The sequence below is a fragment of the Nymphaea colorata genome, chromosome 4 (assembly GCF_008831285.2).
Source record: "Nymphaea colorata isolate Beijing-Zhang1983 chromosome 4, ASM883128v2, whole genome shotgun sequence".
NCBI lineage: Eukaryota > Viridiplantae > Streptophyta > Magnoliopsida > Nymphaeales > Nymphaeaceae > Nymphaea > Nymphaea colorata.
Window position 1 is genome coordinate 8,834,256 of NC_045141.1, and position 124,301 is coordinate 8,958,556.

General features: G+C 37.4%; 3 protein-coding genes and 1 long non-coding RNA gene across 53 annotated transcripts; 1 reads left to right on the forward strand and 3 right to left on the reverse strand.

Moving 5' to 3' along the window:
• Positions 1–16,194: 16,194 nt before the first annotated feature.
• On the reverse strand, positions 16,195–96,595 carry LOC116253575 (magnesium transporter MRS2-B-like). Of its 50 annotated transcripts, XR_007573054.1 has the most exons (25): positions 96,433–96,595; positions 96,260–96,334; positions 35,004–35,412; positions 34,760–34,915; positions 33,442–33,621; positions 33,223–33,326; positions 32,979–33,134; positions 32,690–32,846; positions 31,707–31,809; positions 28,131–28,305; positions 27,988–28,039; positions 27,691–27,793; positions 27,458–27,581; positions 27,135–27,309; positions 26,992–27,043; positions 25,066–26,588; positions 24,840–24,897; positions 24,502–24,665; positions 24,329–24,403; positions 21,856–22,264; positions 21,612–21,767; positions 21,209–21,291; positions 17,957–18,114; positions 17,703–17,859; positions 16,831–17,610 (listed from the first exon to the last, which is right to left on the reverse strand). XR_007573054.1 is itself a non-coding variant. In XM_050077234.1 (15 exons), exons 11-15 carry the CDS (start codon positions 86,890–86,892, stop codon positions 79,631–79,633), a joined length of 786 nt encoding a protein of 261 aa, XP_049933191.1. In that variant the 5' UTR covers positions 86,893–86,902; positions 86,994–87,168; positions 87,316–87,439; positions 87,549–87,651; positions 93,890–93,930; positions 94,008–94,087; positions 94,220–94,375; positions 94,500–94,567; positions 95,250–95,360; positions 96,260–96,334; positions 96,433–96,595; the 3' UTR covers positions 78,997–79,630. The 50 variants fall into 50 exon arrangements, 8 of the variants coding, with proteins under 8 accessions (XP_049933191.1, XP_049933193.1, XP_049933192.1 ...); XR_007573066.1 differs by lacking the exons at positions 16,831–17,610; positions 17,703–17,859; positions 17,957–18,114 and adding exons at positions 16,195–16,524; positions 16,635–16,692; XR_007573070.1 differs by lacking the exons at positions 16,831–17,610; positions 17,703–17,859; positions 17,957–18,114 and adding exons at positions 16,195–16,524; positions 16,635–16,771.
• On the forward strand, positions 28,643–31,694 carry LOC126409975 (uncharacterized). Its single transcript, XM_050077238.1, has 2 exons — positions 28,643–30,783; positions 30,880–31,694. The coding sequence occupies exons 1-2, from the start codon at positions 30,767–30,769 to the stop codon at positions 31,163–31,165; spliced, it is 303 nt and encodes a 100-aa protein (XP_049933195.1). The 5' UTR covers positions 28,643–30,766; the 3' UTR covers positions 31,166–31,694.
• On the reverse strand, positions 38,023–39,828 carry LOC126409974 (SKP1-like protein 1). Its single transcript, XM_050077237.1, has 4 exons — positions 39,461–39,828; positions 39,070–39,258; positions 38,553–38,620; positions 38,023–38,085 (listed from the first exon to the last, which is right to left on the reverse strand). The coding sequence occupies exons 1-2, from the start codon at positions 39,743–39,745 to the stop codon at positions 39,160–39,162; spliced, it is 384 nt and encodes a 127-aa protein (XP_049933194.1). The 5' UTR covers positions 39,746–39,828; the 3' UTR covers positions 38,023–38,085; positions 38,553–38,620; positions 39,070–39,159.
• A 24,050-nt stretch (positions 96,596–120,645) lies between the features above and the next one.
• On the reverse strand, positions 120,646–121,163 carry LOC126409976 (uncharacterized). Its single transcript, XR_007573106.1, has 3 exons — positions 121,110–121,163; positions 120,790–120,872; positions 120,646–120,671 (listed from the first exon to the last, which is right to left on the reverse strand). It is a non-coding gene; the product is annotated as an uncharacterized LOC126409976 (long non-coding RNA).
• Positions 121,164–124,301: the final 3,138 nt, after the last annotated feature.

A 124,301-nucleotide genomic window follows, 5' to 3' on the forward strand; every position in this document is an offset into this window, starting at 1 on the left:
CAAGTTTATAAAGGAGTCGAGTTCGAATTACATGAATTTGACTCTATTTTTTTTAATTTAGCTTTTTTATTAATTTTCAAATTTAAAACAAAAAAATTGAAGGTAGTTGATAAAGGAACTTAAACAAGCCAAACTCAAGCCATGATTTAGTCTACTGAGTCAACCTTTTGCTGATCTTGTACAGCTCGAGTCAAGCTCAAGCCACGATTTTGGTCAATCGAGTCAACCTTTTGCTGATGTCATACAGCTCAACTCGAGCTTGAGCCCAGCAATGACTCCATTGTGTGCAGCTGCCAGAGGACTGGTACTTCTAAGTTGACCCCAGAATTGAAGCATTTATTGGAAATGATGAAGAAAAATGGAACTGCATTAGCCAATAAATGTTGGATGTTTCCGTAATAGAGTGTCGTCATCAGATATATTTGGTGTAGTGGACTCTGTTTCCCTTTTTCCTGCCTCGAACCTGTCCTCATGACTCTGGAATCAAGTTTCCCTATGTGGAAGTATCGTCAATCTGTCTTCCCTTTCTTACCAGCTGTTCTTCCATTTTCTCTCCTTGACAAACCTGGTGGTGAGTTGTTCACCATAACCTCACTCTGCAAACCAGTCATTTCTTTGCTAGTTTTCATTCCATCAAAACAACAAGAATCCTGAACTTTATTTTTAAATCAAACCTGATATGGACTCACGGTTCTCCTCTTCGATTCTTTTTGTTATCAATTGATTCTCCATCTCCTGCTATATCTTCTCGCCACCCACCAGCTGGTTGGTCTTCAAGTTACTCCGCAATTGTTGGTCTCCTGTAATCTCTGCATTCCAATCTTTATGGGTCTAGCGTTCATTTTCAACTTCCATCTGCCTATGGAGAAACCGAAACTTGTTATCCTCCAATTCTGGTTCTGCTTTTGATCTGGTCTCTCCTTTGTTAACTCCTCATTTTTTCCCAAAATTTTTTCCTTATTCTCTCCCTGCCACTCCTTAGCTCTCCTGACATAATGATAAATCTTCACTTCCTTCCACTCCTTTATTAAATTTCAATTTTGTTTTGTTTTCTTTTTGGGGGGACTTTAAGAAAGTTTAATGGAAATTGCGAGCTTTCCCATTCATTCATTCCATGCAAAATTGTAAGAAAAATGAAAAAAGTGTAAAACAGCTTAAAAGTAAATCTACGAAATAGAGTGAGTTTATAGAGTGCTAAATTTTTCTGTCAATCCCTTGTCTGAAAGTCTGATTTCGATATCAATGTCTTAATCCCAGAGGCGTGTTTCGATAGCAATGTCATTCTTCTATAAGTTTCCAATGGAACAGCGAATCACAGTCCAACGGAAGGGCCACTTCATCTTTTCCCAAACTTTTGAAGCGATCTTGATTATTGATGTTCCATTTATCATCTGAATTGAGAGTTGCTCGACATCCACTTCTGAAATCTTGATGATGAGAACCAGAGATTTCCACCCATGATCTTGTCGTCGAGGATTTACCATGGAGGGATCGATCATCAGAAACCCGAGAAGGTCCACCATTTTCGAACACCCTTCCTCCCTCCATTCCACTTCCGAAATTCTTGTCCATGGATTACCAAATATCATAAGTTGTCAAAGTTTGGACCTTCTTGTAGTTAGATGGTTTTTTCTGCGTTTATTATAGTTTACTGTGAGATAGCAAGGTGTGTATCATGGTGGCTTTATGTTAATATAAACGGTGAGGACACTTATTTTTTTAAATAAGTTGATGTTAACATTTGAAAATTTATCTAAAGATATGGGGATGAGAAGAAATACAAGATATTTGCAAAGCTTGTGTATAACTATCAAGATGAAAATACTAAAAGTACTTTCCATATAAACAAATCAATTAGCTCATTAATTTCCATTATCGGCTACTGTGACAGCACCCAATAACATAATACGTGGTTAACAATGTCCCCGCCAGTTATGCCCTTTTATTAATGCATGAAATCATAAAAGATTAAAATTGATGTTGTTTTAACTTAATTATAGAATTATTAGGCGAGAAAACATGTTCGTTCAAAGGGTATTAATTTTATATATATATTAGTTTACCATGGAACAACTGCATGGTTTTTCTAATAACAAAAGTTAGGCGTACTTTTGTGAGTTGTCAAATGCTTTCTGGTAGTACTAAGAATTCTTCATTCTGGATCTTAGACTCGATCTGGTTGAACTTTGACCCAAATGTCTTTGTTGACCTGACCAACGTCATGAAACATCATTTGTTTCTGAGAATGCACTTCGATTAGGTATGTAAATGGATTTACTAAGTTCAACTACCACATGACCTGATTTTGGATCCATTTTTGGTGCAGAAATTTGGAGGAAACAGGTTTAGATTGGTCATGTGCTTTCATAAGTGAATGAGAATGGGCGTCCATTGTTCCAGTGGGGTCCAATAAAGATGTGAATTGATATGTATACATATGAATGTCGGATCTGAATTTGTTTTTAAATTAGGATAGGAGATAAAGACCCAACCGATTTGTTTTCATAGCAGCTAATGGAAGGTTGATTCCTACTTTATAAGACATGTAAGGTTAAAGAAAAGGGGAAGTGCATTAGCCAATCGATGTTAACTATGTCACCAATTGTTGAACAACGTTTACTGTTTTACTCACATTTTGTTCAAAGAAAGTTTTTATAGCAGGATGTTGGGAAACACAATAATAAGTCAGAAGCATAAGCAGATCCCTTGTTTTCCAAATAAATGTAAATGATTGGTTTATTTTTGTCATTCTTCCATAGGGGAAGCCTTCCGTCATATCGTTTTAAGCTTGGCGACCACCTCCTTCATGCCCATTCTCTCAGTTGGTGCTTTCGTTGAACACCCGTCTCCACGATCATAACAAGCAGCTCATTTAGAACAGTTCCACTGTTATTTTTCTTCAGAAGATGTCCTTCGTCAGCATGATCTGAAACCGTTTCACAGTTATTTTGCTTCAGAAGATGACCATCAATGACATCTGAAATTGCAAGCAGAAACGCTTCAGCCACCCACTGCCTCAAAGTAAAGTCCCCATTAAAACTTTCATAGGTAGGCTTTCTTCTAGTAAACACCTCAAGCTGAAGAATCCCATAGCTGTAGACATCAGCTTTGGTCGACACCTTTCCAGCGGCCCCGAATTCTAATTCATCCACTCAACAAGGTCAGACATGATCATGGAAATATTTAGTAGACAATGCACATTGTCGTTAATGAGATGGTTTCAGACAAAAAGGAAGCCATGAAAAAATTAGGACTAATTATTTTATTTTCATTTATGGTGTACATGAAACTCTATTTTTGTTTCCATGCATTTGTAAGGAGGAAGTGAATTTTTACTAAAGAAAGAAACATACTCGAAAGGGAAACTTGCTGGCACTAGTGTATGTGTGTGAATAATTAGGTTTAATATTCACTATCTTAGTTGGATTCAGACTCATATTCAAATGCAAAATTACATAGTCATCATCCCCATTAATTTTACTTATTAATCTGATTTTTCTCTTTTCATAATAAAATCCAAGTAATCAGTTGTCGATGGGTTGGTAATCTAAAATTAAAGCTTGATATTTGGAAATTATGGAATATGGATGTTGATAGAACTTCCTTTCCATGGTAAGCAGGACAAAGTTGTCTAAGAAGCAGTTCAAGCATAGAATTTATGATAGGACTAAGAGTTGGTACCTGGCGCAATGTATTCGGTGGTTTCAGGGGTGCTTGTAAGAGATGAAGATTTGTGACCAACTAGCATCTTTGCAATGCCAAAGTCACCAACATCTGCTGTCATGTTCTCATCTAGAAGCACATTACTTGGCTTTAGATCGCAATGAACTATAGTTTTCCAGCAACCATGGTGAAGATATTCTAGAGCACAAGCAACGTCAATTATGATATCCAATCTTTCGAAGAGATTCAACTGCTGGCCAGATGAGTGCAGACAGACTTCTAGGCTCCCAAGGGGCATGCATTGGAGAACTAAAGCCTTGAAATCTGCGCTTGAGCAAGATGTGATGACTCTAAGAAGGTTTTGGTGTCTAATTTGGCACATCACATTGCATTCAATGTCAAAACTTTGTGATGCTCTATCAGATAACAAGTTTAGGACCTTAACAGCCACCATTGTTCCATCCATTAAAATTCCTTTATACACTGAACCAAAGCTTCCACTCCCGAAAAAATTTGCACTGCTGAAGTTGTTTGTCGCTTGAGATAATATTCGGTATGTGATTACTGGGAGGGTAATTCCACGAAATATTTCAACCTCCTGATCATGTTTCTCCAATCCCCCCTTTCTATACTTTGCGACAACAATGAGTATCCAAACAACGAATACAAGTGCAAAGCCCACACTTGCTAAGAAAATATCAACTCTGAGCATGTTGACATTATTGTGCTTCTTCGCTCTATCTGAACGTACTGGCACATGGAATTTGGGAGCTCCACAGAGTGCATAGTTCCCTAGGAATGACTCGGCAGAAAGGTTTGCAAACTTTCCACCACTTGGAATCTCTCCTTTCAATAGATTGATGGACAAGTCCAAGACATGGACGTATTGAAGTTTCTCCAATGATTTTGGTTTCTCACCAGAAAGCTTGTTATGGGAAAGGTCAATAGCTTCATTGTTTACCATGTGTTGAAGTTGTTCAGGAATGTGACCATCAAATTTGTTGTGAGAGATGTTCAAATACTGTAGCATTTGGAGCTTTGATAATGATGCAGGCAACTCTCCACTCAGCTTGTTTGCAGAGATATCCATGTTGATCATCATGGCAAAATTACCTAGACCCAAAGGTAGGTGACCAGTGAAGGAATTGTCCTGCAAGTATAGCTCCAACAAGTCCTTCAACTCACAAAGACCAGCCGGTGGTGTTGATGACAAATTGTTTGAGCTAAGGTCCAGCTTTTGCAAACTAGTGAGATTGTTTATAGAGCTTGACATTGACCCAATTAGGATGTTGTATACAATATCAAAATCATACATGCGGACCAACTGGTAGATTGATAGTCGGATTGGGCCTTCTAATGCATTGTTGTTAAGAAGCAACACCTGTAAGCTATGCATCTGTCCTATATTTGGTGGATTGAGCCCTTTCATTTTGTTGGATCTCAAACCTAAGGCAATTAACTTGGTCAAGTTGGCTAGGGCTAATGGGATAGTACCTTCAATCTGATTAGAGGAAAGGTCAAGTTTCAACAAGGTGGTTGTCAAGGTCAAGTTTCAACAAGGTGGTTGTCTGGTTTCCAACAGAGGCAGGAAGAATGCCACTCAAAAGGTTGTGTGATAGATCAACTTCATCTAGCAGTCGACAGTTGGTGAAGGATGTGAGAATGGAGAGCTCATGGTTGCCAGGTACATTGGTCAACTTATTTATGTAGATGTACAGGTGCCTGAGATGAGCTAGACTACCTAATTCTAATGGTATCGGCCCACTGAATTTATTGTGTCTTGCAAACATAGTTTGAAGACTAGTAGCATTGGGGAAAGATGGTGGAAAAGGGCCATCAAAATTGTTGTCACTCATTGCAAGAAATTGGAGATTGGGCAGGAAGTGGCCAACTTGTTTAGGGAGATGCCCTGTTAGCTGTAATCACTCCAAATTTTTCTAAAATTTTTGAAGATCCAAAATAGATCCAAATTTAGATCCAAATTGAGCATTTCAAACCCATAATTTCAAATCGAGTTCGAAATGACAAAATTTGAGTGTCGGGCGTGTACGTACCTTTCCTTTGTTTTAAAAACTCATTTCTCACGCCAAAATGTTTTTTAAAACTCAAGTTGCATGCTCGAACGAGTCGGCGAGCGACTGAACTCTGGACTGACTCAAAGCAGAGTCGGCCGTCCATTTTCAACAAAAAAACCTTTTTTTACATTTTAAATAAAAAAAACTGTTTTTTATGTAACAACATTTTTATTTCATTTTATTTCAATAAATTTGTCGCGTGCGCAGGTGCGCGTACGCACGCGACAATGCTGTTGCGCGGCAGCAAAGCAGCACGCGAAAGCACGTCGACCGATCGCGCTGTCGCGGCAGCGACCTCTCACACACGCGGGCTTCATTTTTTTTTAAAAAAAAGAGCTGTTAGGGGCATTTTTGGGTCATTTTGAGTGGGCATTTACCCTCCCAACACTTGAAAAAGTGATTTTCTGGCCTAATGACCAATCAATACTCTTTTCAAACCATTTCTTTTTCAAAATAATTCAAAATTATGTGAAATTCAGATGAAAATGTTATAAAATTCAAAAAAAAATCAAAATTTGGGTCTTGGCTCTAAAATCCTCTATAAATAACCCCCACTTCCCCCATCTTGGGGAAGAGTGGCCCTTGGGAGAAACCCTAGTGTATTGAAGACTTAGGGTTTCTCTTGGGCTCTCTCTCTCCCCTCTTCCTCTTTCCATTTCTCCTCTTCCTCTGCAACTTGGAGCAAGCTACAACTCTATTGGAGACATCCTCTTCATTATCTTGGAGATTTTTTCAATGTAAGTTCAAGATCATTTTTAGCATTGTTGTTCATTTTCTTAAGTCATTCCTCATTAGAGGTATGTAATAATCATCCCTCTCATTTCTCTCTTATTTTTTTTTCTTCTCATCTTCATCTCCCCATGGCCAAAGGAGTTAGAACTCAACCTCTTTTTAGAGGCAAGAGGCTATGCTCAAGTGCACCGGGAGCATGGAAAGATGAGATGATCTTTCATTTCATGATTAAACATGACCATGTTTTTCTCTTTATTGAATATAGCATTGTATTTTTTTCTTCATTTTCTTCTCATCTTCATCTTCCCATAGCCAAAGGAGATAGCACTCAATCTCTTTTTTAGAGATAAGAGGCTATGCTCAAGTGCACCAGGAGCATGGAAAGATGAGATGATCATGGTGTAGGTTGGCAGTTTCATGGATGACTATTCAACGTAGTAGTTGAAAACATTTTCATGACTGATGAGAACCACCACTTACATATAGGTTCTGAGAGATGAAAACCAAAATTAGGTAGTAAATATAATCATAAAAAATGCATTTTTTTTTTCAAAAAACAGTGATAAAACATGAAAAATAAGTCCGCTGTATATAACGGCAAAAAGATAATTTTTTGAAAAGAATATCAAAACAAAATAAGTCATGTGTTTTAAATATTTTCTTAAAAAGTTGTTATCTTTATCTTTATCTTCATATATATATATATATATATATATATATATATATATATATATATATATATATATATATATATATATATATATATATATATATATTAAGCAGCTGGTTATAGTCATGACTACCATTCACGTATCTCCAAAATTCAAAAACTTAGATAGAAACAGAATTTCGTTGGCATTTGCATGGATAAACATCAATTCCGTGGAAATTTAACAGTTCAACCAAGTTGTTGGTTATGCATAATACCCAGTTTAGAAATGGTTTCTCGGTTATGATGGAACTTTTGAGTTCATGAAAGAACTTCGAGATTAATTTGAGGCAAGCAAAGCATCCAGTTGCTGCTTGATCAGGACCAAGAAACAAACATTCAGCAGTCGACGGCAGAACCACCACCAAATTTCTCAAAACAGAAGTGGAAGAAATCCTCTCTGTCATTTTATTCTGTTACCTTGTTAGGAAAAGCAGAACTTATGTTGCTGGGGATTAGGTCCCCTGAATTTGTTAAGCGAAATCAATCTGTGCAATGCAGAAAGATCAGCAGATTAATGCTAGTATTCACACAGATGTTTCCCTAGAATTGACCCAATCCTTCAAAACCACACAAAAGGAAACAAGAAACACACAGAAACACGTTAGCAGTTAAAGTGGATAAAAAGAGAGATTAATTTCTAGGTAAGACTGAAGAAGCTAAAAAGCATATTATTGACAATCATTTCGTAGGCAACTTATAGCATAACCAGTACTCAAATATTTAAATTCACAAGAAAAATAAGATCAACATTACTTGCACAAGCATATCAGTGCTGTATATGTTAGAATGTTGTCAGAACCCAACTATAGTTTCAAAATTGTAACAGAGGCCAAATAGGATTTTTCAAATTTATATAAGTTAAACTAAAATTTATGAAACTTACATATCAATGTTTGAAGCTTTTAAAATTTGATGGTGAGGGGCCAAGGCCCCTGCCGGCACCCCTGCCTCCATCCCTGGTGTGTAGTAACTGTGGGTCTGTCTAACTTACTACTAACAATTTTGGCTTGATATATAATATCTTGTTAGATATTGTGGAATTTTAATAGTCACTGGTGTCATGTCTCGAAGCATTAACATAGCTTAATGATTTAGGCAAAACCCAAAAAACCATAGCAACAAAAGAACATGAACTTAATGAGCTTCTTTTTGCAATGTTTCATAACATATTTTATTGATGTTTTAATCAATTAAATGGATTTCAATTTTATCAAAGTGCTTCCTAAATGTTGTTTGCCACATTCAGGCATGTACACAAGTATAAGAATTCAATCGCACAATTAGTATGCTTCACATATATTTCTGATGCTCATATCTTGCTTCAAGCGAGTAATCAAACCTGGTGATTGGTCATACAGAATATATATGATAATTAATCACTGAGTTGATCAGACCATCACATACAGATTTTAGAATTTGGATCCCTATGTTACTAGAATGACTAAAATCCAGCATCAATACGTTAAAGCACACCAATAAGCAATTATTTCACATAACACTGTAAAACTATCACAATCATATATACTTGTGGAATATAAGTAGATGATGCAAGCCAACAACCACCAACATCAAAATAAGCATCTTAAACGTGTTATATAAGTGAAAGAATCTATGATCAAAGATTCATGCTAGAAGCTCTAGGAACAAGGCAGGAACTAGGGGTCGTCTAGTAATCACAACAGAACATTATTGTTATATGTATCTGCCACGATATTTAGGACAGATTCATGGAATGTTGTAACATAATATTACATAAATCTGCCTAATATTTGGGACAGATATATGGAACAGTTACATACTGTTATTGTTGGCATATACAAATTCAAGTTAGAAAGCATGGAGAATTAAAATGAAAAATAACTTGTGAAAGTTCAACAAAGAGAACTTTAGAATTTGTCATTGAATCGACATGGTCAATGATAGCCGAAGGGTCATATAGAGCCAATTCCCCCCAAATTAGGGCTGTCAATGTATCTAAGTTTAATTGGATATCTAACCAAACCAGTTCAAGAAATAACGGATATGGAAAAAAATTTAATATCCGATTAAGAAATTGGATTGGATTCGGATTTAAGAAACGACTTCTGACTGGATTCAGATTCAGATTTGGATGTACATATATATCCAATTGAATTTGGATTCAGATTCAGATCCAGAATGGATTTAATTTTAGATAAAAATCTTATATTCAAGTGCTCTTACATTTTGAAAATCAGCCAGAATTGATTCAAAATTCGAATTCAGATTGTGATGTTTGATTTTAGATTCATTGTTTGTATTCGAATAAGAATTTGAATATGTTTATGTGAATATCCAAAAAAACAGATATAGTTCAAGATTTATCTCATTTGAATCTGACACAATAACATCCCTACTCCCAATTCCAATCACAGGATCCTGAAAGACAATAAATAACAAAAGATACAAACCCCTCAAATTATTCCCTATTGGCCTGCAAGTATCATACAATAGAGATAGCCAATAAGAAACTTTGGTAGATAATCAAAATTAAAAACTCTATCATATACATATGTGGTGTGTGTGTGTATATATATATATATATATATCATAGCCATAGAAAACACATTTTAAAAAAAAAAACTCGAAAAAAATGCGATAAATTAAATGGCCATTTAAAACTTCAAAAAACAGCATTTTTTTTTTGAAACAACGTTAAAAATGAAAAAAATACGTTTAACCCATTTGTAACGTTTTTTTTGCATATTTTCACTTTTTTCAGTTTTTTCAAATTTTTTAATGCCACAATTTTTTTTTTCATTTTCAATTTTTTATTTGTTGCAAATCTACTCATCTTTTCATGTTTGTGTTACTACTTTCTCTCTTATTTTATTTTTCACTCATTTTTAGTTTTTTAAAATTTTTAAAAATTTACCGTATTTTTTCTATTTTTTTCAAGCTCGCCATATTATACTCAAGAGTAACCTTGCCGTTTAAAACTCCGTGTTGTTATATATATATACATATATAGGGCGGATTTTGTATTAAAAAATAGCAGATTATAAATTTTCACGAATTCCTGGTAAAGACGGTTAACCGTATAAATGCTAGTTCTTTTAGTAAATCCAGTTTCACTTCTTATTTAGCTTAGTAATAACCTGATCAACCTTGGTCAAAGCATGTAAATTTAAACTGTCGAAGAAAGGTACGAAAATTTTACAGAAGTCCTTAAGAAAGTCATGTTTATTCATGCCATCTATTATTGTTAGATGTCATATGCAAAGTCTGGACGATGTGAAATGTACATGACCTTTAAATTTGACGATTGGAAGCTCCAATCTATCACATTTTATTTCAATATGGAAAAAAGATTTCACTGTTGCTATGTTTTCCGCAAAATCCAATTTCAAACCATGTGCTTAGGAAGCTAGCTTTAGGGGCATTAGTTGGTATATGCCATCAAGGGAAGAGTCTGTAAAAAAAGCTTTCTCTTATGCTAATGGCATTTATATTATTCTGCCTCTCCTAAAAGACTCGAACTATGAAAGATTGAAATCCAAGAAATGGCCATTAACTTGGTGTTCTGCTTCTGCGCTTTGCAAATACTAAAATGAAAATCATAGGTTAAGAAAAAGAAAGGGGACAGAAAATTGGTAGCTTTGGAACTTCACATTTTTAAAGTGAAAACATACACCTTAGATTCTTGCACGTTTTGGTAGCTGTTTCCCCAAAAACACAGCTTGTTTGCACGTTTCTAGGCCTATCTCTCTATTGATTCTTGCAGATTGATGTAAAATTAGCTCAGAGAGAAGGAAAGACCAGAAATTTCTAGCAGCCAAACACTCTTCTGCGAATTTGTTAACCTTTCCGATTCAATGCATATAAAATATCCACAAAAAGTAGACCAGCAAGTTTTTGTTCAGAAAATTGAAATTGATCACCGTTCCTTTAACTTTGCAAACAACTCATGCATGACATGACACTTTAGTTTCTTGACCATCAAATTTGAGAGAAGAAAAACAACAAACAAGAGATAGAAATAAGACCCATTTTGAAATAAAGAAAGGGGAAAGTTTGGGATCTCAACTTCAAGTCTGGACAAAAAACTAGAGAAGAATCCGATGGAGAGAATCATAACGCAGGAAAACGAGTGCCGAGTTTCTTCCTCATCTTCCCTCCTCTGATCCCTTCTTCCTCTGTAGCGACTCGAGCCACGCCCACTTGACAACCCCACCGACATATGTTAGAAAAAACAAAAATGCAAAAAAAAAATATTTATTACTTAATTTTAACATGGTTGGTTAAGATGTTTTAACTGTTACCTTATCAATTTTCTCCATAAATTCTTCATGCTCATAATTTATCATATTTGACTTGTATGTCTTCAAGTTGTTTAAGGACGTTTTAAATTATTTTCACATATATTTTTTCTTCAATTCTCTTTTTTTAAATACTTGTCCAAAACAAATAGTATATTGAACTTTGATTGGTCTATTAAACAACTAGTATGTTTGACTTCTGTACTTTTTTTACATTAACTGTGCATGTTGAACATTGATAGGCTTATTTTTTAATAAAAACATATTTTAATTGAGTAAACTATTATTTCATGATGATCTCTTATTATGAATTATTAAATCAGGTGACCCATATTATTTCTTATTTAAAAAAAACATTATTTAATATTTTTTCATTTCATTGAGTTAATTGAAATAGTTTGTGTTACATAAGTAAAATGAGTATTCAATGATATATCAAATAATTTATTAGTCCTCTCATCTTCATTACAATAGTTGTTTTTTTTACATAAAATTGTATAATTACTTCAATGATATATATAGTTTATTAAATCTTATGATTTGTTGCTTGCCTACTAGTTAGAGGCTTTTGTTTTCAAGTTTGTGAATTATGTGTCATATATCAAATTCCTAAGAGTTTTGAATGAATTGTATGATTATACAAAGTAATTTACTTGATTGATCAAATAAGTAAATTGATAATTTGATAAATAAACTTTTTTATAAGCTTAGCAGTTTTTTCATATTGAGATTATGCAGAATGAAGATGCTTTCAACTTAAAATGAATATCATAATACGTTTAGGATTTCTATTTATTATAAAACATTTTTTTTTGTAAGTTAGTTTTTTAAAAAAAGTATATTTTTTGCTATCAACTTTTTTTTCATACGTGATGTACATGCCAATAATTTTTTTTTTAAACCTGATATTTCTTAAATATATAATATAACTATTCTTGTAACCAATTTGAGATAACGGTCCATTAAAAAATTTGTAGCTTTAAAAGTGTATGTTTCATATTTTTAACATTTCCCATTTCGTTGAATTTCTTTGTTGAAGTTTTCTTTATTATCTCACTTAAATAAATATATTATTTAAGATATCATGCTTAGCTGATGCGTTTGCTTGACTACAAAAAAAAAAATCAACATAGTATTATTTAATTAATTAATTAGTTTTATATGATATAGTTTTAAATATGTTAAGTTAAATGATGTATATGATTTTTATAAGAATATTATTACACGCAACTCCATGGAAGTCAGTTCTTAGTCATATTATACTATATGTAATATTTATGTTCCTTTTGTGTCATGATGTTAAGTTAGTACCACCAACTCAGCATCCAGATCTATTAGTTCAGATATCAGCTCTCCCGGTTCGGATTCAAATATTAGGCTCTTAGATTTGGATATCAGGTCTCATCGTTTGGATTCAGATATTAGGTTACAGGATTCGGATATCAGCTAACGCGGTTTGGATTCGGATATTAAGCTACACGATTAGGATATCAGCTCTCGTGGTTCGGATTCAGATATCATGTTATAGTTTGGACTCAAATATACTTGTTAAGATCCTTAGTATCTGAGCGGAATATTTACTTAAAACTGAATCTGAATCCGTATCCAATCGGTTGTTATCTCTTAAATCCGAATCCGATCTGATTCCCAATCGGATGTCAAATTATTTACCATATCCGATTTTTAGAAGCAATTCGGATTGGATATCCAATCCAAATCCGATCCATTGACATCCCTAGCCATTGCATCCCCAAGAAAATAAATTCAAGAACTGAAAATAAATCCACGTAAATATCCTCATCATATATTTGGATCCAAGATGTGCCTTAGGTCTGAACATAACCACATTAGAATGGAACTTCTATATATTGGTCTTCAGTTCAGAGTGGCTGATCACTATCGTCGACCTTTTGGGCAAAGAAGCACCAAGTCCATCTTAATTAGTAAAGCCGGTTTTTGAATCGAGTCCACAATGCTGCCAGTTTGGTAAACCGGCCAATCCAATAATCTAAACGATCTACATGCAAATCAGCAAAAAGAAAAAATTCATAAATTCTATTTTTCTTTCAAAAAAATGAATTGAAGAATATAAAAATTGATTAAGAATAAAGAAAAAAGTGCTTTTATAACTAGTAAGAAATGAATAACGAAACAACACATCGAGTCAACCACCTTCGATCTCATTCATCAACCATTAATTTCCTGTCCGATTATTGAATCAATGGACGCTCAACACAGCAAGCCATCATGGTCAGATTTCAATGACTTTTGAAACGAGTGGATGAAACGAGTGAAAATGATCAAACAATAACTAAGTAAAAAAAGATTATAGAAGAAGAGGAAGAAGGAGAAAAAGAAAGAAGAAGAGAAAAAAAAACCGCAACTATTTTTTTTTTAAAAAAAAGGAAGAACACAAACATTTAAAAAGTGGCGAATGGAAGAACAATAAGGGGGAGGAGAAGAAGAAGAAAGAGGAGCAAGATGAACCGACTTTTTAAAAGAGGAGAAGAATGAGAAAAAGATAATAACAAGAGATGACAAGAAGACAAATAAACTGCAAAGATTTTTCCTGAGGAAAATACGTTTGCAAAAAAACACCCAAGAAAAACTTTGCTTTTAAAAAACTGAGAATGATATTTGCGGCTGAGAGAAACATTACCAGTTGAATGACCTAGTCTATGTTCTGTATAATATGCAATTGCAACAAAGATAATAAACTAATATACACCTATTTGATAAGTTGACCAACTAACATACACTTGCTTCATAATATATATTGAAAAATTTTCACTTATTTAGACAATTAGTAAAAGCTTCAACAAGAGAGCGTAGAAAGCAAGTTGATCCTATCAACTTGAAGCACTTCGATGTACTAGATTCATAAGTTGAAGAAGAACCTACGAATTAGGCTAGTTCTATATAGTATTGCATATTTAGGTGTGGAAATCCTTTCCCACCTAACGAAAGGAGAAAAACAAGAAATTCTCGAGTCAATGGTATTGATTTGAAGTGGCAAAAAAGCACAAAGGGCCTTTTCTGCTGGATAGAAGAAGAGCAGATGGGAACAAAATTCCAAATGCTTCCAAACACTACCATGGACAAAGTTCCACTGTAGAAACCTTCTGGTAAGGATGGAGTAGTCCTCTTTTTGAATTTGAGTGCCATGGGTAGCTTATAAGAACAAAGATTATGGTAGGATTTTTTGTTTCTGCGATTGTTGGTCAAGGTCAGGGGTGGAGCTAAAATTTTTTCATGAGAAAGATTGAATTAAAGTTTTTAAATTTTGGCTTGGGAAAAAATATCATTTTTCAAAATTTTTATATACAAGAAGAAATTTTTTTTTAAATTTACATGAATTTAAAAAAAAATTGAAGTGGTGGGATTACCTTCCCATCACCCAAAGAATATTATTTTAGTTGGTTTCTAAATAAAATCAATATTATAAAAATCCGGTTTCGACGTACCAAACTGGATTGCTTAATTGTTAGACTTTGAACCTTATTCAATGTAGTGGTTCCAAACCCAACCCTCTGGCGAGGTTGAGACAGCCATTGATTGCTTAGTTATTTAACGATGTCATTCAAATTCATTTGAAAAGTAATTTGTTCTTATGGTTAATGCGGATTTTGATATCCATTTAACATATGCCTATGGAGACCATGTGGAACTGTGATGAGATGGGGACCTCTCTTGGACCTACCAATTACTCTCAAATATAAAATTATCTGATGTTTATTTCCTCCCTTTGGAAGCAGGCAACAAATGCATTCAGTATTCAGGGCGGTATTTGTACATAACCAATAAGATGGAGTGCTTTCTGTAAATGAACCAGCCTCCCAAGCGGCACATCACGAGTCAAGTTGGCATTTTTCTTTTTCGCACCAGTTTGAAAAGGTTAGCATCGTGATAATGGATGGCCACAATTACAAATGAGTCGTCGATGGGTCCAATTCAATTAATAACAAGTTAGCATCGTGATATGCAACCAATCCGATTCGAAAAAATCAGATATGGATAAAAATTTAATATCCTACAAAGAAATCGGATCGGATTCGGATTTAATAAATGGCATCCGATCGGATTCGGATTTGGATATACATAAATATCGGATCTGATTCGGATACGGATTCGTATCGGATTCATTTTTAGACAAATATACTGTATCTAATGCTTCAAAAATGGCAAAATCAGGTTCAAAATTCGGACTCGGATTCGAATATAAATATAAAAATTGGATTTGGATTGTTAAATCGGATTTCGTATTCGGATTCGGATATGACTTTGCTTTATTCGAATTCGAATCTGAATATATGAATATCTGAAAAACAGATATAATTAAAGATGTATCCAATCCGAATCCGATCCATTGACATCGCACTCATTGGACAAACCACGTAGCTCACATTTATATTGTTATTTTTGGTGGAATCAATTAATAAAAGGAAGGAATTTATCATGCATTGTCAGCATTGGCGGCCAATGCTCACCTGGCCGTCTTATCGACAATTATTGTCATTATTATATTATTTAATAATTATAATAATAATAGTAGTATTATTGTTATATTGTAAGGCCTCCTTTCATAGTGTAGGTTGGCAGTTTCATTGATGACTATTCAACATTTTCATGACTGACGAGAACCACCATTTACATATAGGTTGTGAGAGATGACAACCAATTAAATATAATCATAAAAAACGCATCTTTTTATTTTTCAAAAAAGAGTGATAAAACATGAAAAATAAGTCCGCTGAATAAAACGAAATTATAGCCATTGGCTAAAATATATATGTGTGTGTGTGTGTGTATGTATATATATCTTAAGCAGCTGGTTATAGCCATGACTATTGTTTCCGTATCTCCAAAATTCAAAAACTAAGATAAAAACAGAATTTTGTTGGCATTTGCATGGATCCAGCATCTATTCTATGGAAGTTTAACAGTTCAACCAAGTTGTTGGTTATGCATAGTACCTAGTTTAGAAATTGTTTCTCGGTTATGCTGGAACTTTTGAATTCATGAAAGAACGTCTGGATTAATTTGAGGCAAGTAATGCATCCTGTTCCTGCTTGATCAGGACCAAGAAACAGACATTCAGCAGTCGACGGCAGAATCACCACCAAATTTTTCAGAACAAATGTGAAAGAAATGCTCTCTGTCATTTGATTATGTTACCTTGTTAGTCAAAAGCAGAATTTATGTCAGGCCCCTACATTTCTTAAGCAAAATCAATCTGTGCAATAGAGAAAGATCAGCAGAGCTGCAATTAATGCTGATATACACGGTGATGTTTGCCAAGAATTGGCTCAACCCTTCAAAAGCACACAAAAGGAAGCAAACCAAAACACACAGGTACATGTTAGCAGTAGGTACATGTTAGTAGTTAAACTGCACCAAAAGAGAGCTTAATTTACGAAATTTCTACGTAAGATCAACATTACTTGCACAAGCATATCAGTGCTCTATATGTTAGAATGTGTGTGTCAGAACAGAACTACAGTTTCAAAATTTCAATAGAGACCAAAATTTCAATTTTTTTATATATGTTAAACTAAAATTTATGAAATTTACATATCAATGTTTGAATTGTTTAAAATTTTTAGGGTTGGGGGCCAAGGCCCTGCGAGCACCATGCATCCGTCCCTGGTGTGTATTGTAACTGGTTGATCTGTGTAAAGTACTACTAGCAATTTTGGCTTGATAAATAATACCTTGTTAGATGATCTCGAATTTTAATAGTCTGGGGTGCAATATCTCAAAGCATTAACATTGCTTAATGATTTACCCAGTAATATAAAGGCAAAAGCCCAAAATCAACAATCGAAAATCATAGCAACAAAAGAACATGAACTTAATGAGCTTTCTTTTGGCAATATTTCGTAACATATTCTATTGATTTTTTAGTAAATTAAATGGATTTCACTTTTATCAAAGTGCTTCCGAAATGTTGTTTGTCACATTCGGGCCTGTACATGAGTATAAAAATTCAATCACGCACTTAGTATGCTGCACATATATTTCTGATGCTCGTAACTTGCTTCAGGCGAGTAATCAAACCTGGTGATTGGTCATACATATAGCTGATAATAAATCACTGATCCAGTTGATGTGACCATCACGTACGGATTCTAGTATCTGGATCACTATGTTACTGGAATGACCAGAATCCACATGCATAAGTTAAAGCACACAAATAAGCAATTACTTCACATAAGACAGTAAAAATACCACAGTCATATATACCTGTGGAAGCTAAGATGATGCAAGCCAACAACCACCAACATCTAGCTCAAAAAAAAATAAAAAATAAAAATATCATTTAAATGCTTTCAGCTCTAGGAACAAAGCCGGAAGTAGCGGTCGACTGCTAATCACAACAGTATATTAGTGTTGTTTGTATCTGCAATAATATTTCGGGCAGATTCATGGAATGTTATAACATAATATTACATAAATCTGCATAATATTTGCAATGGATATATGGAATTGTTACGTACTGTTATTGTTGCCAAACGGCACCCAAGATTGAGATAAGACATAAGTATATGCAGAGATAACCGAGCTCTGTTGGTGGTGAAAAAAGCCCCATCAGAGGTAAGGGGTTTTCTTGTAGTGGCAGCTATCACCGTCTCTGGTATCTTTGGCCAAGTAAAGGCTGCTCAAGCCATTATAGTTCCAAGAAAATGATCAAATAAGATTATTTTGAGTGCTAAACAAAATCAAGTCAGAAAGCATGGGGAAATAAAATGAATAAATAACTTCTGAAAGTCCAACAAAGGGAACTTTAGAATTTGTCATTGAATGGATATGGTCAATAATAGACGAAAGGTCATATAGAGACAATTCCTCCCAAATTACGGTTGTCAATATATCTGATTTTAATTAGATATCCAACCAAACCAGTTCAAAAAATATCGCATATGGAAAAAAATTAATATCCGATTAAGAAATCAGATCAGATTCGGATTTAAGAAATGATACCTGACTAGATTGACGTTCAGATTTGGTTGTACATATATATCGGATTGGATTCAGATTCAAATTCAGATTCAGATCAGGATTGGATTTATTTTTAAATAAAAACCTTGTATTGAAAATTAAAACTAAGAAGTGAATCATTAACACTTGCTCATGCCGTCTCACTACACAGGCACCTCACACCACTTCAGCACACACTTGATCCACTTATAGGGCTATATAGGAGCCGAGTCAAAATTAAGCTTGTTCAGCTTGGCTCGAGCTCTAGTTTAGCTATACAAGGTCAGCTTGAACTCGATTCGACAGACAAGCCACACCTCGAGCATGACTCTTTTAAGCTCGCTTACCAACTCCCCATTTGACCTGATTTCTTTCTTTGGTTTTAAGTTTAAAAATTTCAAAAGAACACCTAGCTCATCGTCCTTAACCCTAGCTGGAACCAGTTGCGTAGCCACATTGTGGCTGGTGTGAAATCTTAAATATATAAGTGCCCCACCAGATTTGAGTTTATTTAAACAAGTGCCCTCCAGCCCATTTTTCTGGCTCCGCCACTGGCCGGAACCAGATAACCAGGCTGCTGCCACCGGAGATCAGCCACCAGGGGAGCTAAGGCGACTAAGGTGGATTTGAGCTTCAACAACATATCCAGCGAGATTCCTGTGTCACCAGGGGAGCTAAAGGGCTTGGAAATGTTGGTCCTCATCAATGGCAGACTTCCACTGTTCCTGGGACGAATGCAGGGCCTGCAGGACCTCCACTTGGGGCGGAACCCCCTGGGAGGGACCCTTCCAGATGTGTGGACCCAGATGACAGGTAGCATTCTGAAAGGAGGTGGTGGAGCGGTTGGGCCCCAAGATCAAGCTCGCTGGAAACGATGGCCTGTGTCTCGGCTCGGAGATGGTCGGCACCGACTTGGTTAGGGTGGAAGTCGATGGGTGCATCTCTGCTAACCTCGCCGAGTCGTTGGCTCGTGATGGCTCGGTGGTGAGCTCGAGTGGGTCGAGTCTCGGATCGGATTCTTGGTACCACGTGGCTCTGGCCCTGCTGCCTGTTGCCTGCCTACCTCTTCACATTTTAGCTTTTAATGCAGACACCATTATCTTGTCAGTTCGACTAGCTTTTCGAGCATGGAATTCCACAGGTTGCATCTCATCAGTCAACAACTGTATCTGCTTCCTCCTGCAATCTATATTAGCATAATGCGCATATAACCAATCCATGCCCAAAATGACATCAAATTCGCTGAGACTCATGATCACCAACTGTGCAGGTAAGTGACGTTGATGGATCTCCACATCCACATCAAGAAGATACTCACGACACGATTCTTGAGCATGCATAGGGCTAACAACTTTTAAAACATATGGCATCTTCCTGGCCGACACTTCTATTGAAGTAGCAAATCGACTAGATATAAAAGAACGAGTCGCCCCTGCATCAAACAATACTCTAGCAATATGAGAACCAACAAGTAAAGTACATTCAACAAGGTCGTGTGCCTGAAGCTCCTCCACAGTAGTAGCATAGACACGTCCAGTTGTCTGTCGTGCGCTAGAAGGACCGGCCTCAGGCTTCTTCAACTCTCTTTCTTTCTTTAAGGGGCAGTCTTTGATGAAGTGCCTCATCATTCCACAGTGTAAGCAAGCTCCGATCTTCCGATAGCACGGCTTCCCGGGGTGCACACGAGAACAAGTAGGGCACCTCTGACAAGTCGGAGTGGCCGCTGACCCCTGTGTGGCCTCACTGTGGGTTGGCTGGTTCCGTTTGAAAGTTCGGTCTTCCCGCCTCTCATAAGGCCTTATCTTACCTGCAAAGTGTTGGCATTTGACCTGTGTTCGCCCGCTGTGTGAGTGCTGGCCTGCCTTTTTATGGTGATCCTTCTATGTCCTTACCCAATCTTCTTCTATGCATCTTGCCATGGTGACCGCCTCGTCCAAGTCACGAGGTCTGCTCGTCAAAACTTTGCTTCGTAGTTCATCCCGCAAACCGCGCACAAACTTGCCTGCTTTGACTCCATCTGTAGTGTAGAGGTGTGGGCAATACACCTCCAAGTATCGATATCTTATAATATATTCCTCCAAGCTCATTTGATTTTGCTGCAGATCAAGAAACTCTTGCAATTTCTTGTCCCTAGCATGCACTGAAAAGTGTGGAAGAAGGAATCTCTAAACTGTTTCCAGGAGATTGACAGTTGGCCCCCATACCGGATCTCACGAATTGATTGCCACCAGTCCATGGCATCACCTTTCAGCAGGTAAGTGTCATAGTTCACTTTGTCTTCCTCTGGCATTTTCAGAAGCACAAAGATGCGTTCAACTTCCTCAATCCATTGCTTTGTCTTATCGTGACTGCACCCTCCTGTAAAGATAGGCGACTGCATCGCCATGAACTGTTTCACATTCATTATCACAATAATCACATCTTTGAAAAACTTAACCAAATCACAGAAAGTAGTCTCGATCTGTGATGGACTCGTAACTGTCCTATGCAGTTATCATTCTAGGATGCTTTCTAGTGCACAATTGGAGTCGATGAGACACTCGACTCGATACCCCACCTCATCTATCCTAAACAGTTATCAATTCTACCATGCACATGCAAGTGCGTGATATTTCAAAACAGACTTATAATAGCTTTTTGAAACACATCATATCAGATATCAAACCATTTGCATGCATACACATATTCATTCACCAAACAATCAATCAATCAATCACATCACAATCCTAGGATCCCACATTCACAAGGATTTGCCTGGAATGCTGCCATACCTGTCGCGCGCCCACAAAAATCTTCAAAATGCCTCGAGCTTCGAAACTGGTCGCTCAAGGTCGACGGGACGTGCCCGGTGCACCTGCAAACATACACAAGTGGTAAATGAATAAACTCTACACTAGTTTAGATTCACAATCAAAACGATTATAGGACAAAATCATTGAAGCATGTCATTGCCTTAAGAGGGTATCGATGGGTAGTGTCGACCCACAAAGCCCTCAAAAGGGTCTCTCCTCCGCCCTAGAGGTTACCACCAAAGGCTTAAGCTTCTATCATTTTGAGGGAACAAAACTAAGTGACCACCAGAAATTCAACAATTCCACAAAAATATATACACAAAGAACAACACTCAAACACTTATTTGTGAACGTTGATCATGTTCGGCAAAAGTTAGCCTACCGTACAATGAAACAGTTGTTGGGAACTTCCTTTATTCAAAAGAAAGTCAGAAACGTGTATACGGAAACCCCTTTCCGTTATACACACTATGACATTAACTATCTATTCACTGAGGGGTCTCACGTCTCTCACTCCTCCAACAAGGGCCCGTATTCCCTGCATCCATCCCATTGCTAAATCAACAAGCAAAAGATCATCAAAAATTATTGACAAGAGATGAAACGCCTTTGACGAGCTATCTTACAATAGAAATAGAATATATTCGATTGAAAGGACTCGCCAAGTAAGAGAGCTCTCCAGAGTGGCTGTGTTAAGCTCACGATCAGCAAGAAGTCTGCATTGCTTGCACTTGGTCCATGTGACAAAGATAGAGACAAGCAAATGCCCAATGATCAGATGGCTGAATAAAAGACTCAAATGCATAGCTAACTCAACAACAGTTCTGGATCAGAAATATCAGCATCTTTATTCACTTGCCCGCAATGAATGGATGACTCAGTGCTTGAGATACTGTCAATCTTTTCTCTGGATCGAGCACAAAAATTCTATCAAGCTTTGAAATTGGCCAGCATCTTGGGATCCTCACCAGTATAGCTTGAAATAAGACTACTAAAATCCTTTGCCTTAATATTCACAAGCAGTCGCTTAACAGCCTGCACTAACAATGAAATTGTAAGCACTTTTGCTTTCCTAGTGTGGGCATGCAAATATGTTGCATGGATGTAGATAAATAAATCCATATAATATTTCATGATTATCGCAATAGCCAACGAGAATTTTTAAGGGAAGGCAAAAAAAGTTGATTTTCCAAGTATCAACAGCTCAGAATACGTTGAGGATTAAAAAAATATGAATAGAACTACCGAAAAAAATTTAATAACAACCTTATTCTAATGAAACATTGAGATATACTTAACATTGATGGCAGCAAATATCATGATTATCATCCATCAATGATGATCATCATAATCTTCGTATTCATCCTCATTTTCTTTGTTAATTTCTTAAAATTTTAATTTTCAATGCCTTCAAATGGAATTTGTTCACCAACATATGTTGATTTTTTTAGAAAACTAGTAAAACCTCCCCTCCCACAGCTCTTAGAGATGTTTAGAAAGTGGAAGGGAGGACCGATTTTAAAAAGAAGCACAAAAACAATGTTTTTTTCCATTTTGTCCCCGTATCTGTATCAGCCACATCGTATAGTACAGCCTTTGTATCGCATGATGCGGACGATACACCTATGATCCATAGGCATATCGTGTGTTGTATGCGTATCGCATAGGTTTCTCAAACCTATACGATACGTATTGTCCGATATGGATAACACTCGGCACTTTCTTTACATCATGCAGATGCAACATTTTGTTTTAGAGACAAGACACATTTTAATATTGTTGGGAGCAATTTCTTAAGAAAAAATTTGAGAAACTCACATCATAGGACACCACATTTCCGTAACATAACTACATCTCATAGCACTTATAAATTGTTGGGTCATCGGGAACCTAGCAACTAATTGGACAAATAGATGCTTATTGTTCTGGCCAATGATCAGTTGACAGGTCCATGACTATCGAGTTGGCTGGAGCATAATCTATGGACCACTTGACCGACTAAGTTGAGCAGTCCTCACCAATCACACCAATTAACCATTTTTTTTGGGTCTTTATTTGTCAATTTAGAAGTCAAGTACGTGTTGTTTAAGTCCACAACCACAAAACGATTAGCTGGTCCAAGCGAATTCAAGTTGAATGACTAAAACCAATGTACCCGTATTGGTGGGACCAACAAATACGCCATACCATAACGTATGACAACAGTTTCATAAATGTACCGGAAATTCAATTTACTGTTAAAAGTTCAAAATAAATTAAAAAACAAGAAAAGATAAAGAAAAAAATGTTTTCCATTAAAAACATGTTCGACATAAATATAGACTTATGGGAATAAACATCCATTAACATAACATGCTCATAATGTTACAAGTAATAACACATTAAGAAATAACTTTAAAGTTCTATGCAACACAAGATGAAATTATTTAAGCAAATAAAAAATGAAAACAATCAAATATCATCTATTTATTGTTCATCATCTAATTATAACACTTGCACATGATTTTCTACCAATCATTTTCCTCACCTTTGTGACCATTGTCATGCAGGATTGTTTGAAATTTGATGCCATATCTTCACAAAACACTAAATCTATAGTAACCTTTACAGAACAACAGAAATCTACAGTAAAAGTGATAGATTTTATACATTTTGTGAAAGAAATCAGGAATCTCTTTCTTCAACCGCAAGTCAATCTCCCACACTCAGAACTTGAAATCGATGTTTTCTATCTTAAACCCATAAGAGTTCCCTTTCAACAACTATAGTCACTTTGTCATTAGCTAATTAGTTACCTTACGAAGCTTATTTAGGTACATTTGTTATAAACTGGCTGATTAGCATTGTTCACTTACATCCTTTCGGTGCACATCTCTACTTGGCTTGCTTAATTATGGTATTGCTGACCAAGGAAAGAACTCCCTGCATCGTCCTTGTGGAGTCAATTAAGATGCAGGTATAAAGGACATAATGGCCCTACCCAGCCACTTGTTACTGAACAATGATATATATATATATGTATATAACACAAACAAGATGTACCTTCACCATGCTATAGATAAATTAACCTGAAGTACATGATAATGAAAAAATGATCACCTTCTTTGTAACAGGATCTTCTTCAGTGGCATGGAAATTCAGATCCCGATCAAAATGATGATCTGTAAAGGCTCCCTAAAATAGAAGACAGAGTAAAAAAGGATATCAATCACAAGATAAACAAAATCAGTCGTCCAAAGTAAGTATACTTTCCATGCCAAAAAATCGCATACCTTCCTGAGCATCTTTTTATGAAATGGACCTTTTAACTCCATATGAAGCCAAAGCATGTCATTGTTTGATGGTCCAGGGAAGAGGACCTTTCCTGTATATAGCTCCTACAAGCAGCAGCCAACTGACCATATGTCCAAAGCATGGTCATACGGCAAGCCAAGAACTGCAGTTTCAATAAACCAGTCAATAATAACCCTCACATCAGGATTCATAAGCATACACATCACACAAAGAAGTACCTGAATTTGCACACGCAACAGATTTTCAAAGTTGCAGTAAAAACAACTAATGAATAGAGATACAACCATACTTGAACAGAACCAAACGGAGGACTTACTACAGAGATACAACTATGGTGTAATCTCATTCTTCAGCACATTTTTGGCCTCATTCACCTGAAAAAGAAACAGAAGCACTGAACAATTGAGGACAGAAAATATATAGTTAATTTTCCTTTTTTCTTAGACTTAAGGAAGACAATGCATCACGTAGCTAAGAATTCTCATGAAGAACTGCAACAAGCAATTTTTAATAAATCCAGAAACTGCATAATGTAAACTCACGTTTTTTTTCCCTTCAATATGCCCATTATAGAAAGTTTGCATTAAATATGATCGATAAAGAAGCATCAGGTCATCCACTTTTCCATCCATCATGTTTACCACCTAAAACAAGAATAAATAGTAGTGACCAGAAATTGCACACTAAGAAAACCACCAGATTCAACAATGGGCCAGGCTTAATCACTTGTCCCAAATGATATGCATCTCTTGAGACAAACAAAATGAAATTCATCACACTCAACATGAGTTGACTAAGTTCGAGGAGTTTCATCTATTCCATGAATGAACTAATGGTTTGGTAATGGAATGGCCAACATCTTTCAAGGCCAAAGGGGATTGGGAATGAAATGACAAACATATTTCAAGACCAAAGGAGATTGGTTAGTTCCTCCTATGACTAGAGATGTCAAGTTTTTAGTTTGAAATAGTTCAAAAACGATCAATTTAACTAATAAGCATGAGTGCTCGTGTTGTGCAAATAATATGGCCTTCATTGACACATAGCACCTACCGTACAAGCATTAGGATTCATTTCGCGTCAATGTCGTCAAATCTCTAGAAGGGATGCCTTTCAATTTCCAAAATATGGACATAAAGGAGTCATCCTCAGCATCTTAGGTAATCAAAAATAGGAGAAGATATTGACCCTAGGACTGCACATCTACCAAAGATTTTCACATTCAATTCCTGCGAGTTCAGCCTTCATGCCTTTCATCACTTGGCAGACACCTTTTGTTTATTTTTTTTCCTCCTTTTTTTTTCTTTCTTACTTTTGCATTCAGCTTTTGCCTTTAATTTTTCTTTTCCTTGATTTTCTTTTTTAGGCCGACCTTCACCTTTGAGGGAATACCTCACCACCCCAAAGGCTACTACGAAGCTCCACCACTTTGGTGGTTATGTGTAGCTTTGTCGCATATCCAACCCGCTTCACCTTGTGGGTTTTCGATGAGCCAAAGGTTCATAAGTCGTTATCTTCGCGGTATAGACATAAATCACCTATATACCTACCCGATAATCTTGATTACTGACCCAGAGGAATGACCACACAAGCCCCGAGCCAATCTCTCAACTCTCATTTTGCTACCTGACAAGATCTTACAAAGGATTTTGGCTTCTCTCTCAAGATATCTTCCTACTAAATCCTTGCAAATGCTTGATTACCAGAGTCAATAGCATTTCCTAGTCTCGACTTTCTCAACTTCACACGACCTTTCCTTACTGCTCATATTCAAGATCTTTTCAATTCTCCTCTTCTATTGTTTGGCAACAAAAATTTGAAATTTTATCCATCTGCTCAAGGAGGTACTAAGAATAAAGAAAAGCTACATCATTGTGTGAGAAGACACTTTTAAAATGTTTTTAAGCAAAACTCAAAATTATCACTTTTACAAAAATTCCTAACATCAAATGGTATATCACCAAGAGGAAGGAATTCTACTCTAAAGAAGAGGGTTTTACTTTCCTGGAGGAAATAGGCAAATGAGAATTTTGCTCCAAATACACAAAGCCAGAAAATCATATATCTGCATTTTATCAATATGAAAAAACATGAGCACCCTGTTCATGGGACTGTGTGCCAGTTCACACAATAAAGAGTCAGACTTCACAACAGCGAAAAGGATTCATCCAGTCCAATGTGCCTAACAACCAAAAGAGTACAAGGAAAACGTACATTCCAATTGCACACAATTGGGCTTCAAAAGAATGAAATGCCATCACTACCATAGTTTAGATTTGACAATCTATGACCACATGAAAACCACCCAGTCCTATGTGACATAGCCATTGTGAAGCACAACACTATCTCTAGTCATGGGCACACCCAAACACCTAAAAAAACCCTTCATATACACAAAATCAAACTAAAACAATATTCCATGTTTGAGAACAAGACAAAGATATTTCCACAGCAAAATACAGACTTACTGACAAAGTCAGTTGTTCGCTCATACATTCCTCGTCCAACATAATGTCTTTCCTTAAATCAGAAAAGAACAGTTGTTAGGAACAACAATAAATGAATAAGATCCATAAAAAATGCAATGGGAAGAACAATGGAGAAACCAAACCTGATGCATCCACTTGATAAATCTCATAACAGGCCATTGATCACATCAGTTTGTCAGCCTATGACAAGCTGGAATGCGCATGAGTAGGCTAAAGGCCAGCTGGACATTTGCATATGCAATTAGAACAAAGATGTAGGTCTTGTAGAAAACAAACTTTGGATTTTGAAGACCCTTCCTGCATGGTTATCACTATCATAGTTTAGATTTGACAATCTATGACTACATGATTCAACATAGGACAAATAAACATAAAACAGTAGGTGCAGCGTCATCAAAGTGAAGTCTTTCGGATTAAAAAAGAAACAACAACACAAAAAACTCACACATGAAGATATGATACAAATGCTGAAGCAACACCAAACCAAAGAAAACGGAGAACAATTCTAATCACAGCTAAACGACGAGTTGTTGAATATGCCCCATACATCATGACAATGTCCAGTACACCTACATGATTAAAGGAAACAAATGATGTAAAATCATGGCCTACTCCTTGCCTCCTAAATGACATCAAGAAACAACGCAAGAGAATTCCAAGCAGTACTAGTAAACTTACACTCAAAAAACTTCATTATTACAAAAGTGGGACCTAAACTTAGTAGCTCATTTAAGGTCTTTGAATTGAACTTCCCTTTGTTGAAAGCAAAGATAGTCAGCCCCTGCACGCATAATATGAAATTGACCTTAAGCATCAAAACAGATAACAAGCTCATAGTGAAGCACAACACTATCCCTAGTCATGGGCACACCCAAACACCTAAAAAAACCCTTCATATACACAAAATCAAACTAAAACAATATTCCATGTTTGAGAACAAGACAAAGATATTTCCGCAGCAAAATACAGACTTACTGACAAAGTCAGTTGTTCGCTCATACATTCCTCGTCCAACATAATGTCTTTCCTTAAATTAGAAAAGAACAGTTGTTAGGAACAACAATAAATGAATAAGATCCATAGAAAATGCAATGGGAAGAACAATGGAGAAACCAAACCTGATGCATCCACTTGATAAATCTCATAACAGGCCATTGATCACATCGGTTTGTCAGCCTATGACAAGCTGGAATGCACATGAGTAGGCTAAAGGCCAGCTAGACACTTGCATATGCAATTAGAACAAAGATGTAGGTCTTGTAGAAAACAAACTTTGGATTTTGAAGTCCCTTCCTGCATGGTTATCACTATCATAGTTGAGATTTGACAATCTATGACTACATGATTGAACATAGGACAAATAAACATAAAACAGTAGGTGCAGCGTCATCAAAGTGAAGTCTTTCGGATTAAAAAAAAAAACAACACAAAAAACTCACACATGAAGATATGATACAAATGCTGAAGCAACACCAAAACAAAGAAAACGGAGAACAATTCTCATCACAGCTAAACGACGAGTTGTTAAATATGCTCCATACATCATGACAATGTCCAGTACACCTACATGATTAAAGGAAACCAATGTTGTACGTACGATACGACCCTGTATCATACGATACGTATCGTCTCGTTTGAAAAAAATGGTACGATACACCCCCCGTATCGTAAAAAGGGGGTGTATCGGCCCTGTATCGCACGTATCGTACGATACGGGCTAAAAACGCAAAAGGGGGCCCAAGACCTACTTATTCGGCTTCTTTTTGAAATTTTTCTTCCGTTCTTCATTTCTAACAATTGGATAGTGCCGTGAGGGAGAGCGATCGTTCATTTTCACCATGAAAAACTTGATTTTCATTGTCAAATCGAAGATTAAGTGGTCGATTTGTGCGTGGGTGCTTGATTTTTGTGGGAAGGAAAGGGGTTTTCTTCATTTCAGACATTTCTTCTTCGTAAGGTATGAAATCTCATGTTCTTACCATATATTCTTAATTTTTTACCGTTTAATCGTACATTGGAAGACTTTGAGTGTTTTTCATTAAGTTTACCATAGGATTTCGTTTTTTTTTTTTGAAGATATGGATCTTACATGGCAATGGTGCGAAAGGGTGAAGGAGAATAACCGTTTGAAACTCAAATGTGGCTTCTCTGGGAATACATTTTCAGGATGGATTATTAGAATGAAACACCATTTGGCAGGGACCTCCAAAGATGCGTCTCCTTGTGTTGGAGGACCAAACAAACCTTTGCCTCCATTTGTGTGTCAACAATGTTTAGATATGCTTCATGCTTTACGTCAAAAGAGAATACAAAAAGAAATTGAAGATGCAGATGTAGGCTATAATGTGCCTTTGGAAGATGAAGAAGAAGAGGAAGAAGCTTATGAATGTGATGATGAAGACGATAGCAGTCTAAGAACAGATTTGGAGACCTCAAGAGGTAGAGATCGTAGAGGAAAAGGGATTATGTATGAAGGAGGTCAATCTGGCCTAACGGGAAGGAAGAGAAGAGGCACAATAGATATTAGGGCCAAGCGTGGTATGCGACCACCTAGTGGTAGAGTTCCTACTGGTAGGTCTAGTGTTGGCTCTATTAAGAGTTTTTTCCCTTCATATACCAGCCCAAGTGGTCCGCCGCAGATTCGTGCTGCTATGACATCTAAAAGTATAGAACATTTTATTGGAGTCCATGTGCCACTCATTGTGTTAATCTAATGCTTCAAGATCTTAATGAGATGCATGATATGAAATCAGTCATTGACCAATGTCAAGAGGTAACAAAATTTATCTATAATCATGCATATGTATTGAGTTTGATGAGAAAATTTACAAAAGGAGTTGAATTAATACGACCTGCACAAACTAGATTTGCCACAAATGTATTGACTGTGCAGAGTGTGGTGAAACAAAGAACTCCTTTGAGACAGATGTTTGCTAGTGAAGAATGGGCTGCATATCCACATGCTCATAAAAGAAATGCTTCTTTAGTTGTGGATATTATATTCAATAACGTATTTTGGGAATCATGTGTGAAGCTATTGAAGGTTTGTGTACCATTAGTTAAGGTTCTCAGGTTGGCTGACAGCGAGGACAGACCTTCCATAGGGTACTTATATGAGGCTATGGACAAAGCAAAAGAGGCAATTCGAGACAACTTAAAGGAGAATAAAAAGTTATATATGCCCATATGAAAGATTATAGATAAAAGGTGGACTGGACAACTTCATCAACCTCTTCATGCAGCAGCTTATTATCTAAATCCTGCAATTAGATTTTCTCCTACATTTAAGAAGGACAGAGAAGTCATGCATGGTTTGTTAGATTGTATTAATGTGTTAGTGGAAGATTCTACAGAACAAGATGCTGTGCACAATGAGTTGGATCTATATGATAGTTGTTAGTTGGATCTATATGATAGTTGTTTTCGGAACATGGGACTACCTGCCGCCGTTCGAGCCAGGATAACGATACGTCCAGGTAAATACATAGAAATTTTTAATTTACTTTGCATTTGTTACATTTGATTCTTTTAAAACTTTCACACTGATTTGTTATATTTTTGTTTAGATTTGTGGTGGAATAGGTATGGGTTTGATTGTCCAAACCTAGCACATTTTGCAGTCAAAGTCCTCAGCCAGACATGCAGTGCTAGTGGATGCGAAAGGAACTGGAGTGTGTTCCAACATATCCATAGCAAAAAAAGGAATAGGCTCGAACATAAAAGGTTGAATGACCTTGTCTTTGTTCGATATAATATGAGGTTGAAACAAAGGTAATATAGGCATATAGCTTAATTAATGTTTACATTTTTTGTACAATATATTTATATGAAATTATATACTAACAAATTTTCTCTTATTTAATGTAGAGAATTAGAAAAATCATTAGCAAGTAAGCACACATCTCAGTTCGATCCTATCAGCTTGGACAATTTTGACGATCTAGAGCCATGGATTAAAGAAGAACCAGGTACAATATTTGATGATGAAGATCTTGAATGCTTCAACCTTGAAGCTGAAGCAACAGAAGGCTTTGTTGATGAAGGAGAGTCTGCTACTGCTGATGCTGAATATGTTGGTGAAGATCTTCCAATTCTTGACGATGAAGAAGAAGAAGAAGAAGATGAAGATGAAGATGATGAAGATTATGAATGATGAATCATGAATGAGAGTCAAGTCAAGAGTGTTTTCATTTTATATGTAACAAAAACTTAAGAGTTATGAATCTATGGTTGTTGAACACTTGATTGAATGTTTTATGACTTTATCACTTTATGGCTTATGGCCTTATGCTTTGTTGAATGATATTGTATTATTTATTGTTATGAATTTTGATATTTATGAATGATGAACGCGTAAGTTTATAGCAATAATAAGTCTATCATTATCTCAAACATGTTTTCTATAAACAATTTATTATTTTTAATTTTTTTTATTTTTTTATGAATTTTCCGAATTTTTTTTAAAATTTTTCTGATTTATTTATAATTTTTAAAAAAAAATTACGATACGGTTACGATACGTTACGATACGGCGTATCTTAAAGCACGACCGATGCACGACCGATACGGCTTACGATACGCGTTTTACAACATTGAAGGAAACAAATGATGTAAAATCATGGCCTACTCCTTGCCTCCTAAATGACATCAAGAAACAACGCAAGAGAATTCCAAGCAGTACTGGTAAAACTTACTCTAAAAAAACTTCATTATTACAAAAGTGGGACCTAAACTTAGTAGCTCATTTAAGGTCTTTGAATTGAACTTCCCTTTGTTGAAAGCAAAGATAGTCAGCCCCTGCACGCATAACATGAAATTGACCTTAAGCATCAAAATAGATAACAAGCTCAGAGTAGTTTAAATCATGAATGAGGATCACAGAAGAAATAAATAGCTAAATACTACATTTATATGTTATATTGTATATAAAATACAATAAACATATAACATTATATATACGTTAGAAGTTATTACGTATAACATACTTTATACACGTATTATAATGCATAATGTATATAATTATAGTAATGTCTATTAATGATATATTACTAGAACAATAATGTATACGTACAATATATAATATATTATATTATGTATTATATGTTAAACGTATAATATATATGATACGTGTTATTGTATATATATAATACTATAACATATATACTAATAACATATTATATAATATACAAGTATTATACATGAAATATTATACCACATATGTATGTACATATATATTACATATAGTATGATAATATATATGTGTATGTCTGATATTACATATTTGTTATACAGTACATATATATGTCATGTTTGTATATGTTATATTTTAAAATATTATATATATACATATAGGAATATACATATATATATATATATATATATATATATATTAATCACAAATGCAGTCTTTGGCTCCACTGAAGCAATGTTAAGATGCTTCCCATAAGCATTACGCTTAACAAAAAAATTTGAAACCGCAACATACCTGCAAGATGATCCCTATATCAAATCACTTAGTTTGATAAATTTTGGAACATGTAATTTGACAATGCTAAGGCATACATGCAAAAACAAACAATGTGGGCAAAGAGGTGAAGAGCATTGAAACATGAAAGAGTTTCCTTGTTGAAACCTACCAAAACTTATCATGAGTAAGACTGGAACCATTCTGCCATACCTGTTGTCCCACAAACAATTCTCATTCGTCAAAGATTGACCAAAACACTCTTCTGCTTGTACAAATTCGGCACTTACAAGTGCTGCAGGATCTTTTGGGATGAAAGCTTGCACACTATACACCTGAACTGAACCATCTTTAAATTCCTCCCGTACGCCTGCATCATTTTGAGGGAACAAAACTAAGTGACCACCAGAAATTCACCAATTCCACAAAAAAATATACACAAAGAACAACACTCGAACACTTATTTGTCAACGTTGATCATGTTCGGCAAAAGTTAGCCTACCGTACAATGAAACAATTGTTGGGAACTTCCTTTATTCAAAAGAAAGTCAGAAACGTGTATACGGAAACCCCTTTCCGTTATGCACACTATGACATTAACTATCTATTCACTGAGGGCTCTCACGTCTCTCACTCCTCCAACAAGGGCCCGTATTCCCTGCATCCATCCCATTGCTAAATCAACAAGCAAAAGATCATCAAAAATGATTTACAAGAGATGAAACGCCTTTGACGAGTTATTTTACAATAGAAATAGAATATAATCGACTGAAAGGACTCGCCAAGTAAGAGAGCTCTCCAGAGTGGCTGTGTTAAGCTCACGGTCAGCAAGAAGTCTGCATTGCTTGCACTTGGTCCATGTGACAAAGATAGAGACAAGCAAATGCCCAATGATCAGATGGCTGAATAAAAGATTCAAATGCATAGCTAACTCAACAGCAGTTCTGGATCAGAAATATCAGCACCTTTATTCACTTGCCCGTAATGAATGGATGACTCAGTGCTTGAGATACTGTCAATCTTTTCTCTGGATCGAGCACAAAAATTCTATCAAGCAGATCTTTGAAATTGGCCAGCATCTTGGGATCCTCACCAGTATAGCTAAAATCCTTTGCCTTAATATTCACAAGTGGTCGCTTAACAGCCTGCACTAACAATGAAATTGTAAGCACTTTTAATTTCCTAGTGTGGGCATGCAAATATGTTGCATGGATGTAGATAAATAAATCCATATCATATTTCATGATTATCGCAATAGCCAACGAGAATTTTTAAGGGAAGACAAAAAAAGTTGATTTTCCAAGTATCAACAGCTAGAATACGTTGAGGATTAAAAAAATATGAATACAACTACCGGAAAAAATTTAATAACAACCTTATGCTAATGAAACATTGAGATATACTTAACATTGATGGCAGCAAATATCATGATTATCATCCATCAATGATGATCATCATAATCTTTGTATTCATCCTCATTTTCTTTGTTAATTTTTTAAAATTTTAATTTTAAATGCCTTCAAATGGAATTTGTTCACCAACATATGTTGATTTTTTTATAAAACTAGTAAAACCTCCCCTCCCACAGCTCTTAGAGATGTTTAGAAAGTGGAAGGGAGGACCGACTTTAAAAAGAAGCACAAAAACAATGTTTTTTTCCGTTTTGTCCCTGTATCTGTATCAGCCACATCGTACAGTACAGCCTTTGTATCGCATGATGCGGACGATACACCTATGATCCATAGGCATATCGTGTGTTGTATGCGTATCGCATAGGTTTCTCAAACCTATACGATACGTATTGTCCGATATGGATAACACTCAGCACTTTCTTTACATCATGCAGATGCAATATTTTGTTTTAGAGACAAGACACATTTTAATATTGTTGGGAGCAATTTCTTACGAAAAAATTTGAGAAACTCTCACATCATAGAACACCACATTTCCGTAACATAACTACATCTCATAGCACTTATAAATTGTTGGGTCATCGGGAACCTAGCAACTAATTGGACAAATAGATGCTTATTGTTCGCCAATGATCAGTTGACAGGTCCATGACTATCGAGTTGGCTGGAGCATAATCTATGGACCACTTGACCGACTAAGTTGAGCAGTCCTCACCAATCACACCAATTAACCATTTTTTCAGTCTTTATTTGTCAATTTAGAAGTCAAGTACGTGTTGTTTAAGTCCACAACCACAAAATATATACACAAAGAACAACACTCAAACACTTATTTGTGAACGTTGATCATGTTCGGCAAAAGTTAGCCTACCGTACAATGAAACAGTTGTTGGGAACTTCCTTTATTCAAAAGAAAGTCAGAAACGTGTATACGGAAACCCCTTTCCGTTATACACACTATGACATTAACTATCTATTCACTGAGGGGTCTCACGTCTCTCACTCCTCCAACAAGGGCCCGTATTCCCTGCATCCATCCCATTGCTAAATCAACAAGCAAAAGATCATCAAAAATTATTGACAAGAGATGAAACGCCTTTGACGAGCTATCTTACAATAGAAATAGAATATATTCGATTGAAAGGACTCGCCAAGTAAGAGAGCTCTCCAGAGTGGCTGTGTTAAGCTCACGATCAGCAAGAAGTCTGCATTGCTTGCACTTGGTCCATGTGACAAAGATAGAGACAAGCAAATGCCCAATGATCAGATGGCTGAATAAAAGACTCAAATGCATAGCTAACTCAACAGCAGTTCTGGATCAGAAATATCAGCATCTTTATTCACTTGCCCGCAATGAATGGATGACTCAGTGCTTGAGATACTGTCAATCTTTTCTCTGGATCGAGCACAAAAATTCTATCAAGCTTTGAAATTGGCCAGCATCTTGGGATCCTCACCAGTATAGCTTGAAATAAGACTACTAAAATCCTTTGCCTTAATATTCACAAGCAGTCGCTTAACAGCCTGCACTAACAATGAAATTGTAAGCACTTTTGCTTTCCTAGTGTGGGCATGCAAATATGTTGCATGGATGTAGATAAATAAATCCATATAATATTTCATGATTGTCGCAATAGCCAACGAGAATTTTTAAGGGAAGGCAAAAAAAGTTGATTTTCCAAGTATCAACAGCTCAGAATACGTTGAGGATTAAAAAAATATGAATAGAACTACCGAAAAAAATTTAATAACAACCTTATGCTAATGAAACATTGAGATATACTTAACATTGATGGCAGCAAATATCATGATTATCATCCATCAATGATGATCATCATAATCTTCGTATTCATCCTCATTTTCTTTGTTAATTTCTTAAAATTTTAATTTTCAATGCCTTCAAATGGAATTTGTTCACCAACATATGTTGATTTTTTTAGAAAACTAGTAAAACCTCCCCTCCCACAGCTCTTAGAGATGTTTAGAAAGTGGAAGGGAGGACCGATTTTAAAAAGAAGCACAAAAACAATGTTTTTTTCCATTTTGTCCCCGTATCTGTATCAGCCACATCGTATAGTACAGCCTTTGTATCGCATGATGCGGACGATACACCTACGATCCATAGGCATATCGTGTGTTGTATGCGTATCGCATAGGTTTCTCAAACCTATACGATACGTATTGTCCGATATGGATAACACTCAGCACTTTCTTTACATCATGCAGATGCAACATTTTGTTTTAGAGACAAGACACATTTTAATATTGTTGGGAGCAATTTCTTAAGAAAAAATTTGAGAAACTCACATCATAGGACACCACATTTCCGTAACATAACTACATCTCATAGCACTTATAAATTGTTGGGTCATCGGGAACCTAGCAACTAATTGGACAAATAGATGCTTATTGTTCTGGCCAATGATCAGTTGACAGGTCCATGACTATCGAGTTGGCTGGAGCATAATCTATGGACCACTTGACCGACTAAGTTGAGCAGTCCTCACCAATCACACCAATTAACCATTTTTTCGGTCTTTATTTGTCAATTTAGAAGTCAAGTACGTGTTGTTTAAGTCCACAACCACAAAACGATTAGCTGGTCCAAGCGAATTCAAGTTGAATGACTAAAACCAATGTACCCGTATTGGTGGGACCAACAAATACGCCATACCATAACGTATGACAACAGTTTCATAAATGTACCGGAAATTCAATTTACTGTTAAAAGTTCAAAATAAATTAAAAAACAAGAAAAGATAAAGAAAAAAATGTTTTCCATTAAAAACATGTTCGACATAAATATAGACTTATGGGAATAAACATCCATTAACATAACATGCTCATAATGTTACAAGTAATAACACATTAAGAAATAACTTTAAAGTTCTATGCAACACAAGATGAAATTATTTAAGCAAATAAAAAATGAAAACAATCAAATATCATCTATTTATTGTTCATCATCTAATTATAACACTTGCACATGATTTTCTACCAATCATTTTCCTCACCTTTGTGACCATTGTCATGCAGGATTGTTTGAAATTTGATGCCATATCTTCACAAAACACTAAATCTATAGTAACCTTTACAGAACAACAGAAATCTACAGTAAAAGTGATAGATTTTATACATTTTGTGAAAGAAATCAGGAATCTCTTTCTTCAACCGCAAGTCAATCTCCCACACTCAGAACTTGAAATCGATGTTTTCTATCTTAAACCCATAAGAGTTCCCTTTCAACAACTATAGTCACTTTGTCATTAGCTAATTAGTTACCTTACGAAGCTTATTTAGGTACATTTGTTATAAACTGGCTGATTAGCATTGTTCACTTACATCCTTTCGGTGCACATCTCTACTTGGCTTGCTTAATTATGGTATTGCTGACCAAGGAAAGAACTCCCTGCATCGTCCTTGTGGAGTCAATTAAGATGCAGGTATAAAGGACATAATGGCCCTACCCAGCCACTTGTTACTGAACAATGGTATATATATATATATATATATATAACACAAACAAGATGTACTTTCAACATGCTATAGATAAATTAACCTGAAGTACATGATAATGAAAAAATGATCACCTTCTTTGTTACAGGATCTTCTTCAGTGGCATGGAAATTCAGATCCCGATCAAAATGATGATCTGTAAAGGCTCCCTAAAATAGAAGACAGAGTAAAAAATGATATCAATCACAAGATAAACAAAATCAGTCGTCCAAAGTAAGTATACTTTCCATGCCAAAAAATCGCATACCTTCCTGAGCATCTTTTTATGAAATGGACCTTTTAACTCCATATGAAGCCGAAGCATGTCATTGTTTGATGGTCCAGAGAAGAGGACCTTTCCTGTATATAGCTCGTACAAGCAGCAGCCAACTGACCATATGTCCAAAGCATGGTCATACGGCAAGCCAAGAACTGCAGTTTCAATAAACCAGTCAATAATAACCCTCACATCACGATTCAGAAGCATACACATCACACAAAGAAGTACCTGAATTTGCACACGCAACAGATTTTCAAAGTTACAGTAAAAACAACTAATGAATAGAGATACAACTATACTTGAATAGAACCAAATGGAGGACTTACTGAACAGAGATACAACTATGGTGTAATCTCATTCTTCCCAGCAAACAAAGCATTGCCAAAATCGCAAAGTTTCAGCACATTTTTGGCCTCATTCACCTGAAAAAGAAATAGAAGCACTGAACAATTGAGGACAGAAAATATATAGTTAATTTTCCTTTTTTCTTGGACTTAAGGAAGACAATGCATCACGTAGCTAAGACTTCTCATGAAGAACTGCAACAAGCAATTTTTTATAAATCCAGATTCCAGGCTATCAAACTCTTATTTTAACAAATTAAAAAGAGTAAAGATTAAGCAAAGAAGGCAAAATAATGTTATACGTATGAATATATATGGTACATATATGTATTATATATTTGTTACATATATAATTACAATATGGATGTATATTTTGAACTAGTATATATGCAGTATATACATAATAATATATAATCTCGTATATATTATTACATTATAATTTATAACTATATGATCCCTGAATATAGGTTAAAAAGGGACAGGCAAAAATATAATCAAGGCATAGGAGAAGTCCTTTCGGTATCAAAGCTTTGAGAAATGATAACCTTGTGGGACAGATATCTTCAAGTTAAGGTTGCCTTCCTTGGAAGAGATGCTTTGCAGTGCAATTGTCCTTGATTTCAGAGCCACAAATAAAGGAAAATGAAAATAAAAGGAAAGAGAAGAAAAAATACAGAATTTAATCAGTTTCAGTGGCAACAATTGAGTATAAGGAGGTGAATCAAAAATAATTTTCCTTTGTACTACCAAATTTAACCATCGACATGATAATGCCAAATATTTGAACAGTCACTTAAAAAAGGGAATATGCCTCGTTGAACCTTCAGATGGGGTCATAAAAGGGTGAAAAAGAAGAAAAATCAGCATAGGCACTGTACATGAAAATACTCTAGACGATTAAGACGCAAATTGCTTGCAAGCCTTAATCCATATACAATTTCCTTTGACGGAAAGAAATGTTGATTCTGCCCTTCCAGGAATTGAATTATGGACTCCTGTGAACCAAACTTCAAAGGCAGGAAAATCCATATTATCTAGAGCTTCGTGAAGAATGAATCTCACCATCCCTTCCAAATAAGTGGGAATTGACCTCTCGAATGGAAGCTTCTTGTTGCCTCTTTCAAGTGCATCTCTCCATATTCTGTACCTTGCTCAAAGCTTATCATATGCCACAGGCCAGTTCCAAACATTTGCCCCATTGATCATCCGCTCTTGCTGACCTTCCACAAGCCATAGATCCTCATTTAAAACCTGTATGCAGTGTCTGATCAGTTCTAACACGAAATTCCAGAAGCGACAGTGATGTCATTTTATGACTACAATTTACGCAACCATTGGGTCATGCAGACAGCAAAATCTTGTCGGAATGGTTAGATAGCAAGAATCACAACCCCTAACCCTAAACCCAAATAGAGGACTGAATAAAGAAGAGGGAGATGGCCGAGGAGAATACCAGAATGAGATTGAAGAGCATCGCTTGGTCCACCTCAACAAACTCGGCATCCCACGCCTTGAGCTCTTCTTCTTGAATCTTGTCGTCGACGTGCTTTTTGCAGTACTCGATTACCTTCGCCAGGATATTGTTGGCAACGTTGGACAAGGGGATGCCGGAATCAGCACAACCATCCTCGATCATTTGTCTGATCGTCTGAGATTCCTTCGCCACCGCCTCCACCACCTCCAACACCTCGCCGTCGGAGCTCTTGACTGTTACCGTCTTCCCTTCCTCCTTCGCCATCTCCTCCTTCCTCCTTCGCCATCTCCTCCCGAACCCTCTCTAAGCACCGGCCATAAGCCCAGATCAATCAATCCTCCTCTCCTTCTCGCCCTTATTAGCTGAGGCCATCAAAAGGTTTAATATCTTTCATGTTAGCTCATTAAATTACGGCCCCCGTTAACGCCCATTAAAAAAGCAACATTATGGCCCTTTACCGCCCTTCTGCCCCCTTGAATATATGTAAACTAGAGACAATACAGGGATTTCTATTTTTTTGTGCTACTTTTGGTAGTCGTGATATGAGAGAGAGAGAGAGGGAGACATATGTTGTTATATATATAATATGTTATGTAACATGCATTATATGTAATATGTTATGTTACACACATATATATATATCGCATATGTATATAGTTGCATACTGTAGTATTATGTTATATACAGATATATATTATATATATGCTTTTATACATACACACATGTACATATAATATATTTATTATATTATATATACAATATATTATATATACACTTGTATGCATACACACGTGTACATATAATATATCTATTATATGTAATATGTATAACGTGTTATATCATAATTATATACATTTACAAATATATGTACATACATATGATATATGTGTATATATTAACGTATGTGTATATATACATATTAGCTATAACGTCTACATATGTTTTTTACAATATGTAACATATATATATATATGTAACATATATATATATATATATATATATATATATATATATATATATATATATATATATATATATATATATAGAGAGAGAGAGAGAGAGAGAGAGAGAGATAACGCATTATATGAATTATCTATAGTGTATATGTATAATGTTATACGTGGAGTGCACATATATATGTGTATAGAAGTTCTATATATTATATATGTAGCATGCAATGTATTATATACATATAATATATACATAGTAACATTGTACGCATACATAATACTGCACATATAATATGTTCATACATATATGTGTATGTACATATATAATATATGTGTGCATATATCATATGTGTATAATATATGTATTATATGTACACTACACGCATAATATATGCGCACACATGTTATATATATAGTGTACATATGTATATATACACTATAAATATAATATATAATATATGTGCACATATATTATGTATATAACATATAAAATATGTTATATATTGTAACTCTACATATACAAATGTTACATGTACACTTATAGTATATAGCAATTATATTACATATACTATATAAATATTATAGTATATAGTGTATGACATGTACACGTATTATACATTATGACATCTAATTATATGTAATATTATATGTTATGTATAGAGTACAACATAAAATATATGCATATGTACAACGCCCAATAATATAATAGATGGTACTTATAAGTGTATATAATTGTACGCTATATGTTATAGCATATAACATATATGTTATAACGTATATGTTGTAACATATGTGTTATAATAATATACTATATAACACATACATCATATAATATACTATTTAAGTTGGAAGCTGAGCTTTCACAACGTGGAGTGTGTGATTTAATCTCCATTGTGATCTGCAGGTTAAAAGTAATATACCAATCTTTGCAATATCAAATCATGTGACTAACATGTGCAGGTTAGGCACTAAGAATATCTCTTTGTTTAGATCCATAGTTTTGTTTTCTACTATTTTTTTATACTTGAGATGCATGACAATTGATGGTTTCTATTCAAACAATGTAGTATGCATCTCCTAAAAGTGTTTTGAGTTTGTTGTTTGGTACCATCAATCCTTTTTTTTTTTTGCAAAGTGATGGTATGTCATGTTTCTTATGGACTTTGTCTCGTACAAGAAAGAATAAATGTTCTGATTTTTGTCTTAAATAGATGAAATACCATATATTATTTGTTAATTTCTCTTTTGTTAGTTACTTGGTTTCAAACATCAGTCACAAATAACGTATCGGAGTTTTAAACGGTATGGTTTTTTTCGGGTATAATACATCGAGCTTGAAAAAACTAGGAAAAAAATGAAAAAAATACTCTAAAAATTTTGAAAATCTAAAAATTGGGGGAAAGTAATATAAGTGAAAAACTAATAACACAAACATCAAACGATAAGTAGATTTGCAACAAATAAAAAATAGAAATAAAAAAAAATGTTTGGCATTAAAAAAAGTGAAAAAATGAAAAAAGTGTAAAGTAGTGAAAAAACGTGTTTATTTCATTTTTAACGTTTTTTGTTTAAAGTGTTTTTTATTTTTAACTCAATGGCCACTTAATTTATCGCATTTGTTTCAAAAAAAAAAATCGTTTTTCATTATAAGAAAATTTTTTCATTAATATTTTAGATGTTCACTTTCATATAGTGCTACGACACTTTGTGAAATTTATAAATTTTTTTTTGCATTTTGTTGTTATTGTAGTCCATTGTGCAAAATTTGATAATGAGAAGGACCTTGAAGCCATCCGAAATGCAGTGCTCTATTATGAGATGATGCATCCAGTAACTTTGAAGATCAATTCTTATTTTTCAAATTCACTCGCGCATGTTTGTGACATCAGCAGGTGTTGCTAAGTGGGCACTACTTTATGATGAATTTTCTACAAAATAAGAAAATGTAAATGGGTACAAAGAATAGTAGGATAGAAAACCAATGTCAATTTTTGATGGTCACATCAAGGGTTCCTTCATATGCTACATTTCCCAAGCCCAAACACATAGAGAGCATTTGGATGACACCCTTATAAAAGCCAAGCTTTTTAATTGAGTATTGAAAACATGGTTTATTTGTTCGAGAATTGATATACACACCTAAAACATGGTCTTTTATGAATAGCTTGAGGGAGTTGGGGTTTTTTATTCTCTTTTACAAAGCCATGTTTTGTAAAAAACCAAGTTTCCTTAAAGGCTTAAACCAAGTTTTGATGAAGTGCAAACAATTCAAAAACCTAGTTTTGGTCCAAAACCTAATTTTTGGGTGTCATCCAAACACCTTCCTAGACTCTTTACTTTGCAAAAGGAGTTCCAATCTATCGTTTTATTTGGAAAGCATGCTCTAGTGGCCAATTTCCTTTATTATAATACAATGCTACTTAAGTGATGATTTCATAAGCTAGTTGATTTACACTTTGTAGTAGACATATTCCTTCTATGCAAGTGCAACATATTTCACCACTAATGAAGGCAACTACTTTAAATTACCTAGATGGTTTTGTTCCTATAGTCTAATTTCTACTTCTACCAAAAAATGACTATGCCATTCTATTGACAATAGTGGACTTATTCCTTTTTGTGCTTAATCACATCAACACTACTTTTTTAGGTAGTAAATGATGATGATATGTATTTATGGAGAGAATTAGAATACGTTCCTGGCCAACATATGTTTTGGTTGGGCCTAGTGGCAAAATTTTGTTTCAAATTTCTGGAGAAGGTCATCGAAAGGTATGAAAGTTTTATTTTGGTCATGTTTTATTATTTATTTATAACAGATGTTTGCTTTATCTCGTAATGCTTTTTTGTTGGAATTACCCATATTCAATTTATCCTTAAATATTACGAATAAGAATGTCATGGTTCATGAGTTCGAGTTTCCAAATAAATCGCGTGATGACTTGTGAAAGCATATTGTACACGCATTCATAATTTCTAAAATATTGCAATGTAAGTTAGCAGATTTATTTGAACTTGTGCAGATAGTGACGTGATTGTCATGTTTCAAAGAGCCAGGATATTATAATAGATCACCTCCATAATCTGGAGAAAGAACTAACCTCACTGGTAAAAATAGGTGTGGTTACCAGGGTTGCAAAACTTAGTCCTCCAATTGATAAAATCATTGAGGACCAAAAGTTACATCTAACCCAGAAAATTGGCAAAGAGAAAATCCAGACCCCTGATATTTTAGCGGCTGAAGAAAAGTTGCATCTGACTTAGGAAACTGGGAAAGATAAAAGACAGTCCTCTGGTTTTACAGCGGCTGACCTAGTTTTGAAACCCCAAACTGCGATAATTCAAAACCCCGCAGGACTTTTAATGGAAAAGATTCCGAAAAGTCCTGAATTAGCAGATTTGTATGGACAAAATCTTTTTGAATTATACAAACTCCCTGTGGAAGATCCGTAAGAAAATTCCCTAACAAATTTTTCAGGGATTTATCCTAGAATTATTTGTTTTCAAGATATACCACCTGAATTTATTGCGAAATGGTTTAGTGTTGCTTCAATCAGTAATGTTTACTTATCTTCTTCTTTCGAAGAGATAAAATTATTACCTCCTGATCTCATGAAGGTGGTAAAAAAGTTTTCTATCAGTAATCTTCCTACTTCAAGAGCTCCACCTAATAAATTGTAGATGCAGCATCACAAGGTATTAAATTAATTAAACCCAAGTCCTACAATTCAGAAGAACTTGCGGGATTAGAATGAGAAATTGGAAGATTTATATAGGATAAAGCCTCTACCAGTCTTCCTAAAAGAGCTCTTCATTATGAAAATAGTGAAGGCCAGGAATTTATTAGGCCTGCATGCAACCAATAATTTATTAAGTTTGCATGCTATGAACCTAGACATCAGCCTCTTGAAGTAGATGAACAGTCACTTCAAGAAGAAATTAGATTTCAGAGAGAATAAAATCTACTTTTTAAATGTGAAGCTCTTAACAGGTTAGAACAACTCAATCTAACAAGTTGGAGTCATATTAAGCAATTTTTAAATGACTACTATTATTACACATCCATATCCGGAAGTTCTACACATTTAATGTGTGTTTACCTTATTATAGTTTCTTTCAAATTTTTTACGTGTCTTAGTTCATAGTGTTTTTTTTCTGCTTCATGATAGACATCTATGTTCAATCATTTATCGAGTCAATTGAATTATTATATTGTTTTGTTTTATATAAATAAATAAAGAAACAGGAAAATTTTATATTACTACAATTACTTTTTTTATTATATATTTTTTTGTGGAAGCTTTTTTTCATTTTCATTTTCATTTTCTTTTTCTTTATTTCTTGATTAAACAAGTTCTCATTTTGGAAGAGCTGTTTTTCTTCTATTTACTATGGTTATCATGTTAAAGACATGGTAATGATAATTGATGCAATATGGTAGACAATCCTTTTATATTTTTATGTGTTTTTTCAATAGTTGTTTTGCATTAAGTTTGTAATATGTTGTGTATTGTTCTTTATTGATATGCTTAGTATTGTAGTCATTTTTTTCAGTTTTGTTGTTATTTTTATAAATATTATATAATTCAAAAATTTGTCCGTAAAGCTTACGCTTCGATTAACGCCTCAGCTTATCGCATTTTACGACATTGCTAGAGAAGACCGTGGGTTGTCTACCCATTGGAATGCAATGGGTGAACCTTCCTTCAACACAACGTCGCTGTTGTTAGAATTTACAATGTATGTATACATACATGTTTTGATATGTACCATCATATATCTTAAACTCATAGCAGTTTGATGTATGATTTGTATATATCAAAACATGTATGTATACATAGGACTTCTTGTATTTATTTTTATTTATTTTATTTATTTTCTTTTATTTTTTGTGCCTTTTTATGAACTTTTTTCCTTTTTTATTTAACAAAGGAAATAGTTGTTGGGAGTTCCACGGCTAGATTTCTAGCCGTTGGGAGCTCTAACAGCCACTTCCTCTTTCTCCTCTCTTCTTTATTTCTTGTATAAATAGGGCACTTGGGACCCTTGTTTATGTGTGGCTTTTTAGCCTCTTTTTGTATACTTTGTCAAGATTAATACATTATTCTTCTCCTCAAGTTTGAGGTTCTTTGTGTGTGTTACTTATTGAACTATTGGAAGCTTCAAGAGTGTTTCTCTTGAAGCATTTTGTCTTGACAAGTTTGGGCCTGATTTACATGGTATCAGAGCTAGCTGCGATTTAACTCAATTAGGTGCTGTTAAAGTGATCTACGTGATGGGATTGAGCACATCTTATCAAAACTTCCGTGGCTGTCAAAGTTGTGACTGTTTTCTAAGTAATATCTTCCCTCGTGGCAGCAAGCTCTTCATATTTTTGGAGCTACCTTCTTGCTGTTTTGTGGTGGCTGATTTCGTGGATTTTTCACCAACGTTGAGAGCTACTTTGACACTACTATTGTGGCTACATCAACTTCATCTTACAAGGTACACATTATGGATGACAGAACTTCTTCTACTCCTCTCCCTAAAGTTACTTCACCAAATTATGTTTCTTGGGCAAAAATATAGAAGATTTCATTAGAAGTAAAAGTTTATGGGGACTTGTTGATGATTCTAAAAGTGAACCACAATTATTCCTAACCAAAACCATAGATGGAAAGCCCATGAACTAGATGGAGTCGAAAAAAATAAGGTTATGAATGAATATGAAAGAAAATGGGAAGAGTGGAAGATAGGACATCACAAGATTATCACATGGATTATTGCTTGTGTCGATACTACTACTATGGGCCAAATAGCAAAGCATAATTTTGCTCATAAGCTTGAGAATTCCTCAAGAAAACCCACACTATGAAAGATGTGACCTACATGTGCAATCTTCAAATGAAGATTGCAAGTCTCCAACAAGGAGATAAGTCTCTTAAGGAGTATGTTGGAGAAATGGAACAATTATGGGATGAACTTGCCCTATTTGAACCCGAATGGTATGATCTAAGAGACATTGGAGTAAGGAAAAAACAAATCCAAAGGGAAAAATTTTATAAATTCATTCTTGGTCTTAGACCGAAATATGATAGAATCAAAACTTCCTTGCTCCATAGACATAAAGTGTCATCTATGAATGAAGTTATAGCGGAGCTTCAAATAGAAGAAAATAGACTCACTTTTCTAAAGAAAAGAGTGAAAGTGTTGTTGCTAGCTCAAGACCCGGCGCTCATATGAGAACTTATAGGCCTCCTGACTTTAATTGAAATTAGGAGGATAAAGGCAACAAGAAGATCATATGTTTTCATTGTCAAGAAGAATGACATACTAAACCTAGATGTCCTGAATTGAAGAAATTTGATAGAAAGACAAGTATGGCTGGAACAATGTATGAATAAAACAATCGATTTGACCTAGACAAGCTTGTAAGTGCTCTTCAACCAAAGCTTATTGATGCTCTTCAACCACTTGTCAAAGGAGGAGGGGCTTCTCCAACTTCCGGTGCAATGCTAGCATCTACATCATCAAGTAAGTACTCTATACTTGATTCCAGAGCTTCATTTCATATGACTCCTTGCAGTTCAAGTTCATTACTTACCAATGCACTAAAGAAGAATCGTGCCCTTTTGTTAAAACCACCGATGGAACTCCTCTTGAAATCAAATGTGTTGGAAATATTGATCAAAATTTTAATTCTAAAGTTTTCAAAATACCAAAAGTTAGATTTATTCTCAAACTTAACTTAAATCTCTTGTCGGTTTCTCAAATAACCAATCATGGATGTGATATCGTCTTCTCACAAAATAAATTTTTGATACAGGACCATCTTTCCAAGAGGACAATTGGAGAAGGTTCTAGGAAAAATGATCTCTACTATGTGGATTATTTGGATCTTTCCAACCTTACTTGTATTGTAGTCAAGAAAGTGACATTCAAATTTGGCATCAAAGACTTGGGCATTCAAGTGTAGGAAAAATGTCTTGTATCAGATAAATGCAAAGAAATGATCTCTTGTGATGATTGTATTAAAGCCAAAATTAAGGCTTTACCATTTGGAAATAAAAATTTCGTTGCAAAAGCACCCTTTGAATTAGTGCATTCGGATGTATGGGGACCCTACTTACATATCTTCAGCTTCTTTGGGAAGAGGAAGTGCCAAAAAGAGACCAAATCTTCTGTAGCACCGATCCCTTCGCTTAGGAATAAAGTACATATGATAAAAATGAAATGTGAGATGAGAAGCAGATCCCCTCCAGTCCATTTGAAGTGCAGCAGGTACTACTATTTCATGAAGCCCTGCTCTGGAAAAGTCATCTACATGTAGCATCATGGTCATTCAAAAGAACCAACTAAAGTAACAAGAGAAAGAGCTTAATGGACATAAAAAGAACCTGTACCCCTAGAATTCACAAGCTTATCATGTGGATTTTCTGAAAATATTTCAATCTCATCCTTTTGCGTTGGCAAAAGATGGTCCATCAGGGAACCTAACTCATACAGCTTCTTGCATGCTAGAAGAGAAGCGGCTCTTTTTGCATCCTCTTTTGAAGCACATGATGGCCCCTCAACACAATGAATGGGGGCATTGGAAGGGAGAACCACATGACAAGTGACACCATCCAAATCATCAAAATAAATGAACTCTGGGGCAGGATTAAAGTATCTGCGCATACCAGGAAAAAGAGAGCCTGAGAAGCTAAATAAGGATCATTCAGACAGATAAGCTTGCGCATACCTAGATAAGAAAACATGGAGGAATTTAAAAAAGAAAAAAGCAAACCCATACTCATCATGTGGGAGTCTTGAACAATAGTGATGCAATAAAGACACACTGCATGCAGTACTAATGGAAGCACCAGTCTTTTCGACTTTATAAATTGAATCTTTTGTGGCATCAAAAGTCTCATCAGATGTCCTGCTCAAAATTTCATTGTTCATATGTTTTTCACTAGAAATGAAATCATTGACCAGATTTAGCTCATGGATATTGTTCCTACATCAGATGACAAAATTTATAATGTAAGCCAAAAGAAAAAGAGACTTAATACAACAGAAAAGAGAAAATTAAGGGTATGTTTTAATAGCAGTAAGAAAGGTCTCAAACAGCATATCCCATGACCTTTTGTTATCGCTTTTCTTTGCACGCTTAAGAGTGTGACAGAAATTCTGGAAGAGGGTGCAGTGTCAGATGAGCCATAAAAGAAAAATCAGAGGAGATGGTGAAGAGTGTTTCCATGTCAAAATGTGGAGGGGATCCTCAAGACAGAAGGTTTGTCTCAGACCATTTATTCCAACATTCAGACATGCCCTGAGTTCCATGTAAGAACACTTGGATCCCGCAGGAAGAAAACAAATGGAGCTTTACCTCTCTACTATGCGAGCATGACCTCTGGATTGTATATAGCTGGCCACTGTTGATGGAAAGTCAAAGCAGATGAGACAGCATGATTGAATATCAAGGCCTGTAAAACAGCAAAGAAACATAAATACAAAAAGCTGTGTTAAGAAGATAATGAAAGTCTTGATGTATTTTTTTTCCTCGAAGATGCACTCACAACCAGAATCAGTGTAACATAGTATGACCACATTTTGTTGAAGTTATTAAAACCTAAGATGTCAAAATTCGTGAGTCAGACACAGTCAGTCAAGGGGCTAAAAACACTAGTCATGACTAATCGGGATTAGTTGGTTTACTAAAATAAAATCAATAAGGTGTAGAAGCACAATATTTGGTGTGCCAAAAGTAATATAAGGCAAAATATTATAATTCATAAAAACGTACCTTTCTGTGTGTGTGTGTGTGTGTGTGAGTGAGTATTGGGAAATTTGAACTGATGATAACAAAACCAAATAGATACACAGGCATGTGCACAAATCAATAAAGAAAAACTATAAATGCACACAGTGACACAATATCTGCTTCCCAAGACAACTGATAGTTGTAGATCACAGACTGATCAAAAGGCATTATATAAGAAAATTTTGAGAGTTGATTAGTAATAGTAATCATAATAATAATAAGCATAAGGAGGAGGAGGCTACACACACACACATAGTGAGAGAAAGAGAGGGAGAAAGAGAGAGAGAGAGAGAGAGAGAGAGAGAGAGAGAGAGAGAGAGAGAGAGAGAGAGAGGAAGGAAGAAAGAAGAAGAATGTCCAAGTCAACCAACAAGTCCTCAATCTATGCACTGGCAATTTGGAGGCCAGGGACTAGTTGGTGGACTAACAACCAAATCTTGCTAGTTTAACAGTATAGAATCATAGATTAAAACAAAAAAATCAATCAAAAACTAAAGAGAGAAGAACAATGAATAAGTTTGTCCATCATTCCATTTTCCTTATCTTTTGAAACATAAGCCCGTAGAAATAAAAATATGTAGTTGCTAAATCCTCATCCTACACTTATCATCTCTTTGTCCAACAAAAATGAGGTGTGTAATGATACATCATAGGATGCCCTAAAGTTTGCACATGCATGATCGGTCTAAAAATGTGTTACATAGAAATATGACTGATGCAATTGTATTGAAACAGCAACAGCAGATGGAAACTAGATCAACACGTATCTAGAATGAAAAGTTGGATCTCAATAATCAAGAAACACAGGAGCTACTCCAAGGTCTAAAAACAAAGCTCCCAGAGTAACAGAGACGAAAAACCATTAAAAGAAAATCAAACTACAAAAGCTTAGAAAGTTAGAATGCAAAGGCTCAGCCTCAATATATGGGAAAGGTGCTAGATGTGGAGCTAAGTCACATGGGTGTTTAGAAATGGCCCCTGCACCATGTCAAAGAGAGGGGTGTGCATATGCAACCACAAGTGCAACCCCGACTGGGCACTAGATGCAGTCAACACAGTTCGCTGCAGTCTGCTGCACCCAGACCACCATTGTCCCTTTTTAGGTGTGGTTTGTCCTGCCTTTTTTCCCTCTTCTCTCTCTCTCTCTCTCTCTCTATATATATATATATATATATATATATATATATCATTTCTCACATTATTGTTGTCCTTAAAAAGAAGAGTACAGAGGTGTCTCTCTTTTAAAAGATACACCAACAAGACAACCTGCCACAAGTACTGATAGGGTGCATCATTTTTAAAAGTATTAGTGCTTCTTTAAAAAAAACCTCTAAAATGATGACCAGGGTATTTATTTTTTAAAAGAAGGTTGCCTAAAATTTTAAGAAAGAAAACATTGTAAAAATAAAACTACGAAATAATTATTTAACTATATATATATACACACACACACGCATATACCCCATCGACACACTCAGACCCTGCCTGCACACATGTGACATAGTTGTTGAGCTAGTCCCAACCACAGGACTTCAAGCTGTGCGGCTAGCCAATTAATAGCTCCAGACACCATTTAATGGCTGACATGGTAAACAGAAAAAGCAAAAAATAAAGAAACAGTACATAAAAAGGAATCAACAAAGAAAAACAATGGTATACCTATAGATACAAATTAGCTAACATGCATATATACGATAAAATGTACATATGTGTACACAAAACCTTCATATAACATCATAATAATTATTGATACATGCAGTGAATTACTCCTTATTAAACAGTGAATGACAGACATATAAGCACTTAAGAGGCTTGAAAGTTGAAAGTTTAAGAACTAAATAAATTTCAATAACACATAATAATACAAGGAAGTGATTGATCTCAGATCAGAATGCAAAATATCACAAATCAGTCTTGCAAATACGAAGAAAAAAAGATAATCCTTTTTGGAATTTGCTTAAATGCACACAATTACATGTTGAACAATAAGATACACAATGCAACCAGAATTAGACATTGACCATCATCCCAGAACATCAATAAGTGGCTAGACAATCTGGATGAATTTTAATGCGACGACATGAATCCTTGTTGTTTAGCATCCGAACCTTTTGAAAATGTGTCACATCGGTACATTTATACCTTTTCCAACTAAGTTACACAGCTGCATTCAAATAAAAAGGTTACAGGTTCTTGTTTTTGCCACACTTCTTTAAGACATTCATCTCAGAGAAAGCATAATCAGATAACTGACAGACTGCATTTCACAAAAACAAGTAACAGAAAGGAAAAGAAAATTTCTTAATTGTTTTCGCATGGTAATTATTATATGCATATTTTTGCAAATTCCTACATCCAACACAAAAAACCAGTACTATGATCAACTAGCTAATTTTCACTTATGAAGACAATGCCTAAGAAAGAGTAAGCATCACATTTCAAGAGATCAACATTTATTAACACAAGTAGACATGCTCAGAGAAAAGAACAACCATGGTGGAAACATAAATCAAATTTACATACCTATAACTTGAAAGGATTGCAATGAGAACCAATAGTTTGTTTGAGAAAATGGTTCCCGTTCTTCTAATACCTCTGGCAGAAAGGCCTCAGGTTGATCACCAGCTGTCATATGACCAGAAGAAAGAAGAGGAAGGATTAGAATCCCATGCAAAATACAGGAGTTAGACATGCAGATATTCAAATTTGTTCAGCGATTTTTACCCACAATGCACACATAGGTTACTAATAATATAATCTTAAAGTATTAAACGTATAGATAGATGTATTGCTGAAATGGAGACTAGGAAGCCAAAAGTGAGATCCCAAGTTCAGTGTAAGCATTCTTTGTTACTGGAATTGACTTCAGTGACTCAAACATCTCAAAATAAGCAGGCTATAGGTATCATACTGTTTATTCCTTTGTTAGAAATGCTCTTGATTTTTTAACTTCATACAGGAAGAAACCAGAGTTGAGAAAGGTCAGCTTTCCTACTGTTCTCAGGAAGCAAAAAAAATGAGATCCTTTTTGTTGTATCAAACATGAGATGCAAAATAGAAAGCACATTAGATTTTAGAGATAAAAAGTAGACCCTATCAGCATTATTTATTTTATACAGTTCTTTAATGTCAATAAGAAGTGCCAGTGTTAAGCAGATGCCATTGACTTTGATCTAACTGGATCCAGTCTAAATTCATAGCCACATGCCATCCAGATCCACACATCCTTATGTACTGCATTTCGACATATTTTCTGTTAGTTGAACATATTTTAATGAGAATTATGGCATTGACTTATTTCTGACAGAAGTGACTGATGCGTCCTGCCTAGCTGCTCAAATCTCACCAAGATGCAATCGCTTCCCAAGATCTATTGAGAACTAACAAGCCAAGGAGGTTAAAAGAATAGGGAATACAAAATTCGATCCCAAGTCGGACACAACCCGACTGAATATATCCCTTAGGACCGAAATACAAGTGGAATGTCCCTCCCAAATTTTCAACCTACTACAATCAAGAGTGGGGATGTGAGGCTTTACAAGCGTTCTCGATACAATTTTGAACTCTCCCTCACTCAACAATCATTCATCCATGCCAAACCATTCATGCAATCCGTAGAATGAGCAATCCACACCCTTCGTCCTAGGTAAGTCCAACATCTTGGGAATGTGTCCTCGGCTAAACGAGCTTTAGAGGATTCCCTACAACTGCAAACACGAAGGTTGGCTGGAAACAGAATGCACCCTCCCACGCAACTATAGGGGGGTTCAGATGTACCTTGTTGGAGCTAGTCCAGCACTCACCAAGGAAGAAGGCCAATACAATCCTTGGTATTCAGCACTTCTCCACAGGCTCAGATCTTGCGCACAGCAAGATGGTGATCTCCAGTTGAGCCCTCCTCTCCGAAGCACCACAGCTCGCAAGGAAATACAGCAGATCACAGTCGCATCAAATCAAAAGTACAGGAAGCTAGTAAGTTCTGCACTTCACCGGATTACAGTAGAAACCCCTATTTTGAGTGAACCAGGAGGTAGCAGACGCTGGATAGACGCCAGCGCTCGTCCCTTCAATGGTCAGCTCCACAGCAGCTCACGTCTTCCTGCTGATCAGTCTCTCCTCGCTTGTTCAGTTCTGTGACAGCAGCTTACAGAAGCACAAAAAAACAGTAGGCAATGGTACAATGATAATGAGAGAACTCAGAAGGTTTAGGAGCGTCACCAAGGATCGATTGAACCCCTGTTAAGTGATGAATTAGGGAAAACAGGTGCCCCGTTCAGAGCCGGCACAATGCTCTTCAAAAATGCAGGTCCAGCTCAAGAACAGGTTGCAGCGGCGACTTACATCAATGGATTTGATGTTGCAAATGAACCAGCCAATAAAGCAGATGTATATCTTGCAATTAATCATGATTCAAGGTCATGGAGAATGCACGGTTTAACCCAAATCTCTGGTTTCACGCAAATCTAAGATAGAAATTGGGGAAACTGGCGAGAATCGCTCTCGAGGTGTGAAGCCAGCTTCCAGAACAGTGCTCTTTCAAAAAATCATATCTCCTCATCCAGATGTCCTAAATCATGAAAATTGGTCTAGAGGAAGCTGAAATATGGAGGGATAGACGCTCCAAAATCCAGCTCCAAAGTCACTTCCAACAACTAACTCGTTGAACTGAAAGTTGCGCTTATTTCTGCCTAAAACAGCTTGTCTCAGATGCTCAAGCTGAGATAGAAGTCGATCTCCTTCAAAAATTCATATCTTCGCATCCAAAGCTTCTAAAATAGTGAAAATTGGTATGAATGAAGCTAATTACTCGAGGATTAGCCCAAAGATGCGCCTGATTCTGCCTGAAATAGTCTGTCGTAGGGCTCAGGCAACGTCTGGAGTCAGTCACCTTCAAAAATTCACCAAAATTCAACCGTAGCTCGGATTGAGCTGAAATTTGGACCAGTGATAGCTAAGATTCTGATGAAAGAATGCCCAAAAATTAAGCTTCAAAGAAGCATCCAAAAGGTGAGTCGTTGAGGATTGAAATCATCCTATTTCTGATGTGCTCAGAACTGCGCCGCCTAATTCCGCGATCCGCTGCCGTGATTCCGATCATTCCGGTGAGCTATCCAAAACAGCTCGGATTCTCCTCAAACTTCATCAGAATGTTCTTCCATTAGTTACGAAGACAACTGAGCTACTCTCAAATTCAGATCTTGCTCAGATCATGGGAATTCACAGATTAACAGAAATTTCTGTCACTACGCCTGTACAGAATTCATCCTCTGTTCTTCCTCTTCAATCATCCAATTCCTCAACAGATTTCACTCTGTTGTTTTCACAATTAATCCACAACAATTAGATACAGAATGCGGCAGAAGAACTGATCTCAACAAGAATTAAAGGCGATCTAAGTCGTTCGTTAGGCGATCCGCCTGAAATCGTGCTCGCCCGATCTCGTCAGCACTTCATTTCTTCTTCAGATCCTTCGATCTCAGTCAGATCAGACCGATCTATTCCTCTCGTTAGATGAGTTAAACTCAAATCGATCAGAACGTCAGCATCCTCTCCACTTCTGATCGGGTAACAGGAAGATCTCCGGTAGAATCTCCACGGAGTTAGGATTCTTACCGGCTGAAGATGTTCCTCCGGCTGTCATGCAACAGATCTGAGAGGCTCTCGGTGATCAGCGTCCATGCTCCTCCATCGAGCTCACAGTCCTCCACCCTGGCCTCTAGATGTCCCGGTGATGGAAGACATCTGCACCTTGGTCAGAATCGCACATCTGCTCAAGATCCATCGCCTGCATTTCCGGTAGAGTTCCCAGTTCCTTCCTCTGGTTCTGCAGTTGTTCTTCTTTTCCAGCGAGGTTCCTCCGCTGCGAAGTTTTGGCGCCACACCTAAGCAGCTCAAACACTCCACGCGGGAGAGAAAAGGGGTCTTTTCATTGATTCAATTTCATAATATATAATCTTTGGCAGTCTCCAGTTTATATACTACTGGACTTTCTCGGGTGCCATCCGCTGTCTCGGACTGAGACAAGTACAAAACCTGTAATGACTCAACAAAATAGAAAACACTGACAATGACTCGGTCTGGGCTTGAACCCAGCCGCGACGTGCTCAGGTTAGCCTGAGCTCTTGCTAGCTAAACCTGATCCTGACGCACATTGTGTTGAGCCCAGTCCGACTCAGCTCCTTTCAGCTGACGCAGTCTTCTTCAGTCCGAACTATCCATCTCTGACTTCGTCCCTAATCTGCTGCTGCTGGCCCATTGTGTGCTTATCCCTTGGCATCGTCGGCTATACGTACGCATAATACCCCTACTCTGTGATAGCCCCTATGCTTATGTCCGCGTTCCCATTGGTGTGCATCAACTCCACCCTCCTCGAACTGAGCTTGTCCCCAAGTCGTACATGAGGAAAACGTTGTACTAATTCCTCTAATACTTCCCATGGAGTTCCTCTGTCCTGCCCCTCCCATTCCACCAGCACCTCTGATCTTTGTTGGCCTCCATGCTCTACCTGTCTGTCGCGTAATAGTCGTTGGGGAACTGGTTGCTGCCCTGTCATGTCCTCAATCTGATTCGGTAAGTCTCCATAATGCGGTTTCAGTCTTGACACATGGAAGACTGGGTGTACCTTTGCCTCAGCCGGTAAGGCTAGCATATAAGCAGCTTTCCCTATCCGTTGGATTACCTTGAAGGGTCCATAGTATTTTGGTAACAATTTGGAATAGGCTGACCATGAGTGAACGTTGCCTCATAGCCAATCTTTTCAGCCAAACGTAGTCGCCGACTGAATATTCTCTATCTTTCCGACCCTTATTGTAACTTGACTCATTCGGTCTTGAGCTTTAACCATGTTCTTCTAAGAGAGTCCACAATTTCATTTTGGTTGTGTAATTCACAGTCAACCATATCATCACTCGTCATGCCTTCCTCATAGTGTGGTATGGAAGGAGGTGGATACCCATAGAGAGCCTCATATGGACTGATCCCAATAGTAGAGTGAGTGCTGGAATTGGACCATTCAGCCCAAGCAAGAGGTCTAACCCAAGTCGTTGGTCTTTCTCCCGTGAAGCATCGCAAGTACGTTTCCAATGTCCTATTAACAACTTCACTTTGTCCATCCGTTTGAGGATGATGGGCAGTGCTGTAGTGAATCTTCGTACCAGCCAGCCTCATCAACTCCTTCGAAAAATTACTCAAAAAAATAGAGTCACGATCGCATACTATGGTATGAGGTATACCATGCAATTTTCCCACATAATCTTGATAAACCTTGGCCACTATCGGTCCATTGTAATGACGAGGAAGAGAGGCGAAATGGCTATATTTTGTTAGCCTATCGACCACAACCATAACCACTTCTTTGCCTTCAGCCCTAGGTAGAGTCTCTATAAAGTCCATGGATATATCAACCCATGGCTGTTGTGGAATAGGCAATGGACATATCAACCCATGGCTGTTGCGGAATAGGCAATGGACATAAGTGCCCGGGCGGTTTTACAGATTCACTCTTCTCCCTTTGACAAATTTGGCATCACTGAATATAGGCTCATATCTCAGTCTTCATGCCTTCCACCAGAATTGGCTTTTGACTCGTGCTAGAGTATTGGCCACTCCTTCATGCCCAACTGTCAGATGTCATGAAAGTGTTGTATTAGCTCTCAGGTAAGCTCGGACTGTTTTGGTATGACTGCCTTACCCTTTCGACATAGTATGCTGCCCTTAACTGAATAATGTGGGATAGAATCTGCCTTTTGTTTTAATGTTGCTTTCAGCAATCTAAGATTCTCAACCAAGTCCTGCTCAAGTGCAATCCTTTCCCATAGGTTTGTGCTAATCACGGATAATGTCATCAAGTTTTCGCCCACCCGTGATAGTGAATCGGTTGCGGTATTGTCCAGCCCCTTCTTGTATTCTACTACAAATCACACACCATGAGTTTGACAAGCCAACGTTGCTGGATCGAGTGCTCACTCTTTGGTTCATAAGGTACTTGAGACTGTTATGGTATGTCCGGACCACATGCGGTGAAGGTAACGACTTTAGGCATGGCCAGCTCCCAGTGTGAAGGGCGGTGTGTACAAGCTATGTCACACAGACTCTTCAAAAAAGGGGCCAACCCGTGTTGACACGACGCTGGTGCTGGTGCAACTCTGACACGCACCCCAACCACATCTTTTTTTTGCATCGCACCCCAACCACATCTTTTTTTATGCAAGTTCAAAATAGTTCACTTTTTTTTCTTCTCCCTGTCCCTTTCTTTCTTTATGATAGTAATAAAAGTAAAAAGAAAGTACAGATTAAACTAAGAAATAAGCTACAATTATATATATTATGAATACATACATATATATATATATACACCCTCGCCGCACCCTGGAACCCAAATTTTTTGGATACGTCGCACCAGCACCCGCACTCATGTGACATAGTGTACAGGCCCGGGAATGAATTTACCACTGTATGGCTGACCAGCGATTCTAGCTTCATGCAGGCAAGTCCTCATTCATAATTGGGCACGGGATAAATGGACATCATAAAACTAATGTCGGACCTTGCACATTTACTATACGTTAACACTCGCTCAATTAGTCAAGAACTGGTTCCTCCCTTATGTTTCTAAACAAATTTCTTCTCAAGGATCGTTATAATTTGATTTACATAACTAAACGAAAAAGGCTTTTGATTAAATAACAAAACCATCAGGCTTCAGCCTTATCCAGAGTACATCGCTAGCCTAAACCAAAGGTTGACACACAATGGCAAGATAATATTGTTGAAAGTGTTAGATGTTCTCGGGATCGTGTCAGGATCCATACCCGATCCATCGTGTAGCCCTTGTTGGGCCTTACTTAAGGATTGTAACCCTAATCTTGAGAGAGTTAATGAAATCTTGAGAGAGAGAGTCTGGTTGCTAGTAGGCACCAGTTCCTCCTCATCCATGGTTTTTTTCTCTTGTTGTGGGTTTTCCATGTTACATCGTGTTCATCATATTCTTTTTTCCTATATCTCGTGTTTCTCTACATGGTATCAGAGCAGATGAGTTTGGGAAATTTTTTGGGCTTGTGAAGTTCCAACCCTAATCTCTCTATCACTCACTACTGCTGCCCGCCGCCAGGCTGGTCTGTAGTCATGGCAGCATCTTCCTCGTCGACTGATAATGCTGATCAAACTGAAATCGGGGCTTATAGAACTAAGAATGTTCCCGTTCAGGACACTACTATTTGCCTTACCAAGGAGAACTACCTCCCGTGGTCGGCCGCTATGACTATGGGGATTGCTGCCCGCGGTCGGATTGCCTATATCAATGGAAGGAAACCTGAACCGGCGAGACACGTGGTGTGTGGACACTTGGTTTCTTGAGGATAATCAAGTAAACACTTGGATTTTCAACTCTATTTCCGCTGATATCCAACCCCTTAGTCTTCGGAAGAAGACTGCTAGAACATGTGGGTGATTTTAGAGAATATGTATGGCCAGAAGAAAAGGCTATCTGGACTTACCAACAAATGAAGACTGTCTATGAGCTTCGGCAAGGAACTTATATGTAGCAGATTACTATGGGGCTTTGAAAGCCAAGTGGGAGGATCTTGACTATTATTTTGATGTTACTTGGCACTGTCCCCAAGATCAGGCACTTTATGTAGCTAAAGAGTGGGAAAATGGGTGTTCCTCTTTTTAGTTGGTTTGAATGATGAGTTTGAAGGTGTTAGAAGCCAGATTTTGAATTCATGAGAAGTGCCGAGTATTGCAGATGTGTATTCTCATGTTGAAGTTGAAGAAAAGAGAAGACTGGTTACTACTGGGGGAAAGAGGGATCTCATGTCATATAATGAGAGATCTGCTCTTGTTAGTCATGGTCCTGGAGGCACTACTAGATCTCTTCGTAGATGACTCACTACAAGAAGACTGGTCATACTGTGGATTTCTGTTGGGATCTTCATCAGAGAAAAAGGGTAACAAAGGGAGGTCTTCTAATGGGAAGTCGACTGTGTTGAGGAAACAAAATCTAGTGGAGGAAAGGTCTCCATTTCTGCTGAACAGCTTCGTGAACTGAGGGCTTATCTGGGTCGGATCAATGTCAATCAGGTTGAGGCATTAGATGAGACAAAAGCTAATCAAGCTTTTGTCATTGTAGGGGATAAAGGTAACGCTTGTGTGGGAGAATGGATTGTGGACAGTGGTGCTACTCACCACAGGACAGGTAACCCTAAATTGTTTCATGAGTATAAGCTATCTTTTGGAAGGGAATGAGTATCTCTCGTAGATGGTTCCTCTACCTTTGTGGCAGGAGAAGGGAGTCGTCCTTGTTGGACAAGTTTCATGTGCGAGGAGCATTACATGTCCCTCAACTTCCCTTAAATCTCTTGTCAGTTAGTAAACTTACTAAAGAGCTGAATTTTGAACTCATTTTTTTGCAAATCGTGTGTTTTGCAGGACTTGGCGACAGGGAAGAGGATTGGATTGGTTTGGTGTATGATAGCTTATATCATCTTTCCATACACGTGGGCATGGCTCTTATGACAGCGATCAGCAAGACAAAAAAGTGAAGAAAGATTGTCTTCAGTCCTTCTTGTATAGGCATGAATGCCATGGGCATTTACCTTTTGGCATTTTGAAATAGTTGTTTCCCGATTTGTTTCCACTCTGAACTTGTCTTTGATTTCTTGTGATATATATCAGTTTGCCAAACATGTGAGGGCTTCGTACCATATTTCTACTAGTTGTGTTAATGAAGCTTTTTCTTGGTTCACTCGGATGTGTGGAGGCCTTTGGGAATTCATACCCTCAAGGTTTTCAATATTTTATAACTTTTATTGATGATTCTCTCGGACCACCTTTGTGTACTTGTTAAAAGATCGCAGTGAGATACCTCATATCATAGAGTCCTTCATTCTACTTGTGCAAACTCAATATGGTGGAACTGTTAAAACCTTTCGTTCAGATAATGCCCGTGAGTATATGTGTCAGTCAGTCGAGGATTTCCTTCGAAAAGGGGGATTGTTCATGAGACGTCCTGTAATTATACTCCCCCACAAAACGGGGTGGCTGAGAGGAAGAATCGCCAGCTCTTAATGTCACCAGAGCCCTTTTGTTTCAAGGAATCTTCCCAAACACTATTGGGGTGATGTAGTTCTTACTAATGCGTATCTCATCAACCGCATGCCCAGTCATGTGCTGAATGGTCGGACTCCCCATTCTTTACTTCGGGAAGTCGTCAACCTTTTCTCCTCCCCCTCGTGTTTTTGGCTGTGTGTGTTTTATTCATGATCACATCCCAATGTTAAGAAACTTATCCCCGATCTATAAAGGGTGTGTTTGTTGGGTATTCTCCTACTCAGAAAAGGTATAGGTGTCTTGATCCTACCGCTGGTCGAGTTTATGTTACAAGGATGTTACATTCTTAGAACATGCCTCTTACTTTTGTAAGAATCCTCTTCAGAGGGAGAAGTCTGTGGTTAGGGAAGAGTATTCTCAGAGTCAGGAGATTCAATTTACAGATTTTTTGGATACAAGAAAGAAGAACCTGAGAAGGAGGAAGGGTGTGACACCGGAACTGAGAAGGAAGGTCATGTTTGTTTGGACAGGTCTACTCTAGACGAGGTGCTCGGACAGATGAGGTAACTAATGGTGCGAGGTCTACTTCCAATCCCAATGCCATTCCTTCCTGGATGAACCAAGTCCTACCTTGAAGACTCAAGATGGGGTTGAAAAAGAAAATGAAGAACTTCTCATTGCCCTGAGAAATGAAGAACTTTTCTTTTTTTGGCTATGATTCTCAGGTCGTTGCTGAAGCTCAAAGTGATTCCAAGTGAGCTGATGCTATGAAAGAAGAAATGGAAGCTTGAGAAGAAACATGACATGGGAAGTTGTGAAGATTCCTGAGGCGGCTCACTTGGTTGGTTCCAAGTGGGTGTATACCATTAAGTATAAACCAGATGGAAGTGTTGAAAGATACAAAGTTCGTCTTGTGGCCAAGGGGTTTAGTAAAAATATGAGATTGATTACTTAAAGACTTTTGCTCTAGTTGCAAATGAAGACAGTTAGAGTTGTTATGTCCCTAGCTGTGATGAAAGAGTGGAGGATGTACCAACTCGATGCTAAGAATGCTTTTCTCAATGGTGATCTCGAAGAAGAAGTGTATATGTGTATGCCCCCAGGATATGATGAACCAGAGAAATGTTGTAAGCTGAAAAAGGCCTTATGTGGCCTCAAGCAGTCGCCCAGAACATGGTTCAAACGACTCAGACGAAGAAACATGAAATCAAAATAACACATTATGAAGAAAAAAGAATGACTTTATGAAGAAAAAAAAAAAAAAAAAAAAAGTACTGCTGAATATCAAGATCTGCAACTGAGTATCTTAGAGATGCAGATCATACCTGTAAAAAGAAAAAAGATTGGGAGAGGTGATTGACCTTTAATGATATGAAAGATCTAGAGATGGAGTCTCTGAAAGAAGAAGATATCAACGTCTGGTTGGAAAGTTGATTTATCTTACCCTTATGAGACCAGATATCACTTTTGCGGTGAATGTACCGAGTCAATTCATGCATGTACCTACTGATGCACACCTGAAGGCTGTGGATAGAATATTATGCTATTTGAAGAGAAATCCTGGCAAAGGACTCTTGTATGTGAAACAAGAGACTGTAGAAATCGAGGGGTATTCCGATGCAGTTGGGCAGGTTGTGCTGATACTAGACGGTCTACCACAGGGTATTGTGTCTACTTGGGAGGAAATCTTGTTGTCTGGAGGAGCAAGAGACAGGATGTGTATTCTCGATCTAGTGCTGAGGCAGAGTATAGAGCTATTGCTATGAGAGTGTTAGAGTTACTATGGCTAAAAATATTGCTGACTGATATCGGGATAGTGATTGAAGGACCTATGAAGATGTACTGTGACAACAAGTCTACAATCAACTTAGCCAACAACCCTGTACTACCGACAAAACAAAGCATGTTAAGTTGACCGTCACTTCATTCGTAAAAGGATTGATGCTAAAGAGTTAGTCTTACCTTACATGAAGTCTGAAGACCAAGCTACTGATGTTCTGACGAACGCTCTATCTTCAACTTCGTTCGAGAGAAATGTATCCAAGTTGGCATGTTTGATATGTATGCCCAACTTGAAGAGAGTGTATATGCGTATGCCACCAGTCCAGAGCATTGTCAAGAGACTTGGGTGTGGGTACAGGTCAGTGCATATATGTATGTATATATATATATATATATATATATATATATATATATGTACATACTCCCATTTATATATATGCTTATAGCTTACCTCGCAGCTATGTGAGGAAGAAAATTTTATTTTCAAAAGAGAAATTAATTAGATGTCATGTCACACAGACTCTTCAAAAAAGAGGCCGCACCCATGTCAACACGATGCTGGTGCTGGTGCAGCTCCAACACGCACCCCAACCGTGTCCTTGTGTCCTTTCTTATGCAAGTTCAAAATATTTTCCATTTTTTTGGTCTCCATGTACCTTTCTTTCTTTATGTACAGTAATAAAAGTAAAAAGAAAGGACAGATTAAGCTAAGAAACAATCTAAAATTATATATATTATGAATACACACATTTATATATATATATATATAATAAATATATTATATATATACAATTATACACCCTCGCCGCACCCTTGCTGATTAACATGTATTCTCATTTAATTGTATTTAGCCACACAGATATATGGGGAAAAGAAATTTAAGTTTCCAAAACAGAAATTAGTTAGATGTTTTGCTAATTAAGCATGATGGTCTCTCCTCCCTCTCTCTCTCTGATGACCAAGAAAGAGTGAGTGAAACTCCCATTCCAAGATACTCAAGTTTCTAGAAAAGTATTAGTAAGATGATATGAAGTCATCTCTTCCAAATGATATTTACTATTAAAAGTCTTACCAAAAAAAAGACCTGCACAACATTTTCTAAGGAAATGAACACTAAAAGATATTTAAGTCTAAAAAAAAAGAGTTAAATAAGATGACCTAAATGCATCTCTAGCTCTCAACAATACAATAAAGACACTTGAAACAAACTTTTTAGCTGACACACAATCATAAGAACCCAAACTATTAAGTTAAGCTTATGAATTTGATGGTACACAAGAACCAGAAACACCCTATTCTCCTAAATCACAATTCACCTAGAGAAGTTTTGACTTTGCACACCTTGACTAACCGCATAACATTAATCAATAAATCTAAAAAATGCATAGATACAAAAGAATCATCAATAAAGGAAATTAACAAATTTCAAGTAAAAACCGAGCTTTACGAAACATATTGAGGTATATACAGCACTATCTTAAAGAACTATCTAAAGAGGAAGAGAGGTTGTAGCTCATATGAACATGTCCACAACATTAGGTCTGCCAAGCACTGCTACTGTCATGGGAAACTTTAGGTAATTTATAAGCATCCACGTAGTCTAAGGCTCTCCAGAACCTAACGAAAGCTTAGCAGCTGATGTTCCCTTCAAAGCCAAAAAGGTTTCAAGTACACAGCCAACAAAATTTCAGCGAACTTAAGGCACAACCCCATCTCCACACTTAGGCAACCCAGGCTAGGGCTTTGAAAAATCAGTAATAGAAATATAAAGAACATAATACATGTATAAACACTCCAAAATCTGCCACATAAGTGTCCATGTCGACCATAAATAGGACCTAGGCAGTCATAAAGTAGTTACATAGTGTATGTGGCACCTCCTCTGGCTGCAACTTCATTCAGGTTGGCGCCACAAGCAAATGCCAGAAACCTTGTTCCTCTTTGTTTGATATGGCTAATTACCATTTTGTGCTGCTCAACTACCAGCCAATACGTACCCTTCAGTCCATCTCTTTAGGAGCCGAGTGCTAAGCATTGGCTGAGTTGTCTCTACCATAGTCACAAATAACGTCTCGAGTTTTAAACATCGAGGTTTTCCTCGGGTATAATACGGAGAGCTTGAAAAAAGTGAAGAAAAAGGGGAAAATATGGTAAATTTTTAAAAATTTTAAAATACTAAAAATGGGGGGAAAATAAAATAAGTGAGAAACTAATAACACAAACATCACAAGATAAGTAGATTTGCAACAAATAAAAAATAGAAAATGAAAAAAAATTGTTTGGCATTAAAAAAAAGTTAAAAAAACACGAAAAAACGCGTTAAAAATGTGTTTTTTTTCGTTTGTAACGTTTTTTTTTTAAAACCATGTTTTTTCTAAGTTTTAGGCGGCCATTTAATTTTTCACATTTTTCTTTTTGGAAAAAACGTGTTTTCTGTGACTATGGTCTCTACTCATCATTGGCCTTCAATTGCCAACAAGTTTGTGCATATGCGCAGTTTTCATATTCCCACTTGGTCACCCATCTTCAGTCCCCACAAGCCAAGTTATGAGTTTCATCTGCTACACCACATGCTATCATGAATCATACCTCAATGTAGCATGGCCAAGCCCTTAGCACCAGGCCATGCCAACCTGCTAAGTCACTAACTTGCTATCAAATGGCCATTCCATCATTGGCCCAATTCAACATCTAATGTCCACCCCATTATTCCAAGTCTTTGCCAACTGCCTTCATGCTTGGCCTTCTCATAGGTGTTGCGGGTGCTACATTCTCAAGTGCCTTAGTGTATGTCACTAGAGAACTAGATGGAGCCGAGGCAATGAGTAGACCATAGAGCTTAGGCATGCCTAGGCTGGAGTAAGCACTCTAAATGAAAAAAGATAAAAAATAAAAATGTAAAAGCTAATAAAATGCAACCAAAATATTATTATATACAGTCACATATATAAACATATGCATTATTATATACAGTCACAGAAAGACTGACAAAATAATACAAAACTAAAGATCGTTAAATAATACAAAATTTACATCAGGTCTCTCTCTCTCTCTCTCTCTCTGGTTGGTCCACCAAAGCTATTGTGATAGACACCAAAGCTGCTTGCTTGTAATTGTGTCTCACTGAAGGATCTATAACTTAGTGGAAGGGTTGAAAGGGGAGAGGAAACGGACATTGGCCACCGACAACTTCTTGTTAAGATAAAGGTAACTCGCTTTGGATTGGGTCTAACCTAAACCCAATCCAAAATGTACTGTCATGTGTCTGCGTTGTGGTTTTGGTGCATCAATGCAGGTACTAGAGCCTTATCAGTTATCTCAGATTCTCATACCCATGTTACATGGACAAAACTTAGTTTGTCAACTGAAATGCATAGGCTACTAGCATCTAGGCACTTAGCAGCATTCTACGCACTTTCAAATGGTAGTACTACATGCTAGCTTAGCTATCAGCTAGGTTTACTTTGCTACTTATCCAATACTACGAGACCTATATCTGCACTGAATCCTATCAATACATAACTTTAGACAAAATCTTACTTGTGCATGACTTTATCACAAATTTACAATTAACGAGGAGCCTAGTGATGTGAACCTACTCAAGGCTCTATCAGCTCCACCTGCCTTGGTCAGCAAAGGGCATACACCCAGGGATGACGCACCAACTCACCTCGTAGAGGCTATGGATAGTAGCTGCAACCCATCAGTTGGCTGGCCAGAATGTCACGACCAAGAGATATGTTGAGGACCCAGACCCTAAAGCCGGTGGAACCGCTGCCCTAAGCCAAATCCTCTACCCAAGATCACTCAGGGTAGCCTACGGACCGACTCCTAAGACTCAAGACACTAAAAACAACAACAAAGTAAATAACCCGCTGGACAGAAACCCCGGCTTGACTCTACCTTGGGACAAGGATACAGGTATGGTTAACCCAATCCCGGTTTTAGACCTACTACAAGCACTAGGAGGGAAGGGTGACACGACTGCGAGGGACATGGGATCCACTCACGACTCACAAGACTTGACCCAAACAAACTTACAGAATCGTAGACTACCGAATGAGGAGGGTAGTCTACCACGGTGAAGGGTGACGGGGGCGGAAGCTGCTGGAGATGGAGCACGGCCCTCCTGGCCAGGGTAGCACTGACGCCGTTGTGGCTCAACCTGCCTGGCCGAGGACGATGCTGCTGCTGCGAAGGCTCGGCCCGCCTGTCCGAGGATGCTGCCGATGGTGCCTCAAGAGATTCGACCTGCTTGGCCGAGGGTGACGCTGGAGCATGATCCGAGAAGCTCGACCCACCGGGTCGAGTGCACCGAAGGGGCGAGGACGTTGCGTCTAGGGTGGCCGCTACCGCTATGGGCCACGATTGGCCTTGGTGCAGTGTTGACAACGGGGGCGTGGTGGCGACGGAGTCGGCCCGCCTGGCCGAGGTCGCCGAGATGTCTGCGACGAAGGTTCGGCAACGGGTGCGGAGAGACCGCGAGGGAGAGTTGCCAACGGTGGCGAGGGCACCTACGTTTTTCGGCCCGCCTGGGGAAGATGATGGAGTTTGGTGTCGGCCTGCCTGGCTGATGTTGGTGGTGTAGGGAGGTTGGCTGGGACAATGGCCGCGGGGTTATATGCAGCCGACACTTACTAGCCTTGGAGGGAACCTAGCTACAAGACTCCAAGGCGAGGGGGCTAATCTAGGAGTTAATACTTTGGCTCGGATGAGGAGGAAGGGATTAATGGCTAAGAGAGGGGATTACGAAGAAGAAGGAAGAGACATTGTCACATAAAACAAGTATTATTTGAAAAAAACACGTATAATACCTGAGAAATAAGTCAGTCGTATAAAACGGCAATTAGATGCATCATTTAAAAAAAAACGTCAGAAAATAAAAAACGTGAAAAAACGCATATTATACGCATTTTTTTCATATTTTTTAAATATTTTTTATTTTTTTATAATTTTTAGGATTTATTAAATGTTTTAAGTTTTTTTAAAAGTTTGCGGAGATTTTCCTAAGATATACAACTTTGCCGTATTATAACTGAGAAATTCTTCGCCATATAATACCCATACACGATATATGTGACAATAGTTCAAAGGGAGAGTGAATGGCACTGATTCTAGCTCTATATGTTGAGAAAAATATCTCATATGACACAAACCTATTGGTTGCCTTATATTTCTAGTGGATCTTCTAAGGTTGTCTTCATTTGAAGTAGATTTTTGTGGAAATTGAAGTTCAAGAGTTTCATTGGTGTTTTTCTTCACCAATGTTTTGTTTTCGGTTTCTTCTATGATATGTAATTATGTCTTCGGATACCCCACCATCATTTATATCATTAATATTACTATCATCATACATTTCATCATCAAGTTGGGAGAGATACTTGATTAAAAAAGAATACTTGTTGTTTTGTGGTTCTTTACATTTTTCAAATCTATTTTCTTCTTCATTAAATTTTACGTTTATTAAAGCTATGAGTTTGTCTTTGATTGGATCATAGCATTTCTAGTCTTTTTTTTGTCTCAGAATAACCAATAAAGGCACATGCATTAACCTTTGAACTAGTTTGTTGGTCTTGTCATTTAAGACAAAACATTTGCATCTAAAAATTCGAAGTCTATTGAAATCGAGTTCATATTTAAATAATTTTTCAAAAGGAGTTGTATTCTTTAAAACTTTTAAAGACATCTTATTTATGAGATAACAGAAGCAAGGGCTGCTTCAGCCCAAAAGTTTTTAGGTATATTTTTTGCAATAAGTAAGGTTCTTATTGTTTCCACTATGTGTCTATGTTTTCTTGTAGAAAGTCTATTTTGTGGAGGTATTCTTATATACAATTTTTGATGAACTATTCTATAGTTTTCAAATATCTTTTAAATTTATTTGAAATATATCACCTCCAGAATCGGTTATTGGGATTTTTAATTTAGCGTCAAATTGCGTTTTTGCCAAGTTTTGAAAGTTTTTGAACACGTCAAATACTTCAGATTTGAATCTTAGAAATATCTCCAACAATACTAATGAAATTATCAACAAAGATCACATAATAAGATAACTCTCCTTTTGACATAATAGGAGAAGACCCCCATACATCAGAATGAACAAGCTCAAAGGGCATTGAAGAAAAGAAACTTCTTTGTCCAAAAGATAAAGATTTCGTTTTCCCATGTATGCAATCATTACATTTAACATTCTCAATACAAAAATCCTTGAAAGGGTGTCATTATAAATAATTTTCTGATATTTAAATAACATAATCTTTGATGTCAAACATTGATGTTAACATTTTTGATGTGGTCCCAAAAGTTTTCTTTGGTAACACATATATTGCTAATAGAGTAAATATCTCCCTTTTTAAAACTTTCCCCAATCAATCTCTCGGTTTATTGATCCTATACCAAACATTTACTTGATGAGAAAACCATATCAAAACCAAAATCTAAAATTTGAGAGACAGAAAGTAAGTTAAGATTAAGTTTAGGAACAAACTAACTTTTGATATAAAGAATTTTTTTATTTCTTCAAATTCTTTTTCAAAATTTCCAACTTTTTTAACATTCAAAGATGTTCTATCGGCGGTAAATACATTTGATTCTTTTTTTGCTTGTTCAAACTTGGTCAAAGAGGATATATTAGGTGTCATATGAATGAAGCACTGGAATCTAAAAGCCAATGGACCATACTAGGAGTGTTGGAGGTGGATGTCGTTGTTGCTGGAGCTCCGGAATTTGACTCCTTTAACATATGTTGAAGAGTCGTCATAATTTGGTTTAATGTTAAGGAGATTGATACAAGATCACATCCTTCATCTTGAACATTTACAATCTCCTTGAGAGCTTGATCAAATTGTCTAAGATTGTGTTGCCCACCTTGAGAATACGAGTCTCCTCCTTTATAAAATTCCCTCCATAGCCGTTTGATGGGCTGGAAATGTACTGTAGCGGAGGAGAAAAAATTCAAACTTTCAAAATATTTCTCATCCATCAAACATGGCATAATTTTTTTGACCGTTGGTGGTGATTCCGGAAATATATTTTTGGGAAAATTTTTCCAGCTAGAGGGGTGGAAAAATTTTTTCAGAAATTTTTTTTTGACCGTTGGAGGAAGGAGGAAGAATGGATGGGGAGGAAAAAGAAGGGAAGAAGGGAATGAGGGAGGAAGAAGAAGGGAAGGAGAAGAAGGGAGGAAGGGAAGGAGGGAGGAGGAAGAAGGGAAGAAAGGAGGAGGAGGGAGGAAAGAAGAAGAGAAGGAGGGAGGAGGAAGAAGAAGGGAGGAAGAAAAAGGGAAGAAGGCAAGAAAGGAGGAGGAAGAAGGGAGCGAAGGAGGAAGAAGAAGGGAAGGAGGAAGGAGGAAGGAAGAAGAAGGGAAGAAGGGAAGGAGAAGAAGAGAAGAAGGAAGGAAGAGAAGAAAGGAAGAAGGAAGGAGGAGGAAGAAGAAGGAAGAAGGGAAGGAGAAGAAAGAAGAAGGAAGGAAGGAGAAGAAGGAAGAAGAGAAGAAGGGAAGGGAAGGAGAAGAAGGGAAGAAGGAAGGATTTCACACGAAGGGGAAAGAGGAAGAAGAAGGAAGGAAGGAGGGAGGAGGACAATGCTGCAAAAGGAAGAAGGGGTTTGGTTTCCCCTCCGTAATTAACCTCTGGCCTGGTCTGTTGCCCGCCGGCGCTCCTCCGACTAAGGACCCACCTTTTCTGGCCACCAGAATCTGATAGCTCCCTACCATCCTTCCCGTCTGCTCGTACATAACCCCTCCCTAATTCTGGCCCACCATCATCATCGGCATGCCCCCATAAACCCCACCACCCCCAAACCCATTCTGCACCGTCTCCTTTGCATCCTTGGAGATCTTGGCGTTCGCCTGCAACGTCTTCTTCATGATCCTACTCACGTTCGCGATGGGTAGGAACCTGTCCTGTTCCCTCGGTGACAGCTCACTGCTCCCTCCCCCGCCTCCCTGGCCTCCTCCGGACTCATTGCTGAATCCGCCATCGCCGCCGCTTCCGACCGATTGACCACTCCCGTCAATCGTTCCACCACAAAAATTATAGCAAATAAAAGGATATTTCCTCTTCCCTCCCAAACCCCTTCCTTCCTCCTCCTCCTTCTTCCTCTTCCTCCCTTCTCTTCCATTCTTCCTCCTTCCTCTCCTCCTTCTTCCTCTTCCTCCCTTCTCTTCCATTCTTCCTCCTTCCTCCCTCCTCCTCCTTCTTCCTCCCTTCTCTTCCATTCTTCCTCCTTCCTCCCTCGCTCCCTTCTTCCTCCTCCCTCCTTCCCTCCTTCCTCTTCTTCCTCACCATTTCCACCAAACGAAGAAATATTTTTCTAGAAAAATAATTGCTCCGTAACAAACAAGAGTTGGTTTTGGAAAAACGGAAAAATATTTCCGTTTCATCAATTCCAGAAATTTATTTAATGAAATTTTTTTCCAGAAATAAATTTCCATCCATCAAACGGCCCCTCATTGTTTTTTCTGTTCAATTTTGGGAAATTAGGTTTTATGTGATCCGTTCATGACAAAAATGACAAACAACCTTATATTTCCTTTATTTTTATTTTTAAAACGAGGGGTTTTATAAGATCTAATGTTGTTTCTGGGTCTAGAACTAGAAGCGGCTAGAACTTTTCTTCTTCTTGTTTGGAAATCAATTTTGTTGGATGAATTCATTCTAGTCTCTTCTCTACTTAATTTGGTAAAAAGTTCATGAATAAGGGAGGAGAAGCTAAGGATAATATGGCTGATCGTATTTGCTCAAATTTGGGTATTAGCCTTTGAAGAAATTGAAAAAAATCTAAATTCATCAACTTCATCTTTTCTAATCTCATGACATTTACAATCCATTCCTAGTTTAGGACTAAGTTGATCTAACTCATTCCAAACATTAGAGATTTCTATAAAGTAATCTCTTGCATTTTTCTCCCCTTGTTTGATATTTTGAACTTTTTGAATCAATAGATACTTTCGGGCCATGTCTTTTTGAGTAAACATTCATTTGAGGTATTCCCATACCTCACTTGCCCTTTTATAGTACATGAGATTTTGGGCAATTTTAAGTTTGATGCTTTCATAAATCCATTCTTTAATCCTTGAGTTCTTAGCTTCCCAATCATCTAGCTTCTTATATCATTCATTCATATATTTTGTCTTTTTACTTCATCTAATTCTTTCTAAATCCCATTTTCTACTTTAGTTAACTTGAGAGGAGGAGAAATAGACGTACCTCTTATGAAGACCCACAAGTATTTTCCTTTGATGTGTGTCTCGTAACATTTAGCTTTTAACGTATAATTAGTTTCATCGTGCTTGTATGGAGCATGATAGTTCCCTCCCTCGATCAAAATTTTGGAATCCTCCATGGAAACTGCTATAGAGGACTAAGTAATACTGTGGACGTTTCTCGAACAGTTGGTGGATCATGATCAACTGATTTCTTCAGATTTAGAGAAATCAGTTTCAACAACTGAGGCTAGAATAACTTCAGACCAGATTCTGCCTAAAATCAGATATTTTGGAGTGCAGCAATAAACCAGGATTAAAACAGCTGAATATTGAGGTGCTGTTTGGGTTGAATATCCTTTCTCAGAAGTGCAGCAATTGCTGTTTGGGTTGAATATCCTTTGCAGAAAACTTAACTTGGAAGCAGACAATCTCTGAGAAGATTCCACAAATAGGTGCGCCACGTGAGAATGATAGCGACGAACAAGTAGAAGTCTGATGATTCAGTCTTGAGGAATAGAAACAACAACCCAGCTTCAGAAATCTTATGAAGAATCAGCTCAACCATGGCTCTGATACTATGAAAATGTGACTTCAGCAGACCACCAAATGAATATGTAGCAGAAAATAGGCACCATGGCGAAGTGGGAGAATAAGAATCCTTTATTCAATTACTAGAAAAATGTTGTTCATAACAGCCTACTTTGTACAATGAATAGTGAGATATTTATACAAGAGAAGGGAAAGACTAGAGAGAACTAGCCGTTGGACTAGTTCCAACGGCTCATAAGAGAGCCCTTGGGACTAGCCAACGGCCAGAACAAAGAACAAAAAAATAAAAATAAAAAAATAAAAAAACGTAAAAATGTCTACAAAAGACACCTATTAACAATAATACATATATCAGCCTATAGCTATATATGTAATGTACATACATAAATATAGGTAATATATGCATACATGTGCCCTATTCTTAACAATCTATATTCATGTATGTATCATGCATGTGTCTATAGGTTAATGTATATGTATTATTATGCATTCTTGTATATAGATTTTTAGTCTTTAGCTTTTTAGTTTTCAGTTTTTACTTTTTAGTTTTTTTTTTCTAGCCATTCGCTAGTTCCAACGGCTAGTCCTCTCTAGCCTCTTCTTTATTTTTTGGTTTTGTATAAATACTAAACTATTCATTATATAATTTAAGCTTTTATGAACAGCATTTTCTAGAGATTGAAACATTTTTCTTCTTTTATTTGGCCTTAGTGTCTGTTCCTTGCTGCGTAAATACTTGGTGGCTGTTAAAGACACATTTTCACTTCTTTTCTTACCTTTTTTTTTCAGAGGTTCATTGTCTTCGTTTTCTTGTTTGTTGACAGGTAGACAACTTAAAAACAAAACTACTATATGAGAAGTTGGACCATTTTGTGGCTGAACTTCAAAAATAAACTAAAGAGCACACTCTTGCTTCAGATGGTCTTGCCAAAGCTGGATGCCTTTGTGATTCCCCTAGACTGGATTCTTCAGAAAACAGAAAAGATCTGGTACTCAAGCCTTGAATTTCAAAAGTTATTTATCAAGACCAAGAAAGTTCGTGTTCAATGTCTTTAAGGAATTTGGCTTATGCTCAAAATGTTGCTGTGGAAGCCAGATTCTAACAATCTGTTTGTTAATTGTTTGACCCTAGTCATGAAACAGTATTTGAGGATGTTGCTTTGCAGCTTGATTGACTTTTTATTGGAAGCTATGTCACATGGATATGGGTACAGGTACGGGTACGCAGACACGGTAATTTTCAAAATTTTAGGATACGCGGACACGGTGAATATTATATTAAAAAAATAAAAATGATAATAAAAAAACATGAAATTAATAATTCACTCTTACAATCTCATAAATCATAAGAAAGAAAACTAAGGCAAAATCCCCAAATCCCCAAATCGGCAAAATCACACATAGCATTGAAGAATAGGATGAAGATCGACGGATTAACCGTCCAATTTTCAAATGAAAACATCCCCAAATCGGCAAGAAAAACCCAAGCAAAAAAAACCCAAATGAAGCATGAAACCCTAGCTGTGAAATATCAAAATGAAAAAAAAAACACTTACCTGTCTGTCACCGGCTGCTGCCAGATGTCGCCGTCGATCACCGGACCTTGTTGCCGTCGCTGCCATTGAAGAACTTTGCTGTCTCGAGGGTAAAGGTGGACGGTGAAAACGTAAAAAAAAAATCGAGGTTAAAACTTAAGTCGGGTTATAAAAGAGGTTCGGATCGAGTCTGACCCAGTCCTGATCCAAAACGTATCCAAGCGTGTCCGCATGTCGGAATCGGCGTGTCGAAGTGTCGACGCCGGCACATGACCAAATCTGCCGTGTCCGTGTCGCATAGATTAGAAGAAATGTGATGGTTATTCTTTCATCGTGTGCACATTGCTTATAAACATGTTATGGAGTGCTTAGGGTCAAGAAGTGTGATTTAGATGTCCAAAAACATTTTTCGTTCATATGTTTTTTACATGTTATGGATCTTAGGTCAAAAGTGTGATTTAGTTAGATGTCAAACCACATTTTCGATTCATATGTTTTTGACATTGTCACAAGTGATTTACTGTCCAAAACACATTTTCGATCATATGTTTTGGACATTCACCACATTTTAAGGTCTGATTTCTGAAAACTCTAGCTTGCAGATGACATAATTTGACAGTGTACAGTGTACACACAACATAATATATATATATATATATATATATATATATATATATATGTATGCATGTATGTTTGTGTTTGTGTTTATATTGCATCTTGTTGATTTTTGAAAGGGCCATGCTGTACTTAGTGCATTTCTATTACAGCCTGTGTAAGGAAGTCGAAACATAGGTTAAAGGAAAATCTATATCCTAGAAATCTCCTTAAATGAGTTCAACACTCAACTCAACAGGGGTTGTTACTACAATGTCTATTACCATATGAATTTCCACCATTAAAGCCCTTTTACATTGTGTAAGCATGTGGGTCGAAGTGTGCACTGGAACATAGCAATCAATGAGTGACATAATTGTGGCATGAAGGTCACTGTGTACCTGACTGTGTTTTGTATTCTTCAACTTTTCTGCAGTTAACAAGTCCATGATCTCTAGTATCAAATGATGGTTGTTAATATTTGCTGACTTGTTGAGTTTTGCCTCTTTAGGATACCTACATGTTGGATCCATGTCAGGAAAGCACTATGGTGACTTTTTCTTGCGCACATCCACCTTGTTTCTTGTTCGTAACTGATAATATAAGCATCCATGCTATATCATTTATTGTCCTTTCTGAACGCAAATATGAGTGCAAAAAACATTCTTGTTCTGGTTCTGCAGTTTGAAGAAATAATTGGTGAAATGGACAGAATAAAGCTGGACTGAGCATCTGTTCTGCAAGAATTTTTCTTCAAGATTTCATACGGCAGCTATGTTCTTCTAAAGCCACTTGTTCTTAGTTCTAGCATTATTTTAGTTAACAAATATTTTTTTCTTCAATTTTTGTAGATGAGAAATCTTCTCCTTAGTTTCTCTCTCTTTTGTGTTCCTTCGAACCAAAATCCCTGCAATGTTGTTTGATTTTGTTGAAAATTCAACATATAATAAGATCTTGGGGGTGTTTGTGATATATTTCTTTCACCTTTTTCTTGTGTTTTGTTTTTCTACTGTATGTTTAAAACTTTAAAGACATGAAGTCATGTATTCAATGAGCAGGCTAGTGGAAAATATTTGCCAAAAAAAAAAAAACTAAAAAAAATATTATTGGTGCTAAAATAGCGCCGAAAGTACAATAAATTAATGGCTCTAGAAAACGCACGCTACTAAATATTAACACTGGCACTAAAGGAGCTCCCACAATCGAAACTGACTCTGGCATCTAGCGCCAATGAAGAAGCCTTTATGGTGCTTTTCGTGCGTCAGATAAAACTTTTAGTGCCACAAACTTTTAACGCCATAAAAAAAGGTAGTGGTGGTCCGGTCAGTGATGCTCTTTGTGGCATTATTTGTGTGCCATTGATAATGTTTAGTAGTGCTAAAATACCACCAGAAATGCTCGTTTGTCTTGTAGTGTAGTATTCATCAATGTGCTCTTGGATCAAAATTTTCTTTGTTTTGATCATTATTTGTTGCATAGCAAAGAGTCCAAAACGCCATCAAATGTTTAAAAGATAGTTTTTTTTTTCAAATAAAATTTTCAAATGGTGATTTTCCACCTCAAGTGGGAGTGGAAAGATGATTGATTAAGTATGTGGCCATCAGAAACATTCATCTCAAAAATGAATGGGTAGATTTGCTTCAAACCAGAGGGCTCTTGCAACTTCAAGGTGTTGGTAGTTCTGTTATATCACACCGTTTTGGTATTTCTGTTATATCACACTGTTTTGCTGTAATGTGCAATGCAATTATGGTGGTGTACGGTTCCTTGTTCCTTGAGAAAGGTTTGCATATTTTGAGAAAAACTCCATGTCATTATCTGATCTTAAATTCTTGATTGGGACCTCAAATTGATTTTTTATCAAAGCAAAAAAAAAAAGTTCATAAGGTGCAACGTCTCAAATTTGTGTCTCATCAAGAAATAATGTGCACCTGTCAATGTGGACTATGCGTAAGGTCCCCAAATGTAGAAATATTACTTGAATCGGTTTGCAAACAAGTTTGTTTTGCACGATGACAAACATCACAACTGTACTCTTTATTTAAACCACAATTCAAACAAAAGTATCAATGAATTAGTCTTAAAGAGACGTAGAGAGAATAACTAAATCATTTGTGCCAAAGTTCATGAGACGTGGTAACAGCAAAACAGTTTTGTAGAGTTGCTGCCACAAGTTGAAGATTGTAGTCACGTTTTCTTTATCCCGACTAATCGTCATCCTCAACACCAGGTCCTGCATAACACAATGTAAAAAAAAAAAAAGTTACATAACAATTTAATGTTTTGGTAAGTTGATCGACTGAAAGGAGGTTTACTTTGAATGGGGGTATACGAATGACATTATCAAGTGTGAATGACTCGAAGGGGAAGTCACCAACTTGGTGAACAAGAATAGATTTCTAATAGGTAGGTTAACAGGCTTATGACACGGTTTTAGGTTTTAGAGAATAGAGCTATCAGCACAATTGTGTCGACCTACTCCAGAGTCAATGATCCAAGAGGCATCTTGAAGTTCAAGGGAGGGGGTGCTACATGGAAAATTGATAGAGGCTGTTTGGTTTCTTGGGAGTGACAGAATTTTATAGTACTCATCCACAGTGAAGGAGGGTGAAACATCCCTGTTACCATTTGGTAATCAACAATATCACTGTTATTTTATTTTTTGGAAGATGTACATAACGATTACATGGTATATCAATTTGTATATGACAAACAACAATTCCTCCATTACATGCAGAAGACCAATAACTTTATTACAACGTAAGATGGTGTCTTTATTGGATCATCAGAAGCTAGGAGAAGCAGTAACTCCTCTTCAAGGGTGGAATATATATCAGAAAATGCGTGCAAAGGTAGTAGGATTAATCAGATTGAATTATAGTGATCCATCCAATGAGGGGAGACAATTTTCTAGAAAGTAATTCCGGAAAAGAACAATAATGGACAAGTCCTTACAACCACAAATAGTCACCCATATTAGGCATTTCATATTCAATCAAGGTGGCAACATCTGCCATCTGCTTTATGTCATCATTGCTGGAGGTTTGCCATTTTTCTGAAAAAAAAAAAGTGGACCAAGGAATTAACTCCACATTTCTAAGCATGAAAAATTGCTAATCCATGATTCCTTAAAAATACATACGTCAATCAAAAGACCACACAGATTAAAATAAATCCAGAGATTAGATTTCCTCTTTGGTTTGTTGAAGTCCTGTTAAGTGTTTTTCAAAATTCCATGCCAAAAAAATTTTGCAAGCAAATAAAGGTTCAATCGTTTCAGCAGTTTTTTGGCATCTTAACTTTCACCTTTATTAGCCTTCATCACCCGAAGCACCAGATGGAAGCCCCTAATCCACCATTCCTATGTACACCACTCATCAGCAAGTTCATTTACTTTCCCTACAAATGAGCAAATGATGGCAAAGCGAACAACACAAATCAAGAATAGGAAATCCATAAGCGCATGTAGCAGGTCTACCAAATTCCTTTTCCCAAGGCAAAATGATCTGAAACCAAACTTCCTACAAGTAGAAACGTGTTAATCTGCAACAAAAACCTTTTTTATGGTTCCATTTTGGCCAAGTGCATCACTTTTGATGGAATTTCAAGTAGAAGCTGTTTGGTGTGTATGTGCATGTGTATGTGTGTGCGCGCAGAAGCTAGGTCTTAGGAACTAAGGCGCCCATGGGAGACTAAAACATCTTATTCTTTAAACCATATTCTTCTGCTTCATTTCCTTTTCTAATGTGAAAAGTGCCATATAAATCGCCGTAATGATGAAATCTTTGGACATATATCACACAATGTGTTTGCTAAAAAACACATCTTTGGGACTGATGGTAATGTCAATCGCTGGTGTAGTTGAGGAAACTCATTTCCAAACTGCTGCAGGTAGAAAAGATGAACCGAGGAAGGCAACAGGTACGTGGAAGGTGATCGATTCTAAAAGAGAAAACAGGTTGACGCTTCATCTTCTAGGCAGGAAATAAATTGGCACCAGACACCACCCGAATGAAGTTTTGCATCTGTTGCTAACCTCTCATCTTCCCAGCGAAATCACTCCTGGAACCTTGACGACTGCATCCGATGGGAGTTCCCCATCCAAATTTCTGCATCGAAGGTGGAACATTGAAGCGTAATCTCCACTCTTTGCCGACAGAAGGTCCCGCCAGCTCCTTTATAAGCCCTCTCCGACGAGAGAACACCTTGTGATATTATTCTTAAAATCATTTCTTTGTCTGTGGAATTGTACAGCGAAAATAAATTATTAACCGTTTACTTGACTTGTGAAAGGTACGAACCATATTAATGGAACAGAGATGCACAATCTCTTGCTGGATAGGAAATTGATCGTGGCGTCGTGTCACCCTCCCAATCTCTTTTAACTAAAGGCAACAATCTAGGGCCTGCTACATGGGACACATTGTGGGAGCACATTTAATTTCCCTGTATGAAATTTAGGAGAGTACCTTGCAATTGGTCTTCAAGATGCAAATGAATGAAGAGATCACTGAATGTATTAGCATATTTTAGGCAGATGATTAACTTCTTCATCATTTCACATAATGTGTTGTTAAAATGTTTGGCCCCCTAAATTGCCTCAAAGGTATAGGGAATCTAATGCAATCGTCCATTAATCTCTGTATTCAAAAGACAAAAATAATAAATCAACTCAAGCATATGTATGCATTGACGTCTTCCTAAGTTGTTGAACTGTGTAACTGTACATATGAATATTATTGAGCAGATTTGCATTGACATGCTTGTGATGCTTATGCATTAATGCAAGGATCACCCTGACTTAGACTGGATTTGGGACGAAGTTAAACTAATGTGTTGATAATTTTTGGTTCACAATCTTTTCGGGACAACTACTATCAGGTGAGTCCTAGCAGCTAGAGTGGAAGATGATAAGACAAGCGTGGACAAATCCATATTCGATTTAGTTTACGAACTTTGTGCTTTGAATTTTTGAACTTGATGCAATAAGTGCCCACGACAGGTTATGAACCTTAGTGTTTTGCCAATCCATGAAAAAGAATAGAAAAACAAAAGAAGAACGGTGCACCAACTCTTTCTCCATTATTTTAATCGCATACTGATTGCTGATTTCCACAGATATATTTGAGTGACAATCTGTCTCCATATAGAGTTCGCTGCTGGACCTCTTTCTCAGATAGTAACGTTCGGATGAGTACCCTCGCCTGCAAAGAGTTTCTTCAAACAAGCCACCCGTATCGTCCCAATGGGTTCCTCTGTCTTCCCGCGCCAACCTGGCAAATGGGCATTATCGCCTCCTTGCTCATTGGGTGTACATGGCAAAAGGCGCAGTGAATTAGAGAAAATATCATCTGGGTCTTCTTAACCCAGACAGATCGTTTTGTATGATAAGGGTCGTACAATACAGAGAATACCGCAGCTACGAGTTCTATTTTCTGATCAAGTTGCTTTCAATAGTCACTAGTTCATTGTTGATCGGCATGTAAAGAGAGAGAGAGTCCCATCCCTGCCCTGTATATGAGGTGCATGCAGCATCAGACCCCTTTTGCCCATTTCATGGTTTCATTCATCGAAACCTCAAATTTTCCCTTCTGTATTATTATCACCATCATTATTACTACATTTGAAGATGCCCGCACAAGGGCAAATTTTTCTTCTTTCTTTTCCTTTTGCGTTTTTTGACAGACAATACCTATATTACAAGGGCATCAATCTTCTGTGCCTAAAGAACCATAAAAATGTGCAGAAAATAAAAATTCCGCATGCACCAGTGATCAATAAAACCCACGTGAATGCCTCTGGTTCATCAAATAGTGATATCGAGAAATTCATGCCAAAGATTCCTGCTACTACCCCAAAGATTGCAACAACAAATGTCGCAGTTGTAAGCAGCAATTCAAACTGAATCAACTGATTCCGCACATTGTCCTGCATGAGACCAGTAACAATATGAAATTATTTTGTGGCAGTAATACCAAAGGTTGACAAAGGCAAATTAGTATGCTAGCAGTGCCAATCAGATGTTGACAACTTGGAATATGGAATTAGTTCTGTCCTCCAATCTAGTAGATAAAGCAACCAGAAGGCACCTCATCGGTTTATTAATTAGCATAGATGTTACCTGGCACATCGGGCTACACTATCCACAGGAATGCAATTTTCAAGAATGATGCATGACTATGTTTCTGCGTGAAGGGTAACTGGTGGACCTTTTCTTGCATTCTATACAGCTCTATGGCATCTCAAAAATAAAGGGAGAATAGTGCTAACCAATTGTATACTGATGAAGTCCTCTGTATCATCTATATATTCCTTGAGCTGTAAAGATTAAAGTCATTCAGGAATTTTAGCAAGAACGATGTGAAGGTCAGCCAACATGAAAAGGAAAGAAATCTTGTTTGGGTTGTGTACCGATGTTAGCTTGTTGAGGGTGCTGTCAATGACAACGAAGTAGGCTTCCAGTAACATTTCCAATTCCTCAATGTTTTCCGTGGCACTTTCTGAACTCTTCATGCTCTCGTGTCTACTTCTAGCTATGCTTAGGCTCTTCTCAAGTCTCCGGGTTTCTGTAGGAGAAGAAACAGGGGAAACAGGAGTAGAAACCGACATTCCAGCTCCTATAGAGCTGTAACCGGCTATAGATTGATCACCATCAATAGCAGATTCCACTCGCAGCTTTTTCTCTGTCAGATACATTTCAGCCATGTCACCATCATCATCCATAAGTTGTTCAATCTCATCCCTGACCTGTAAGAAATGAAACTCACAATGAAATAAAAGTGGATGAGAGTGAACATAAGATAAAGTAACAAAAGAAGTACCTTCTGAACCCTCCAGGTCAAAGCAACAAGTCTGCTCTTCAACCGACGCACTCGTTCCAAATTTAAGGTACTTATTTTAGAGGTCAGTTCATCCAACAAAGGATATGCCTCTATCTCTAGATCTGCAGCCTTTTTGGGGCCAAAAAAAATTCCCTTATTAAAGAGTTAGCTGTGGAAAATGACCAACAATTATAAAGAGAATGTCTGCAGATTCAAACTTGGAGTACAATAATCAAATTAAGGCTTTGGAAAGCTGCCAAATTTCAGTAGAGTGACAAAATCAATCGAAAATGTCCTAGAAAAAGTGAGATGAATATGAGATGATTTCAGAAAGATATTGAGGGTCAGAACCACTCAGTTTCAGGATAGGTTAGACTGATCTTGTAACAAACAAATAATCGAACATAGGCTCCTCTTGTTTAGCTAAATTTGTTTGTCCAAGCTACAAGAGGAGGGACCCAACATCTCCATACACAATACATGCATGGAACCAAAAGTATCTTTTCTGCCATGTAAGTAGGTTTTATGATGGAACCATTTTTTATGGAACAAGATGCATAAATCCTTATTATGTCATTTATCAGATTTGCTATGGATAAACTCAACATGAATATGTGTTCTACCTAACAATAAATTTCTGTTGACCGTGATGAGAAAACCAATTCAGTTTGTTCAAGATGGAGACAAAAACAAAAATTTTGAACTATGATGAGCAAATGAGACTGAGTTGTTTGAGAGGAATAGGCTTCAGAACTGCTACAGAATAGGAGAACTTTGAGAATAAAGAGGAGTCAAAGCCATATACAATGGTCTCAGCAGACTTTTCCCGAAACTTGGAAGAGGTCAATGACAGCATCTCCTGAAGCTGAAGATATGCTAGAACTACAAGCTATCAGAACATCCCTTTGAAAGATATGTAAGAGCTACAAGACTGACCATGACTCCCGACTACGCTTTTATTGATGACTTTGGTCAAATATGTCCAGACAGGTGATCAGGTAGAGATTGACTTAAGATATGCAGACAAAATAGCTTGGTTGGATAACTGGATCTACGTGGGTTAATGCCTAAGGATGGTATCATCACATCCAATGGCCTGAATTGTAATCAGCACTAAGCAGAACTGCCATTATAATACAGTTTTGACATCGAAGTTACTCTACTGCTGGTTTATGTTGATGATATGATTGTTACAGGTGATGATGAAAAAGAGACAACATTAAAGGGTTTACTATCGGCTGAATTTGATCTCAAGGATCTTGGCAAGCTGAAGTATTTCCTTGGTATTAAAATTGCCAGATCAGGTACAACTCTTGTGCTTAATCAAAGGAAGTATACCTTGGATTTACTGAAGGAGACAGGAAAACTGGGATGCAGACCAGCTTCTACTCCTCTAGATGCTGGGTACAAACTCGGTAGCAAGGATGGAGAACTTTTGTGTGAAGAAGCTAAAGGGAGATATCAACGGCTAGTTGGTAAATTGATATACCTCACTCTGACTAGACCAGATATCACCTTTGCTGTAAATGTGATGAGCCAGTTTATGCATGCACCTACAAATGCGCACTTGAAGGTTGTAGATAGAATCCTGTGTTACTTGAAGAAGAATCCTGGCAAGAACTTCTATATGTGAAACAAAGGTCTATAGAAATTGAAGGGTATTCTGATGCAGACTGTGACGCTCGTTCTTTTCTTTTAGACAGGTTGGGTTGGAGCGGGTCCAGACCCGGACCCGAGCCCCACTCGTGTAAGGGAGCCCCATCGCGAGAGGGAGTTTTCCTCCCTCGACTTCTTCAGCGTCTTCTTCTTCGACTGTTCCCTCTGCTACGACCGCAGCAAGGAAGAAGTGGCGGTCGGTGTGGTGGTGGCAGTGGCTGGACCGACGACGGCAGCGGCGGCGGTGGCGACGGAGGCAGCGTGGGTAAGTTTCCTCTCTCACCCTCTCTGTCTGCTTCTTCTCCTCCCTCCCACGCAGCCTCTCCCTACTTCGTCAGCACCCCCCCTGCCGCATGATTTCTCCCTCTCCCTCTCTGCTAGAGCTCCCTCCTCGTCCCGTCCGTCTCCTCTTCACCATCTCTCCCTTTGCCCCGCTCGATTTCCCTCCCCTTTGCCGTCTTTCCCATTTCTGTCTGAACCCTCTCTCTGTCCGTCTCTCTCTGTCAGTGCCTCTCCCTGCCCACACGCTCCCTACTTGAGCTCTCTCTCCCCATTTCTTGATTGTTTTTTCCCATTTTCCCCAACCGAGCACTCTTTCTCATGGATCTCGTCATTGTTTATTAGGATTCCAGTTTGGGGAACACGTTCTTCCCCTCGTATCAGCGTTTAGGTGGTCTTGGTATGGTGGTTTGGCACAATTTCTGCCATTTGGGGACCGATTGTACGCTTGAGGTGGCTGTCGGAGGCGTCACAGCAGTTTAGACATTTAGATTGGGGTGAGCAAGGCCTATTTGAGCTTCAATTATTGAATATTATCTATGAGAACATGTATAACTATTGTTTGAGCATGTTAGAGTTTAGAATTGATGATTTGGGACGCATGTTAATGATTTTGTTTTTGGGGAAGTTTAGGATTATGATGGAGAAGTGTTGATTTATGCCTATAATGATCATTTAAGCATGATGAGTTGATTTTCGAAGCATTAGGGAAGCATGGTAGAGATTGTGTTGTTGTGGGGAAGATTCAAAACCATCTTTGGGAGCACGTGGCACACGTTTTTGTGAATGGGTCACCTTGGAGTTAAATACGGAAAGCATACATATGTTGGGTGTGACTATGGGGTTGATGCCTAGACTACAGAAAGCAAATGAGAAATGTGTTGTGCGGACTGGGCGAAGCATTGAGTTTTGACATCTGTTGGCACGGCAAGAAGTTGAAAAGTGACCTATTAGAGAGTTTGTAGGTCGACACTACCCGTCGACACCCTCTTGAGGCGATGACACGTGCCTCAATGATGTTGTTTTGTATTTGTTTGAATTGTTTGGGTATCTAGTAGGAATCTTATATTTTGTTTATGTCTGCAGGAACACCGGGCACGTCCCGTCGACCTTGAGCTACCGGATTCGAAGCTTGAGGCATTTTGAAGAGTTTGTGAGCGCGCCACAGGTATGGCAGCATTCCAGGCAAATCCCTGCCTGGGGCAAATGTATGAATGTGTGTTCCTAGGGTCATGGGATCCTAGGATTGTGATGCAATTGATTGACTGTTTAGTGAATGAATGTGTGTATGCATGTAAATATTTTGATGCATGATATGAATTGTTTTGAAAAGACTATGAGAAGTTTGTTTTGAAAATGTTACGTATTTGCATATGCATGTTAGAATTGATAACTGTTTAGGACAGATGAGGCGGGGTATCGAGTCGAGTGTCTCCTCGACCCCAATTGTGCATTAGAAAGCATCCTAGAATGATAATTGCATAGGACAGCTACGAGCCAATCACAGATTGAGACTACTCTTTGTGGTTTGGCTAAGTTTTTGAAGAAGTGATTGATATAATGAATGATGTGAATGTTTTGTTCTGTTGCTTACACATTGCTGCGGGCAATGATGCAAATAATGGAATTGGAGGGTAGTTGTACCCGTATTGTATGACGGCTAGCTATGACTGTTATTATTATGTGTAGACCTTGTGTGGAGGCAATTGGAGGTGTAAGTGCATTCGTGAAGTGCACCAACCTCATGAGCTAGGTGAATGTGTTAATCTAATGATAAGAATGAATGAATAAGAGATGAGAGGCCAGTGGGATGTGGCTATGTGTTTGGGAGACGTCCCGCTTTTGCCACTGGTCTCGCCTGTTCGGAGCGCAGGCGGTGCAAGGCCCCAAGGTACTGTTGTGTGTTGTGCTTGGAGCGTTGGGCTCCCGCCTTCCCAACCTGGGTGTCCTAGGGAAGGCTGAGTATCTCTCCTTGGACTTCACACATTCATGGATGAGTGCTCTACTGCTACAACAAATGAAATGGATCCATACTGTTATGGGCCACCATGGGGGTTGTCTCTCGGTTGTAGGCCGCCCATGGTGTGCACGTGCCTGTGTTGCACCCACAGGAACTGTTAATTCACTAAAGTCAATGAAAATGTAATGTATATGATTGTACGTGACTGATGTGCATGTGATTGATGTGAAAGCATGTGATTGAAACTGTGTACTGTGGCCATTGAGTGGCTTGTACGTGTCGTGCTCTGACACGACATGATGAAGAATGATTTTGATAATTGTTTTCTGATTTGAGCCCTATCTAAGAAGGTTTGGTATTTTCCTGGCTTGTTGCCATACTGCGAAGGCTAAACCTTCAGTTGTTTCTTTTTCAGGTTTTGGCAGATCCGGGGCAGCAGGTTGAGCAGATGGCTTCACTCACGTCCTACTGGGGAGGTTTTGGGATGTGTCTTTTGTATTGCCGGCGCGTCTTATTTTGGTTTTATTGATGTCTTGTTTTTGTTAGGCATCAATTATATAGTCTGTGGCATTTTTGTTATACATAGATGTGATTTTGTAAGAATTGAAATAATTATATAAATGAAAGTTCGCCACATTGCTTTGAATTGCTTGGCTCATCTCTTTTGAACTGTTGTGTAGTAGCACCTCGATGTTTGATGTTTAGAAAAAAAAAATGTTTGAGTGCCAAAAGATCGGGGTGTGACACAGACTGGGCAGGCTGTGTTGACATCAGAAGATCTACTTCAGGGTACTGCGTTTACTTGGGGGAAAATCTAGTTGTTTGGAGAAGCAAGAGATAAGATGTTTGTTCCCGCTCAAGTGCAGAGACTGAATATAGGGCAGTTGCTACTAGAGTATCAGAGTTGTTGTGGCTAAAGATCTTGCTGACTGATATTGGGATAGAGATTGAAGGACCTATGAGGATGTATTATGACAACAAGTCTGCAATTAACTTGGCTAACAATCCAGTGCTTCATGATCGAACAAAGCATGTTGAGATTGACCGTCACTTCATCAGAGAAAGAATTGATGCCAGGGAGTTAACATTACCATACATGAAGTCTGAAGACCAAACTGCTAATATTCTAACTAAAGCTTTACATGTAACTCCATTTGAGAGAAATGTATCCAAGTTGAGCATGTTTGATATGTATGCCCAACTTGAGGGGGAGTGTTGACGGATCTTGATGTACGGGTCTGGGTCTAGACCCGATCCATTAGGTCTTAGTTTGGGCATACTTATACCATTGTAAACCCTAATCTTGTGTGTTAATGAAGTTTCTAAGAGAGAGAGAGAGTCTGGCGGCTAGTGGGCACCAGACCTCCTTACCCGTGGCTTTTTTCCCGCTAGTTGAGGGTTTTTCCACGTTACATCTGTGTTCGATCTTTGGTTCTTGTGCGTCTATTATTTCTACAGTTTCCATTGTTGTTAGGCACGTGAGCTTATGGAGGCCACAAGAACATTTTACCTTCCTAGTTTAATCCCTCGAAAGTATTTTATGACCAGACAAAGGCAGCAAAAACTCACGTTTTGAAACAAGATCATGCCACGAATACTCTAGCCCATTAAGATTTATAAATAACTTTTGTAGGATTGACCAATGGCCTTATCTGCATATGTTGGAAAGGAAACAGTCAGAAAGAAACAGAAGAATCATCATCGACCAGTTAGCAATTGGTATATGTTTTTACTTTCTTGGAGGAAATAGGCAAATGAGAATTTTGCTCCAAATACACAAAGCCAGAAAATCATATATCAGCATTTTATCAATATGAAAAAACATGAGCACCCTGTTCATGGGACTGTGTGCCAGTTCACACAATAAAGACTCAGACTTGACAACAGCCAAAAGGATTCATCCAGTCCAATGTGCCTAACAACCAAAAGAGTACAAGGAAAATGTACATTCCAATTGCACACAAATGGGCTTCAAAAGAATGAAATGCCATCACTACCATAGTTTAGTTTTGACAATCTATGACCACATGAAAACCACCCAGTCCTATGTGACATAGCCATTGTGAAGCACAACACTATCCCTAGTCATGGGCACACCCAAACACCTAAAAAAACCCTTCATATACACAAAATCAAACTAAAAAAATATTCCATGTCTGAGAACAAGACAAAGATATTTCCACAGCAAAATACAGACTTACTGACAAAGTCAGTTGTTCGCTCATACATTCCTCGTCCAACATAATGTCTTTCCTTAAATCAAAAAAGAACAGTTTTTAGGAACAACAATAAATGAATAAGATCCATAGAAAATGCAATGGGAAGAACAATGGAGAAACCAAACCTGATGCATCCACTTGATAAATCTCATAACAGGCTATTGATCACATCGGTTTGTCAGCCTATGACAAGCTGGAATGCGCATGAGTAGGCTAAAGGCCAGCTGGACACTTGCATATGCAATTAGAACAAAGACGTAGGTCTTGTAGAAAACAAACTTTGGATTTTGAAGTCCCTTCCTGCATGGTTATCACTATCATAGTTTAGATTTGACAATCTATAACTACATGATTCAACATAGGACAAATAAACATAAAACAGTAGGTGCAGCAACATCAAAGTGAAGTCTTTCGGATCAAAAAAGAAACAACAACACAAAAACTCACACATGAAGATATGATACAAATGCTGAAGCAACACCAAACCAAAGAAAACGGAGAACAATTCTCATCACAGCTAAACGACGAGTTGTTGAATATGCCCCATACATCATGACAATGTCCAGCACACCTACATGATTAAAGGAAACAAATGATGTAAAATCATGGCCTACTCCTTGCCTCCTAAATGACATCAAGAAACAACGCAATAGAATTCCAAGCAGTATTGGTAAGCTTACCCTCAAAAAACTTTATTATTACAAAAGTGGGACCTAAACTTAGTAGCTCATTTAAGGTCTTTGAATTGAACTTCCCTTTGTTGAAAGCAAAGATAGTCAACCCCTGCACGCAGAATATGAAATTGACCTTAAGCATCAAAATAGATAACAAGCTCGTAGTAATTTAAATCATGAATGAGGATCGCAAAAGAAATAAACTCTACATTTATATGTTATATTGTATATAAAATACAATAAACATATAACATTAAATATACATTAGAAGTTATTACGTATAACATACTTTATGCACGTATTATAATGCACAATGTATATAATTATAGTAATGTCTATTAATGATATATTACTAGTGTTGAAATAAGAATGTTTATGTTTCTAGGTGGTTCTTTGTAATATTAAAGAGTTATAAGATCTCTTTAATATTTCCTTTATGTTAGATTGATGTAATATGTAAATCTTCTTTCTACCCTAATCTCTTTATAATAGAGATTAGGGTTAGTAAATGAGATGAGTTCTTTTCTTCTCAACTCTCACGTCTTCAGCCCTCTCTCTCTCTCTCTCCACGTTTCAAGGCTGCAACATGGTATCAGAGCGGGACGTGACTGGCGACGCGACTTGAACAGCCGGCGATAGGCTGCAGACGTCCGTGAATCTGGCGACGTGACGTGAACAGCCGGCGACCCTCCTTCTCCTTCTCAGGCTATCTCTTCCACCGTCTTGTTCTCCTTCCTCTTCTTCCGTCTCTTCCTTCTTCTCTTCTCATCTGTTCTAGTTGACTGATTTCCAGCAACGGAACTAGGTGGAGGAGTCTATTCACGCTAGGAGGTATGCGTGAATAGACTCCAGTCGTGGAGACTCTTATGGTTTGATGTGGTCTATGATCAAGGCAACGAAGTGGAGTACTGCTCTTTATGATTTTTTGTGGCAGTTTACGTTGAATACATTTATCTGCAGTCGTTATCCATGATGTGTGAAAATTAATGTGTGGTACAACTGCGTTAGATACATAAATAGACAAGTTGTTGGTTGGAGCAGATTATTGTGGGCTTGTTGTTAGCAATTTTTTTTAGATTGCTGTTCTTTTTGGCCGTGGGTTGCTGTCAACAGTTGGACAGCGGTTTGCTTGCTCTTGTGCATCTAACGTGGCTGTGTGGGAAATTTGGTCATGCTGATCAGTCTCTTGTTCAATATATATATATATATATATATATATATATATATATATATTCTCTTGCCTGTGGTGGTTGATCTCTTGTGGATAGATTTGCAATGGCTAAAATCTCATGACTGATTTTTCTCATGAAGTTAAAAGTGGAGGAAATCCATTCTCTTATGGTTCTACGGTAAAGTTAGATGGATCTAACTATGAGATTTGGTCTCGTGTGTTTATGATGCCAGTGATTGGACATAAGAAGGAGCATGTTATAGAAGAAAATGAGCCTGTCGAAAAGAGTGGAAAATATGGTTCATGGAAGGGAGATAATAATATTGTCATGTCGTGGATTATGAATGGTGTGCAACCACAAATCACATCAACTATTGCATACTATACCTCGGCCAAACAAATGTGGGATTTCTTGGAACAAACTTACTCAAATGACAAGAATGTTAGCAAGATATTGCAGGTGGAGGAGGAATTACTTAATTTGCAACAAGGGTGATCAAAGTCTTGCTCAGTACTTCGCTTCCCTCAAGTCCATCTATGAACGACTTAAAGCATTACGTCCCCCATGTCCAATATGTCATAAAACTCATGGTGAATAGTTTATGGTTGCGAAGTTTTTAAAGGGTCTCTCCCCTGACTATGCTGTAGCAAAGGCTTAGATGTTGACTGGAGCAGAAATCCCTGACCTAACCGAAGCCTACAACAGACTCAGTCGTCTTGCTGTGACCCTTTCTCAGCCCTCTAGTGACTTACATGCTTCTGCCTTGGTAGCCTCAGGAGGTCGTGGACGCGGTACATTCAGGGGGAGAGGCATTGGTCGTGGGTGAGGAGGAGGTAGGAGGAGATTTCAATGCACCTATTGTGGTAAAATAGGACATTTAGAAGACAGATGTTGGGATAAACATGGTCGTCCTTCCGTTGCATCCCTAGGAAGAAATGTTGCATCTAAGCAGGGCAAGAATTCTTTACCGTCTCCTATTGGGTCTGTTTAGGCAGCTTCATCAGTTGTAGATGGGTCGTTATCTCCTTCTCACCCTGAGACAGTGACAGTGAGTACCAACAAGTCTGAGTATGAGGACTTCCTAGCACTCAAATCTTCCCAGCCGTCGGCCTCTACAGTCATGATAGACAGTGCTATGTCTGTTGATAGTGTCCCACATGATACAGGTACTACTTGGATTATTGATTCCGGAGCATCGAGACACTTTTGTAGTAAACCTTCTATGTTCATTGTGCTACACATGTTGCCTCAGGCACGTCATGTGAAACTTGCAGATGGTAGATAGACACTTATTTTGGGTTATGGTGATATCAAGATTTCTCAGTCTATGACTATTCCAGATGTGTTATATGCTCCTAAGTTCTCAACAAATTTGTTATCAATTGGACAATTGATTAATGACTTACACTATCGTGTTACATTTGACTATAGTTTATGTTCATTTCAAGACTTGCAAACTGGGAAGACGATTGGTGGAGGCTATGAGAAAGGAGGCATCTACTTCCTGTCGGATCCAGTGGGTATTGCAGCATCATCGATCACCTCACCGTCCTCCTCTTTCCAGTGGCATCTCAGACTTGGTCATCCATCTGTCTCCAAGCTCCGTCACCTTCTTCCTCAGCTTTCAATACCAGAATCGTTCCAGTGTGAAGCCTGTCAACTTGGCAAACACACCTGTAGCAGTTATTCATCGAGTCTTTGTCCATCCAGTTGTGGACTATTTGATCTTCTTCATGTTGATGTGTGGGGTCCTAGCAGAGTTGCTAGTAGGTCAAGATTTCAGTATTTTCTTGTCATTGTTGATGATTATTCTCGAGTCACTTGGGTCTCCCTTTTGAAGGAAAGGTCTGAAGTAGTATGTATTCTCAAAAATCTTATTATTGAAATAAAGACCCAGTTTGGTATTCTTGTGAAAAACATTCGCACCGATAACGCCCTTGAGTTCAAAGCCTCAACCTTAATGAAGTTTTACTCCGATAATGACATTTTTCCTTAGTTTACTTCTCCCCATACCTCCCAACAAAATGGAGTAGCTGAACGTAAACATCGCCAACTCTTAAATGTGGCTCGTTCCCTAATGTTTCATATCAAGTTACCTGCATCTTTTTGAGGAGATGCCATCCTCACGGCCTGTTACTTAACCAACCGTTTACCCTTATCCTCCATTGACAACAAGGTTCCCATTAAACTTGTGCATCCACAACGACCCTTATTTCCAGTGGCTTCCAAAGTATTTGGTTGCACATGCTTCGTTCACATACTTGGACCCACACGTGATAAATTGGGAGCCCAAGCCATTAAGTGTATCTTTATAGGCTACTACAAAAACCATAAGGGCTACAAATGCTTTGATCCCTTAACTCAAAAGGAGTATATCAGTGCAGATGTCACATTCTTTGAGTCTCATCCTTATTATAGCTCCTCTTCCATCCTTCTTGAGATGCCACCCTCACCAGACCCACTACCAATTCCTCATATTCCTTTGGAGTCGTTCCCGTTTGAATCTCCTTCTACTATAGTGTCCAAGTTTCGTGATCCTCCGCTGGTCTACACACGTCGACGGGACCCTTCTCATAATCCTTCGCCAACCGTTTCTCAGCAGGTAAGTACATCTGAAGTGCATAGCCCTAGTCATTCTGATCCCTGTCAAGACTTACCTATTGCTCTTCGCAAAGGCAGGCGACAATGTACTTTACATCTTATATCTCATTTTATGTCTACTGATGGTGTTGGTAAAAATATGCAACAGTTCATTCTGGCTGCCTACATGTCACCAGCAGGCTTTATTAGACACCCAATGGAGACGGGCTATGCAAGATGAGATAGATGCCTTAGTGCAGAGAGGCACTTGGGAACTTGTTGCTTCTCCTCCTCGTTGTGATATTGTTGGCTCAAAGTGGGTATTCACAGTGAAATATAATTCTGATGGTCCTATGGAACGATACAAAGCTCGGTTGGTTGCTAAGGGCTACACGCAGACCTACGGTGTGGATTTCTTTGAGACCTTCTCTCCAGTTGCTCGGTTGGGAACCATTCGTCTTATCATTTCTGTGGCTGTCCACCATGACTGGCACATGTATGAACTGGATGTCAAAAACGCCTTTTTGTACGGTGATCTCGATGAGACTGTCTATATGCAACAACCACCAGGATTTGAACGACAGGGGGAGTGTGGCAAAGTGTGCAAGCTGAAGAAAGCTATTTATGGACTCAAGCAGAGTCCTCGTGCATGGTTTCACAAGTTTTTCGAGGTAGTCTCAAAGTGTGGCTTTGTGAGATCTCCTCTTGATCATTTTTTGTTTATCAAGAAGACTTCCAGAGGTATAACCGTTCTCGTGGTTTATGTTGATGATATTATCCTAACAGGTGACTCTGATCAAGAAATTTCTAATGCAAAACTGTTTCTTCAAAAACACTTTGTGACGAAAGATCTTGGTCCACTTTGATACTTCTTGGGAATAGAAGTTGCTCGAAATAAGGAAGGTGTTGTTCTCTCTCAACGAAAGTATGTTGTTGATTTATTGCAGGACACAGGGATGCTAGGAGCTGAACCGGCTAATTTGCCTATGAATCCACGTATACACCTTCATGATGACCAAACAGAATTAGTGGATTCTCGATCTTATAGATCCCTTATTGGAAAACTACTCTATGTTACTGTGACAAGACCAGACATTAGTTTTGCAGTGGGGAAGCTAAGTCAATTTATGGAAAAACCAAGGAAAGTTCATTGGGATGCTGCTTTGATGGTGGTTAAATATCTGAAATCGTCTCATGGCAAAGGCCTTTTGTTCACAAAATGCGGGACTCTGGAAGTGGAAGCCTATAGTGATGCTGATTATGCTGGCTCAATCGAGGACAGAAAATCTACCACAGGATTTTGTGTATTTGTGGGAGGCAACCTCATATCATGGAGAAGTAAAAAACAAGGTGTGGTGTCAAGATCTAGTGCAGAACCTGAATACAGAGCTATGGCTCAAACTGCAACAGAAATGACTTGGGCTAGATCCATGCTATCTAACCAAAATGTGTCGATTCCACTTCCCATGAAGATGTATTGTGACAATCGTGCAGCCACATACATTGCTAATAATTCAGTTTTTCATGAGAGAACTAAACATATTGAGGTTGACTATCATTACATTCGGGATCTCGTTCAAGGAGAAACCACTGCCACTGTTCATGTCCCTTCAGAAGACCAAGCTACAGATGTCTTCACCAAAGCTCTCCCTATTAGTGATTTCTCTAAATGTTGTGACAAGCTGAGCATGTTTAATATGTATGCTCCAACTTGAGGGGGAGTGTTGAAATAAGAATGTTTATGTTTCTAGGTGGTTCTTTGTAATATTAAAGAGCTATAAGATCACTTTAATATTTCCTTTATTTTAGATTGATGTAATATGTAAATCTTCTTTCTACCCTAATCTCTTTATAATAGAGATTAGGGTTAGTGAATGAGACGAGTTCTTTTCTTCTCAACTCTCACATCTTCAGCCCTCTCTCTCTCTCTCCACGTTTCACGGCTGCAACAACTAGAATAATAATGTATACGTATAATATATAATATATTATATTATGTATTATATGTTAAACGTATAATATATATGATACGTGTTATTGTATATATATAATACTATAACATATATACTAATAATATATTATATAATACACATGTATTATACATGAAATATTATACCACATATGTATGTACATATATATTACATATTGTATGATAATATATATGTGTACGTCTCATATTACATATTTGTTATATAGTACATACATATGTCATGTTTGTACAAGTTACATTTTAAAATATTATATATATATATATATATAGGAATATACATACATATATATATATATATATATATATATATATATATATATATATATATATATATATATATATATATATATATATATATATTAATCACAAATGCAGTCTTTGGCTCCACTGAAGCAATGTTAAGATGCTTTCCATAAGCATTACGCTTAACCAAAAAATTGAAACTGCAACATACCTGCAAGATGATCCCTATATCAAATCACTTAGTTTGATAAATTTTGGACCATGTAATTTGCCAATGCTAAGGCATACATGCAAAAACAAACAATGTGGGCAATGTGGTGAAGAGCATTGAAACATGAAAGGGTTTCCTTGTTGAAACCTACCAAAACTTATCATGAGTAAGACTGGAACCATTCTGCCATACCTGTTGTCCCACAAACAATTCTCATTCGTCAAAGATTGACCAAAAAACTCTTCTGCTTGTACAAATTCGGCACTTACAAGTGCTGCAGGATCTTTTGGAATGAAAGCTTGCACACTGTACACCTGAACTGAACCATCTTTAAGTTCCTCCCGTATGCCTGCATCATTTTGAGGGAACAAAACTAAATGACCACCAGAAATTCACCAATTCCACAAAAATATATACACAAAGAACAACACTCAAACACTTATTTGTGAACTTTGATCATGTTCGGCAAAAGTTAGCCTACCGTACAATGAAACAGTTGTTGGGAACTTCCTTTATTCAAAAGAAAGTCAGAAACGTGTATACGGAAACCCCTTTCGGTAATACACACTATGACATTAACTATCTATTCATTGAGGGGTCTCACGTCTCTCACTCCTCCAACAAGGGCCCGTATTCCCTGCATCCATCCCTTTGCTAAATCAACAAGCAAAAGATCATCAAAAATGATTTACAAGAGATGAAACGCCTTTGACGAGTTATCTTACAATAGAAATAGAATATATTCAACTGAAAGGACTCACCAAGTAAGAGAGCTCTCCAGAGTGGCTGTGTTAAGCTCACGATCAGCAAGAAGTCTGCATTGCTTGCACTTGGTCCATGTGACAAAGATAGAGACAAGCAAATGCCCAATGATCAGATGGCTGAATAAAAGATTCAAATGCATAGCTAACTCAACAGCAGTTCTGGATCAGAAATATCAGCATCATTATTCACTTGCCCGTAATGAATGGATGACTCTGTGCTTGAGATACTGTCAATCTTTTCTCTGGATCGAGCACAAAAATTCTATTAAGCAGATCTTTGAAATTGGCCGGCGAAGTCGCTTTATTTCTTGTTGTGGGGAGTCTCGGGACGGTGGGAAGCTTGAAGAAAGAGGGTTTTTTGGTTTCTAACACCAAGAATGTAAGAAATAACTCATTTTTGCCGTTGAATCATTCATTTCTCTTATTTCCTGCATTTATTTGTATGTTTTTACTTGTTTTGTGAAGCTATAATGTCGGATCCTGCATGGCAGTGGTGCACAAGGGTGAATCCTAAAGATAGGTTAAGAGTTAAGTACAATTATTGTAAGCAAATCATATCAGGAGGGATCTCTCGCTTTAAAAACCATATAGCTGGTACACACAGTGATGTGGCTGCTTGCAATGGCTCCCAAGAGAATCCATTGCCAGCGTATGTAAAGCACCAGTGTATGGAGCTTCTTAATGCAGTGAAAGCAAATAGGATTGAAAAAGAAATGCAAGATGCAGAGGAAGGATATGGGGACCCACATGCAGAGGAAGAAAGTGAAGGTGAAGACGTTGAGCTTGAAGAAGAACATGTTGGTGTCAGTTTGGGAACAGCTAAAGGGAAAAACATTATGCATACAGGTGGTTCTTCAACTGCAACCAAAAAAAGAAGAGGTGAAAAATACCGGAAATTCAATTTAATGTTAAAAGTTCAAAATAAATTAAAAAAACAAAAAAGATAAAGAAAAAAATGTTTTCCATTAAAAACATGTTCCACATAAATATAGACTTATGGGAATAAACATCAATTAACATAACATGCTCATAATGTTACAAGTAATAACACATTAAGAAAAAACTTGAAAGTTCTATGCAAGACAAGATGAAATTATTTAAGCAAATAAAAAATGAAAACAATAAAATATCATCTATTTATTGTCCATCATCTAATTATAACACTTGCACATGATATTCTACCAATCATTTTCCTCACCTTTGTGACCATTGTCATGCAGGATTGTTTGAAATTTGATGCCATATCTTCACAAAACACTAAATCTACAGTAATCTTTACAGAACAACAGAAATCTACAGTAAAAGTGATAGATTTTATACATTTTGTGAAAGAAATCAGGAATCTCTTTCTTCAACTGCAAGTCAATCTCCCACACTCAGATCTTGAAATCGATGTTTTCTATCTTAAACCCATAAGAGTGCCCTTTCAACAACTATAGTCACTTTGTCATTAGCTAATTAGTTACCTTACGTACATTTGTTATAAACTAGCTGATTAGCATTGTTCACTTACATCCTTTCGGTGCACATCTCTACTTGGCTTGCTTTATTATGGTATTGCTGACCAAGGAAAGAACTCCCTGCATCGTCCTTGTGGAGTCAATTAAGATGCAGGTATAAAGGACATAATGGCCCTACCCAGCCACTTGTTACTGAACAATGATATATATATATAAATATATAACACAAACAAGGTGTACTTTCACCATGCTATAGATAAATTAACCTGAAGTACATGATAATGAAAAAATGATCACCTTCTTTGTAACAGGATCTTCTTCAGTGGCATGGAAATTCAGATCCCGATCAAAATGATGATCTGTAAAGGCTCCCTAAAATAGAAGACAGAGTAAAAAAGGATATCAATCACAAGATGAACAAAATCAGTCGTCCAAAGTAAGTATACTTTCCATGCCAAAAAATCGCATACCTTCCTGAGCATCTTTTTATGAAATGGACCTTTTAACTCCATATGAAGCCGAAGCATGTCATTGTTTGATGGTCCAGGGAAGAGGACCTTTCCTGTATATAGCTCGTACAAGCAGCAGCCAACTGACCTATATGTCCAAAGCATGGTCATACGGCAAGCCAAGTACTGCAGTTTCAAGAAACCAGTCAATAATAACCCTCACATCACGATTCGGAAGCATACACATCACACAAAGAAGTACCTGAATTTGCACACGCAACAGATTTTCAAAGTTGCAGTGAAAACAACTAATGAATAGAGATACAACCATACTTGAACAGAACCAAACGGAGGACTTACTGAACAGAGATACAACTAATGAATAGAGATACAACCATATTATTACATTATAACTATATGATCCCTGAATATAGGTTAAAAAGGGACAGGCAAAAATATAATCAAGGCATAGGAGAAGTCCTTTCGGTATCAAACCTTCGAGAAATGATAACCTTGTGGGACAGATATCTTCAAGTTAAGGTTGCCTTCCTTGGAAGAGATGCTTTGCACTGCAATTGTCCTTGATTTCAGAGCCACAAATAAAGGAAAATGAAAATAAAAGGAAAGAGAAGAAAAAATACAGAATTTAATCAGTTTCAATGGCAACAATTGAGTATAAGGAGGTGAATCAAAAATAATTTCCCTTTGTACTATCAAATTTAACCATCGACATGATAATGCCAAATATTTGAACAGTCACTTAAAAAAGGGAATATGCCTCGTTGAACCTTCAGATGGGGTCATAAAAGCGTGAAAAAGAAGAAAAATCAGCATAGGCACTGTACATGAAAATACTCTAGACGATTAAGACGCAAATTGCTTGCAAGCCTTAACCCATATACAATTTCCTTTGACGGAAAGAAATGTTGATTCTGCCCTTCCAGGAATTGAATTATGGACTCCTGGGAATCAAACTTCAAAGGCAGGAAAATCCATATTATCTAGAGCTTCGTGAAGAATGAATCTCACCATCCCTTCCAAATAAGTGGGAATTGACCTCTCGAATGGAAGCTTCTTGTTGCCTCTTTCAAGTGCATCTCTCCATATTCTGTACCTTGCTCCAAGCTTATCATATGCCACAGGCCAGTTCCAAACATTTGCCCCATTGATCATCCGCTCTTGCTGACCTTCCACAAGCCATAGATCCTCATTTAAGACCTGCATGCAGTGTCTGATCAGTTCTAACATGAAATTCCAGAAGCGACAGTGATGTCATTTTATGACTACGATTTACGCAACCATTGGGTCATGCAGACAGCAAAATCTTGTCGGAATGGTTAGATCGCAAGAATCACAACCCCTAACCCTAAACCCAAAGTAGAGGACCGAATAAAGAAGAGCGAGATGGCCGAGGAGAATACCAGAATGAGATTGAAGAGCATCGCTTGGTCCACCTCAACAAACTCGGCATCCCACGCCTTGAGCTCTTCTTCTTGGATCTTGTCGTCGACGTGCTTTTTGCAGTACTCGATTACCTTCGCCAGGATATTGTTGGCAACGTTGGGCAAGGGGATGCCGGAATCAGCACAACCATCCTCGATCATTTGTCTGATCGTTGAGATTCCTTCGCCACCGCCTCCTCCACCTCCAACACCTCGCCGTCGGAGCTCTTGACTGTTACCGTCTTCCCTTCCTCCTTCGCCATCTCCTCCCGAACCCTCTCGAAGCACCGGCCATAAGCCAAGATCAATCAATCCTCCTCTCCTTCTCGCCCTTATTAGCTGAGGCCATCAAAAGGTTTAATATCTTCCATGTTAGCTCATTAACTTACGGCCCCCAATACGCCCATTAAAAAAGCAACAGTATGGCCCTTTACCGCCCTTCTGCCCCCCTTGAATATATGTAAACTAGAGAGAATACTGGGATTTCTATTTTTTTGTGCTACTTTTGGTAGTCGTAATGAGAGAGAGAGAGAGGGAGACATATGTTGTTATATATATAATATGTTATATAACATGTATTACATGTAGTATGTTACGTTACACACATATATATATATATACTATGCATATGTATATAGTTGCATACTGTAGTATTATGTCATATACAGATATATATTATATATATACTTTTATACATACACACATGTACATATAATATATTTATTATATTATATATACAATATATTATATATACACTTGTAGGCATACACACGTGTACATATAATATATCTATTATATGTAATAGATATAACGTGTTATATCATAATTATATACGTTTACAAATATATGTACATACATATGATATATGTGTATATATTAACGTATGTGTATATATACATATTAGCTATAACGTGTACATATGTTTTTTACATGATATATATAGTACGTTGTAGTGTTACATATATAATGCATAATATGTAACATATATATATATATAACGCATTATATGAATTATATATAGTGTATATGTATATTGTTATACGTGGAGTGAACATGTATATGTGTATAGAAGTTCTATATATTATATATGTAGCATGCAATGTATTATATACACATAATATATACATAGTAACATTGTACGCATACATACTGCACATATAATATGTTCATACATATATGTATATGTACATATATAATATATGTGTGCATATATCATATGTGTATAATATACGTATTATATGTACACTACACGCATAATATATGCGCACACATGTTATATATATAATGTACATATGTATATATACACTATATATATAATATATAATATATGTGCACATATATTATGTATATAACATATAAAATATGTTATATATTGTAACTCTACATATACAAATGTTACATGTACACTTATAGTATATAGCAATTATATTACATATACTATATAAATATTATAGTATATAGTGTATGATATGTACACGTATTATATGTTATGACATCTAATTATATGTAATATTATATGTTATGTATAGAGTATAACATAAAATATATGCATATGTACAACGCCCAAGAATATAATAGAACGTACTTATAAGTGTATATAATTGTACGCTATATGTTATAGCATATAACACATATGTTATAACGTATACGTTGTAACATATGCGTTATAATAATATACTATATAACATATACATCATATAATATACTATTTAAGTTGGAAGCTGAGCTTTCACAACGTGGAGTGTGTGATTTAATCTCAATTGTGATCTGCACGTTAAAAGTAATATACCAATCTTTGCAAGATCAAATCATGTGACTAACATGTGCACGTCAGGCACTAAGAATATTTCTTTGTTTAGATCCATAGTTTTGTTTTCTACTATTTTTTTATACTTGAGATGCATGACAATTGATGGTTTCTATTCAAACAATGTAGTACGCATCGCCTAAAAGTGTTTTGAGTTTGTTGTTTGGTACCATCAATCCCATTTTTTTTGCAAAGTGATGGTATGTCATGTTTCTTATGGACTTTGTCTCGTACAAGAAAGAATAAGTGTTATGATTTTTGTCTTAAATAGATGAAATACCATATATTATTTGTTAATTTCTCTTTTATTAGTTACTTGGTTTCAAACATCAGTCACAAATCATGTCTCGGAGTTTTAAACGGTATGGTTTTTTTTTGGTATAATACCTCGAGCTTGAAAAAACTGGGTAAAAATGAAAAAAATACTCTAAAATTTTTTGAAAATTTTGAAAAACTAAAAATTGGGGGAAAGTAATATAAGTGAAAAACTAATAACACAAACATCAAACGATAAGTAGATTTGCAACAAATAAAAAATAGAAATGAAAGGAAAATGTTTGGCATTAAAAAAGGTGAAAAAATGAAAAAAGGGAAAAGTAGTGAAAAAACGTGTTTGTTTCATTTTTAACGTTTTTTGTTTAAAGTGTTTTTTATTTTTAACTCAATGGCCACTTAATTTATCACGTTTGTTTCGAAAAAAAAAAATCGTTTTTCATTATAAGCATAATTTTTTCATTAATATTTTAGATGTTCACTTTCATACAGTACTACGACACTTTGTGAAATTTATAAATTTTGTTTTGCAGTTTGTTGTTATTGTAGTTCATTGTGCAAAATTTGATAATGAGAAGGACCTTGAAGCCATCCAAAATGCAGTGCTCTGTTATGAGATGATGCATCCAGTAACTTTGAAGATCAATTCTTATTTTTCGTATTCATTCACACATGTTTGTGACATCAGCATGTGTTGCTAAGTGGGCACTACTTTCTGATGAATTTTCTACAAAATAAGAAATTGTAAATGGGTACAAAGAATAGTAGGATAGAAAACCAATGTCAATATTTGATGGTCACATCAAGGGTTCCTTCATATGCTACATTTCCCAAGCCCAAACACATAGAGAGCATTTGGATGACACCCTTATAAAAGCCAAGCTTTTTAATTGAGTATTGAAAACATGGTTTATTTGTTTGAGAATTGATATACACACCTAAAACATGGTCTTTTATGAATAGCTTGAGGGAGTTAGGGTTTTTATTCTCTTTTACAAAGCCAGGTTTTGTAAAAAACCAAGTTTCCTTAAAGGCTTAAACCAAGTTTTGATAGCGTGCAAACAATTCAAAAACCTAGTTTTGGTCCAAAACCTAATTTTTGGGTGTTATTCAAACACCTTCCTAGACTCATTACTTTGCAAAAGGAGTTCCAATCTATCATTTTATTTGGAAAGCATGCTCTAGTGGACAATTTCCTTTATTATAATACAATGCTACTTAAGTGATGATTTCATAAGCTAGTTGATTTACATTTTGTAGTAGACATATTCCTTCTATGCAAGTGCAACATATTTCACCACTAATGAAGGCAACTACTTGAAATTACCTAGATGGTTTTGTTCCTATAGTCTAATTTCTACTTCTACCAAAAAATGACTATATAGTCTAATTTCTACTTCTACCAAAAAATGACTATGGCATTCTATTGACAATAGTGGACTTATTCCTTTTTGTGCTTAATCACATCAACACTACTTTTTTAGGTAGTAAATGATGATGATATATATTTATGGAGAGAATTAGAATACGTTCCTGGCCAACATCTGTTTTGGTTGGGCCTAGTGGCAAAATTTTGTTTCAAGTTTCTGGAGAAGGTCATCGAAAGGTATGAAAGTTTTATTTTGGTCATGTTTTATTATTTATTTATAACGGATGTTTGCTTTATCTCGTAATGTTTTTTGGTTGGAATTACCCATATTCATTTTATCCTTAAATATTACGAATAAGAATGTCATGGTTCATGAGTTCGAGTTTCCAAATAAATTGCGTGATGACTTGTGAAAGCATATTGTACACGCATTCATAATTTCTAAAATATTGCAATGTAAGTTAGCATATTTATTTGAACTTGTGCAGATAGTGACGTGATTGTCATGTTTCAAAGAGCCAGGATATTGTAACAGATCACCTCCATAATCTGGAGAAAGAACTAACCTCACTGGTAAAAACAGGTGTGGTTACCAGGGTAGCCAAACTTAGTTCTCCAATGGATCAAATCATTGAGGACCAAAAGTTGCATCTAACCTAGAAAACTGGGAAAGAGGAAATCCAGACCCCTGATATTTCAGTGGCTGAAGACAAGTTGCATCTGACTCAGGAAACTGGGAAAGATAAAAGACAGTCCTCTGGTTTTACAGCGGCTGACCTAGTTTTGAAACCCCAAACTGCGATAATTCAAAACCCCACAGGACTTTTAATGGAAAAGATTCCGAAAAGTCCTGAATTAGCATATTTGTATGGACAAAATCTTTTTGAATTATACAAACTCCCTGTGGAAGATCCGTAAGAAAATTCCTTAACAAATTTTTCAGGGATTTATCCTACAATTATTTGTTTTCAAGGTATACCACCTGAATTTATTGCGAATTGGTTTAGTGTTGCTTCAATCAATAATGTTTACTTATCTTCTTCTTTCGAAGAGATAAAATTATTACCTCCTGAAATCATGAAGGCGGTAAAAAAATTTTCTATCAGTAATCTTTCTACTTCAAGAGCTCCACCTAATAAATTATAGATGCAGCATCACAAGGTATTAAATTAATTAAACCCAAGTCCTACAATTCAGAAGAACTTGTGGGATTAGAATGAGAAATAGGAAGATTTATAGAGGATAAAGCCTCTACCAGTCTTCCTAAAAGAGCTCTTCATTATGAAAATAGTGAAGGCCAGGAATTTATTAGGCCTGCATTCGGCCAAGAATTTATTAAGGTTGCATGCTATGAACCTAGACATCAGCCTCTTGAAGTAGATGAACAGTCACTTCAAGAAGAAATTAGATTTCAGAGAGAACAAAATCTACTTTTTAAATGTGAAGCTCTTAACAGGCTAGAACAACTCAATCTAACAAGTTGGAGTCATATTAAGCAATTTTTAAATGACTACTATTATTACACTTCCCTATCCGGAAATGCATATGATAGTAATATAGGTGACAAGCTCTTCAGGAAGTTCTACACATTTAATGCGTGTTTACCTTATTATAGTTTCTTTCAAATTTTTTACGTGTCTTAGTTCATAGTGTTTTTTTTCTGCTTCATGATAGACATCTATGTTTAATCATTTATCGAGTCAATTGAGTTATTATATTGTTTTGTTTTATATAAATAAATAAAGAAACAAGAAAATTTTATATTACTACAATTACTTTTTTTATTATATATTTTTTGTGGAAGCTTTTTTCATTTTCACTTTTGTTTTCTTTTTCTTTATTTCTTGATTAAACAAGTTCTCATTTTGGAAGAGCTGCTTGTCTTCTATTTACTATGGTTATCATGTTAAAGACATGGTAATGATAATTGATGCATTGTGGTATACAATCATTTTATATTTTTATGTGTTTTTTCAATAGTTGTTTTGCATTAAGTTTGTAATATGTTGTGTATTGTTCTTTATTGATATGCTTAGTATTGTAGTCATTTTTTTCAGTTTCGTTGTTATTTTTATAAATATTATATAATTCAAAAATTTGTCCATAAAGCTTACGCTTCAATTAACGCCTCACCTTATCGCATTTTACGACATTGCTAGAGAAGACCGTGGGTTGTCTACCCATTGGAATGCAATGGGTGAACCTTCCTTCAACACAACGTCGTTGTTGTTAGAATTTACAATGTAAGTATACATACATGTTTTGATATCTACCATCATATATCTTAAACTCCTAACAATTTGATGTATGATTTGTATATATCAAAACATGTATGTATACATAGGACTTCTTGTATTTATTTTTCTTTTATTTTTCGTGCCTTTTTATGAACTTTTTTCCTTTTTTATTTAACAAAGGAAATAGCTGTTGGGAGTTCCCAACGGCTAGATTTCTAGCCGTTGGGAGCTCTAACAGCCACTTCCTCTTTCTCCTCTCTTCTTTATTTCTTGTATAAATAGGGCACTTGGGACCCTTGTTTATGTGTGACTTTTTAGCCTCTTTTTGCATACTTTGTCAAGATTAATACATTCTTCTTCTCCTCAAGTTTGAGGTTCTTTGTGTGTGTTACTTATTGAAGTTATTGGAAGCTTCAAGAGTGTTTCTCTTGAAGCATTTTGTCTTGACAAGTTTGGGCCTGATTTACATGGTATCAGAGCTAGCTGCGATTTAACTCAATTAGGTGCTGTTAAAGTGATCTACGTGATGGGATTGAGCACGTCTTATCAAAGCTTCCGTGGCTGTCAAAGTTGTGACCATTTTCTAAGTAATATCTTCCCTCGTGGCAGCAAGCTCTTCATATTTTTTGAGCTACCTTCTTGCTGTTTTGTGGTGGCTGATTTAGTGGATTTTTCACCAATGTTGAGAGCCATTTTGACACTACTATTATGGCTACATCAACTTCATCTTACAAGGTACACATTATGGATGACAGAACTTCTTCTACTCCTCTCCCTAAAGTTACTTTATCAAATTATGTTTCTTGGGCAAAAACTATAGAACATTTCATTAGAATTTAAAGATTATGAGGACTTGTTGATGATTCTAAAAGTGAACCACAATTAGTCCTAGCCAAAACCATAGATGGAAAAGCCCAAGAACTAGATGGAGTCAAAAAAAATAACGTTATGAATGAATATGAAAGAAAATGGGAAGAGTGGAAGATAGGACATCACAAGATTATCACATGGATTATTGCTAGTGTCGATACTACTACTATGGGCCAAATAGCAAAGCATAATTGTGCTCATGAAGCTTAGGAATTCCTCAAGAAAACCCACACTATGAAAGATGTGGCCTACATGTGCAATCTTCAAATGAAGATTGCAAGTCTCCAACAAGGAGATAAGTCTCTTAAGGAGTATGTTGGAGAAATGGAACAATTATGGGATGAACTTGCCCTATTTGAACCCGAATGGTATGATCCAAGAGACATTGAAGTAAGGGAAAAACAAATCCAAAGGGAAAAATTTTATAAATTCATTATTGGTCTTAGACCGAAATATGATAGAGTCAAAACTTCCTTGCTCCATAGACATAAAGTGTCATCTATGAATGAAGTTATAGCGGAGCTTCAAATGAAAGAAAATAGACTCAACTTTTCTAAAGAAAAGAGTGAAAGTGTTGTTCCTACCTCAAGACCCGGCGCTCATATGAAAACTTATAGGCCTCCTCACTTTAATCGAAATTAGGAGGATAAAGGCAACAAGAAGATCATATGTTTTCATTGTCAAGAAGAAGGACATACTAAACCTAGATGTCCTGAATTGAAGAAATTTGATAGAAAGACAAGTATGGATGGAACAATGTATGAAGAAAACAATAGATTTGACCTAGACAAGCTTGTAAGTGCTCTTCAACCAAAGCTTATTGATGCTCTTCAACCACTTGTCAAAGGAGGAGGGGCTTCTCCAACTTCCGGTGCAATGGTAGCATCTACATCATCAAGTAAGTACTCTATACTTGATTCCGGAGCTTCATTTCATATGACTCTTTGTAGTTCAAGTTCATTACTTACCGAATGCACTAAAGAGGAATCGTGCCCTTTTGTTAAAACCGCCGATGGAACTCCTCTTGAAATCAAATGTGTTGGAAATATTGATCAAAATTTTAATTCTAAAGTTTTCAAAATACCAAAAGTTAGATTTATTCCCAAACTTAACTTAAATCTCTTGTCGGTTTCTCAAATAACCAATCATGGATGTGACATCGTCTTCTCACAAAATAAATTTTTGATACAGGACCATCTTTTCAAGAGGACGATTGGGGAAGGTTCTAGGAAAAATGATCTCTACTATGTGGATTATTTGGATCTTTTCAACCCTACTTGCATTGTAGTCAAGAAAAGTGACATTGAAATTTGGCATCAAAGACTTGGGCATTCAAGTGTAGGAAAAATGTCTTGTATCCCTTTTTTGGAGGATAAATGCAAAGAAATGATCTCTTGTGATGATTGCATTAAAGCCAAAATTAAGGTTTTACCACTTGGAAATAAAAATTTCGTTGCAAAAGCACCCTTTGAATTAGTGCATTTGGATGTATGGGGACCCTACTTGCATATCTTCAGCTTCTTTGGGAAGAGGAAGTACCAAAAAGAGACCAAATCTTCTGTAGCACCGATCCCTTCGCTTAGGAATAAAGTACATATGATAAAAATGAAATGTGAGATGAGAAGCAGATCCCCTCCAGTCCATTTGAAGTGCAGCAGGTACTACTGTTTCATGAAGCCCTGCTCTGGAAAAGTCATCTACATGTAGCATCATGGTCATTCAAAAGAACCAACTAAAGTAACAAGAGAAAGAGCTTAATGGACATAAAAAGAACCTGTACCCCTAGAATTCACAAGCTTATCATGTGGATTTTCTGAAAATATTTCAATCTCATCCTTTTGCGTTGGCAAAAGATGGTCCATCAGGGAACCTAACTCATACAGCTTCTTGCATGCTAGAAGAGAAGCGGCTCTTTTTGCATCCTCTTTTGAAGCACATGATGGCCCCTCAACACAATGAATGGGGGCATTGGAAGGGAGAACCACATGACAAGTGACACCATCCAAATCATCAAAATAAATGAACTCTGGGGCAGGATTAAAGTATCTGCGCATACCAGGAAAAAGAGAGCCTGACAAGCTAAATAAGGATCATTCAGACAGATAAGCTTGCACATACCTAGATAAGAAAACATGGAGGAATTTACAAAAGAAAAAAGCAAACCCATACTCATCATGTGGGAGTCTTGAACAATAGTGATGCAATAAAGACACACTGCATGCAATACTAATGGAAGCACCAGTCTTTTCGACTTTATAAATTGAATCTTCTGCGGCATCAAAAGTCTCATCAGATGTCCTGCTCAAAATTTCATTGTTCATATGTTTTTCACCAGAAATGAAATCATTGACCAGATTTAGCTCATGGATATTGTTCCTAGATCAGATGACAAAATTTATAATGTAAGCCAAAAGAAAAAGAGACTTAATACAACAGAAAAGAGAAAATTAAGGGTATGTTTTAATAGCAGTAAGAAAGGTCTCAAACAGCATATCCCATGACCTTTTGTTATCGCTTTTCTTTGCACCCTTAAGAGTGTGACAGAAATTCTGGAAGAGGGTGCAGTGTCAGATGAGCCATAAAAGAAAAATCAGAGGAGATGGTGAAGGGTGTTTCCATGTCAAAATGTGGAGGGGATGCTCAAGACAGAAGGTTTGTCTCAGACCATTTATTCCAACATTCAGACATGCCCTGAGTTCCATGTAAGAACACTTGGATCCCGCAGGAAGAAAACAAATGGAGCTTTACCTCTCTACTATGCGAGCACGACCTCTGGATTGTATATAGCTGGCCACTGTTGATGGAAAGTCAAAGCAGATGAGACAACATGATTGAATATCAAGGCCTGTAAGACAGCAAAGAAACATAAATACAAAAAGCTGTGTTAAGAAGATAATGAAAGTCTTGATGTATTTTTTTTCCTTGAAGATGCACTCACAACCAGAATCAGTGTAACATAGTATGACCACATTTTGTTGAAGTTATTAAAACCTAAGATGTCAAAATTCGTGAGTCAGACACAGTCAGTCAAGGGGCTAAAAAACACTAGTCATGACTAATCGGGATTAGTTGGTTTACTAAAATAAAATCAATAAGGTGTAGAAGCACAATATTTGGTGTGCCAAAAGTAATATAAGGCAAAATATTATAATTCATAAAAAACGTACCTTTCTGTGTGTGTGTGTGTGTGTGTGTGTGAGTGAGTATTGGGAAATTTGAACTGATGATAACAAAACCAAATAGATACACAGGCATGTGCACAAATCAATAAAGAAAAACTATAAATGCACACAGTGACACAATATCTGCTTCCCAAGACAACTGATAGTTGTAGATCACAGACTGATCAAAAGGCATTATATAAGAAAATTTTGAGAGTTGATTAGTAATAGTAATCATAATAACAATAAGCAGAAGGAGGAGGAGGCTACACACACACACATAGTGAGAGAAAGAGAGGGAGAAAGAGAGAGAGGGAGAGAGAGGAAGGAAGGAAGAAGAAGAATGTCCAAGTCAACCAACAAGTCCTCAATCTATGCACTGGCAATTTGGAGGCCAGGGACTAGTTGGTGGACTAGCAACCAAAGCTTGCTAGTTTAACAGTATAGAATCATAGATTAAAACAAAAAAATCAATCAAAAACTAAAGAGAGAAGAACAATGAATAAGTTAGTCCATCATTCCGTTTTCCTTATCTTTTGAAACATAAGCCCATAGAAAGAAAAATATGTAGTTGCTAAATCCTCATCCTACACTTATCATCTCTTTTTCCAACAAAAATGAGGTGTGTAATGATACATCATAGGATGCCCTAAAGTTTGCACATGCATGATCAGTCTAAAAATGTGTTACATAGAAATATGACTGATGCAATTGTATTGAAACAGCAGCAGCAGATGGAAACTAGATTCAACACGTATCTAGAATGAAGTTGGATCTCAATAATCAAGAAACACAGGAGCTACTTCAAGCTCTAAAAACAAAGCTCCCAAAGTAACAGAGACGAAAAACCATTAAAAGAAAATCAAACTACAAAAGCTTAGAATTGCTCAAGCTCTATATATATAATTTCTCACATTATTGTTGTCCTTAAAAAGAAGAGTACAGAGGTGTCTCTCTTTTAAAAGATACACCAACAAGACAACCTGCCACAAGTACTGATAGGGTGCATCATTTTTAAAAGTATTAGTGCTTCTTTTAAAAAAAAACCTCTAAAATGATGAACAGGGTATTTATTTTTTAAAAGAAGGTTGCCTAAAATTTTAAGAAATAAAACATTGTAAAAATAAAACTACGAAATAATTATTTAACTATATATATATATATATATATATATATATATATATACACACACACACACACACACACACGCATATACCCCATCGACACACTCAGACCCTGCACACATGTGACATAGTTGTTGAGCTAGTCCCAACCACAGGACTTCAAGCTGTGTGGCTAGCCAATTAATAGCTCCAGACACCATTTAATGGCTGACATAGAAAACAGAAAAAGCAAAAAATAAAGAAACAGTACATAAAAAGGAATCAACAAAGAAAAACAATGGTATGCCTATAGATACAAATTAGCTAACATGCATATATACGATAAAATGTACATATGTGTACACAAAACCTTCATATAACATCATAATAATTATTGAATACATGCAGTGAATTACTCCTTATTAAGTAGTGAATGACAGACATATAAGCACTTAAGAGGCTTGAAAGTTGAAAGTTTAAGAACTAAATAAATTTCAATAACACATAATAATACAAGGAAGTGATTGATCTCAGGTCAGAATGCAAAATATCACAAATCAGTCTTGCATGTACGAAGAAAAAAAGATAATCCTTTTTGGAATTTGCTTAAATGCACACAATTACATGTTGAACAATAAGATACACAATGCAACCAGAATTAGACATTGACCATCATCCCAGAACATCAATAAGTGGCTAGACAATCTGGATGGATTTTAATGAGACGACATGAATACTTGTTGTTTAGCATCCGAACCTTTTGAAAATGTGTCACATCGGTACATTTATACCTTTTCCAACTAAGTTACATAGCTGCATTCAAATAAAAAGGTTACAGGTTCTTGTTTTTGCCACACTTCTTTAAGACATTCCTCTCAGAGAAAGCATAATCAGATAACTGATGATAGACTGCATTTCACAAAAACAAGTAACAGAAAGGAAAAGAAAATTTCTTCATTGTTTTCGCAAGGTAATTATTATATGCATATTTGCAAAATTCCTACATCCAACACAAAAAACCAGTACTATGATCAACTAGCTAATTTTCACTTATGAAGACAATGCCTAAGAAAGAGTAAGCATCACATTTCAAGAGATCAACATTTATTAACACAAGTAGACATGCTCAGAGAAAAGAACAACCATGGTGGAAACATAAATCAAATTTACATACCTATAACTTGAAAGGATTGCAATGAGAACCAGTAGTTTGTTTGAGAAGAATGGTTCCCGTTCTTCTAATACCTCTGGCAGAAAGGCCTCAGGTTGATCACCAGCTGTCATATGACCAGAAGAAAGAAGAGGAAGGATTAGAATCCCATGCAAAATACAGGAGTTAGACATGCAGATATTCAAATTTGTTCAGCGATTTTTACCCACAATGCACACATAGGTTACTAATAATATAATCTTAAAGTATTAAACGTATAGATAGATGTATTGCTGAAATGGAGACTAGGAAGCCAAAAGTGAGATCCCAAGTTCAGTGTAAGCATTCTTTGTTACTGGAATTGACTTCAGTGACTCAAACATCTCAAAATAAGCAGGCTATAGGTATCATACTGTTTATTCCTTTGTCAGAAATGCTCTTGATTTTTTAACTTCATACAGGAAGAAACCAGAGTTGAGAAAGGTCAGCTTTCCTACTATTCTCAGGAAGAAAAAAAATGAGATCCTTTTTTTTGTATCAAACATGAGATGCAAAATAGAAAGCAACATTTAGATTTTAGAGATAAAAAGTAGACCCTATCAGCATTATTTATTTTATACAGTTCTTTAATGTCAATCAGAAGTGCCAGTGTTAAGCAGATGCCATTGACTTTGATCTAACTGGATCCAGTCTAAATTCATAGCCACATGCCATCCAGATCCACACATCCTTATGTACTGCATTTCGACATATTTTCTGTTAGTTGAACATATTTTAATGAGAATTATGGCATTGACTTATTTCTGACAGAAGTGACTGATGCATCCTGCCCTTGTAGCTGCTCAAATCTCACCAAGATGCAGTCGCTTCCCAAGATCTATTGAGAACTAACAAGCCAAAGGAGGTTAAAAGAATAGGGAATACAAAATTCGATCCCAAGTCAGACACAACCCCAACTGAATATATCCCTTAGGACCGAAATACAAGTGGAATGTCCCTCCCAAATTTTCAACCTACTACAATCAAGAGTGGGATGTGAGGCTTTACAAGCGTTCTCGGTACAATTTTGAACTATCCTTCACTCAACAATCATTCATCCATGCCAAACCATTCATGCAATCCGTAGAATGAGCAATACACACCCTTCGCCCTAGGTAAGTCCAACAGCTTGGGAATGTGTCCTCGGCTAAACAAGCTTTAGAGGATCCACTACAACTGCAAACACGAAGGTTGGCTGGAAATAGAATGCACCCTCCCATGCAACTATAGGGGGGTTCAGATGTACCTTGTTGGAGCTAGTCCAGCACTCACCGAGGAAGAAGGCCAATACAATCCTTGGTATTGAGCACTTCTCCACAGGTTCAGATCTTGCGCACAGCAAGATGGTGATCTCCAGTTGAGTCCTCCTCTCCGAATCACCTCAGCTCGCAAGGAAATACAACAGATCACAGTCACATCAAATCAGAAGTACAGGAAGCTAGTAAGTTCTGCACTTCATCGGATTACAGTAGAAACCCCTATTTTGAGTGAACTAGGAGGTAGCAGACGCTGGATAGATGCCAGTGCTCGTCCCTTCAATGGTCAGCTCCACAGCAGCTCACGTCTTCCTGCTGATCAGTCTCTCCTTGCTTGTTCAGTTCTGTGACAGCAGCTTACAGAAGCACAAAAATCACAGTAGGCGATGGTACAATGATAACGAGGGAACTCGGAAGGTTTAGGAGCGTCACGAAGGATCAATTGAACCCCTGTTAAGTGATGAATTAGGGGAAAACAGGTGCCCCGTTTAGCGCCGACAGAGTGCTCTTCAAAAATACAGGTCCAACTCAAGAACAGGTTGCAGCGGCGACTTACATCAATGGATTTGATGTTGCGAATGAACCAGCCAATAAAGCAGATGTATATCTTGCAATTAATCACGATTCAAGGTCATGGAGAATGCACGGTTTCACCCAAATCTCTGGTTTCACGCAAATCTAAGATAGAAATTGGGGAAACTGGCGAGAATCACTCTCGCAGGTGTGAAGCCAGCTTCCATAACAGTGCTCTTTCAAAAAATCATATCTCCTCATCCAGATCTCCTAAAACCATGAAAATTTGTCTAGAGGAAGCTGAAATATGGAGGGATAGATGCTCCAAACCCAGCTCCAAAGTCTCTTCCAACAGCTAACTCGTTGAACTGAAAGTTGCACTTATTTCTGCCTAAAACAGCTTGTCTCAGATGCTCAAGCTGAGATCAGAAGTCGATCTCCTTCAAAAATTCATATCTTCACATCCAAAGCTTCTAAAATAGTGAAAATTGGTATGAATGAAGCTAAGTACTTGAGGATAGGCCCAAAGATGCGTCTGATTCTGCCTGAAATAGTCTGTCGTAGGGCTCAGGCAACGTCTGGAGTCAGTCACCTTCAAAAATTTGCCAAAATTCAACCGTAGCTCGGATTGAGCTGAAATTTGGACCAGTGATAGCTAAGATTCTGATGAACGAATGCCCAAAAATTCAGCTTCAAAGCAGCATCCAAAAGGTGAGTCATTGAGGATTGAAATCAGCCTAGTTTCTGATGTCGCTCAAAACTGCGCCGCCTAATTCCACGATCCGCTGCCGTGATTCCGATCAGTTCCAGCGAGCTATCCAAAACAGCTCGGATTCTCCTCAAACTTCATCAGAATGTTCTTCCATTAGTTACAAAGACAACTGAGCTACTCTCAAATTCAGATCTTGCTCAGATCGTCGGGAATTCACAGATTAACAGAAATTTTTGTCACTGCGCCTGTACATAATTCATCCTCTGTTCTTCGTCTTCAATCATCCAATTCCTCAACAGATTTCACTCCGTTGCTCGTCACAAGTAATCCACAACAATTAGATACAGAATGCGATAGAAGAACTGATCTCAACAAGAATTAAAGCCAATCTAAGTCATTCGTTAGGCGATCTGCCTGAAATCGTGCTCGCCGATCTCGTCAGCACTTCATTTCTTCTTCAGATCCTTCGATCTCAGTCAGATCAGACCGATCTATTCCTCTCGTTAGATAAGTTAAACTCAAATCGATCAGAACGTCAGCATCCTCTCCATTTCTGATCGGGTAACAGGAAGATCTCGCGGTAGAATCTCCATGGAGTTAGAATTCTTACCGGCTGAAGATGTTCCTCTGGCTGTCGTGCAGTAGATCTGAGAGGCTCTCGGTGATCGGCGTCCACGCTCCTCCATCGAGCTCACAATCCTCTGCCCTGGCCTCTAGATGTCCCGGTGATGGAAGACATCTGCACCTTGGTCGGAATTGCACATATGCTCAAGATCCGTCACCTACATTTTCGGTAGAGTTCCCAGTTCCTCTCCTCTGGTTCTGCAGTCGTTCTTCTTTTCCAGCGAGGTTCCCTCTGCTGGCGAAGCTTTTGGCACCACACCTAAGCAGCTCAAACACTCCACGCGGGAGAGAAAAGGGGTCTTTTCATTGATTCAATTTCAAAAGATATAATCTTTGGCGCAGTCTCCAGTTTATATACTACTGGACTGTCTCGGGTGCCACCTGCTGTCTCGGACTGAGACAAGTACAAAACCTGTAATGACTCAACAAAATAGAAAACACTGACAATGACTCGGTCTGGGCTTGAACCCAACTGCGACGTGCTCAGGTTAGCCTGAGCTCTTGCTAGCTAAACCTGATCCTGACGCACACTGTGTTCAGCCCAGTCCGACTCAGCTCCTTTCAGCTCACGTAGTCTTCTTCAGTCCGAACTGTCCATCTCTGATCTTCGTCCCTAATATGCTGGCTGCTGGCCCATTGTGTGCTTATCCCTCGGCGTCGTCGGCTATACGTACACATAATACCCCAACTGTCACGGTGTCATGAAAGTGTTGTATTAGCTCTTGGGTAAGCTCGGACTGTTTTGATATGACTGCCTTACCCTTTCGACATAGTATGCTGCCCTTAACCGAATAATGTGGGATAGAACCTGCCTTTTGTTTCAATGTTGCTTTCAGCAATCTAAGATTCTCAACCAAGTCTTGCTCAAGTGCAATCCTTTCCCATAGGTTTGTGCTAATCACGGATAATGTCATCAAGTTTTCGCCCACCCGTGATAGTGAATCGGTTGTGGTATTGTCCTGCCCCTTCTTGTGTTCTACTACAAAGTCACACACCACGAGTTTGACAAGCCAATGTTGCTGGATCGGAGTGCTCACTCTTTGGTTCATAAGGTATTTGAGACTGTTATGGTATGTCCGGACCACATGCGGTGAAGGTAACGACTTTAGGCATGGCCAGCTCCCAGTGTGAAGGGCGGTGTGTACAAGCTATGTCACATAGACTCTTCAAAAAAGGGGCCACACCCGTGTTGACACGCACCCCAACCACATCTTTTTTTATGCAAGTTCAAAATAGTTTTCACTTTTTTTTCTTCTCCCTGTCCCTTTCTTTCTTTATGTATAGTAATAAAAGTAAAAAGAAAGTACAGATTAAACTAAGAAAAAAACTACAATTATATATATTATGAATACATACATTTATATATATATACACCCTTGCCGCACCCTCACACCCAAATTTTTTGGGATACGTCGCACCAGCACTCGCACTTGCACAGGCACCCCGCACTCATGTGACATAGTGTACAGGGCTCGGGAATGAATTTATTGCCGTATGGCTGACCAGCGATTCTAGCTTCATGCAGGCAAGTCCTCATTCATAATTGGGCACGGGATAAATGGACATTATAAAACTAATGTCGGGCCTTGCACATTTACTATACGTTAACACTCGCTCAATTAGTCAAGAACTGGTTCCTACCTTATGTTTCTAAACAAATTTCTTCTCAAGGATTCGTTGTAATTTGATTTACATAACTAAACGAAAAAGGCTTTTGATTAAATAACAAAACCATCAGGCTTCAGCCTTATCCAGAGTACATCGCTAGCATAAACCAAAGGTTGACACACAATGGCAAGATAATATTGTTGGAACGTGTTAGATGGTTCTTGGGACCGGGTCAGGATCCATCGTGTAGCCCTTGTTGTGCCTTACTTAAGGATTGTAACCCTAATCTTGAGAGAGTTAATGAAATCATGAGAGAGAGAGTCTGGTTGCTAGTGGGCACCAGTTCCTCCTCATCCGTGGTTTTTTCTCTCTTGTTGTGGGTTTTTTCACGTTACATCGTGTTCATCGTATTCTTTTTTCCTATATTTCATATTTCTACATGGTATCAGAGCCGACGAGTTTGGGAAATTTTTTGGGGTTGTGAAGTTCCAACCCTAATCTCTCTATCACTCACTACTGCTGTCGCCGCTGCTGCTGCCGCCGTCGGGCTGGTCTGTAGTCATGGCAGCATCTTCCTCGTCGACTGATAATGCTGATCAAACTGAAATCGGGGCTTATAGAACTGAGAATGTTCCCGTTCAGGACACTACTATTTGCCTTACCAAGGAGAACTACCTCCCGTGGTCGGCCGCTATGACTATGGGGATTGCTGCCCGCGGTCGGATTGCCTATATCAATGGAAGGAAACCTGAACCGGCGGAGACACGTGGTGTGTGGGACACTTGGTTTCTTGAGGATAATCAAGTAAACACTTGGATTTTCAACTCTATTTCCGCTGATATCCAACCCCTTAGTCTTCGGAAGAAGACTGCTAGAGACATGTGGGTGATTTTAGAGAATATGTATGGCCAGAAGAAAAAGGCTATCTGGACTTACCAACAAATGAAGGATGTCTATGAGCTTCGGTAAGGGAACTTATATGTAGCAGATTACTATGGGGCTTTGAATGTCAAGTGGGAGGATCTTGACTATTATTTTGATGTTACTTGGCACTGTCCCCAAGATCAGGCACTTTATGTAGCTAAAGAGTGGGAAAATAGGGTGTTCCTCTTTTTAGCTGGTTTGAATGATGAGTTTGAAGGTGTTAGAAGCCAGATTCTGAATTCATGAGAAGTGTCGAGTATTGAAGATGTGTATTCTCGTGTTGAAGCTGAAGAACAGAGAAGGCTGGTTACTACTGGGGGAAAGAGGGATCTCATGTCATATAATGAGAGATCTGCTCTTGTTAGTCGTGGTCCTGGAGGCACTACTAGATCTCTTTGTAGATGTACTCACTACAAAAAGACTGGTCATACTGTGGATTTCTGTTAGAATCTTCATCCAAAGAAAAAGGGTAACAAAGGGAGGTCTTCTAATGGGAAGTCGACTGTGTCTGAGGAAACAAAATCTAGTGGAGGAAAGGTCTCCATTTCTGCTGAACAGCTTCGTGAACTGAGGGCTTATCTGGGTCGGATCGATGTCAATCAGGTTGAGGCATCAGATGAGTCAAAAGCCAATCAAGCTCTTGCCATTGTAGGGGATAAAGGTAACTCTTGTGTGGGAGAATGGATTGTGGATAGTGGTGCTACTCACCACAGGACGGGTAACCCTAAATTGTTTCATGAGTATAAGCTGTCTTTTGGAAGGGAACGAGTATCTCTCGCAAATGGTTCCCTACTTTTGTGGCAGGAGAAGGGAGTCTGTCCTTATTGGACAAGTTTCATGTGCGAGGAGCATTACATGTCCCTCAACTTCCCTTAAATCTCTTGTCAATTAGTAAACTTACTAAAGAGCTGAATTTTGAACTCATTTTTTCTGCAAATCACTGTGTTTTGCAGGACTTGGCGACAGGGAAGAGGATTGGGATTGGTTTGGTGTCTGATAGCTTATATCGTCTTTCCATACACGTGGCCATGGCTCTTATGACAGCGATCAGCAAGACAGAAAAGCGAAGAGAAGATTGTCTTCAACCCTTCTTGTATTGGCATGAACGCCTTGGGCATTTACCTTTTGGCATTTTGAAATAGTTGTTTCCTGATTTGTGTTCCACTCTGAACTTGTCTTTGATTTCTTGTGATGTATGTCAGTTTGCCAAACATGTGAGGGCTTCGTACCCTATTTCTACTAGTTGTGTTAATGAAGTTTTTTCCTTGGTTCACTCAGATGTGTGGGGGCCTTCGAGAATTCATACCCGTCAAGGTTTTCATTATTTTATAACTTTTATTGATGACTTCTCTCGGACCACCTTTGTGTACTTGTTAAAAGATCGCAGTGAGGTACCTCATATCATAGAGACTTTCATTCTACTTGTGCAAACTCAATATGGTGGAACTGTTAAAACCTTTCGATCGGATAATGCATGTGAGTATATGTGTTAGTCAGTTGAGGATTTCCTTCGAAAAATGGGGATTGTTCATGAGACGTCCTATAATTATTCTCCCCACAAAACGGGGTGGCTGAGAGGAAGAATCGCCAGCTTCTTAATGTCACAAGAGCCCTTTTGTTTCAGAGGAATCTTCCCAAACACTATTGGGGTGATGCGGTTCTTACTAATGCGTATCTTATCAACCGCATGCCCAGTCGTGTGCTGAATGGTCGGACTCCCCGTTCTTTACTTTCGGGAAGTCATCAACCTTTTCTCCTCCCCCCTCGTGTTTTTTACTGTTTATGTTTTATTCATGATCACAGTCCCAATGTTAAGAAACTTGATCCCCGGTCTATCAAGGGTGTGTTTGTTGGGTATTCTCCTACTCAGAAAAGGTATAGGTGTCTTGATCCTACCGTTGGTCGAGTTTATGTTACAAGGGATGTTACCTTCTTGAAACATACCTCTTACTTTTGTGAGAATCATCTTCAGGGGGAGAAGTCTGTGGTTAGGAAAGAGTATTCTCAGAGTCAAGAGATTTAATTTACAGATTTTTTGGATTACAAGAAAGAAGAACCTGAGAAGGAGGAAGGGTGTGACACCAGAACTGAGAAGCAAGGTCATCGTTTGTTTGGACAGGTCTACTCTAGACGAGGTGCCTGGACAGAGGAGGTAACTAATGGTGCGAGGTCTACTTCCAATCCCAATGCCATTCCTTCCCTGGATGAACCAAGTCCTACCTTGAAGACTCAAGATGGGGTTGAAAAAGAAAATGAAGAACTTCTCATTGCCCTAAGAAAGGGTGTCAGGTTATGTACTCAACACCTAATTGGTAATTTTGTATCTTATTCTAGACTTAGCAAGGATTACAAGTGTTTTGTATCTTCTCTTTCTTTGGCTATGATTCTCAAGTCCGTTGCTGAAGCTCAAAGTGATTCCAAGTGGGCTGATGCTATGAAAGAAGAAATGGAAGCCTTGAGAAGAAACATGACATGGGAAGTTGTGAAGATTCCTGAGGCGGCTCACTTGGTTGGTTCCAAGTGGGTGTATACCATTAAGTATAAACCGGATGGAAGTGTTGAAAGATACAAAGCTCGTCTTGTAGCCAAGGGGTTTAGTAAAAAATATGGGATTGATTACTTAGAGACTTTTACTCCAGTTGCGAAAATGAAGACAGTTAGAGTTGTTATGTCCCTAGCTGTGATGAAAGAGTGGAGGATGTACCAACTCGATGCTAAGAATGCTTTTCTCAATAGTGATCTCGAAGAAGAAGTGTATATGTGTATGCCCCCAGGATATGATGAACCAGAAAAATGTTGTAAGCTGAAAAAGGCCTTATGTGGCCTCAAGCAGTCACCCATAACATGGTTCGAACGGCTCAGACGAGTGTTGCAACATCATGGGTACAATCAAGGGAATGGAGACCACACTCTATTTGTGAAGAAAAAAAGAGGGCAGGGTCACTCTTTTACTTGTCGATATGGATGACATGATTGTCACAAGAGATGATGAGGAGGAGATCATCAAGTTAAAAGTGTTACTGGCTGCTGAATTTGATCTCAAGGATCATGGCAAACTGAGGTATTTTCTTGGTATAGAGATTGCTAGTTCTAGTACTGGCCTTGTGCTAAACCAAAGGAAATACACATTAGATCTGTTGGAGGAGACTGGTGAACTGGGGTGTAGACCCGCTTCTACCCCACTTGATACTGGAGACAAGTTAAGCCTTAGATATAGAGAGTTGCTCTGTGAAGAAGCTAAGGGAAGATATCAATGTATGGTTGGAAAGTTGATTTATCTTACCCTTATGAGACCAGATATCACTTTTGCGGTGAATGTACTGAGTCAATTCATGCATGTACCTACTGATGCACACCTGAAGGCTGTGGACAGAATATTGTGCTATTTGAAGAGAAATCTTGGCAAAGGAGTCTTGTATGTGAAACAAGAGACTGTAGAAATCGAGGGGTATTCCGATGCAGACTGAGCAGGTTGTGCTGATACTAAATGGTCTATCACACGGTATTGTGTCTACTTGGGAGGAAATCTTGTTGTCTGGAGGAGCAAGTGACAAGATGTGTGTTCTCGATCTAGTGCTGAGGTTTGCTATGGGAGTGTCAGAGTTACTATGACTGAAAATATTGCTGACGGATATCGGGATAGGGATTGAAGGACCTATGAAGATGTACTGTGACAACAAGTCTACAATCAACTTAGTCAACAACCCTGTACTACACGACAGAACAAAGCATGTTGAGATTGAACGTCACTTCATTCGTGAAAGGATTGATGGTAAAGAGTTAGTCTTACCTTACATGAAGTCTGCAGACGAAACTGCTGATGTTCTGACGAACGCTCTATCTTCAACTTCGTTCGAGAGAAATGTATCCAAGTTGGACATGTTTGATATGTATGCCCAACTTGAGGAGGAGTGTATATGCATATGCCACCAGTCCAGAGCATTGTCAAGAGACTTGGGTGTGGGTACAGGTCAGTGCATATATGTATGTACATATATGTATATATACTCCCAGTTATATATATGCTTATAGCTTACTTCGCAGCTATGTGAGGAAGAAAATTTTATTTTCAAAAGAGAAATTAATTAGATGCCATGTCAACACGACGCTGGTGCTGGTGCAGCTCCAACACGCACCCCAACCATGTCCTTGTGTCCTTTCTTATGCAAGTTCAAAATATTTTCCATTTTTTTCGTCTCCATGTCCCTTTCTTTCTTTATGTATAGTAATAAAAGTAAAAAGAAATGACAGATTAAGCTAAGAAACAGTCTAAAATTATATATATTATGAATGTGTATATACAATTATACACCCTCGCCGCACCCTTGCAGATTAATATGTATTCTCATTTAATTGTATTTAGCCACACAGATATATGGGGAAAAGAAATTTATGTTTCCAAAACAGAAATTAGTTAGATGTTTTGCTAATTAAGCATGATGGTCTCTCTCTCCCTCTCTCTCTGTGATGACCAAGAAAGAGTGAGTGAAACTCCCATTCCAAGATACTCAAGTTTTTAGAAAAGTATTAGTAAGATGATATGAAGTCATCTCTTCCAAATGATATTTACTATTAAAAGTCTTTCCAAAAAAAAGTGAGACCTGGACAACATTTTCTAAGGAAATGAACACTAAAAGATATTTAAGTCTAAAAAAAAAGAGTTAAATAAGATGACCTAAATGCATCTCTAGCTCTCAACAATACAATAAAGACACTTGCAATTCAAACAGAATACAAATTATTATGCTTGGGGCCTATTTTGATATATATATATATATCAAAATAGGCCCCAAGCATAAAGTATAACCTGAGTCCAGCCAGCTCATTATGGATGTGAAACCCTTCAAGGCATCTCCACGTATCACATAGCTACCAACAAAGCTCTCAATACCCTTATAAAAGCATGGTTGATGTTTTCAAGTAACATGCAATAAAGAAAGCTCCTAAGCATCCCAGACAATTCAATGATATACACAAAATAAAGGATAAGTCTAACACACCAAGTGGAAAAATTGAAGCATATTACATGTGGAATCATAGACATTCCATCTTTATTCATAAAAAGTGTTAAATATAACAGCAAAGATTGCATAAATTCAATTAGAAGAATACGTAATCACAACGCTCCAATATAATGGTCGACTCACCTGATTGGAAGCATAAAAAGAACTCCTGCCACAAACAGTATTTTGGTGAGCAAAGGAAGACTAGGCACTAAAATGCAGAAAAGAAGGTTGGTCATGCAATGAAACATGAATTTAAATGTGAAGACTGAGTAGTGAGCACTTACTCTTTGGTTGGCACATGAAGATACTTCATGAAAGCTTCAGGAAACTGCTCAAAAAGCTCATGAACAGCATCAACAGAATGAATCTGAAACCAGAAAGTGAAAATGTTGAAGGAACAACAGATTATCAATCTGGAAGGAAAATTAATAAAGCAAGCACTCCATACTAAAATTTATAAATTAATTATTTCAGACACATAAAATAACTTGGTGTAAAAATATCAACTTAGAGCAACAATATCTCAAAAAACCAAGCAAAACTCATGATTTCCAAGCAAAAAGCTAAACACTATCACACTAAGATAAATAGATGAACAACATACCTCGCTAGACCATCACTTGCCCCAAGCAAGAAGCCAACAATTACAGAAAAGAGTGCATAGAAAATCTGAAAATTGAGAAGATAAATCTGCAAATAATAGCATATCAGTACGAGACAGCAGGAAAAAGAACTATTCAAAATCAAAGACAATGAGCCACTGCAGGACATTTTCATGAATTGTCAACGAAAACAAGGAAAAATGGTTCTACAACCAACAATATGGAAAAACTTAACCACCTGAAACAAACTTTTTAGCTGACACACAATCATAAGAACCCAAACTATTAAGTTAAGCTTATGAATTTGACGGTATGCAAGAACCAGAAACACCCTATTCTCCTAAATCACAATTCACCTACAGAAGTTTTGACTTTGCACACCTTGACTAACCACATAACATTAATCAATAAAATCTAAAAAATGCATAGATACAAAAGAATCATCAATAAAGGAAATTAACAAATTTCTAGCAAAAACTGAGCTTTATGAAACATATTGAGGTATATACAGCACTATCTGTAAAGAACTATCTAAAGAGGAAGAGAGGTTGTAGCTCATATGAACATGTCAACAACATTAGGTCTGCCAAGCACTGCTACTGTCATGGGAAACTTTAGGTTATTTATAAGCATCCTCGTAGTCTAAGGCTCTCCAGAACCTAACGAGCTTAGCAGCTGATGTTCCCTTCAAAGCCAAAAAAGATTTCAAGTACACAGCCAACAAAATTTCAGTGAACTTAAGGCACAACCCCATCTCCACACTTGGGCAACCCAAGCTAGGGCTTTGAAAAATCAGTAATAGAAATATAAAGAACATAATACATGTATACACACTCCAAATTCTGCCACATAAGTGTCCATGTCGACCATAAATAGGACCTAGGCAGTCATAAAGTAGTTACATAGTGTATGTGGCACCTCCTCTAGCTGCAACTTCATTCAGCCGTTGGCGCCACAAGCAAATGCCGGAAACCTTGTTCCTCTTTGTTTGATATAGCTAATTGCCATTTTGTGCTGCTCAACTACCAGCCAACACGTACCCTTCAGTCCATCTCTTTAGAAGCCGATGCTAAGGATTGGCTGAGTTGTCTCTACCATAGTCACAAATAACGTCTCGGAGTTTTAAACGGTGAGGTTTTCTCGGGTATAATACGGAGAGCTTGAAAACAATGAGAAAAAAAGGGAAAAATATGGTAAATTTTAAAATTTTAAAATACTAAAAATGGTGGAAAAAATAAGTGAGAAACTAATAATACAAACATCACAAGATAAGTATATTTGCAACAATAAAAGTAGAAAATGAAAAAAAACTGTTTGGCATTAAAAAAAGTAAAAACACGAAAAAACACGTTAAAAATGTGTTTTTTCGTTTTAACGTTTTTTTCAAAAAAACATGTTTTTCTAAGTTTTAAGCAGCCATTTAATTTTTCGCGCTTTTTCTTTTTGGAAAAACGTGTTTTCTGAGAATATGGCCTCTACTCATCATTGGCCTTCAATTGCCAACAAGTTTGTGCATATGCGCAGTTTTCATATTCCCACTTGGTCACCATCTTCAGTCCCACAAGCCAAGTTATGAGTTTCATCTCCTACACCACATGCTATCATGAATCATACCTCAATGTAGCATGGCCAAGCCCTTAGCACCAGGCCATGCCAACTGCTAAGTCACTAACTTGCTATCAAATGGCCATTCCATCATTGGCCAATTCAACATCTAATGTCCACCCATTATTCCAAGTCTTGCCAACTGCCTTCATGCTTGGCCTTCTCATAGGTGTTGCGGGTGCTACATTCTCAAGTGCCTCAATGTATGTCACTAGAGAACTAGATGCGCCGAGGCAATGAGTAGACCTAGAGCTTAGGCATGCCTAGGCTGGACTAAGCGCTCTAAATGAAAAAGATAAAAATAAAAATGTAAAAGCTAATAAATGCAACCAAATATTATTATATACAGTCACATATATAAACATATACATGATTATATACAGTCACAGAAAGACTGACAAAATAATACAAACTAAAGACTGTTAAATAATACAAAATTTATTCATATAAATACGCGTACAATAACATCAGGTCTCTCTCTCTCTGGTTGGTCCACCAAAGCTATTGTGATAGACACCAAAGCTGCTTGCTTGTAATTGTGTCTCACTGAAGGATCAATAACTTAGTGGAAGGGTTGAAAGGGGAGAGGAAACTGACATTGGCCACCAACAACTTCTTGTTAAGATAAAGGTAAGTCGTTTTGGATTGGGTCTAACCTAAACCCAACCCAAAATGTACCGTCATGTGTCTGCGTTGTGGTTTGGTGCATCAATGCAGGTACTAGAGCCTTATCAGTTATCTCATACCCATGTTACATGACAAGACTTAGTTTGTCAACTGAATGCATAGGCTACTAAGCATCTAGGCTTCTTAGGCAGCATTCTACGCACTTTCAAATGGTAAGTCACCTACAACTGGCTAGCTTAGTTGATCAGCTAGGTTACCATAAGCTTTTTAAGCTTTACAATTATCCATGTATACTACTGATGCACAATAACAATAATATAACCAACTGCAAGAAAAATAGTCTAAGATCTGACATCCCCATCCAATACATAACTTTGAGAGCCGAAATCTTACTTGTGCATGACTTTATCACAAATTTACAAGTTAACGAGGAGCCTAGTGATGTGAACCTACTCAAGGCTCTATCAGCTGCCTCGGTCAGCAAAGGGCATACGACCAGGGATGACGCACCAACTCACCTGTAGAGGCTATAGATAGTAGCTGCAACCCATCAGTTGGCCGACCAGAATGTCACGACCAAGAGATATATTGAGGACCCAGACCCTAGAGCTGGTGGAACCGCTGCCCTAAGCCGAATCATCTACCCAAGATCACTCAGGGTAGCCTACAGACCGAATCCTAAGACTCAAGACACTTAAAAACAACAACAAAGTAAATAATCCGCCGGACAAAAACCCCAGCTTGACTCTATCCTGGGACGAGGATACAGGTATGGTTAACCCAATCCCGGTTTTAGAACCTACTACAAGCACTAGGAGGAAGGCTGACACGACTACGAGGGATATGGGATCCAATCACGACTCACAAGACTTGACCCAAACAAACTTACAGAATCATAGACTACAGGATGAGGAGGGTAGTCTACCACGGTGAAGGTGACGGGGGTGGAAGCTGCTGGGGAT

Bases quoted from the DNA above. Each gene is read 5' to 3' on its own strand.
- LOC126409974 (XM_050077237.1), bottom strand. From the start codon at position 39,745: ATGGCGAAGGAGGAAGGGAAGACGGTAACAGTCAAGAGCTCCGACGGC. The intron at 39,259-39,460 runs GTATTCTCCTCG...CACTGCATACAG, and splicing joins TGCTCTTCAATCTCATTCTG to GTTTTAAATGAGGATCTATG.
- LOC116253575 (XM_050077234.1), bottom strand. From the start codon at position 86,892: ATGTTGGACGAGGAATGTATGAGCGAACAACTGACTTTGTCA. The intron at 80,884-86,850 runs GTAAGTCTGTAT...GGCCCCAAAAAG, and splicing joins GCGAACAACTGACTTTGTCA to GCTGCAGATCTAGAGATAGA. The intron at 80,681-80,754 runs GTACTTCTTTTG...CATTTCTTACAG, and splicing joins TGACCTGGAGGGTTCAGAAG to GTCAGGGATGAGATTGAACA.